Source organism: Sphaerodactylus townsendi, unplaced genomic scaffold, assembly GCF_021028975.2.
Source record: "Sphaerodactylus townsendi isolate TG3544 unplaced genomic scaffold, MPM_Stown_v2.3 scaffold_24, whole genome shotgun sequence".
Lineage (NCBI taxonomy): Eukaryota > Metazoa > Chordata > Lepidosauria > Squamata > Sphaerodactylidae > Sphaerodactylus > Sphaerodactylus townsendi.
In genome coordinates, this window is record NW_025950407.1 from 613,805 (window position 1) to 735,227 (window position 121,423).

At 56.7% G+C, this 121,423-nt stretch overlaps 1 protein-coding gene across 1 annotated transcript; it reads right to left on the reverse strand.

Annotated features, from left to right (window-relative positions):
- Positions 1-21,697: 21,697 nt before the first annotated feature.
- On the reverse strand, positions 21,698-120,894 carry ADAM15 (ADAM metallopeptidase domain 15). The gene is made up of 20 exons (XM_048482863.1): positions 120,783-120,894; positions 119,494-119,554; positions 116,596-117,158; positions 105,945-106,048; positions 103,168-103,250; positions 100,337-100,415; positions 94,062-94,138; positions 92,359-92,539; positions 91,018-91,083; positions 89,053-89,121; positions 85,981-86,150; positions 83,207-83,375; positions 59,694-59,805; positions 51,587-51,725; positions 49,882-49,932; positions 44,855-44,960; positions 39,270-39,347; positions 37,455-37,526; positions 37,113-37,228; positions 21,698-22,284 (listed from the first exon to the last, which is right to left on the reverse strand). The coding sequence occupies exons 1-20, from the start codon at positions 120,892-120,894 to the stop codon at positions 22,221-22,223; spliced, it is 2,472 nt and encodes an 823-aa protein (XP_048338820.1). The 3' UTR covers positions 21,698-22,220.
- Between the last annotated feature and the right edge of the window lie 529 nt (positions 120,895-121,423).

The following is a 121,423-nucleotide window of genomic DNA, read 5'->3' on the forward strand; positions in this document are numbered from 1 at the left end:
ATGAAGCATTTAAAATTTGGGAGGAGGAGGAATACTTTTTCTTTCTGCCTATGTTCTACTACTGTGAATCGGGTTTCCTCCCACATCAGTTCCAAGAAGTTTGCGGCCTTCATCCCACTCCTGTTAGTTTGCTATTTTATTCCTGCGAAATGAGCCAATCTCTGGCAGTTCCCCAAAAATGTCACATCTGATGACAATCATAAAACCATAGAGTTGGAAGAGACCAGAGGGGCCATCAAGTCCCACCCCCTGCAATGCAGGAAGACACAATTAAAGCACTCCTGACAGATGGCCATCCAGCCTCTCTTTAAAAACCTCCAAAGAAGGAGACTCCACCACACTCTGAGGTAGCTCTTTCCACTGTCGAACAGCCCTGACTGTCAGAAAGTTCTTCCTGATGCTTAGGTGGAATCTCTTTCCCTTCACCATGAACCCATTTCTCCTGGTGCTAGTCTCTGCAGCTGCAGAAAATAAGCTTGCTCACTTGCCAACATGACATCCCTTCAGATATCTAAACATGGCCATCATGTCACCTCTCAACCTTCTCTTCACCAAACTAAACACCCGCAGCTCCCTAAGTCTCTCCTCGTAGGGCTTGGATTCCAGACCTTTGTCCATTTTGGTCGCCCTCCTCTGGACCCGTTCCAGCTTGTCAATATCCTACTTGAATTGCGGTGTCCAGAACTGTACACAATATTTCAGGTGAGGTCTGACCAATGCAGAATAGAGAGGAACAATTACATCCCTCGATCTAGACACTATACTCCTATTGACACAGCCCAGAATCGCATTGGCTTTCTTGGCTGCCGCATCACACTGATGACTCATGTTCGGTTTGTGGTCTACTAAAACTCCCAGATCCCTTTCGCATTAAGTGTTGTCAAGCCAGGTGTCACCCACCTTATATCTGTGCATTTCATTTTTTCTGCCTCAGTGTAGAATCTTACATTTATCTCCGTTGAAATTAATTGTGTTTGTTTTGGCCCAGCTCTTCCATCTGTCAGAATCGTCAAGAACAGAAGACAATTTTGTCTGGATCGGCTTTCCTCTGTTTTTCACTGGGGTCCTCTTGCTGCCGCTGGGATGCTCACAGGCAGGACATGGAGACAATAGCTCTCCTTTACTATTGCCCTTCCAGCGATTGACATTCAGAGGTATACTGCCTCCTTCCATGGAGGTTCCATTTAGCAGTCACAGCAGATAGCTATGCCTCGATCTGTCTTCTTGCAAGGGTTTGTCTGATTAAACTAGGATCCGGGAAACCCAGGTTTGAATCCCCACTCTGCCATGGAAACTTGCTGAGTGACCTTTGACCAGTGACCTTTGCTGAGTGACCTATGACCAGTCACGCAGCCTAAATCCTGGTGCCGTTGGTCGCTCAGCCCTGAAGGAAGAGTGCATCCCTTCACAGTGCCTAATTCGGCACGTTGCAAACAGGCCAAAGTCTGGTGATCCCCGGATCAAATGAAAACCCAGACTGACGGAGGCTGGAGGGAGAATGCTGTCGAAACAGGTCCGGTGGAAATCTGAATTAATTAAACCTGAATCAACAAAGAACTCGGAGGCTGGGGGGGGAAAAAACCAGATCAAAGCGGAAAGTAGAACTGGTATGGAGAGATTCCTGTGGAGAGCCAAGCTCTTTTCCAGTATAATGCACAATATTGAATCAGGCTCTCACTGTGCGGAAAAGCTTCTCACGTGATGGTTCCTCATCAAGGAGAGATCATCATCGGCCATCGACACACACACACACACACGCACGAACGCGCACAGAGAGAGAGAGAGAGAGAGAGAGAGAGAGCAACAAAATGGGAGCTTGCAAGGGAAAGCCTGCACTCCTAAAATTTTCCCCTCTCCAATGGCGTATCTAGCAGGGAGACATGAGTGCCACTTGCCTGGGTCACGTGGGGGGCGCATTTGGCTGCCCACCCGCTGCCACTTCTTGCCCCCTGGCATGCTGCTGCTGCCCACTCACCCCATTGCCACTGTCTGCCCACTGCTGTCTGTCCCCGCTCTGGATGCCTTTATCTGGGGAATTCAGTTAAGCCTGTGCGCTCCAACACACGCCAGCTGGGTGACCTTGGGCTAGTCACAGTTCTTCAGAGCTCTCTCAGCCCCACCCACCTCACAGGGTGTTTGTTGTGGGGGGGAAGGGGAAAGGGGATTATAAGCCCCTTTGAGTCTCCTGAAGGAGAGAAAGGTGGGATATAAATCCAAACTCCTCCTCCTCCTCCTCCTCCTCCTCCTCCTCCTCCTCCTCCTCCTCCTCCTCCTCCTCCCTCTGTCAGCCGCCTGCCTCGCTCTGTCGCCGCCGCTCTTCGTCTTCTTCTTCTTCTTCTTCTTCTTCTTCTTCTTCTTCTTCTTCTTCGTCTTCTTCTTCTTCTTCATGCCACTGAGCTTCTCCAAGATTATTGAAGCTGGCTGGGGTTGGCTGTTGCTCCCTTCCCCCCCCCCCACTACCTCTCAGTATTTGGCACCTCTTGCATCGTACGTCTCATTGACCATGAATGCCAGTCTTTGGCTCTTCATGTACCCCTCTTTATCATGATATTGTTTTAGAGAGAGCCCAGATGGCCCGCTATTTGAAAGTACTGATAAATCCTAAACAAAGATGGGTTTTCACTAGGGCAAGATGGAATTCCTTTCCCCCTGCCTTCCTTAATGGGCGCTTTTTAAGGATACCCCCAGTGATGGGATCCAAACATTTTAGTAACAGGTTCCCATGGTGGTGGGATTCAAACTGTGGCGTAGCGCCAATGGGGCTGGGCGGGGCACAACGGGGGCGTGGCCGGGCATTCCAGGGGCAGGGCATTCCTGGGCGGGGCTGTGGCAAGGACGCAGCCGCTGCGCCGGTCCTTGGGCGGGAAACGAATGCACGCAGGCGCAGGCTGCCACGCTGGTGCACCTCCTGCTAGACTGCTTCCAGTTCTGCGTGCTACTGCTGAGAGGAGGGGCATAACTCAGGCAAAAATCACGTGGCAAAATCACCCATTAATAACCCCCTCTCAGCACACACAAATAATCAGTCACCTACTCTCGGGAACCTGTGAGAACCGGCTGGATCCCACCTCTGGGCGCTTTTTAAGGATACCCCCTCAGGAACAAATGTGCCAGAGGCGTATTGGGGGGAGGGGTGCCAGGGGACAACACCTTATCTGGGCACTCACCCCTGTGCTCAGGGGCAGGGCTCAGACCGGGCCGCTGAGCCCCGCTCCCTGCCTCTCTGCAGGCCGGCTCCTGCTGTCCCCAGGGCCTGGGTAGGGCAAAAGCTGGCCTGCACAGAGGCTGAAGAAGAAGAAGAGTTTGGATTTATAGCCCCCTTTCTCTCCTGTAAGGAAACTCAACGGGGCTTACAATCTCCTTGCCCTTCCCCGCTCACAACAAACACCCTGTGAGGTAGGTGGGGCTGAGAGAGCTCCGAGAAGCTGTGACTAGCCCAAGGTCACCCAGCTGGCATGTGTGGGAGTGCACAGGCTAACATGAATTCCCCAGATAAGCCTCCAAAGCTCAGGCGGCAGAGCTGGGAATCAAACCCGGTTCCTCCAGATTAGATACACGAGCTCTTAACCTCCTACGCCACTGCTGCTCCGGCTGGGGGCGCGGGGCTCAGTGGTGTGTGGCTATCTGGATGATGGATAGACCGGACCATTGGTCTGATGCAGCAGGGTTCTTTGGGTGTCCTTATAAGATTTAATTTAGTCTTTGCGGCTGCTGCAAAAAAAAAGAAAAAGGGAAAAAATATTCGGTCTAGCCAGGCCGCGGGAGGAAGGTCTCGGCTGTCAGGTTTTGTCTGGGAAAGATTTGGGGCTTTGCAGTTATGAAGAAGGTTACAAACTCGGTTAAGCGGAGGAAAGCCAGAACGAAGACAAATCCTTTTCATGTCAAGAGGTGTTCTGCAACAGAATTTGGGGGGAACCCTGGACGAGTCTGTGGTTTGTTTTTTTAAATGCGGCGGCACAAGTCGACAAAGCGCTCCTGGCGAATCGCGCCGGTTGGTCAGCGCTTTGCTTCTTGATGTGCGCTTAAGAAGCAGAATAGGCGGGCGGGATCGACCCGCGGGTTTGGTCCAGCCTCCTGTCTCCAGCGGCAACCTGCAAGATGCTTACGCACAACTGGGCCCAAACGGGACCGGGAAAGCATCAAGCTCACCTTTGCTGCTTCGCCCTCCTGCCCCAGACCAAGTATAACAAACAGAGAACAAAGGGGAAAAATAGACCAAGTAATCACGGAGGAGCTCTACATACGACCTTCCCCAACGCAACCGGAAACCATGTCGTAAACCAATCCCCTCCTGCAACAGATAATCAGGGGTAGACTGCCCCTGAATATGAATGCTCGACTGAGCTGTCGTGGCTAAGAATACGGGCCTTGCTGGAGAGCTTGCAAAGAGCCCGCCTAGTCCAACAGTAGCAACATAGTTAGCAGGAAACTAACAAAAGGCACAGGCCTTCTCCGTCCTTCAGCTGGCAGTATGTTGTAGTGGCTAGAGTGCTGGACTAATAAGGCCTGCATTCAATCCACATTCAGCTTGTTGAGGGACCCTGGGCCAGCCCCACTCTCTCAGCCTGGCCTACCTCACAGGATTATTGTACAGGTAAAATGCGGAAAGCCAAATTTTATATGTAGTGTGCCAAGTCTGGGTTGGGAATTACATGGAGATTTTGGGGAGTGGAGCCTGAAAAGGGTGGGGTTTGGGGAGGGTTTTCAAATGGGATACAATGCCGTAGGGCTCACTCTCCAAAGCAGCCATTTTCTCTAGGTCAATTCTCTAGGTACAATTCCCATCAGCCCCTGCTTGGAGGAGGAGGAGTTTGGATTTATATCCCCCCTTTCTCTCCTGCAGGAGACTCAAAGGGGCTTACAATCTCCTTGCCCTCCCCCCCTCACAACAAACACCCTGTGAGGTGGGTGGGGCTGAGAGAGCTCCGAGAAGCTGTGACTAGCCCAAGGTCACCCAGCTGGCACGTGTGGGAATGCACAGGCTAATCTGGCTCCCCAGATAAGCCTCCACAGCTCAGGCGGCAGAGCTGGGAATCAAACCCGGTTCCTCCAGATTAGATACACGAGCTCTTAACCTCCTACACCACTGCAGGGGCTTATGGGAATTGCAGTCCACCAACATCTGCAGCGCCAGAGGTGGACACCCCTGCTGTAGGTCAACCGATCTCTGTCGCCTAAAGATCAGGAGAAATCCCAAAAGTTCGCAAGCCGTCACCTGGAAATTGGCAACCCCACCTCCGCCATGTTTGCTCCTGGAAGAAAGGGTGGGATAAAATCAGGGGTGGGATCCAGCAGGTTCTCGCAGGTTCCCGAGAGTGGGTTACTGATTATTTGTGTGTGCCGAGAGGGGGTTACTCATGGGTGATTTTGCCACATGATTTTTGCCTTAGTTGCGCCCCTCCTCTCAGCAGTAGCGCGCAGAACTTGAAGCAGTCTAGCAGGAGGTGCACCGGCGTGCGTGGCAGCCTGCGCCTGCGTGCACTCGTTTCCCGCCCAAGGACCGGCGCAGCGGCTGCGTCCTTGCCACAGCCCCGCCCAGGAATGCCCCGCCCCCGTCGTGCCCCGCCCAGCCCCATTGGCGCTACGCCACAGTTTGAATCCCACCACCATGGGAACCTGTTACTAAAATTTTTGGATCCCACCACTGGATGAAATGCACCAGGAACCAACTTTGGTGGCGGTGAAAACTGCACATCTTTCGGGATCGCGTTCCTATCGAAGAAAAACGTGTCGCGCAATTGGGCTCACCCCGGGGTCCAGAGCAAGCGGCCCAGATCCAAAGCACAAAACCACACCAGCAATGACGCTGCGGGGCTGTTTTTCCCAGACAGGGCAACGGTGCTTTCTAGGGTGGCAGCGCACAATTCACTGCGAGCACATCAATCGTGCGAGGCCTTTGGCTGTCAAGGAACAGCAGCCCTGACAAGTAAACAGAGGAGCTGGCAATTCTAATGACGGCATCGGCATTTGACAACTCCTTGGGAAAGACGGCTGCCGGCCTTCCTGTCTCTCTCCCGCCGTCAAACACACCCAGATACAGTCAGGGAGACTGAGAAGCAGGCTGCGGTGTTTAACTGATCCAGCCGCGCTGACCCACCAAACAACCGGCCCCGGTTAACCAGGGCAGAAGGCGGCAGAAGGTTGCACCGGGTTCGAGTGCTGATCAAGTGAGCTGACGAATGTAAACAGAACGTAAAACATCCCGTGCTTGCACAACAACCGGCAGAGAACGAAAGGGTGTGGCTCGCTTCAAAAAGACTGGCGTTGAGAAGTCGTGGTCCTGTGCAGAGTTACTCCGTCGTTAACCCCTTGGTTTCAACAGGCCGAGACCGGAGTGACCCTGCGTTGGACTGCAAAGTAAATCCCATGCATTGGTTTGGACTTGGACTTGCTGGCCCTCGGGGGTCTCTTCCAACACTATGGCTCTATGAAAAAGGTCTTTAATCGAGCAGTGGCTCAAGCTGCTCTACTGTTTTCTGGCAACACATCTTCTTTAGTGAACTACGCAATAGCAGAATGTGCAAAGGGGTAGCAGACTCTCATGGGGTTGCCAGCCCTGGGTTTGGAAATACCTGGGGGGTTGAGAGTTTTGGATTTATATCCCCCCTTTCTCTGTGTGGGCCAGGGGCGGAGCGAGGGGAAACTGCGCCCAGGGCACGTGTGCACCCTGCACCCCTACCACCCCCCCCTCCGCCCCCGCCCTGCCCTGGAATGCCCCCAGAACGCCCCAAAACACCCCCGCCACCAGAGGTGGGATCCAGCAGGTTCTCACAGGTTCCCGAGAGTAGGTTACTAATTATTTGTGTGTGCCGAGAGGGGGTTACTAATGGGTGATTTTGCCACGTGATTTTTGGGGCTCTGAGTTACGCTCCCTTCCTCTCAGTGCAGGTAGCGCGCATTGTGAACTGGAAGCAGTCTAGCCGGAGGTGCACCGGCGTGCGTGGCAGCCTGCACCTGCGTGCATTCGTTTCCCGCCCAAGGACCGGCGCAGCGGCTGCGTCCTTGCCACAGCCCCGCCCAGGAATGCCCTGCCCCTGGAATGCCCAGCCACGCCCCCGTGTGCCCCGCCCAGCCCCATTGGCGCTACGCCACAGTTTGAATCCCACCACCATGGGAACCTGTTACTAAAATTTTTGGATCCCACCACTGCCCGCCACGCTCCCAGAATGCCCTCGCCATGCCCCCACAGGGGTGCGCGGCCAGTGCCTTGCGCACCTCTCTCCCCCTTGATGCTATGCCACTGCCGAGTGCCCAAACTGGGGCGACGGCACGTGTGCCAGCAAAGAGGGCTCTGCGTGCCACCTCTGGCACGTGGGCCATAGGTTCACAACCACTGTTCTAGGGGATCCCCTGTCCCCCAGTTAGGGGTTGGCAGCCTTTGGCCCCTTCCACACTTCCAATCCACTTTCAATGCCCTTTGCACCTGTGCGGAATAGCAAAATCCACTTGCAAACAATTGTGAAAGTGGATTGAAAGTGCATTACTCTGCACGTGCAGAAGGGGCCTTAAACTCTCACTAAGAAGGGGCATGGCAAAGAGAAATCAAAAGCAGGCCTGGGGGACGAAAGAGAGGAGGGGGGGGGTCTACAGCAACTTCACTGCCCGAAGAAAGGTTGTCCAAAATCTGACGAATGTAACAACCATTTCTACTGCTAATGCTCCATTGGTCAATTCTGGTCCTCTGTCTTTCTTTTTGTAGCTGTTTCTCTCCCCCCCCCCCGCCTTAATTTTGCCCACTTGGTATCTCCCAGGTAGGGTGCCCAGCCTCCAGGTGGTAACTAGAGATCTCCTGGGATCAGCACAGATCTCTAACTGACAGCCTTCAGTTTACCTGGAGAAAATGGCAGCCTTGGAAAGGTGGGCTGTGTGGCATTACACCCTACTGACGGCCTTCTCCTCCCAGACCCCACCCTCTTCAAGCTTCACCAGAGGCGTATCGAGGGAAAATGTAGCCCAGTGCAAAATCTGAGTTAGAAAACGTGCTCCCCCCTGTATTTTTCTCTCCCATTTGAACGGGGCCACTTGGCACGCTACCTGTATTGCTTAATAAACCCTGCTCAAAGGAGAGCCATAATGCTCGCCAGGTTTAATGTTATGCCTTCTGCCTTGTTACATGGCAGTTTTAACAAGCAAGACAAAGGCTAAAAGATTGTGCCCATGTAACGATGGCTCAGTTGAATCTCTGGCCCACCAATTACTTCACTGTCTCAGATTCAAGGAAATCAGAACCAAGTATGTGAATCTCACTCCTTTTAAGACATTTACCCCCGGATCTCCCCGATTTAATTCAGGGATTGACACTACTTGTTGGACAACCCTTGATCCTTCTCTGTAATGATAGTGTATAGTGGCAGACTTTCTTCTGGAAATTACCAAACGCCAGTAGATTTCCTTCGACCTAACATTTATTTCCAGTATTGTATATGCTTTTTAATCTGTTTTTTTATTATTGTTGTACTGCTGTCTATGCCAATAAAGGCTTGCTTCTTCACAACTAAAAAAAAAATCTGAGTTTTACCCCCCCACCCCAGACGGCCTCCCTCCCCCACCACGACCAAACAGCGGGGGTTTTGTACCAGGTGTGGAAGTCAGTGTATGGACCCGGGGTGAAGGAGGAGGGATGTAGAGGATGATTCTCCGCCCCCCACACGATTAAATGGCTGCAGCCCAGGGACATTTGTCCCCATATGTCCTCCTGGGCGGTACGCCCCTGCCTTCGCCCCAAAAATCTCCTGGTAGTTCCTAACCCAGAGTGGACAACCACAATCCCACAACTTTTTTTGTTAAATGGCTTTCCTCTTGCGGAATGGGATTTTCTAAGAGAGGACTACCCTTCGAGCGGTTTCAGACTAGTATTGTAAGATGCTTTGACTCAAAAGGGGGAAATGGAAATAAATATCTTAACATGAACAAACATTGTAATCTTGGATTCATCCCAACACAGATGATGATGATGAAGAAGAAGAGGAGGAGGAGGAGGAGGAGGAGGAGGAGGGATTTATATCCCCCTTTCTCTCCTGTAAGGAGATTCAAAGGGGCTTACAATCTCCTTTCCCTTCCCCCCCCCCCCACAACAAACACCCTATGAGGTGGATGGGGCTGAGAGAGCTCCAAAGAACTGTGACTAGCCCAAGGTCACCCAGCTGGCATGTGTAGGAGCGCACAAGCTAATCTGGTTCATCAGATAAGTCTCCACAGCTCAAGTGGCAGAGCAGGGAATCAAACCTGGTTCTCCAGATTAGAGTGCACCTGCCCTTAACCACTACCCCATCCTGGCTCTCTGGCCCCAGTTAACCAGGGCAGAAGGGTGCAAAACATTACAAAAGATCCCCCTTCTCATGTGCTGGAGTCCTGTTCCCAATATCTTTGTATGGAACAAGCCACTTAAAAAGATAATATGCCAAATGGAAAGTATTCTGTACATGCTCAAAGTCCCTGTGCGAGTCCGTCACATATCCCAAAATCTGGCATTGAAAACCAGCTGGGACTCTTGCGAAACCAGTGGCCTTAATCAATATTGGACTTTACCTGGTTTACTTATTACAGGTAGTGTGACCTTGCTGGAGGGGGGGGGGGGACTTTGAGCCAGTCACAAACTTTTAGCTTAGCCTACTTCGCAGGAGTGCTGTGAGGGAAAAAAAACCAGAGAACTGGTGACGCTCCTGCACACGCCGACCCTGTGAAGTAGGGCAGGCTGAGAGATCGTGGAGGGCAATGTAAGACATCTTGCGTTCCCTTTGAGAAGAAAGCCAGCTACGAATGCGGGAAATAAAATAAACCATTTGGCTTAGGGGGGGACAGACTGATGCCCTCCATGATCTCTCAGCCTGCCCTACTTCACAGGGTCGGCGTGTGCAGGAGCGTCACCAGATTTCATTGACACCCCGTCAGTCAGAAGAGCTCAGGTTTCGAGATGCTTCCCCCGCTGCTCAGGATTCAGCAGCAGCGATCTCCTTTCTGCATGACTGAAGAAAATTTGATATGTTGCCGCTAACGCCGAAGCCCGTCCGGAGGTCGATTGCATATCAAGAGTGTCAAAATGGTGTGGAAAATGCCATAAATGAAACCAATGCGAACGAGTGAAACAAAAATACTCAGACAGCACAACAAGATATCAAAAAGGGTGGATTCGGTCATCTCTGGCTGTGAGGATTTAGTGGCGCGGGTGGAAGCACCGTTGTGAACGTCGCCTGTAGCTCCCTCGAAAAACAGCAGGCTATAAATGTGACCGAGAATAAAAGAAACGGAGGAAGGAGGCTGTCGTTTAGGCCCCTTCCGTACCTGCAGAATAACGCCCTTTCAACGCACTTTGCAGCTGTGCGGAATCGCCGAATCCACTTGCAAACAATCGCAGAAGTGGATTGAAAGCGCAGTATTCTGCAGGTGCGGAAGGGGCCGTAGCGTTAAGCGTCTCTGCAATGGCCAGTTCAAGACTCTTGACTAGAAAGTTAAATCGGTCTCCGACTGACAATCTGGGCAATCTGGACCCAACCTTTTCAAGTCGGTGGGCGTGTTTGGAATTCTGCCGCAGCGACAAAATGGCTGCCCCAGGAGGCGGAGTCAGTAACACAGGGTAGATCCTTGCGTTGTGGCTCCCAATCTTGATCCTCCTTGATCTGAGACTGCAAATGCCTTAGCAGACCAGGTGCTCGGGAAGAGCAGCAGCAGCAGAAGGCCATTGCTTTCACATCCTGCACGTGAGCTCCCAAAGGCACCTGCGAGTAGCAGAGAGCTGGACTAGATGGACTCTGGTCTGATCTTATGTTCTTATGTTCTTATTCACACGTGAAGACTTGATTTTTATACCGCGCTTTTCTCCACTTTTAAGGAATATCGACAAGGCTTACAAACTCTTTCCTTTCCTCTTCCTACAACAGACACCCTGTAAGGTAGGTGGGGCTGAGAGAGTTGGGAGAGAACTGTGACGGGCCCAAGGTCACCCAGCAGGCTTCATGTGGAGGAGCAGGGAAACAAACCCAGTTCACCAGATAAGAGCCCGCTGCCCATGTGGAGGAGTGGGGGATCAAACCCGGTTCTCCAGATTAGTGTCTACCTCTCAGGGGGATTGTGTCTAGTGATTGAGATGTGTTCCTAACTCAATGTAACTGCTACAAGATATATGTGATGACCTCACTGCAGGATATATGTAACAGCCTACTATATGTTATCACTGCTATTCTGGGACATTCTTTCCTTGATCTCTGCTTTATGGCTTTACACACCATGTAGATAACAAGGCTTTCCCCTGACACTTTAGTCTCGTGGGAAACAGGGTTGTTTCCACTGTCTTGGGGGGGTAGGATGCCAGGTGGCTTTATCTCTGTTGCCGACCTTGGGGTGCCTCGGCTCCAAAAGAACTCTTTCATTGTTGGGAGTTGTCTGGTCTAGATGAAGAGTATTTTCCACGTTGCTGTATATGTGGCTGGCATCTTCAGATGATCCTCTGAAGATGCCAGCCACAGATGCAGGCGAAACGTCAGGAGAGAATGCTGCTAGAACACGGCCAGACAGCCCGGAAACCACACAGCACCCCGGTGATTCCGGCCGTGAAAGCCTTCGACAATACATCTTTCTCACATTCCTTGGGAAACAGGGAGGGGGGGGGGGGTCAATGTAATAAAACGGGTAGCAAACGCCAGGTTCCCCAGAAGTGCCTTGGCCAAGTTGGGTGCTTTGATGCCGATCAATAAACGCTGCCGATCAGCGATCCAGAGTCTGTTTATTGCTTCGAGACCCAACCACTTTTAACCACTACCCCACGCTGTCTGTCGTGCTGGGGCTATGTTGCCCATGGGGGCCTCCGCTCCAGAAAGCCGCTGCAAGTCAGAGCAGGCAATGCAGAACTGTTCGGATCACGGGTCTGACTCAGACAGCAGCAGCGTTTGTACGACTGAGGGGGGGAAACGAAGCTCCGCCATGAGAGAGCCGCGCAGCCGAGGCCGAGGTCACGGGGCAGCCGGGTTTCGGCAGGCAGGTCCGATCCCGCTTGGCCTCCCGGCGCCCTCCGTTTCCCAGCCCCACGAACAGCACACCCTCCAAGCTTGCAAATAAAGTCGTCACTCCTACGCCGAGGCCTGCCCACGGCGCTCTCTGCCCCCACCTCTCCGCCCCTGAGCTTAAGGCCCGCCCGAGTCCACGCCACCTTCCCTGGCCGGCCTGCCCCAAATGCCTCATTCCTAGCCGGTTTGCGCATGGAGGGTTGTGCCCAGACAGCTGGGGCTCCTGTCAAGAGTCACGTACTCGGAGAAATTACAGGGTGCGAAGGCCCATAAACGTGGATCCGCGTGGCTGGGCAGCACAAGGGAACCTTTGTTCTCACAGAGAGGGAGGGGGCAGGTGAGGGGGGGCAGCTGTGGGATCTCCTTGGCAGCTCCTACCAAGATGCCGGGCAAGGGGCACAAGGGGTGAGGAGACGGCCAGGCCGATGCCCTGCCTGGGGTTATCATCTTTTCGTCAGAGCTGAAGACGCTCGGGGTGGGGCGGGTGGGGAGGCGGACGAAAAACAGCGCCGGCCGCCAAGAATCCGTTCCCTTCTTTGCTTAGTTTGCTTCCCCGATAGCTCATCTTAGCCAGAGTTTCAGAGCTAAAGCGTGGTGTCGTGGTTCAGAGCAGGCGGGTTCCAAGCTGGAGAACCGGATTCGATTCCCCACTCGTCCACCTGAGTGGCAGAGGCTTATCTGGTGAACCAGATGTGTTTCTGCACTCCTACATTCCTACTGGGTGACCTTGGGCCAGTCGCAGTTCTCTCTGAACTCTCTCAGCCCCACCTGCCTCACAAGGTGTCTGTTATGGGGAGAGGAAGGGAAAAGAGTTTGTAAGCCACCTTGAGTCTCTTTTTCAGGAGAGAAAGGTGAGATATAAATCAAAACTCTTCTTCTTCTCCTCCTTCCCCTTCTTCTTCTTCTCCTCCTTCTTCTCCTTCTCCTCCTCCTTCTCTTTCTCCTTGTACTCCTTCTCCTTCTCCTCCTTCTTTCTCTTTCTCCTTGTCCTCCTTCTCCTTCTCCTCCTTCTTTCTCCTCCTCCTCCTCCTCCTTCTCTTTCTCCTTCTCCTCCTCCTCCTTCTCCTCCTTCTTTTTCTCCTCGTCCTCCTCCTCGTCCTCCCTCTCCTCCTCCTTCTTTTTCTCTTTCTCCTCATCCTCCTTCTCTTTCTCTTTCTCCTTCTCCTCCTCCCTCTCCTCCTCCTTCTCCTTCTTTTTCTCCTTTTTCTCCTTCTCCTTGACCTCCTCCTTCTCTTTCTCCTCATCCTCCTTCTTTTTCTTCTCCTCTTTCTCCTTCGCCTCCTTCTCCTCCTTCTCCTCCTCCTTCTCTTTCTCCTTGTCCTCCTTCTCCTCCTCCTCCTCCTCCCTCTCCTCCTCCTCCCTCTCCTCCTCCTCCTCCTCCTCCTTTTTCTCCTTCTCCTTCTCCTTGTCCTCCTCCTTCACTTTCTCCTCATCCTCCTTCTCCTTTTTCTTCTCCTCCTTCTCCTTCTCCTTCTCTTTCTCCTCCTCCTCCTTCTTCTCAGGGTCAGCCCTGGGTAGTACTTGGCTGGGATTGGTATGCAGAGACAGGCACTGACAAATCACCTCAGCTTAACTCTTGCCCTGACCTGGGTGGCCTCGGCTAGACCAACCATTTCCGCTCTTGGAAGCTAAGCAGAGTCGTCCCCGGTTAGGACTTGGATGGGAGACTTAGGGAGCGTCTATGCAGAGGCAGGCAATTGCAAACCCTCCCCTGTCACTTCCCGCCTTGAATGCCTCATGTTTGGGGTTGCTATGAGTCAGTTGACTCAACAGTACATGGTTGTTCTTCTTTCTCCCCAAATGAGCACCCAAAGCCAATGTGATTCCGGACTGTATCGATAGGAGTATAGTTTCCAGATCGAGGGATGTAATAGTACCTCTCCATTCTGCACTGGTTGGACCTCACCTGGAATACTGCATCCAGTTCTGGGCACCGCAATTCAAGAAGGATATTGACAAGCTGGGACGGGTCCAGAGGAGGGCGACCAAAATGGTCAAAGGTCTGGAATCCATGCCCTACGAGGAGAGACTTAGGGAGCTGGGGGTGTTTAGTTTGGTGAAGAGAAGATGACATGATAGCCATGTTTAGATATCTGAAGGGATGTCATGTTGGTGAGGGAGCAAGCTTGTTTTCTGCTGCTCCAGAGACTAGGACCAGGAGTCATGGGTTCAAGGTGCAGGAGAAGAGATTCCACCTAAACATCATGAAGAACTTCCTGACAGACAGGGCTGTTGGACAGTGGAATGCACTTCCTTGGAGTGTGGTGGAGTCTCCTTTGGAGGTTTTGTAAGAGAGGCTGGATGACCATCTGACAGGAGTGTTTTGATGGTGTGTTCCTGCATGGCAGGGGGTGGGACTTGGTGGCCCTTCTGGTCTCTTCCAACTCTATGATTCTAATGCAGCTTGCATCTTCATTTTCCCATCACCAACAAGCATCTAAGGGTAGGTTAGACTGAGCATGACTAGCCCAGGGAACTACAACGACTGAGGGAGGATTCGAACCCAGGTGTGCAAAAATATTAGATCTCCGCCATAACTTCTACACCAGGTGTCTTTGCCCAAGCAGGAATATAAGAATGAGACTGAATCACACAGGCTTCCAGATTTGCTTGGAATAAGCCTCATTTCGGCTGAGAAAGGAAACCAGGAGTCCCTTTTCCATTACCTGTAAAAATGTCTAGATTTTGCTATTCTGCTTGAAGATCGCTTGCACGCGTACGCTTCGAAGGTGCACAATAAGTTGGGTGAAAAAGTATTGTGGGAAGAAAGAACACAATGCCACAGGAGAGAACATAAGAACATAAGAACAAGCCAGCTGGATCAGACCAGAGTCCATCTAGTCCAGCACTCTGCTACTCGCAGTGGCCCACCAGGTGCCTTTGGGAGCTCACGTGCAGGAGGTGAAAGCAATGGCCTTCTGCTGCTGCTGCTGCTCCCGAGCACCTGGTCTGCTAAGGCATTTACAATCTGAGATCAAGGAGGATCAAGATTGGTAGCCATAAATTGACTTCTCCTCCATAAATCTGTCCAAGCCCCTTTTAAAAGCTATCCAGGTTAGTGGCCATCACCACCTCCTGTGGCAGCATATTCCAAACACCAATCACACGTTGCGTGAAGAAGTGTTTCCTTTTATTAGTACTAATTCTTCCCCCCAGCATTTTCAATGGATGCCCCCTGGTTCTAGTATTGTGAGAAAGAGAGAAAAATTTCTCTCTGTCAACATTTTCTACCCCAGGCATAATTTTATAGACTTCAATCATATTCCCCCTCAGACGTCTCCTCTCCAAACTAAAGAGTCCCAAACTCTGCAGCCTCTCCTCACATGAAGCATGCCTCCATCAAGAAACCCCAACAAAAATGGAGGCAGACAAAATCGAGAACCGGCAGAGCTTAACAGAATCTAAAACGGCCAACCCAGCTCATCCTGACGGGACCTGCTTAAGTCCCTTCCGCACATGCAGAATAATGCACTTTCAATCCACTTTCAGTGGACTTTGCAGCTGCGTGGAACAGCCAAATCCACTTGCAAACCGTTGCGAAAGTGGATTGAAAGCGCATTATTCTGCATGTACGGAAGGGGCGTTTTCTCTTAGGACATGGGTGTCAAACTCGTGGCCCTCCAGATGTTATGGACTACAGTTCCCATCACCCCCTGCCAGCATAATGCTGGCAGGGGATGATGGGAACTGTAGTCCATGACATCTGGAGGGCTGCGAGTTTGACACTTGTGTCTTAAGAGAACCGTGGCAGCAACTAGACACACAAAGCCAAGCTGCAACATGCCGATTTCTTCAAAACTTTTAATACACCCCCCACCCCCGTGACAATTCCTGAGATGTTTCAGGCACCGGGGGGGGGGGGGAGGGATTTGAAATCTTGTCCGCTGCCAGCAAAACAAGAAAAGGCGACCGAAGACGCGAGGCCCAGACGTGCCATGAAATTTTGCCGACCCGACAGCCCTTCTTTCTCGGGTCCTCCCAATTTGTTAGATGTGTTGCCCAGCTACAGCAGTTCGAACCCTCTAATTTTTTTCCTCGTTCGGTGCCGTCGGCAAAGATTAAACTCTGCCCTTTCTTCCATCCGTTTGAAGTGGGCAAATTAAAAACCGGGTGCCACAGCCCCAAAAGGTGGGGATTTTCGCACCTCTCGCACTGAGAACCACCCTCCCTTCTTGCCGAGGAAGTGTGTAACTTCAAAGCCGGAGCCGGTTCTGACAGCTAACAGGAATTGTTCCAATGACGAACAGCATTTTTCACCTATTCTATAAAATCTCTGGGACCAAAACACACAACTGCTGCGAATAACACAAATTGGAGATGGTAACTCGTGCTGGGGCGCCACCCAGTGGCTGTGCAAACAAACTGCGTTTTTGAAGCTTGGGGGATTAAGCTATCAAGAGGAATCAAAATGCACAAGGTGCCGTCCCAGATTGGAGGCTGAAGCGCCCTGCGACAGCATCCCTCACAAAGATGAACGACAAGCTATCAGGGATGTTATCCCAGTTGACACCGAAGCGCACCTGGCCCCCAATAATTGTTATTGATTTGGGGACAGCTTCCATCTTGCTTCCACCTCGAACAGATGAAGTTGCCTTCTATCGTGTCAGACCATCGATCGTCCAGGTCGGCCTCTGACTGGCAGCTGTTTTTCTTTGGTGGGGGGAGGGGCTGTCCTCAGGCAGGGAGGGAGTTTTTTCTGAAATAGGAGTATAGTTTCCAGATCGAGGGACCCTTGAGCTGGTGACACTGGGAATTGAACCCACAACCTTCAGCGCACATCAGTAGCACTGAATTAGCCTTTAATGAAGGAACAGCGGCAAGTGATTAAAACCATAAAAATCCCCAACTGAACTAAAACAATGAACAAATAAAACCTCTAAGCCAGACCTGGCCATTATACGGCCCGCGGGCCACATCCGGCCCGCCGGATGACCCTGACTGGCCCCCCTGTTATGTTGAGCGAGAGCTTTGAGCCCCGCAGAAGCCGGGTTGCCTTTGGCTGCCGGCTTCAAGCGCGGGCTTTCAAAGCCTCTGCCTTTTGGCCTGGCCGGCCCTCCACAATATTTTCTGTTTCTTATGCGGCCCCATGGAAAAAATAATTGCCCACCCCTGCTCTAAGACTTACCCGGTTGCCCAAAGTTGTCCAGGAATGGTTCTATTTATTTATTAACTTCGTTTTTAGTCCACCGTTCCCATGGAGATTTTGGGAAGAGGTGTGTATAAAAAACCCAGTCACAAGTCCAGAGGCGGTTTGCTATTGCCTGCCTCCGAGTAGAAACTTTGGACTTCTGTGGTGGTCTCTCTGCTTCAGAGATCTATTTGAAACTTTCCCCCGGCTGTTGAAAGTCACATCTGATTTATGGCATCCTCAACACGCATCCACAGGTGGTTTGCTCTTGCCTGCCTCTTCATCTGTTTAACACGAAGTAATTTTGACTGAGATTATTTTCTTTTGTTGACATTTGCATTCTGCGAAGTTTGGAGGGCTCCTTGCGTTACACTGCGTTTGGTCTCGAACCTCGAAACAATAAACGGGCTCTGTGTTGGTTGCTGTGGGTTTTCCAGGCTGTGTGGCCGTGGTCTGGTAGATCTTGTTCCTAACATTTCGCCTGCATCTGTGGCTGGAATCTTCATAGGTGTATCACAGAGGGTAAGTCTTTTACACACTGTGTCCTTCTGTAATATGCCTCTGAAGATGCCAGCCACGGATGCAGGTGAAACGTTAGCAACAAGATCTACCAGACCACGGCCACACAACCTGGAAAACCCACAACAACCAGTCGAATCTGGCCGTGAAAGCCTTCGACAATGCATTGGACTTTGTATTGTTGATCAGCAGAATTTATTGGTAGGCGTTGAAGCACCCACCTGGACAAAACCAGTTCTGGGGAACCTGGCTTTTGCTATCTCCTTTATTCAGGAGTAGATCCCCCCTCCCATTTTCCCAAAGAATGTGACAAAGAGTTATTTCGAAGCTGAGGCACCCCAAGGTTGGCAATAGATAGAGGTAAAGCCACCTGGCCTCCTGGCCCCACAGGACAACAGAAACATCCCGTTTCCCATGGGACCAAAAATGTCAGAGGTATGCCTAGTTATCTACTCAGCATATGAAGCCATAAAGTAAAGATCAAGGAAAGAATGCCCCTGAATGGCAGTGATAACATATAGACATATATCTTGTCGCAACTACATTGAGTTAGGAAGTCGTCTCAATCAATTCGAAACAACCCCTGATGCTTTGCAAACGGCTCTGAAAACAGTAGAAATCAGAAAGCGGAGGAAAACAAAACGAAAGATGCTCAGGTGAGCTTCCCACAAAACTAAAACTTACAGAAATGAAAGAGCAAAACTAAAGCAAGATACCTGGCATGATTTCACCGTATGCCAAGGTATTGCAGGTGTGTCACGGGTAAGGAGAGTTCATCTTAAATGGATAATTTCTTCATCGGCTGCTCCCACAGGAAGGAGGCGGTTGAGAAAATTTCTGAAATTCCTCCCCGCCCCCATAAAACACGAGCCTGGATCAGTCGGCGTCAGCTTTCTGGTCCGCACCGAGCAATTATGGACCCTTCCGCACACGCAAAATAACACACTTTCAATCCACTTTCACAATCGTTTGCAAGTGGATTTGGCTATCCCATACAGCAAAATCCAGCTGCAAAGTGCATTGAAAGTGCATTATTCTGCATGTGCGGAAGGGACCTACTGTTGAATTCTCGGTGGCCTTATCCAGTCTCCAGGGAGGGGCAGGAGAATGTGGCATCTGGTGGGTTTCTGCTGGCATGGTATTACATTGCTTATTGCCTAGTTCGTTGCTCTGCGCTAACGGCTGGAATGTGCAGGCAGTGAAATAATACCTTCCCAAGGTGGACATCTGGGCTGTTATCTGTCAAGAGGCCCAAAGGCCTTGGAACAGCGCAAGGCAAAACGAAAACACGGAGGACGGCTGCTTAGCAACCGGGGGCAGAAGGAGGAGGCGTTGCTTTTTTCACAAGTCAGACTTGGCAAAGACTCTCACGGTGTAACCGGATCTATCCTTTTGTCCATCGACGGAATTCGTATTTGGGAGATCGGAGGGCCACGGCACGACGGGGTGGACGTCTAACCACCCCCGATGACACAAATCCAAATCCCAGCCCAAGTTATACTGTTTATTAAGACCAGCCCGAACAACCGAACAACACCGCGTAAGCTTGGGAGACCTCCAGAACTCTTCGCCGGGCACAACTCAAAAGATTGCACGTATAGGAGCAGCAGCGGCGTAGGAGGTTAAGAGCTCGTGTATCTAATCTGGAGGAACCGGGTTTGATTCCCAGCTCTGCTGCCTGAGCTGTGGAGGCTTATCTGGGGAATTCAGATTAGCCTGTGCACTCCCACACATGCCAGCTGGGTGACCTTGGGCTAGTCACAGCTTCTTGGAGCTCTCTCAGCCCCACCCACCTCACAGGGTGTTTGTTGTGAGGGGGGAAGGGCAAGGAGATTGTCAGCCCCTTTGAGTCTCCTGCAGGAGAGAAAAGGGGGGATATAAATCCAAACTCTTCTTCTTCTTCTTCTTCTATTGTAATTTTCAGGTTGGTCTTACAGAAAGCGTGGTGTGATTTCATTCGGGGATTCTGCGCCAAACTGACTCAGCTACCCAGTTTTTTGGGGGTACGTCAGAAACTCAATGACTGCTTTATGTATCAACACACATTCAAAGCACATACTCATCGTTCAAGGGAAGAAGTTGTGGCCTAGGAGCAAAGCGTCTGCGTAGCATGTAGAAAGTCTCGGGTTCAGTTGCTGACATCTCCAAATTCAAAGGACCAAGGAATAGAAGAAGAAGAGTTTGGATTTATACCCCACCTTTCTCTCCTGTAAGGAGACGCAAGGTGGCCTACAAGCTCCTTTCCTTTCCTCTCCACACAACAGACACCTGGTGAGGCAGGTGGGGCTGAGAGAGTTCTGAGAGAACTGTGACTAGCCCAAGGTCACCCCCCAGGAATGTGCGGAAACATCTGGTTCACCAGAGAAGCCCCTGCCACTCAGGTGCAGGAGTGGGGAATCAAACCCGGTTCTCCAGATTAGAATCCACCTGCTCTTAATCACGACATCATGCTGGGACGTGGATGCCCTCGGCCTGAAGCCATGGAGAGCAACTGCCGGCCAGAGTCGTCAGTACTGACTTTGACGGGCAGGTGCTCAGATTCAAGATAAGGCAGATGACCAACATCATCACTATTCCCCCCCCCCCCCCAATTATCCAAGCGGCATTCGAACAACACCCCGCTGTCTCCCTGAGTAAGAAATTCCTGGGTGTATCGGCCACACCTTTTGAGGATATTACCCAACTTGCTGCAGGGCGCTTGGGTGGAGTTCCAAAGGATACCTTTATTATCCCCTGCGACAACCTGCTGATCGTTTTCACATTCACTCCTGTGACACAGGGCAGAAATAGGGTGTGTGAATGGGAAGGAGGAGTCATGGATGGTAGGGCTGGAGATTCCTTGGAATTACACCTGATTTCCAGATCAGTTGCTCTGAAGCAGGGGTCTGCAACCTGTGGCTCTCCAGATGTTCATGGACTACAATTCCCATCAGCCCCTGCCACCATGGCCAATTGGCTGCGGCTCTCCAATTGGCTGCGGCTCTCCAGATGTTCATGGACTACAATTCCCATCAGCCCCTGCCAGCATGGCCAATTGGCTACGGCTCTCCATTTGGCTGCAGCTCTCCAGATGTTCATGGACTACAATTCCCATCAGCCCCTGCCAGCATGGCCAATTGGCTGCGGCTCTCCAATTGGCTGCGGCTCTCCAGATGTTCATGGACTACAATTTGTAGTCCATGTACATCTGGAGAGCCGCAGGTTGCAGACCCCTGCTCTGGAGGAATGGCTGCATTTGGGGGGGTGGACTCTATGACTAGTCACCCTGTTGAACTCCTTCCCCAAACCCTGCCCCCCCGGATCTCCCCCCCACCCCACCAATCTCCACGAATTTTCCAACCTGAGGTAGATGACCCAAGTTATAGGTTATATATAGTTATAGGTTATAGGTCTTTAAGTTATAGGTCTATGCGTTATTTTGTGCAAACACCATCTTATTATAAGATAGAGGAAATCTAATAAGTATAATGAGGAGTCCAAAGGGGAAGACTTTGGCCTCTATGCCCTGTTGTTGGCCACTGTGTGAGACAGGAAACGGCTCTAGATAGGCCAGTGGTTTGATCCAGCAGGGCTCTTCTTTTGTAGGCCTTGGAGTCTATGCCCTGTTGTTGGACCTCCAGAGGAACTGGTTGGCCACTATGTGAGACAGGATGCTGGACTAGATGGACCACTGGTCTGATCCAGCAGGGCTCTTCTGATGTTCTAATGAAGGTCTTGGCCTCTGTGCCCTGTTGTTGGACCTCCAGAGGAACTGGTTGGCCACTGTGTGAGACAGGATGCTGGACTAGATGGACCACTGGACTGATCCAGCAGGGCTCTTCTGATGTTCTAATGAAGGTCTTGGTCTCTACGCCCTGGTTTTGACTCTGCAGAGGAACTGGTTGGCCACTGTGTGAGACAGGATGCCGGACTATAAGGACCATTAGTCTGACCCAGCAGGGCTCTTCTGACGTTCTAATGAAGGTCTGGGCCTCTGGGCCCTGTTGTTGGAAAAATGGTACTAGAATACAGAGGCTCTTAAAAGAGGGGAAAAAACCACACGCTACCAATATAAAGTAATCCATTCGGCTTTAATTGAAATGGCTGTAGATTATTAAGAAGAAGCTACCCCGTATTTCACAGCTATGGGCCAATTCCTGCTTACAGCTGAAGCAGGCAGGGTTCCCTTTAAGTCACGCAGATCTCAGTAAATACGCACACCAATGCAGACATTCGCTCTCTCTCACACACACGCAGCTTTCTAGAGGGATCGTGCCCCTCTTGTTCCCAGTGCAAAGACTTCCCCTTCCCCCCCCCCCCCACGGTTCCTTGTTCCCACATTCCGAAACCGCAGCACGGCAGAGGTTCTGAGCCAGACAGCGGTGCTTGGGCCGAGTCCTCAGCGGGACGCGCTTGGTGTTGAGGAAGGAGAGGCCCCAATCCTCGCCACGGACGCCGACAGTTCTCCGCCGAGCTCACAGCCAAAGCCTACAGAGCAAGCATCAAGAGCGAGCTGGTATCAGCGTCCCCCGACAGCCCGTCTTGGCTAGAGAGGGGCAGGCACGTCTGAATATGGCCACGTCCTTGGGGCTCGTTTAGGCTTCTTCGACGTGTGTTGGGAGACCAGCCACCATGGAGGGAGGGGGAGGAGGAGGAGGCCTGCAGGAAGAACAGAAAAAGAAGGGACGGCGTTAACCAAGAGGGTGAATTTGCTGGGGTAGGTTTGGAGCATAAGAACATAAGAACATAAGAACAAGCCAGCTGGATCAGACCAGAGTCCATCTAGTCCAGCTCTCTGCTACTTGCAGTGGCCCACCAGGTGCCTTTGGGAGCTCACATGCAGGATGTGAAAGCAATGGCCTTCTGCGGCTGTTGCTCCCGATCACCTGGTCTGTTAAGGCATTTGCAATCTGAGATCAAAGAGGATCAAGATTGGTAGCCAGAGATCGACTTCTCCTCCATCAATCTGTCCAAGCCCCTTTTAAAGCGATCCAGGTGAGTGGCCATCACCACCTCCTGTGGCAGCATATTCCAAACACCAATCACACGTTGCGTGAAGAAGTATTTCCTTTCATTAGTCCTAATTCTTCCCCCCAGCATTTTCAATGGATGCCCCCTGGTTCTAGTATTGTGAGAAAGAGAGAACAATTTCTCTCTGTCAACATTTTCTACCCCAGGCATAATTGTATAGACTTCAATCATATCCCCCCTCAGCCGTCTCCTCTCCAAACTAAAGAGTCCCAAACGCTGCAGCCTCTCCTCATAAGGAAGGTGCTCCAGTCCCTCAATCATCCTCGTTGCCCTTCTCTGCACTTTTTCTATCTCTTCGATATCCTTTTCGAGATGTGGCGACCAGAACTGAACACAGGACTCCAAGTGCGGTCGCACCACGGCTTTATATAAGGGCACGACAATCTTTCTGAGCCCTGTCGGCCCCTTGGGGTTTTGAGCACGGGCCACCTCAGAACGGCTGGTGCAGTTGGTGGAGCCGAATGCGACGCTGCCGTCCCCGCATGACAAAATTGTGGCACGAGAAAAAAATAAACCAGACTTCCTCAGCAGTTCCCCGTCCAAGTACTAAAGCTTCGCTTCCAAGCTCTGACAGATCTGGAGTTGGCTGTAAATAACTTGTCTCCTTAATCAAAAGACAGGATTGGAGACACCGAGAAAAACTGTTAACGCTCAGCCTCCTGACGGATTGTGTTACAAAATCACAGCAACAAAAGCAATACGTTTTTCCCCGGCTGCTGGAATGGTCATTGCAAAACAACATATATATATATGTAGCAAAGCTCTACAAAGCTATCGTGATATGGATAAATAAAAATCCAGCCGTTTGCTAAACTGTTCCAATTAAGCAAAAAAATAGTCTGGTCCGAGTAGGGTTGGCGCTTGTAAGGGTTTTATTGTTCGCATGTGAATTTTAGCTTGTTGTAGGTGTTTTATTTATCATTACATATTGATTGACTGAACCGTGAATTTTATATTATATTATATGGATGTCGTGAGCCGCTCTGAGCCATTTTGGGAGAGCGGCATATAATTTTTTCTCTCTTTCTCACAATACTAGAATCAGGGGGCATCCATTGAAAATGTTTGGGGGAAGAATTAGGACTGATAAAAGGAAACACTTCTTCACACAACGCGTGATTGGTGTTTGGAATATGCTGCCACAGGAGGTGGTGATGGCCACTAACCTGGATAACTTTAAAAGGGGCTTGGACAGATTTATGGAGGAGAAGTCAATTTATGGCTACCAATCTTGATCCTCCTTGATCTGAGATTGCAAAGGCCTTAGCAGACCAGGTGCTCGGGAGCAGCAGCAGCAGAAGGCCATTGCTTTCACATCCTGCATGTGAGCTCCCAACGGCAGAAAGTCTGCCACTATCATACAGAGAGAAGGATCAGGATTGTCCAGCAAGTAGTGTAATCTAATTAAATCGGGGAGATGGGGTAAATGTAAAGGAGCAAGATTCACATACTTGGATCTGATTTCCTTGAAACTGAAACAGTGTAATAATTGGTGGGCCAGAGACTCAACTGAGCCATCATTACACGGGCACAATCTTTTAGCCTTTTCTTGCTTGTTAAATCTGCCATGTAACAAGGCAGAAGGCATAACATTAAACCTGGCAAGCATTATGGCTCTCCTTTGAGCAGGATTTATTAAGCAATACAGGTAGTGTGCCAAGTGGCCCTGTTAGAATGGGAGAGAAAAATACAGGGGGGAGCACGTTTTCTTGGCTGTGGTGATTAGGGTAGAGAACTCTCTATCCAATAGTTGACCTTTTAATTTTCTATAGGCTTCTGAATAGGACAAAGGGCAAAGTGAATCCACTGACAGTCCAATAGAAGGCATTTTTTCTTCGGTTATGGAAAACCAGGGGTTGGAATGGGTGTCAGAGAGCAGACAGTGGACCAGGGAATTACAGTCCGAGAGAAAATGGATTCGCAGCCAAAATCTAAAAGCCCTCAGCCAAGCGGCTGATTTCAAGGAGTTTTGACCTAACTCCAGACAAAGGGCTGCATAGGGCCCGCAATTTGGGAGTCCAGTTATCTTACCATTCTGTTTTGAGAAACTGGAATGTCTATGAACATTCCAGGTTGCTACAGCAATTCCACACTAGAGAAATCCCTGCTGTTACAATGGGTCAGGCTTATTTTTCCCCTGTAAAAATGCAAGATTCCTCCAAATTAGGCAAGAGAAATTCAAGAGGCTGTCACCACTAACAAACTGAACATGAGTCAGCAGTGTGATATGGCGGCCAAGAAAGCCAATGCGATTCTGGGATGCATCAATAAGAGTATTGTGTCTAGATCAAGGGAAGTAATTGTACCACTCTGCTCTGCATCGGTCAGACCTCACCTAGAGTACTGTGTTCAGTTTTGGGCACCACAATTCAAGAAGGATATTGACAAGCTGGAACGGGTCCAGAGGAGGGCAACCAAAATGGTCAAAGGCCTGGAATCCATGCCCTACGAGGAGAGACTTAGGGAGCTGGGGATGTTTAGACTGGAGGGGAGAAGGTCAAGAGGTGACATGATAGCCATGTTTAGATATCTAAAGGGATGTCCTGTTGGGTGAGGGAGCAAGCTTGTTTTCTGCTGCTCCAGAGATGAGGACCAGGAGTCATGCGTTCAAGGTGCAGGAAAAGAGATTCCACCTAAACATCAGGAAGAACTTCCTGACAGTCAGGGCTGTTCGAGAGTGGAATGCACCACCTTGGAGTGGGGTGGAGTCTCCTTCTTTGGAGGTTTTTAAACAGAGGCTGGATTAACATCTGTCGGGAGTGCTTTGATTGTGTGTTCCTGAATGGCAGGGGTTGGACTGGATGGCCCTTGGGGGTCTCTTCCAACTTTATGATTCTAGGAACCCTGTTCATATGAAGGGGCAAAAGCCACTTTGTGTCTGAAGTCCCCAGCGATGGTGTGTGTGTGTGCATCCGTATGTTCAGGGCAGATTTTGTCGGTCGCATACTGCTATCGCATTTCTTCCTCTGACGGTAATCAATAGAAGCCACTCAGCTTTAATGGGATCAAACAAACACAGCCAATTATCTTCTGATGGCCCCTAAGGGAAAGGATACAGCTCAGGAGTGGCACGCTCCCTGTTTCGTGCTGGAGGGCCTGAGTTCGAAACACAGATAACAGGACCGGGAAGGACTCCAGTCTGAACTTTGGAAGTGAAACTAAGCAGACCAACTAATTGCCTGATGCAGTGAAGAAGAAGAGGAGGAGGTGGAGGAGGTGGAGGAGGAGGAGGAGGAGGAGGAAGAGGAGGAGGAGGAGGAGGAGGAGGAGGAGGAAAGGAAGGAGACGAGTAGTAGTTTGGATTTATATCCAAACTGTAGGATTTATATCCAAACTTGATATCTCCTGTTGGGAGACCCAAGGTGGCTTACAAGCTCCTTTCCCTTCCTCTCCCCACAACAGACACCTCGTGAGGTAGGTGGGGCTGAGAGAGTTCTGAGAGAACTGTGACTGGTCCAAGGTCACCCAGCAGGAATGTAGGAGTGCGGAAACACCTCTGGTTCACCAGATAAGCCTCTGCCACTCAGGTGGAATCAAACCCGGTTCTCCAGATTAGAATCCACCTGCTCTTGACCACTACACCACGCTGGCTCTCCAGTGGAAAGTGCGATTCGTGACTTTCCTCCATCTTCGGAAAGACGCCTGCCATGTCAGACTTAGTGGGAGAGGGTGACCAAGAGAGGCAGCCCAAACGGACAGTTTTAGATCAACTCGGCAGGTAAATAACGTAACTGATCACAGCGGAGATCCAGGAAAGAAAAGAAAAACTATTTTGCTCAACCGCTCCGGTTTCTGCTGCCGTGGGTGTATGTAAATGCACGCATCTCCGCGGCGGCGCCGCAGTCTAGGATCCTAGCAGGACGCAGTCAATCACCCGCATTTATATGGAAATAAGTGACCGACAAAAACAGAGATAATTTTAAGCCTATTTAGCTAAACGATTTGGGCTCCTGCTTCTCGGCGGCCGGCGCGGCTGGGATTCACACCACACCGCTGGGCGCCGAAGACAGTACCTGAGAGATACGTGTGGAGGATTTTTGAAAAGGATTAAACGTATAGGTTGGGCGCGGTGCTCCCATTTGGGGGGAGCGGGGAGAAAAGAAGCTGCATAGCCTACTTTAAAGCCTACTGTGCACACTGCTGTTGACTCAGGGGAGGCGAATGGCACCGACAAACAGGGGCTTCTCTGTGGTGGCACTCCCTCCCCTTAGGACAGCATTTATCTAGCTAGGTGTGTGGCTGTGCCATCTAGCAAATGAGCCGGTGAAATGTGGACAAGACAATGCTATTATTAGATGTAATTGGTTGACTGATCGAACTCAAAGGGTGCTCATTAATGGCTCATCTTCACCCTGGAGAGAAGTGACTAGCGGGGTGCCACGGGGTTCTGTCCTGGGCCCAGTGCTATTCAATATTTTTAATCAATGACTTGGATGATGGAATAGAGGGCATGCTAATCAAATTTGCAGTTGACACCAAAATAGGTGTGGTAGCTAATACCTAGAGGACAGAGTCAGAATTCAAAATGAGCTGGACAGAAAAGAACGTAAAAACGTAAGAACAAGCCAGCTGGATCAGACCAGAGTCCATCTAGTCCAGCTCTCTGCTACTCGCAGTGGCCCACCAGGTGTTTTTGGGAGATCACATGCAGGAGGTGAAAGCAATGGCCTTCTGCTGCTTAAGAACATAAGAAACATAAGAACATAAGAACAAGCCTGCTGGATCAGACCAGAGTCCATCTAGTCCAGCACTCTGCTACTCGCAGTGGCCCACCAGGTGCCTTTGGGAGCTCACCTGCAGGAGGTGAAAGCAATGGCCTTCTGCTGCTTAAGAACATAAGAAACATAAGAACATAAGAACGAGCCAGCTGGATCAGACCAAAGTCCATCTAGTCCAGCTCTCTGCTACTCGCAGTGGCCCACCAGGTGCCTTTGGGAGCTCACCTGCAGGAGGTGAAAGCAATGGCCTTCTGCTGCTTAAGAACATAAGAAACATAAGAACATAAGAACGAGCCAGCTGGATCAGACCAAAGTCCATCTAGTCCAGCTCTCTGCTACTCGCAGTGGCCCACCAGGTGCCTTTGGGAGCTCACCTGCAGGAGGTGAAAGCAATGGCCTTCTGCTGCTTAAGAACATAAGAAACATAAGAACATAAGAACAAGCCTGCTGGATCAGACCAGAGTCCATCTAGTCCAGCACTCTGCTACTCGCAGTGGCCCACCAGGTGCCTTTGGGAGCTCACCTGCAGGAGGTGAAAGCAATGGCCTTCTGCTGCTTAAGAACATAAGAAACATAAGAACATAAGAACAAGCCTGCTGGATCAGACCAGAGTCCATCTAGTCCAGCACTCTGCTACTCGCAGTGGCCCACCAGGTGCCTTTGGGAGCTCACATGCAGGAGGTGAAAGCAATGGCCTTCTGCTGCTGCTGCTGTTGCTCCCGAGCACCTGGTCTGCTAAGGCATTTGCAATCTCAGATCAAGGAGGATCAAGGTTGGTAGCCATAAATCGACCATAAATAAATAGATCTAAAAGCAGTAATTATCTGCTGAACTCCCTGCCACTGCCTATATCACACTTTAGGCACCAGATAAAAAATCACTGTTTTTAATGGAGGAGGAGGAGGAGGAGAAGAGGAGGAGGAGGAGATTGAATTTATATCCCCCCTTTCTCTCCTGTAAGGAGACTCAAAGGAGCTTACAAACTCCTTTCTCTTCCCCTCTCACAACAAGCACCTTGTGAAGTAGGTGGGGCTAAGAGAATTCTGAGAGGATGACTAATGACTAATTCAAGGTCACCCAGTAGGCTTCATGTATAGGAGCAGGGAAACAAATCCAGTTCACCAGATAAGAGTTGGCCACTCAAGTGGAGGAGAGGGGAATCAAACCCAGCTCTTCAGATTAGAGTCCACCTGCTCTTAACCACTACACCACGCTGGCTCTCATTTACCCAATCATTGGTCCTTTAATTAGTCATCCTTGGGGGCCATCGGAGGAGGGGGGCAGCCACCAGACTCCCCGCTCCCCAAGGAAGATTCGTATCGAATTTTAACATCACCTATGTCGCGTTTTGATTCTGGTGAGCCTCTCTGGGAGCCAATTTTGGACAGAACGGCTAGATTTTGAAAAACGTAATAAATTCGGCAACAGGGTGTTTCTTTCAAGTGAACTGGCCACCGTTTCTAACTTCTCTGCCTTGATCGGATGCATAGTTTGATCCACTGCTACATACGTGTTCACGCTTCCTCGCTTTCTACTTCTTGTGCTCCAAAAAGCTGTCTGGCCTTTTTGGCTCTCGATCTGCTAGGGAAAGTTTTCAAGCCTGCGTTTTACCGGTGCCGCAGCCTCCCACTTTGGCTGTCTGCGTGGACCGAGCGTTTGAAACGGGTGAATTTTTAAAATTAAAAAAACAACAACTATTGTGCGTTCTTTCCATGTGCGCGTTTATCCGCTCAATTAACACCTTTGAGCGTTTAGGTTCAGATAGCCCAGAATCCATACTCTTATCAGTTCTCGCCAGCATGGCCAATTGGCCATGCTGGCAGGGGCTGATGGGAATTGTAGTTCCTGAACATCTGGAGAGCCGCAGGTTCCCTACCCCTGGTCTAGGCTATGAGGTGTAGCAACCGTATGAATAAATACCCGTGCCCAAAGATTGGATAATTTTTCCCCCCTTAGAGGTGTTTCCATAAGAGGAAAAGCTGTGATCACCTCAATTAAAATGCCCGGGAGCTGGGTGCTTGAGCTCATTCAGACAGGAGAATGACGCAGTGGAAAACATATTGGGCCTATCATCCAGAGGTCGATGGATCAAAACCGTCCTCTGCTAACCAGAGCTGGGAGATTCAGGTTCGAAACCCCACTGCCACGGAACCTTGCTGGGTGACCTTACCTACCTCCCAGGGTTGTTGTTAGGGAAAGTATAGAAAAAGAGAATAGTGAAAGGCGCTTCGAGTCCCCCTTGAGGGAAAAAGACAGATACATGAAGTAAATAATCCAAGTAAAATAAATAAAAATACATTAGGGTGTCGTGGATTTTCCGAGTTGTGTGGCCATGTTCCAGTAGCATTTTCTCCTGATGCATCTGTGACTGGCAGCTTCAGAAGATCTGATGGTAGTCAAGCAAGTAGAGTACGTATACCTGTGGAATGTCCAGGGTGGGAGAAAACCATTTGCTATAGTTAACATGTATAACGGGTGCAGTTGGCAAGTCTAATTTGCGCGTGTTAAGTGGAATCCACCCATTTAAAAAATATTAGTTAACCCATGCAAATCACACTCGCAAACTGCATCCTTTACAATTGTTAACCAATGCAAACGGTTCTTTCTCCCACCCTGGTCATTCCACAGGTATATCTACTCCACTTGCTTGACTACCAACAGATCCTCTGAAGAGGCCAGCCACAGATGCAGGCAAAACGTCAGGAGAAAATGCTACTGGAACACGGCCACACAACCCGTAAAAGAAGAAGAAGAGTTTGGATTTATATCCCCCCTTTCTCTCCTTGTAGGAGACTCCAAGGGGCTGACAATCTCCTTTCCTTTCCCCCTTCACAACAAACACCCTGCGAGGTGGGTGGGGCTGAGAGAGCTCCGAGAAGCGGTGACTAGCCCAAGGTCACCCAGCTGGCGTGTGTGGGAGTGTACAGGCTAATCTGAATTCCCCAGATAAGCCTCCACAGCTCAGGCGGCAGAGCCGGGAATCAAACCCGGTTCGTCCAGATTAGATACACGAGCTCTTAACCTCCTGCGCCACTGCTGCTCCACAACACCTTAGTGATTCCGGTCGTGAAAGCCTTTGACAACACATAAAATACATGACTCTACTGCAATTTGGTGGGAAAGTCTAAGTTTGCATTTTCCTGTAGCAAACCAGGGACTGGCGTTCTCCTTCGCTGGTCTTTGCAGCTGGCAAAGATTTCTGCTTTAGAAGGCGGCTCTCTCCCTATCGCAGGGACAAAACCGGACTCGCTACGTCTGAGGCAGACTTGAGGAAAGGTGCTTGTCATCAGCGCTGGAGGGCATAGCTGCGAATCCTGTCACTCCATCGCCCGCACATCTTTGGCAGCTAGCCGCCTCCAGATGGCCCAAACGTACTGCAAAGCCCCGGAGCATGAAGCAAGATGTCCCCTGTCTGGCTGACGTCATCCAGATTAGGCGAGCGAGGTGCCCCAACCTCTGGTGGGGAAACAGTTCGAGAAGGATGCAGCACGTCCAACCGTTGCAAGAAGAAAGCTCGGTCTGTTACCTGAGCTGTAGATGTCCACAAACTCTCTGGTTTGGAGCTATTACTGCCTTCCTTTATACCCCTCTTCCGCCCCAACTAGGACCCTAAGTGGCTTACAATATCATTCTCCTCTCCTCCATTTTATCCTCACAACTCTGGGAGGGCAGTGACTGGCCGAAGGTCACCCAATGGGTCTATAAAATGGTCACCCAATGGGTCAAAGTCTATAAAATTATGCATGCTGCAAAGACCAGCGAAGGAGAACGCCAGTCCCTGGTATGCTACAGGACTGCATTTGGAGTCCTGTGTCCAGTTCTGGTCGCCGCATCTCAAAAAGGATATTGAGGAGATAGAAAAAGTGCAAAGAAGGGCAATGAGGATGATTGAGGGACTGGAGCACCTTCCCTATGAGGAGAGGCTGCAGCGTTTGGGACTCTTTAGTTTGGAGAGGAGACGTCTGAGGGGGGATAGGATTGAAGTCTATAAAATTATGCATGGGGTAGAAAATGTTGACAGAGAGAAATTGTTCTCTCTTTCTCACAATACTAGGACCAGGGGGCATCCATTGAAAATGCTGGGGAGAAGAATTAGGACTAATAAAAGGAAACACTTCTTCACGCAACGTGTGATTGGTGTTTGGAATATGCGGCCACAGGAGGTGGTGATGGCCACTCACCTGGATAGCTTTCAAAGGGGCTTGGACAGATTTATGGAGGAGAAGTCGATCTATGGCTACCAATCTTGATCCTCTTTGATCTGAGGTTGCAAAGGCCTTAACAGTCCAGGTGCTCGGGAGCAACAGCCGCAGCAGAAGGCCATTGCTTTCACATCCTGCATGTGAGCTCCCAATGGCACCTGGTGGGCCACTGCGAGTAGCAGAGAGCTGGACTAGATGGACTCTGGTCTGATCCAGCTGGATTGTTCTTATGTTCTTATGGGTTTCCATGGCACGAATGAGGATTCGAACACGAGTTTCGCAGATCCTAGGGCCCTTCCGCACATGCAGAATAATGCGTTTTCAATCCACTTCCAATGCACTTTGCAGCTGTGCAGAACAGCCAAATCCACTTGCAAACAATTGCGAAAGTGGATTGAAAGTGCGCCATTCTGCACGTGCGGAAGGGGCCTAAGTCTGACACTTTTTCATATTCTAATTTTTATTTCTTCTACGCGTCTAAACAACACATAGAGAAATAAGGGGAAAAAACCCAGATTTAGGGGAAACTTTACCTTTTACCTCCCCCCCCCAATAATAGTAATACTAAATGAAAAGAAAAAGAAAAATACATACACAAACACCTACACACATATATAGTGACTTCCAGCTACCTCACTAAGGATCCAAGCCTAATTCGTGCTTATAATTAATATCTATATATATTTTTCACTTTTAGTGGCATAGGAGGTTAAGAGCTCGTGTATCTAATCTGAAGGAACCGGGTTTGATCCCCAGCTCTGCCGCCTGAGCTGTGGAGGCTTATCTGGGGAATTCAGATTAGCCTGTCCACTCCCACACACGCCAGCTGGGTGACCTTGGGCTAGTCACAGCTTCTCGGAGCTCTCTCAGCCCCACCTACCTCACAGGGTGTTTGTTGTGAGGGGGGAAGGGCAAGAAGATTGTAAGCCCCTTTGAGTCTCCTACAGGAGAGAAAGGGAGGATATAAATCCAAACTCTTCTTCTTCTTTTATAAAGTTGCCTCAATCCAATATGCTGATTTCATTTAAGTCTCAAATCCTGCCATGGTTTCTCTGTTTGAACGTGGTTTCAATAAGTAGTCCGCAAAGGATTTCCAGCCTTTCAGAAAACTGTCCGTATTCTCGTCTCTAATAACTGCCGTTGACGGCTAGCCTGTCATTGTTGACCACTAGACCACAATGGTTCTCATGCTACGTCATCCTTTTTTAAAAAAAACAAAAACAAATTAATCCTACAGGGTAACAGAAGCTTGCTCAGATATGGCAAGGATGATCTCATCAGATTTTGGAAGCTAAGCAGGGTTGGCTCGGGTTACTACTTGGCCGGAAGACCAACAAGGGAGCCCAGAGTTCCTAAGATAAGGCAGACCCACCGTTGAATGACTCTTGCCTTGAAAACCCTATATTTATGTCTCCATAAGTCAGTTGCAACTTGACGATGTACACGTTTGATCCTCGCCTGGGATACGATGCACACGCATGCTCCCTTATACTGTTAGGATTTTTCTGACACCCATCTTGTAATTTAACTGGTTTTTAAACGGTTTTAGTATCTATATCTAATTGGTTTTAGTATTTCTTTTTGCAGTGGCGTAGGAGGTTAAGAGCTCGTGTTTGATTCCAGGTTTGATTCCCAGCTCTGCCGCCTGAGCTGTGGAGGCTTATCTGGGGAATTCAGATTAGCCTGTCCACTCCCACACATGCCAGCTGGGTGACCTTGGGCTAGTCACAGCTTCTCGGAGCTCTCTCAGCCCCACCCACCTCACAGGGTGTTTGTTGTGAGGGGGGAAGGGCAAGGAGATTGTCAGCCCCTTTGAGTCTCCTGCAGGAGAGAAAGGGGGGATATAAATCTAAACTATTATTATTGTTGTTGTTGTTATGTATTTTTATGTAAAGCCGCCTTGAATCCTTTGGAAGAGTGGGCGGGGTATAATATAATATAATAAATTAATAATAAATATACTGAACACCTCATGACCATAGCCTGCAACATCTCTCTACTTATTAGTACTTCTGACGAATTCAGGGTGGCCTAGTTTACTTACAACGACCCTATGAGGAAGGCTAGTCTGAGAGACAACCTGTGGGCACATTTGGAATTCTGATAAGGCACAGTGGGCACAGCAACAAAGTATTTTGGGAGGATTTCAACAATGCTGCTCTAACCACTATACCACACGGCTCGCTATTTATCTGGTGTATTTATTTAATGCTTTTTCCCTCCCACCAAGCAGCTTTGGGCTGTGCGCATGGACCTCCTCTCTGACACTGTTATTTTCACGACAGCCCTGCAAGGGAGTTTGGGCGAAGGGTACGGCTGACCACACGTACACAAGTCTGATCTGCAGAAATTCAGCTACGAAGTTGCTTCACATTGTCATTTGAGGAAGACAGAGGTGGCCAAACAAACTTTATCACTTAAAGACAAACACTTCGATAAGTTTTGGGACCACTGGAAACCTTTGATACAGTATTTGGATAAAATAGGGAAAAATAAATTGATTGTTTGGGATTTTGAAGATTGTCAAAATTAAGATCCAATAGAGAAAAGTGTGATTTTTATTAGCAGTAGCTCTACAATAGTAGCTCCAGAGTAGCTACTAGTAGTAGCTCTAGTTTTACCTAGGCGGTTGAAGAGCAAGTGGTCAAAAATTATTCTTGAATATTAATACTCGGCGCAGACGAAACCGGGAGTCCTTCTGGAAAACGTCCTCTGTTTTTCTGCGATTTTATTTTTCTGTGTCCTTTGTGTTGTCGAGCTGTTTAAGCACTAATAAAATTTTAATGAAGGCTCTCCGGGGAGGAAAGTCACACTGAATAGACTCTTAATAGGATCCTGATTAAGACTGCCGGGTTAGGGCGCCGCTTGTCTATCAAGTCAAGCCTTGCGTCTGCTCCGACTGTCAGCCGCCGTGCAAGATTTCAGTTCGAGGTCACTAAGCCACATAACCTCCACTGAAAGTCAGCCTTGCCTCTTCTATCTCGAGGGTCTCAAATAATTATGCTTATCATCGCTCCACTCGATCCATTTAGCTGGAGATGCCGGAGTTTGAACTCGGGACCTTCTGCATGCCAAGTAGATACTCTGACACAAACGTTCCACAGCACCCTGTCCTAGTGCCCATTCATTCTACCTCCTTGTCTTAAGTGGATAAAACAAGCCCTAGACCGGGTGTGTGTGTGTGTGTGTGTGTCCAATATTTTTTTCCCCTATACAAAACTTTATTAGGTTTTCAAAAATACATAGAAAATAAAAAAACAACTCGAATAATGAGTCAAAAATTATAAAGAACTAGGGTGGCCCGGCCACGCGTTGCTGTGGCTTATTGTGGTGAAATGGGAAAGGAACAGTAGCAGCAAATCAATTGCAGAGGCCAGCAGTACGTGCTCATGCAAACACGCAGCCTGATACTGTGCGATGTCAGTGATGTGTGTGCCCGCATTCCTTGGGGAGGGGGGGATGGAAAGGCACCCCTCCCACACATCTAGGCTGGCTGGTCATGATCCTTTACCTGGGAGTAAGTTTGGTTGGTGGCAATGGGTGTCGCTTCTGAGGAAACCCTCTGAGGGGTGCGACGCAGCCATTCAAAGTATGTCACGGTTGCTGTAACGAGCTTACTCCTGAGTAATGCGTGCCTGGTTTTCTTAACTGTAACCGCAGTATTCAGGGAATCTAGGGTGCCTGGCCCCTCCCTCCTGTCCCTTGCATGTCGCTCCTCACTCTTTTCCCTCCCTCACTTCTCTTCCCTTGCATGTCACCCCTCCCCCTCCCTCCCTCCCCTTTCCCTCCGCTAGGGTGGGTGGGTCATATCAAGATGCTGGGCCCCCTGCCTCCCCTCCGTTGCATGCCACCCCTCCCTCTCTCCCCTCTCTCCCTTCTCTTCCCTTGCATGCCTCCCCCTCCGTCCCTTTCCTCTCCCTCCCTCTCTTCCCTTGCATGCCACCCCACCTTCTCCCTCCCTTCCCTGTCCCTCGTGTGTATGTGTGTGTATGTGTTTCACTTCCACTCGAGTTACTGCCTATGTACTGTTTCCACTGCTCATATTTGGCCATCTGAGCGAACATTCTAAGCAGCACGAACATTCTAAGGGTGACAGTTACACACAGGCAGCTGCATGTCCTTCACCAGGGAGCGCCAGGAAAAAGGCGTTTTACCTGGGCCAGGTGTGAAATTTCAGGTATGTGAACATCTAAAAACACTCTCGCCTAGCTGACTATAGTGGCTGGGAATTTTCAGAGGAATTGGCCCAGCAGTTACTGAGTTATACTGTCATCAACAAAAACACTGTTAGCTTTTTATATATATAGATATAGACTGAAGTAAAAGAAGGAAAGAAGAGAAAGAGAGGAAGGAAAAAAGGAAAAGAGAGAGAGTTTCGAGTAGAAAGAAAAAAGTCAGAAGAAGAAATTATAAGGGAAAAGATGTGCATTACATTAGTCGGTACTTTGTCAATCCTTAACGATACAAATAAACAAATCAGCAGAACATCAGTCTAATAATATGCCGATGATGATGATCCCCTCAACATTATTCTAAACCTTAATATCTCTTATTGGCATATAATAAAACTACGTAAGTCAGATCCAGTTCAAGTTTCCTCCATCAGGTATCTCTGAAGGCTGGTCTTCGTTCAAAGATAAGTCATTACTATGTCCCACGACTATTTTTCTCCCGTCTGCGTTTCCTCTTAATTTGTGTGTTAATAATTCCATATTTCTATATTGCAATCTAAAAATACGATTCTCCAATCTTTTTGAGCTGGAGGGGGAATTTGGAATTCCGGTATGGCACAATGGGCGCAGCAACAAAATGGCCGCTGCAGGGGGCGGAGCCAGACACAAAATTACTGCAATGGCTTAACTTCAATCATGCAGTGCAGATCCTTGGGCTGCGGTTGCAGCTGCGGCCAAAGGAACATTTTAAAAAATCTGCATAGTCTATCAAACCTCTGATCCTACTTGGTACCGCCCACATCTTAAAAACACTTGGCAAGCACCAGAAAAGAAGAAAAGTTTGTATTTATACTCCCCTTTCTCTCCTGTAAGGAGACTAAAAGGGGCTTACAATCTCCCCTTCCCCCCCCCCAACACCCTGTGAGGTGGGTGGAGCTGAGAGAGCTCCAAATGACTAGCCCAAGGTCACCCAGCTGACATGTGTTGGAGTGCACAAGCTAATCTGGTTCACCAGATAAGCCTCCACAGCTCAAATGGCAGAGCGGGGGATCACAACCGGTCCTCCAGATTAGACTGCACCTGCTCTTAACCACTACACCACGCTGGTTCTCTAAAGGGTTGGCGCCTGGCGAATTTCCGTGGAGGCCTTGTTGCACAGTCTGGGGCCAGCCATGAAGAAATCTCTCCTACGTACTACTCCCTCCCCCCGTGCCTTGGGGAAGGGATCACCCAGAGAACCCCGCCGTTTGGACCTGGGAACTTCTGCAATTAAGCCACACTCCTCTCAAAGTTGGCAACCTCCTTCAGTTTGTTCCATCCGGAAAAGTAATCGCCCACCGCTCTGCTTCGCCCCTTTCGCTCACCTGGCTGGCAGCATCTGGGCTCTGGGATCGTAGCTAGGCACGGCAGATGGCTCTGTCCGGGATGGGTTTGAAGGCAGTGGTTTCTGGGGAGGCGGAGGTTTGGCGGGACCAGGGGGCTGTGTGGAGAACGGAGATGTGAGTCCCTTTGCTGAATCCTGGGGTCAAAACCAAAGCTCAAATGTCTCCATGCCCCTTCAGGGAACGGAGTCTCTCTCTCTCTCTCTCTCTCTCTCTCTCGCACGCTTCTCTTCAACTCTCCCCCTCCCAAAAGAACCACTGAGGTGCCCCCTCCTTTCCCCCATCACCAAATATCACCACAAACGGTACCACGGTGCCCGTTACCTGCGCAGCTTTAGGAATGGGGTCGGCAGGCAGCGGGCGCGTAGGAGGTGCGGGCCTGTCCGTGGCTACAGCCTGGGCAGAAAGAGGAAGGGGACAGTGGCAGAGACACATACTGGGGTACAGCACAGTGCATATGGGGGGGGGGGTTGCTGGAAGTGACTGGGGCCCTGTTTTGACAAGGGATGCCGCCAACCAAAGCCAGGATTGCCTGCACCCTAGAGGTAAGAAGAAGAGTTTGGATTTATAACTCACTTTTCTCTCCTGGAAAGAGTCTCAAAGCGGCTTACAAACTCCTCTCCTCACTCCCAACATCTTTTGAGGCAAACGGGGCTGAGAGAGTTTGGCAAGAACTGTGACTGGCCCAAGGTCACCCAGCGGGCTTCATGTGCAGGAACGAGGATACAAATCCAGTTCACCAGATCAGAGTTTACCGCTCATGTGGAGGAGTGGGGAATCAAGCCCAGTTCTCCAGATTAGAGGCCGCTGCCCCTAAGCATTACACCGTGCCGGCTCTCGAGTTGTCTGGATGTCAAACCAACAACTGTCAATTCAAATTGCCTGGGGGTGACTGCAGTTCCGTAGCTCAGTGGCGCGGCTTGGTATGCAGAAGAGGCCCTGCTTCAATCTGGGGCTTCTCCAGATGTCAAGTAGCGAGCATCCGGGGAAACCATGCTCCACCAGAGAGCTTTCAGAACTGACAACAATCAGACTTGGAACAACACAGCTTTGTTGGAGCAGGTCAAGGCAAGGAGAAAAGGAAAAAAGAGTTTGAATTTTAAACTCTGTTTTTGTCTCCTGCAAGGAGTCTCAAAGCAGCTTAAAACTCCTTTCCTTCCTCTCGCCACAACAGACACCTTGTGAGGCAAGTTCTCCAGATTAGAGGCCACTGCTCCAACCACTATACCGTGACGGGGCAGCAGCAGGGCCAAAACAACTCCTCGAGATCCAACCTTCGGAGACTGAATAGCCTCCACGAGGGTGGAATTGCCAAGGCCACCTGCAGGGGGCAGCAGTCATAAACTCTGGAACTGGATCCACTGCCGTTGCTGGGAAGGGGACGGCTTCTTCTCCTGGGCCCGTTCCCCGTTGTTACCACTACCTTGTGCTGAGATTAGCCTGGGAAAAGGCGGAGTAAAATGACTCCTAAATGAGCAACCAATCGCAAACCAAGGCAGTGTGGCTAGGACCTCACAAATTGACTCAGGTGATATTACCTGAAAGTGCCCAGGACTATACTAAGCCTGGGAGAAAGATGAGGGGATATAATTTTGGGGGGAAAAGGAGGAAATTTTTTTTTAAATCCTTATGTGCATCCATCTAGCTCATAAGAAGAGTTTTGATTTATATCCTCCCTTCCCCTCCTGTAAGGAGACTCAAAGGGGCTTACAATCCCCCACCCCCACAACAAACACCCTGTGAGGTGGGTGGGGCTGAGAGAGCTCCGAAGAACTGTCCCAAGGTCGCCCAGCTGGCGTGTGTTGGAGCGCACAAGCTAATCTGGTTCACCAGATAAGCCTCCGCAGCTCAAGTGGCAGAGCGGGGAATCAAACCCGGTTCTCCAGATTAGAGTGCACCTGCTCTTAACCACTACGCCACTGGCTAGTTTCCACATGCAAGAATTTTAACCGCTACTGTGTACCGTGTAGGAGCATTCAAAAATTCCACACCTGCCTTTATTGCCAAGTTGTGACGGAGCGCCATGGGGCAAAGGACCCCCGAACCCCAAACCTCCACTATGCAGAGAGTGAGGGACATGCACGGGTGTTAAGGAGAGTGCCACAGCCCCCCTCCCTTCCCCCGACCCTGGTTTGTTACCTGTTGACCCTTTGGGATCGGGTCAGGAGGAAGAGGCTTAGACGGAGGATCTGGCCGGGTGTCATCAAGCGGGGTGGGCTATAGTAAGGTGTAAAGAGGAGCCACAAGAGGAAAAAGAGAGAGAGAAAGAGGGAGATTGAGAGAGAGATGGATGGGCAGAGGGCGTTATTTGTTTGCGGCATGCGTGGCTAGACGTGCGGGGCGCATACCCATTCATGCAGCGTGCATCTGGTAGAAGAGAGAGCCGGAGAGAAACGGAGACGCCCACGTTTCATGCTTATTCTCGGATTCCCTCCCAACCTTCGAACGGTTCCGGTACCACTGCCCTCGGCAAGGAAAGTGAGGTGCGATTCGTATGAAAGGAGTGCTTTCGAGCATGTGCAGAGGGCTACTTCGATCCCCCAAGCCCCTGCAGCCACCCTGTATGGATCTAGGACTCTAGGGAGAAAGGGCTTCCAGATTAAGGGAAGCATTTTCCTTTAGCAAAGCTTCTCAGAGATGAAGCTGGGACAGGGTTTTAACAGGCAACATAGGCAGTCTGCTTGGACTATTTGAAATGTGGCATTTTACGGCATTTTACGGCTCTTGATATACCGTGTTTCCCCGAAAATAAGACAGTGTCTTATATTAATTTTTGCTCCCAAAGATGCACTATGTCTTATTTTCAGGGGATGTCTTATTTTATTGTGTTCTGTTCGTCGGGCATGCTTCCAAACAAAAACTTTGCTACGTCTTACTTTCGGGGGATGCCTTATATTTCGCACGTCAGCAAAACCTCTACTACGTCTTATTTTCAGGGGATGTCTTATATTCGGGGAAACAGGGTGTGTGTGTGTGTGTGTGTGCGCGCGCGAGTGCTTGTTTTTTTTTCTTTAAAAAGATTTTAGATTTCAAGCACATTCATCTAGCTCAGTGGCTCTCAACCTGTGGGTTGGGACCCCTTTGGGGGTCGGACGACCCTTTCACAGGGGTTGCCTAAGACTCTCTGCATCGGTGTTCTCCATCTGTAAAATGGATAAATGTTAGGGTTGGGGGTCACCACAACTTGAGGAACTGTATTAAAGGGTCACGGCATTAGGAAGGTTGAGAACCACTGATCTAGCTCATAAGAAGAAGAAGAGTTTGGATTTACACCCCACCTTTCCCTCCTGTAAGGAGACTCAAGGTGGCTGACAAGCTCCTTTCCCTTCCTCTCCCCACAACAGACACCTTGTGAGGCAGGTGGGGCTGAGAGAGTTCAGAGAGAACTGTGACTAGCCCAAGGTCACCCAGCAGGAATGTAGGAGTGCGGAAACGCATCTGGTTCACCAGATAAGCCTCTGTCACTCAGGTGGAGGAGTGGGGAATCAAACCCAGTTCTCCAGATTAGAATCCACCTGCTCTTAACCACTACATCACACTGGCTCTCGATTTGTTGATTTAGACCCCTTCTTTGACCCCAATATTTCCCTGTTGCAGCTCCCCCTTTGGTGCAGGAGTTCCATCACCAATATTCTGCTAAACCAAGATGCGGGGGAAGGGTTATCTTGTATCTTAGACAGGGGCCGAATGCCAAGGTCCTCTCAAGTTCTCAACTCTTTTTCAGCTCTTGCCATGAAACTCTGGAGCGAATCATAAAATCAAAGAGTTGGAAGAGACCCCGAGGGTCATCCAGTCCAACCCCCTGCCATGCAGGAACACACAATCAAAGCACTCCCGACAGATGGCCACCCAGCCTGTCTTTAAAAACCTCTGAAGGAGGAGACTCCACCACTCTCCGAGGGAGTGCATTCCACTGTTGAACAGCCCTGACTGTCAGGAAGTTGTTCCTAATGTTCAGGTGGAATCTCTTTTCCTTCACCCTGAACCCATGACTCCTGGTCCCAGTCTCTGGAGCAGCAAAAAACAAGCTTGCTCCCTCTTCCACAAGAGGAGGTGGTACTGTTACCGTGAGAACCTTGAGATTCCGCACATGCAGGATATCTCAGTGATTCTGGACTTGTGCTTTTAGGCATGCAAAAGTTTGTTTTCTCCCTTAAAGGCACCCTGCACCTGGACATTATTTTTGCCTTGGCCTTGGGATGCTTGACGGAGGCTGAGAATGCTCTCAGTGTTTTTATCCTGTTGGGATGCTAAGTGTGGGGCTGGAGGAGAGTTTGGGAAAGAAAGATTAACCAGAAGCTACGTACTGGAACACAGCTCCAGCTAATCGTAGAATCGTTGAGATGGAGGAGACCCCAAGGGCCATCAAGTCCCACCCCATGCAATGCAAGGAGACACAATCAAAGCACTCCTGACAGATGGCCATCCAGCCTCTCTTGAAAAACCTCCAAAGAAGGAGACTCCACCACACTCTGAGGCAGCGAATTCCACTGTCCGACAGCCCTGATGGTCAGGAAGTTTTTCCTGATGTTTAGGTGGAATCTCTTTTCCTTCATCTTGAACCCATGACTCCTGGTCCTAGTGTCTCTGGTGCTGCAGAAAACAAGCTTGCTCCCTCACCAACATGGCATCCCTTCAAATATCTAAACATGGCTATCGTGTCACCTGGTAACCTTCTCTTCGCCAAACTAAACATCCCCAGCTCCCTAAGTCTCTCCTCGTAGGGCAGGTACTCCAGACCTTTGACAATTTTGGTCGCCCTCCTCTGGACCCGTTCCAGCTTGTCAACGTCCTTCTTGAATTGTGGTGCCCAGAACTGCGCACAATATTCCAGGTGAGGTCTGACCAATGCAGAATAGAGAGGTACAACTACATCCCTTGATCTAGTCACTAGACTCGTATTGATACAGCCCAGAATCACATTGGCTTTCTTGGTTGCCGCATCACGCTGCTGAGTACAGGGCGATCAGTAGGCTGGGAGATACCAGGAGATTTTGGAGGGGGGCTGGGGAGAGTGACACATGAGGAGTGAAGAGTTAGGACCAGAAAGCTACCCGGCCACGGCCATACAGCCCAGAATATCCACAAGAACATAGAACTCTCTAGTTTTCCCTAACGTTTCAGAATCAAGCTTCTAACTTTGACCCTGTCCAAATCGCTCCGCGGACACGACCCGTGCTCCCTATTTCAGATAGTCCCCTATCCAGAACGTTTATTACGGCTTAAAACTGTGATCTGACAATCAAGCCAAGCGAAGGAACCCTGCTTTCTTTTCCCTTCCATTCAAATTCACAGCCAGAATTTCTTAGCTAAGACCTTGCGAGGTAAGGTTGCGAACAGACCAAAACAGAAACGGTACCGCTCTTGCGTGTTGGAACAGTGGCTTGGCCTGTGAAAACACCAGCTGGAGAAGATTTTCACAGCCCAGGGTCTCAGATCTGCTGAAGCCAGCTGTCGAAACCACTGTTGTGGTTTCAACACAACACCACTGAGGGCCCTCCCGCACATGCAGGGTAACGCACGTCCAATCCACTTTCAGTGCACCTTGCAGCTGGATTTTACTGTGCGGAATAGCAAAATCCACTTGTAAACAATTGTGAAAGTGGATTGAAAGTGCATTATTCTGCATGTGCCGACAGGGCCTGAGTGTGGTCGAGTCAGAGGTGGGATCCAGCAGGTTCTCACAGGTTCCCGAGAGTAGGTTACTCATTATTTGTGTGTGCCGAGAGGGGGTTACTAACTGGTGATTTTGCCACGTGATTTTTGCCTTCGTTACGCCCCTCCTCTCAGCAGTAGCGCGCAGAACTTGAAGCAGTCTAGCAGAAGGTACACTGGCGTGTGTGGCAGCCTGTGCCTGTGTGCATTCGTTTCCCGCCCAAGGACCGGCGCAGCGGCTGCATCCTTGCCACAGCCCCGCCCAGGAATGCCCTGCCCCCGGAATGCCCGGCCACGCCCCCGGAATGCCCCGCCTAGCCCACAGTTTGAATCCCACCACCATGGGAACCTGTTACTAAAATTTTTGGATCCCACCACTGGGTAGAGTCTCTTTCCTTGGTGGTTTTTAAAGAGAGGCTGGATGGCCATCTGTTGGGAATGCTTTGACTGCGTATTCCTGCAAGGTGGGGGGGGGGGAGTTGGACTGAATGGCCCTTGGGGGGTCTCTTCCAACTCTATGGTTCTATGTTAGAAACCCTGGAAAAGGAAATAGAAAGGAAGTTGCCAATACTTCAAAGTGTGCCTGGTGCAAGGTGAGCTGATACGGGCCATGACCAAATGGGGACATACATTCGGGTTTCCCTACCCTGATGCAAGCCCACCCTATACCTGAATGTGTGCAATGCACTAGACCAGTTATGCTAGGCATAAAATGCTAAAAGGCAAAAAAATATTTAATTGATTTCTTGCAGTGAGCTACAGAGTATTTTTTACCCCTCTCTAAACATTTTCCTCCAGTAGACCCCTTCACCAGTGGTCTCCCCTGGAAACTGTCTTAGGAAGAGATACTCAGGCCAAGAGGGGTTAAGCCCCACCTCCCAGCAGCAAATAGCCCCGCCCCTCAGTCAACTGTAGCAACAGTTCCTAAACCCCACCTCCTTTCACCAACATCAGCACACCAGACCACGCCCCTTCAGCCAGTCACAACACCTCAAAGCCCCGCCCCTTCAGCCAGTCACAACACCTCTAAGCCCCGCCCCTTCACCAATAGCAATGCTACAGCATACAAACCCCACTCTCAGGTCACCAAGGTAGAAGATATACATATACACCCCACAAACATAAGTGCTTATAACTACAGTTTACAAAGAAGTGCTTATAAATCATTATAATATATAATTCATACACACACTCAGAAGCAAATAACTATCACTTATTTATTTATGCACACACATCTATAGAAGAAAATAATTATAAAATAATTATAAATAAATATGAATTTGTTAACTAGTTAAAAGAAAAAGGACTCCCTCCTCTGCCCAGATTGGTAGGCCTCTAAGCAGCTGGGAGAGATTTTTTTTTAAAAAACTGTCTGTTTCATGGAAAACCTGACACAATGTAGGGTAATGCTAGGAATTGCCAAAAACTCTATGGTTTTTACCACAGAGTTTCAAGCTGTTCGCTGAGTTACCTTGTATTACTTCCAGTTTTTCCCTAAAAAAGTGGGAGCAGCTGAGAGTTCATTAAAGAAAAAGCGAAGGAGGCGCTTGTTCAAGCCACTGAGTTCTTCAGGAATCCTAGAGTGGCAGATGTGGGATTTCCATACAGCCTCCCCCCCCCACCCAATCCTTCTCAGCTCCCAGCTTATAGTAACTCTAGTAAACACTAGTAATAATTTGACAGGCAACACTGGGGGAATTTAAGATTACAGACTCCAAATAAGGAAATCTGGGAGCAAATCTGAAAATGTTGGGAGTCAGTGGGGAATCAGTAATTTAACAAAGCTGGTGGTGTTTTCTCTGGTATTTTGTAACCGTTTCTATGCCAAGAGGCACAGGCGCTGTTGAAATAATAAAACTTGTTCCAGAGGGAAAAGGGAGGCAGGGTTGAGGGTTATAAAAAGTTTGCATTTCCCAACTTTAAAAAAATGAATCATTTGTGAAATAAGGAAAACTCTAGTTTTAAAAAAGTTTCTCAAACGGATATTTCGATAAGCTCTCCTCGCCCTCTGCAAAAGATCAGGGGAGGCAAAACCCCAGATCGGACTGGGGGCTCTTCCTCCTACTTACCTTATTGTTCAGCATCAACTGAAGTTCAGTCCTCTGCCTCCACTGGGGGGGTTGTGGCCGCTCTGGGACGGCCCGACTGTAACTTCGGGGTTCGGGCTGCGTGATCCTGGCCAGAAAAGCAGTCAAAAGTGTGGATTATTCCAAAGAGGTTGCTCAAAATGGACTGCCCCCCTCTCCCAATAAATCTGTAAAGCTGGTCGCCAACAGGTTTGACTCGCGTGGGACACCCAACACCATTAGAACCGGAGAGTTTAGTGTAGGATGTGGAAGCACAGAAAAGACGATCGCAGTCCCGAACTATCCGTAGCAACGGCATCCTCAGCTTAGAAAGGACAGAAGCGCGAAACCCAGAACTACCCAAGTCACCCAGCTTTTTCCAAAACCTACCAGTATTCCAGATCACGGCCCAGGAAATCCCCCGCTCCCTAGAAGGGCTGTGTGTCCCACATAAGCGACCACTCGAAATTGGGTAACCAATCACAAACAGAACCTGGGGTTTGTTACAGAAAGCCAAGTACAGGTAGAAAATCCAGACCATGTTTTTCTACCAGTTTGCCAGGTATCCCAGCCCTTTTTTGTTTCCAGTGGTGCCTCTCGATTTTCAAAGGACCAGCAGTAAATACTTCAGAATGGATTGTCGAAGGCTTTCACGACCGGACTCAACTGGTTATTGTGTGTTTTCCAGGCTGTGTGGCCGTGGTCTGGTAGTTCTTGTTCCTAACGTTCCACCTGCACCCCTTCAGAGGTGTATCACAGTGTGTAACACACTTCTCTCGGTGATACGCTTCTGAAGATCCCAGCCACAGATGCAGGTGAAACGTTAGGAACAAGATCTTGTTGATCTACCAGATCACAGTCTCAGCCCAAAAAGCCCACAACAACCACTTGTTAGAATATTTGGCATTCCTAGTGATTCTTTCAGTAAGTCCTTGAAGGGGTAAGATAGCTGCATTTACTTGGTTGTTTTTTAATGCGGGGAAGGTGAGCTGATAATAGGTTAATTGGGGGGTCACCTTCCTTTTGGCATATAAAGGTGTAGTTTTGTATGTTTCTCCCTCCTTCCTCTGCTTTTTCTCCTTATGCTGTGTTGTTGGTGCTGTTTTGTTGTTTATTACTATGTAAGCTTGTTTGCTTGCTTGTGCATTTTTGCTCATGATTAATTTTTTTGTCTTTCTCATTGTGTTGTATATATTTTGTAGCCTTATATATATATAAAAGAACTGGGTAGTTTCAGTTCTTCTATCAATACTGAAGTGGGACAGAATCACAGAGTTGGAAGAGTAAGGAAGGGCCATCAAGTCCAATCCCCCTGCCATGCAGGAATACATAATCCAAGCATTCCTGGCAGGTGAAGGTACACTTACAAGCAAACTTGGGTGACAATGTATTTATTTTACTTCATTTCCACCCCACCTTTCTCCCAGCAGGCACCCACAGTGGGTGAAGAAGATTGCTTTTCAGAAAATATGGAATGATACCGCAGATCCCGTTTTAGACGCTCAGATGGAGAGAAGAGAGAAGCTTATCTGTTTGGATGGTCTCCAAGACTTGTGCCTAATTGGAATTTTGTTATGGACAATTGTACTGTTTTGGTTTTTTGGTCCAAGAAGAGGAGGAAGTTAATATAAATAGACTGTACAAACTGATGAGTCAAGGGCTAACATTCCCCAACTTCTATATCCTTCATGGTTTTTGTGTGTGTTCAATTGTACGTTTAATTGTATGTGGAAATGTTATGAGTAAGAGCTGTGTGTTTGGCAATAAGTATTTATTATACGTTATGTGTTGGAATTAGGCATTAGAGTAAATGGTGGTAGTCCTTTAGGAATAGTTAGAAGAAGAAGAAGAAGAAGAAGAAGAAGAAGAAGAAGAAGAAGAAGAAGAAGAAGAAGAAGAAGAAGAAGAAGAAGAAGAAGAAGAAGAAGAAGAAGAAGAAGAAGAAGAAGAAGAAGAAGAAGAAGAAGAGTTTGGATTTATATCCCCCCTCTCTCTCCTGCAGGAGACTCAAAGGGGCTGACAATCTCCTTGCCCTTCCCCCCTCACAACAAACACCCTGGGAGGTAGGTGGGGCTGAGAGAGCTCCGAGAAGCTGTGACTAGCCCAAGGTCACCCAGCTGGCGTGTGTGGGAGCGCACAGGCTAATCTGAATTCCCCAGATAAGCCTCCACAGCTCAGGCGGCAGAACTGGGAATCAAACCCGGTTCCTCCAGATTAGATACACGAGCTCTTAACCTACTACGCCACTGCTGCTCTGCTGCCAAATAAGTGGAAGTTTGGAATCACACTAGCACAATAAATGCACTATGCACTTTATATTGAGGCTTGTGTATTAGTGGGATATATCTTTGTGCTTTGGAACTTATCCGCTATGCACTATTGAATATTAGTATGCAACTGACCCTAAGGTCACCGAGGCAAAATGGGTCTTCCAGATTTTAATATGACACCCAAACCCCCTCACAACGATGGGCGATGCTCTGACCCAATCCAGATGGCGGGTTGGAAGCTGGCAGAGAGGTAACAAATGTCCCTCCCAATATGAAAGGTTCTCCTGTTCTCCTTTCCCACGCTGCACTCAGAAACAGCAGGCAAAAACCAAAGTAGTGAACTGGGGCGGAGGACAGACTGTCATTGGAAAAATGGCAAGCTTGCGGGAATTTCTAATCGCATTGTCAAAGGCGTTCATGGCCAGAATCAACCGGCTGTTGTGGATTTTCCAGATTGCATGGCTGTGGTCTGGTAGTTTTTGCTCCTAACGTTTCACCTGCATCGATGGCTGATATCTTCAGATGAGTCAGTCAGTCATGCAATGTAAAGGGGAATGGATCCACAAGTACTACATAAACAGAGAACAATTAGCTTCGCTTGTAAAAGGAGCATGTTACGAAGAGGGTCCTTGGGATAACTTTTTGATACTCAAAATCCTAATATAGGAAATTTACTGAGGAGCCATGGAAGGCTGTACGAGGTTAACTAAAAATCTGGAAGGTTAACTAGCCCCACCTTACATTTTCATAGTTTTGAACTGCTTGTAGCTGAAAAAGCTTTGAATTGCTTACAACTGAAAATAGTTTGTGTAAAATTACGTACTTATCTCTGATATGATGCAATACTGGATGACGAAATGTACATATGAAGTGTATGAAAACACGTGATTTATTGTAAATTCCCATTTATAAACTGACTCGTTAGTTAAAATATACCACGTGGTTGTGGTGATAGCCTTGTGCAGTGGTGGCGAACCTTTGGCACTCCAGATGTTATGGACTACAATCCCCATCAGCCCCTGCCAGCATGGTCAATTGGCCATATTGGCAGGGGCTGATGGGAATTGTAGTCCATAACATCTGGAGTGCCAAAGGTATGCCACCACAGGCCTTGAGGATACTTATTGCATTTTTGCATTGTTTATGTGGTATCTTCAGAGGCAAGTCACAGTAAAATGGTAAAACATGTGTTAAAACGGTAATATGTGTTAAAAAGTTTAACTGTAACATGGAGAAAAACACGTCTTACTGTGCCTTTGAAGTTGCCAGCCATAGATTTGGGTGAAACACCAGCAGCAAAAACTACCAGACCATAGCCACACAGCCCGGGAAAACCACAACTTCCAATTTCTAATTGCTTTGTTTTTTAAAAAGCCATTTTGCGTTAATGAGTTCTACAACTTTGCGAGGTGTCGCTTGACGGAAGGCTTTCATTTGTCAGTTTGATTCACTGCCAATCGCTTGAAATGAAGACGCGTATTAGCTGGGCCCCTGCTACCCTTCTGGTTCAATCACCCGCCCTTTCCGTTAAAAGGATCTCAGATGACTGGCAGAACAAGGGGTATTTTGGACACAGGAGGTCCCTAATTCCATTGCAAGTAGCACATCATGAGAAAGAGCCTTTTGAAGAGTTTGGATTTATACCCCCCCCCCTGTTTCTCTCCTATAAAGAGACTCAAAGGGGCTTACAATCTCCTTTCCCTTCCTCCCTCATAACAAACACTTTGTGAGGTAGGTGGGGCTGAGAGAGCTCCAAAGAACTGTGACTAGCCCAAGGTCGCTCACCTGGTGTGTGTTGGGAGTGCACAAGCTAATCTGGTTCACCAGATAAGCCTCCACAGCTCAAGTGGCAGAGCGGGGAATCAAACCCAGTTCCCCAGATTAGAGCGCACCTGCTCTTAACCACTACACCATGCTGGCCTGGGGATCTGATATGTTGTAGCTGATATGTTGTAGCAATTATATCAACAGACCAATAACTGGATTTGGTACAATGTTCGCATGTAGGCCTGAATTCTGGTGTTTAAGAGAGTTCCTGCATGGCAGGTGGACTGGACTTGATGGCCCTTTGGGTCTCTTCCAACTCTATGATTCTATGATTCTAGGATACATAATTCTAGATTCTAGGAAACATAAAATACATTGAACTGTCTACGGCGCATACAAAATAATCTGTCTATCCCAAGTCAGAGCGCCGGTCCATTTTGCCCGGTGCTGTTGAGTTGGTCTGGCAATGGATTCCTAGAGAGGCAGGCACTAGATTCCGGCCGCCGAAGCTGTGAACTGACAGGCCGGGCCGTCAGCGCACGAGAAGTGTGCCGGCCGCCAAGAAGCGGGCCCTTCCCAAGGAGGGAACAATTTATCCCCGAACAGCAAATTTCTCCGACCTTCTGTTCCCAGCCCTGTTCCAAATCCTTTGGAAGCCGAACAGATTGCGAAGAAGATTGGAATGCGTTCCAAGCGCACGATTTCAGCATCTTGAAATCAAGAGTTCCCCCCTTCCCGCTTTGGCCCGGAGCACACACAGCCCATCTTGACAGGCAGCGCATTCTACCGCACAGGAAGGAGAGAGAAACAGATTTGTGCAGGCAAAAGGCACCATCCAAAGTGTGGCGCAGCAGACGTGACTAGGCTGAACCCAGAACGAGCCGGTACCCTTAGCCTAAAAATAGAAAGATGCCTCTCAATCCCCAAAAGAGGCCACCGACAAAGAAGGCTGATCGGACAGGCGTCTGGCCGTTCTGGTGACAGCTACGTTACCCTCTCTGTTCAGGTGGGTGGATGAATTTCACCTGGGACTCTGCCTCAGCACTGTAGGTCAAGGAGAGGAGAGTTAGAAGGAGGAAGAGGAGGAGGGCCACCTTCTTCTCCTGCAAGGAGATTCAGGGTGGCTGACAAGCTCCTTTCCCTTCCTCTCCCCACATCAGACACCTTGTGAGGCAGGTGGGGCTGAGAGAGTCCTGAGTGAACTGTGACTAGCCCAAGGTCACCCAGCAGGAATGCAGGAGTGCGGAAACACACCTGATTCACCAGATAAGCCTCTGCCACTCAGGTGGAGGAGCGGGGAATCAAACTCGGTTCTCCAGATTATAATCCTTAACCAGTACACCACGGCCATCTGGGAGGGGAAGGGGCAAGGATACCCCGGGTTAGTTTTATCTGAGGTGTGTTCTAGTGGAGGAAGAGCTGGGCTCACATAAAATTTTCAACACAATCGGGAAACGGAAAGGATATAAAGCTAGAGAGACATTCCCTGCCTTGGAAGGGGAGACTGGAGTGAGTAGCTCCAGAGAATAACCTGAAAAGCCAGAGGGCCAGGAGAGTCTGGGAATACCTCACCTGCAAGGTGAGGTAGAATAATAGGATCATATTAATAATAATAGAGAGCCAGCGTGGTGTAGTGGTTAGGAGGAGGTGCACTCTAATCTGGAGAACCGGGGTTGATTCCCTGCTCCTCCACATGAGCTGTGGAGGCTTATCTGGTGAACCAGATTAGCTTGTGCACTCCGACACATGCCAGCTGGGTGACCTTGGGCTAGTCACAGTTCTTTGGTGCACTCTCAGCCCCACCCATGTTTGTGTTTGTTTGGGGGGGGGGGAGGAGTTTGTAAGCCTCTTTGAGTCTCTTTACAGGAGAGAAAGGGGGATAAAAATCCAACTCTTCTTCTTCTTCTTCTTCTTCTTCATCATCATCATCATCATCATCATCATCGAGTTGGAAGAGACCCTAAGGGCCATCAAGTCCAACCCCCTGTAATGAAGAAGAAGAAGAAGAAGAAGAAGAAGAAGAAGAAGAAGAAGAAGAAGAAGAAGAGGAGGAGGAGGAGGAGTAGTTTGGATTTATATCCCCCCTTTCTCTCCTAAAGGAGACTCAAAGGGGCTGACAATCTCCTTGCCCTTCCCCCCTCACAACAAACACCCTGTGAGGTAGGTGGGGCTGAGAGAGCTCCGAGAAGCTGTGACTAGCCCAAGGTCACCCAGCTGGCGTGTGTGGGAGCGCACAGACTAATCTGAATTCCCCAGAGAAGCCTCCACAGCTCAGGCGGCAGAGCTGGGAATCAAACCCGGTTCCTCCAGATTAGATACACGAGCTCTTAACCTCCTACGCCACTGCAGGAACACACAATGCAGGTATTCAAGGTCTGGGAGGAGGCAGCCATTTTGAAAGAGGGCACCCAAGGAGAAGAAGAGTTGGATTTTTTATACCATACTTTCCTCTCCTGCAAGGAGCCTCGAAGCATCTGATAAACTCCTTTCCCCTTCCTCTCCCCACAAGAGACACCTTGTGAGGTAGGTGGGGTTGAGAGAGTTCTGAGAGAACTGACTGGCCCTAGGTCAACCGGCAGGCTTCATGTGGCAGAGCAGGGAATCAAGCTCAGTTCATCAGATTAGAATCCCCTGTCCTTAACCGCCACACCGCATTTGCCCTCGGGATCAGTGCAGGCCAAAGGTGGGGGCCCCTTACCTGTACTGGCAGCTGGTGCCCTTGCCAATCTGGCAGAGGCGTTTGTGCAGGCCGACTCGCTTGGCGCAATACAGCCCGAGGACTAACAGCAGGACGAGGAGGAGGCTGCTGAGGATCGGGGCCGTCGAGGTGGCGCTGCCTGCGGGGAAGGAGAAAAACAGCGTTGCTGGGAGCCAGACAGACAGCTCGCCCCAGCGCAAGATGCCAGGCCGTGCGCTCTCCGACGATGCGGGCGCCTTTCTCCTCCGTCCCCACCACAAAGGCACATTGTTCCGAGCATGAAAAATGCCTCGCCTCGCCGTGTGGGTTGTTCGTTTTCATCAGCGGTTCTGCTTTTTTGATGTCTGATTTTCCAGTTTAAACAAATATTTTCAGCCCCCCCCCCCCCCCCAAGCTTCTATTGTTTCTGCACGCCACTTGGAAGAAAAACGGTGGAAAAAATCAATTTTATAGAACTGCGAACCAACCGCCACTCGCTTTCCGAGCGGCCCACAAAATCAGGCACCGGGGCTGCATCCTGATGATCCATGAAGGGCGGCAGCTTTCCTTGCTTGCAAAGAGCACAGAGGCTAGCTGCCGTTCCTCGGCTGTCGGGGAACAACGCTCGGCACATGGTCAGAGGAGTTCTCCTTTTCAACTGCACAGGCTCCCAGCTCAGCCCCAACAATGGAGACATGCCACAGGAAGGCATGACGTTGAAGTCCAGTCTTGATTGTCATGCCCCCAGAGACACCCTTACTATTTTCCTTATTTAAGCCTCAGTTGTACCCTTACTTAGAATGGGTTTACTTGCCTTTTGTACAGCATTCTGTGGGAGGGAACCTGAGTTAGACCCTGTCCCTTTAAGAAGCCCTCTATACTAAGGCAAGAGAACTATAGCATTCTTATTAGTTAGGAGTTCCTGTTTCACAGTCTGGTAGTTCAGGTGTCTGGGGAAGGCTGGAGACGGCAATATCTCAGACATTGAAGAAGAAGAGGAGGAGGAGGAGGAGGAGGAGTTGGAATTTGGATTTATATCCCCCCTTTCTCTCCTGGAGGAGACTCAAAGGGGCTTACAATCTCCTTGCCCTTCTCCCCTCACAACAAACACCCTGTGAGGTAGGTGGGGCTGAGAGAGCTCCGAGAAGCTGTGACTAGCCCAAGGTCACCCAGCTGGCATGTGTGGGAGTGCACAGGCTAATCTGAATTCCCCAGATAAGCCTCTGCAGTTCAGGCGGCAGAGCGGGGAATCAAACCCGGTTCCTCCAGATTAGATACAAGAGCTCTTAATCTCGTACGCCACATTGGGTCCCCACTGGCGAGAAATTAAAGAATCATCTAAACCTAGTACAGCAGCAACCAGATGGGTTTTCTTGCCATCTGCTGGTTGTCTTTACTGTTTTGACGATGTTTTTATTGTTCTTTTATTATGTAAATTCCGCTGTTGTTGCTGCGCTGAACCCTGCAAAATGGGGGGGGGGGGCGGGTATAAATCGAAATATAAATGAAAATAAATAAATAAGATGCCCTTGGCCAGCCCAGAAGCACAGCGCTGAGGTCAGTCTCCCCGGCGGTTGCCACACCACACAGATATTCTGGGGTATACTGCCCCTAAACATGGAGGCTCTGTGGCTGACAGCCATTCCTGGACCCCCCCCCCCTCCACGAATTCGACAAACGAAAGAGAAAAAGGGATTTGAGACAGTCACCCAACCACAGCTATTCCTACACAGGCTCAGAGTTATTCTTCCCGTTTCTCCCCTTCCCACCCTTAGAGAAACACAATGTTCTTTGTGTGTGGGCGGGTATCTGTGTGCATCCAGAAACTGAACGGTGAAACAAAACAACAACAACAGAAATCCAGGAACAAGATCTAAAGGGCGCCCCCCCCCCCCCCCCCGATACGTTCTCTTTTTTCCCCACCTACGCCTCCTCTTTAGGAGTCCACTTACTTGACAGGGTTTTTATTTTTCAAACTATCAGGAAGGTGTTGATTCATTTTAAATGTATTCAGAAGGACCCCCCCTCCCCCATCCTTAGACCCCAACTCACACCTCCCTTCCTGCCCCCTCCCCCTGCATCCGGCCTCTGCCTGTCTGTTCTTCATGACCCCCCCCTCCCACACACACACACAGGCACAAACACTATCAGCCTCACGCGTGCCCCTTCCACAAGAGAGCACTGGGCTGGGCGTGTGTGGCTGAGCGCCCTGTTGCAACGACTATCACCTTGTGCGTCCAGCAGTGGTGAAGTGGTTAAGAGCAGGTGCACTCTACTCGGGAGGGACCGGGTTCGATTCCCCGCTCTGCCGCTTGAGCTGTGGAGGCTTAGCTGGGGAATTCAGATTAGCCTGTACGCTCCCACACATGCCAGCTGGGTGACCTTGGGCTAGTCACAGTTCTTCTGAGATCTCTCAGCCCCACCCACCTCACAGGGTGTTTGTTGTGAGGGGGGAAGGGAAAGGAGATTGTAAGCCCTTTGAGCCTCCTTGCAGGAGAGAAAGGGGGGGATATAAATCCAACTCTTCTTCTTCTTTCTGATGGTCCTCAGCTGTGGGAGCACTAGAGGGAGAATGTTTGCAAGCAAGCATGAAGAGGAAGAGTGTGTCAGGAGTAGCCCCTGCCCCCTCCTGAGAAATGGCAAATGCAGTTCAGTGTTGCAAAATGTAAAGTGATGCACATAGGGGCAAAAAATCCAAACTTCACATACACGCTTCAGGGGTCAGTGCTATCAGTCACAGACCAGGAAAGGGATTTGGGCGTCTTAGTTGATAGTTCCATGGGAATGTCAACTCAATGCACGGCAGCTGTGAAAAAGGCAAACTCTATGCTGGGGATCATTAGAAAAGGAATTGATAATAAAACTGCAAAGATTGTCATGCCCTTATATAAAGCAGTGGTGCGACCGCACTTGGAGTCCTGTGTTTAGTTCTGGTCACCACATCTCAAAAAAAGCGATATTGAAAGAGATAGAAAAAAAGTGCAGAGAAGGGCAACGAGGATGATTGAAGGACTGGAGCACCTTCCTTATGAGGAGAGGCTGCAGCGTTTGGGGCTCTTTAGTTTGGAGAGGAGACGTCTGAGGGGGGGGATATGATTGAAGTCTACAAAATTATGCATGGGGTAGAAAATTTTGACAGAGAGACATTTTTTCTCTCTGTTTCTCGCTTAATACTAGGAACCAGGGGGGGTACATTAATTGAAAAATGCTGGGGAAGAATTAGGACTAATAAAAGGAAACACTTCTTTCACGCTAACGTGTGATTCGGGGTTTGGAATATGCTGCCACGGGAGGTGGCGTGATGGCCACTCAACCCTGGATAGCTTTAAAAGGGGCTTCGGACAGATTGATGGGAGGAGAAGTCGATCTACATGGCTAGCCAATCTTGATCCCTCCTTGATCTCAGATTGCAAATGCCTTTAGCAGACCAGGTTAACTCGGGAGCAGCAGCAGCAGCAGAAGGCCATTGCTTTCACCCTCCTGCACGTGGAGCTCCCAAAAGGCACCTGGTGGGCCACTGCGAGTAGCTTGAGAGAGCTGGACTGAGATGGACTTTGGTCTGATCCAGCAGGCTCTTTCTTATGTTCTTAAGGCCATTGCTTACTCTTCTCTGCACTCCTTGAGCTCCCAAAGGCACCTTGGTGGGCCACTCGGGGCGAGTAACGGCAGAGTGCTTGGACAGACTAGATGGACTCTTTGGGTCTGATCCAGCAGAGCTCTTTCTTGTGTTCTTAAGGCCATTGGTAGCTTTCACTTCCTGCATGTGGCAGGCTCCCAAAGGCAATTCCTGGTGGGCCACTTTCTGCGAAAGTAGCAGAGTGCTGTGGACTAGATGGACTCTGGTCTCTTGATCCAGCAGGCTTCTTCTTGCTGTTCTTAAGGCCATTGCTTTCACTTCCTGCCTGTGAGCTTCCGCACCGGAGTCTGTTGTGGGCCACTGCAAGGCAGCAGTGCTGGACTAGATGGACCCTCTGAACCCGCATGCCTTACTGATCCAGGCTCTGCCAGAAGAATTCTTAAGGCCATTACTTTCACCACTGCCTCCTGCATGTGAGCTCCCAAAGAGCACCTGGTGGGCCACTGGCGCAGTAGCAGAAGTGCTACAGACTAGGATGGACTCTTGAGGTCTTGATCCAGCAGGCTCTTTTCTTATGTGTTCTGCTTAAGGCCATTGCTTTCATCTTCCTGCAGGCTGTAAGAGCTCCCCAAAGGGCACCTGGTGGAGCCACTGCGAGTAGCAGTGGAGTGCTGGACTAAGATGGACTCTGGTCTGATCCAGTCAAGGCTCTTTCTTATGTTCTTAAGGCCATTGCTTTCACTTCCTGCATGTGAGCTCCCAAAGGCACCTGGTGGGCCACTGCGAGTAGCAGAGTGCTGGACTAGATGGACTCTGGTCTGATCCAGCAGGCTCTTTCTTATGTTCTTAAGGCCATTGCTTTCACCTCCTGCATGTGAGCTCCCCAAAAGGCACCTGGTGGGCCACTGCGGAAGCAGCAGAGAGCTGGACTAGATGGACTCTGGTCTGATCCAGCAAAGGCTCTTTCTTATGTTCTTAAGGCCATTGCTTTCACTTCCTGCATGTGAGAGAACTCCCAAAGGCACCTGGTGGGCCACTGCGAAGTAGCAGAGTGCTGGACTAGGATGGACTCTGGTCCCCTGATCCAGCAGGCTCTTTCTTATGTTCTTAAGGCCATTGCTTTCACTTCCTGCATGTGAGCTCCCAAAGGCACCTGGTGGGCCACTGCGAGTAGCAGAGTGCTGGACTAGATGGACTCTGGTCTGATCCAGCAGGCTCTTTCTTATGTTCTTAAGGCCATTGCTTTCACTTCCTGCATAGCCGTGAGCTCCCAAAGGCACCTGGTGGGCCACTGCGGCAGATGCAGCAGAGAAGCTTTGGAGACTAAGATGGACTCTTGGTCTGATCCAGCAGGCTCTTTCTTATGTTCTTAAGGCCGTTGCTTTCACCTCCTGCATGTGAGTCTCCCCAAAAGGCACCTGGTGGGCCACTGCGAAAGTAGCAGAGTGCTGGACTAGATGGACTCTGGGTCTGGGTCTGTCCAGCAGGCTCTTTCTTATGTTCTCTGGCTAAGGCCATTGCTTTCCACTTCCTGCATGTGAGAGCTCCCAAAGGCACCTGGTGGGCCACTGGCGAAAGTAGCAGAGTGCTAAGACTAGAATGGACTCTTGGTCTGATCCAGCACAGAAGGCTCTTTCCTTATGTTCTTAAGGCTGCATTTGCTTTCCCCACTTCCTGCATGTGAGCTCCCAAAGGCACCTTGGTGGAGCCCACTACAGAGTAGCAGGAGATGCTGAGACTAGATGGACTCAGTGCCTGGTCGTGATCCAGCAGGCTCCTTTCTTATGTTCTTAAGGCCATTGCTTTCACCTCCTGCATGGCGAAGCTCCCCAAAAGAGGCACCTGGTAGGCCACTGCTGAGTAGCAAGGAGAGCTGGACTAGATGGACTCTGTCTGCAGAATCCAGCTGGCTCTTTCTTATGTTCTTAAGGCCATGATGCTTTCACTTCCTGCATGTGAGCTCCCAAAGGCACCTGAGTAGGCCACTGCAGTGCAGCAGAGTGCTGGACTAGAGTGTGGACTCTGGTCTGATCCAGCAGGCTCTTTCTTATGTTCTTAAGGCCATTGCTTTCACTTCACTGCATGTGAGCTCCCAAAGGCACCTGGTGGGCCACTGCAGTAGCAGAGATGCTGGACTCAGGATGGGACTCTGGTCTGATCCAGCAGGCTCTTTCTTATGTTCTTAAGGCCATTGCTTTCACTCTCCTGCATGTGGAGCTCCCAAAGAGCACCTGGTGGGCCACTGCAGTAGCTTAGAGTGCTGGACTAGATGGACTCTTGGTCTGATCCAGTCAACAGGCTCTTTCCTTGCATGTTCTTAAGGCCCATTGCTTTCACTTCCTGCATGTGAGCTCCCAAAGGCACCTGGTGGGCCACTGCGAGTAGCACAGAGATGCTGGGACTATGAATGGACTCCTGGTCTGATCCAGCAGGCTCTTTTCTTGTGCTTCTTAAGGGCCATTGCTTTCACTTCCTGCATGTGTAGCTCCCAAAAAAGGAGGCACCTGGGTGGGCCACTGCGAGTAGCAGAGAGATGCTGGACTAGATGGACTCTGGTCTGATCCAGCTGGCTCTGCTTTCTTATGTTCTTAAGGCCATTGCTTTCAACTTCCCGCATGTGAGCTCCCAAAGGCACCTGGTGGGCCACCGCGAAAGTAGCAGAGTGCTGGACTAGAAGTGGACTCTTGAAATTACTGATCCAGCAGGCTACTTTTCTTTGCATGTTCTTAAGGCCATTAAGCTTTCTACCTCCTGCATGTGAGCTCCCCAAAGGCACCTGGTGGGCCACTGGCCGAGTGCAGCTTGAGAGGTCAACTGGACTAGATGGACTCTTGGTCTGATCCAGCAGGCTCTTTTCTGTATGTTCTTAAGACCATTGCTTTCACTTCCTGCATGTGAGCTCCCAAAGGCACCTGGTGGGCCACTGCTTGAAGTAGCAGAGTGCTGGACTAGGATGGACTCTTGGTCTGATCCAGCAGGCTCTTTCTTATGTTCTTAAGGCCATTGCTTTCACTTCCTGCATGTGAGCTCCCCAAAGGCACCTGGCGGGAGGCCACCAAGCGAGTAGCAGGAAGTGCTGGACTAGATGGACTCTGGTCTGATCCGAGCAGGCTCTTTTCTTATGTTCTTAAGGCCATTGCTTTCACTTCACTGCATGTGAGCTCCCAAAGGCACCTGGTGTGGGCCACTTTCACCAGGTAGCAGAGATGCTGGACTAGATGGACTCTGAGGGTCTGGAGTCCCAGCAGGAGGCTCTTCTTTCTTATGTTCTTAAAGGCCATTGCTTTCACTTCCCTGCATGTGAGTCTCCCAAAGGCACCTGGTGGGCCATCATGCGAGGAAGTAGCAGAGAGCTGGACTAGATGGACTCCTGGTCTGATCCAGCAGGCTCTTTCTCTATGTTCTTAAGGGCCATTGCTTTCACTTCCTGCATGTGAGCTCCCAAAGGCACCTGGTGGGCCACTCTCAGTAGCAGTAGAGAGCTGGACTAGATGGACTCTGGTCTGATCCAGCAGGCTTCCCTTTCTTATGTTCTTCAAGGCCATTGCTTTCACCTCCTGCATGTGAGCTCCCAAAGGAGCACCTGGTGGGCCACTGCGGTAGCAGAGTGCTGGACTAGATGGACTCCTGGTCCTGATCCAGCAGGCTCTTTCTTATGTTCTTAAGGCCATTGCTTTCACTTCCTGCATGTGAGCTCCCAAAGGCACCTGGTGGGCCACTGCGAGTAGCAGAGTGCTGGACTAGATGGACTCTGGTCTGATCCAGCAGGCTCTTTCTTATGTTCTTAAGGCCATTGCTTTCACTTCCTGCAGGTGAGCTCCCAAAGGCACCTGGTGGGCCACTGCGAGTAGCAGAGAGCTGGACTAGATGGACTCTGGTCTGATCCAGCTGGCTTGTTCTTATGTTCTTATGTTCTGGCATCAGACAATGGGAATGACACCTGGGCTGAGAAGCACTGGCTCCGCTTGGTGGGGGGCGGGGTGGGGGTCCTAGTCACTGACCTTCTATGTCACCGCACCTATCATATGTTAATGGCTCCCTTCCAAGGGCATACGCCTCTAACTGCTGCACGCTCCGAAAGACAACCTTTTAAGATGCAAGAGCAAAGCGGAACTTTGGCCCCTTCCGCACGTGCAGAATAATGCACTTTCGCAACGGTTTGCAAGTGGATCTGGCTATTCCGCACAGCTGCAAAGTGCACCGAAAGTGTATTGGAAGTGCATCATTCTGCATGTGTGGAAGCGGCCTTTGTGGAGCCTTCGAGAAAGTAAAAGGGATCCGAGATCCTCGGCCTGCTGGGGAAAGACGCTCCTAAAAGGTAACTGGAACTCAAGATCGCTCTACCCGTTCCTTGCCTGGCATCACCCCCAGCTGGCTCGCTCGGGCCTAACCAATCCATCTGAAGGGAGGGGCTATGGCTCATGGGTGGGGCATCTCCTCAGCATGCAAGCGGTACCAGGTTCGATTCCCGACATATCAGGTTGCAGGGAAAGCCTTCTCTCTGCCCAAGTTGGCAGCACCTTCACACATTCTCCCTCTGCCCGAATTCACCTCGTTCCACAGCCGGCGAGCCGCTGTCTACGCTGCCCCCTCGACCGCTGCTCCGGCAGTCCGGGGGTGCCCAGCCTGGCTGGCAATGGCAGTTTCCTTTGTTGTTGCACACCTACGAGAGAGAAGAGAAATGCGGAGTCTGTTACCTGTCGGGACAAAACCAACCCTGAACAAAGAGAAGTAAACCCTTCAAATGAACTTTGAACATGCAGGCAAGAGAAAGAGAATTTGGGCACCCACCCAGAGACCCAGCGTGGTGTCGTGGTTTAGAGCAGGTGGATTCTAATCTGTAGAACTGGGTTTGATTTCCCACTTCTCCACCAGAGTGGCAGAGGCTTGTCTGGTGAACCGCACTCCTACATTCCTGCCGGGTGACCTTGGGTTAATCCCAGTTCTCTCAGGACTCTCTCAGCCCTGCCTATCTCACAAGGTGTCTGTTGTGGGGAGAGGAAGGGAAAGGAGCTTGTAAGCCCCTTTGAGTCTCCTTATAGGGGAGAAAGGTGGGGTATAAACCCAAACCCTTCTTTTCTTCTCTTCTAATCTAGTGAGCCGGGTATGATTCTCTACCCCTCCACCTGAGCAGCCAGGTTTAATTCCCCACTTGCACATATGAGCAGAGGACTCTGCTCTGGAGAATCAGGTTCGATTCCCTGCTCCACCACATGAAGCCTGTGGGCGACCTTGGGCCAGTCACAGTTCTCTCTGAACTCTCTCAGCCCCACCTGCCTCGCAATGTGTCCATTGTCAGGAGAGGAAAGGAAATGAGTTTGTAAGCCCCTTTGAGTCTCCTTATAGGAGAGAAAGGTCGGATATAAATCCAAAGTCGTGCTCTTTGTTATTGATAGGAGCCAGTGAGCAATCGCAGTGGGTGGGTTCAGGGCCAGCCATAGCATACTCTGAGGTGGGGCAGTTCAGATGGTCCAGGGCTTCTATCTTGGCCCACACCTCTTCGGCTCCCTGCCAGCTGAGTAAATGCTGAGGAAAGCCAGCACAGAGTGGTGGTTAAGAGCAGGTGGACTCTAATCTGGAGAACCGGGTTTGATTCCCCACTCTTCCACATGAGTGGTGGACTCTAATCTGGCATACTGGATTTGTTTGCCTGCTCCTGCACATGAAGCCTGCTGGCTGACCTTGGCCATTGGAGATATTTGTAATGAAAAAGAATATTTATTATAGCAATTGCATTTTATGTATGTCTAGATATTGTAATTTATAATTGTGATACACATAAGCCACTGCGCAGCACGTGTGCGTCACGTGATTTTTCGGTCCGTACTCAGATGGCCTTGGCCAGTCCCAGTTCTCTCAGAACTCTCTCAGCCTCATTTACCTCACAAGGTGTCTGTTGCGGGGAGGGGAAGGGAAAGCAGTTTGTAAGCCGCTTTGAGACTCCTTACAGGAGATGAAAAACAGGTTATAAAACCGAACTCTTCTTATTCTCAGTATAATCATGTGCTTCGCAAATAGAGAAAATCCCTCTTCTAATAGGATGCAGCATGATATACACAGAGGTGGGATCCAGCAGGTTCTCACAGATTCCCGAGAGTAGGTTGCTAATTATTTGTGTGTGCCGAGAGGGGGTTACTAATGGGTGATTTTGCCACGTGATTTTTGCCTTCGTTACGCCCCTCCTCTCAGCAGTAGCGCGCAGAACTGGAAGCAGTCTAGCAGGAGGTGCACTGGCGTGCGTGGCAGCCTGCGCCTGCTTGCATTCGTTTCCCGCCCAAGGACCGGTGCAGCGGCTGCATCCTTGCCACAGCCCCGCCCAGGAATGTCCCGCCCCCAGAATTCCCGGCCACGCCCCCGTCGTGCCCCGCCCAGCCCCATTGGCGCTACGCCACAGTTTGAATCCCACCACCATGGGAGCCTGTTACTAAAATTTTTGGATCCCACCACTGGATATACACCATGATGCCTTGTTAGAAGAGCCGTTACCTCCTGGAAGAATGAGTCGGAGAATCCCTGTCCTAAGACGGCGACTACACCTCATACAATTCGTCTTTTAACAGAACCCCAGTAAACTCTCCTCTTTTTATGTAAAGCCATATCCTGCACTGTTTAAAACAGGGGTCCCCAACTTTTTATGCTGTGGGCGCTTTGGGAATTCTATTACAGGGGGGTGGGCACCGTCACAAAATGGCCGCTGCAGGAGGCGGAGCCAGCCACAAAATGGCAGGGAGATAGATGATGTGTAACTCTGAGGCCCCTTCTGCACATGCATAATAATGAAGAAGAAGAACATAAGAACATAAGAACAAGCCTGCTGGATCAGACCAGAGTCCATCTAGTCCAGCTCTCTGCTACTCACAGTGGCTCACCAGGTGCCTTTGGGAGCTCACACGCAGGATGTGAAAGCAATGGCCTTCTGCGGCTACTACTCCCGAGCACCTGGACTGTTAAGGCATTTGCAGAGTTTGCAGAGAAGAAGAGTTTGGATTTATATCCCCCCTTTCTCTCCTGCAGGAGATTCAAAGGGGCTTACAATCTCCTTGCCCTTCCCCCCCCCACCCCCCCCACCACCACCCCCCCCCCCTCCCCCACCTCCCCCCCCACCCCCTCCCCCCCCACCCCCCCCCCCCCCCCCCCCCCCACCCCCCCCACCCCCCCCCCCCCCCCCCCCCTCACACACCCCCCCCCCCCCCCCCCCCCCCCCCCCCCCACCCCCCCCCCCCCCCACCCCACCCCCCACCCACCCCCCCCCCCCCCCACCCCCCCCCCCCCCCACCCCCCCCCCCCCCCACCCCCCCCCCCCCCCACCCCCCCCCCCCCCCACCCCCCCCCCCCCCCACCCCCCCCCCCCCCCACCCCCCCCCCCCCCCACCCCCCCCCCCCCCCACCCCCCCCCCCCCCCACCCCCCCCCCCCCCCACCCCCCCCCCCCCCCACCCCCCCCCCCCCCCACCCCCCCCCCCCCCCACCCCCCCCCCCCCCCACCCCCCCCCCCCCCCACCCCCCCCCCCCCCCACCCCCCCCCCCCCCCACCCCCCCCCCCCCCCACCCCCCCCCCCCCCCACCCCCCCCCCCCCCCACCCCCCCCCCCCCCCACCCCCCCCCCCCCCCACCCCCCCCCCCCCCCACCCCCCCCCCCCCCCACCCCCCCCCCCCCCCACCCCCCCCCCCCCCCACCCCCCCCCCCCCCCACCCCCCCCCCCCCCCACCCCCCCCCCCCCCCACCCCCCCCCCCCCCCACCCCCCCCCCCCCCCACCCCCCCCCCCCCCCACCCCCCCCCCCCCCCACCCCCCCCCCCCCCCACCCCCCCCCCCCCCCACCCCCCCCCCCCCCCACCCCCCCCCCCCCCCACCCCCCCCCCCCCCCACCCCCCCCCCCCCCCACCCCCCCCCCCCCCCACCCCCCCCCCCCCCCACCCCCCCCCCCCCCCACCCCCCCCCCCCCCCACCCCCCCCCCCCCCCACCCCCCCCCCCCCCCACCCCCCCCCCCCCCCACCCCCCCCCCCCCCCACCCCCCCCCCCCCCCACCCCCCCCCCCCCCCACCCCCCCCCCCCCCCACCCCCCCCCCCCCCCACCCCCCCCCCCCCCCACCCCCCCCCCCCCCCACCCCCCCCCCCCCCCACCCCCCCCCCCCCCCACCCCCCCCCCCCCCCACCCCCCCCCCCCCCCACCCCCCCCCCCCCCCACCCCCCCCCCCCCCCACCCCCCCCCCCCCCCACCCCCCCCCCCCCCCACCCCCCCCCCCCCCCACCCCCCCCCCCCCCCACCCCCCCCCCCCCCCACCCCCCCCCCCCCCCACCCCCCCCCCCCCCCACCCCCCCCCCCCCCCACCCCCCCCCCCCCCCACCCCCCCCCCCCCCCACCCCCCCCCCCCCCCACCCCCCCCCCCCCCCACCCCCCCCCCCCCCCACCCCCCCCCCCCCCCACCCCCCCCCCCCCCCACCCCCCCCCCCCCCCACCCCCCCCCCCCCCCACCCCCCCCCCCCCCCACCCCCCCCCCCCCCCACCCCCCCCCCCCCCCACCCCCCCCCCCCCCCACCCCCCCCCCCCCCCACCCCCCCCCCCCCCCACCCCCCCCCCCCCCCACCCCCCCCCCCCCCCACCCCCCCCCCCCCCCACCCCCCCCCCCCCCCACCCCCCCCCCCCCCCACCCCCCCCCCCCCCCACCCCCCCCCCCCCCCACCCCCCCCCCCCCCCACCCCCCCCCCCCCCCACCCCCCCCCCCCCCCACCCCCCCCCCCCCCCACCCCCCCCCCCCCCCACCCCCCCCCCCCCCCACCCCCCCCCCCCCCCACCCCCCCCCCCCCCCACCCCCCCCCCCCCCCACCCCCCCCCCCCCCCACCCCCCCCCCCCCCCACCCCCCCCCCCCCCCACCCCCCCCCCCCCCCACCCCCCCCCCCCCCCACCCCCCCCCCCCCCCACCCCCCCCCCCCCCCACCCCCCCCCCCCCCCACCCCCCCCCCCCCCCACCCCCCCCCCCCCCCACCCCCCCCCCCCCCCACCCCCCCCCCCCCCCACCCCCCCCCCCCCCCACCCCCCCCCCCCCCCACCCCCCCCCCCCCCCACCCCCCCCCCCCCCCACCCCCCCCCCCCCCCACCCCCCCCCCCCCCCACCCCCCCCCCCCCCCACCCCCCCCCCCCCCCACCCCCCCCCCCCCCCACCCCCCCCCCCCCCCACCCCCCCCCCCCCCCACCCCCCCCCCCCCCCACCCCCCCCCCCCCCCACCCCCCCCCCCCCCCACCCCCCCCCCCCCCCACCCCCCCCCCCCCCCACCCCCCCCCCCCCCCACCCCCCCCCCCCCCCACCCCCCCCCCCCCCCACCCCCCCCCCCCCCCACCCCCCCCCCCCCCCACCCCCCCCCCCCCCCACCCCCCCCCCCCCCCACCCCCCCCCCCCCCCACCCCCCCCCCCCCCCACCCCCCCCCCCCCCCACCCCCCCCCCCCCCCACCCCCCCCCCCCCCCACCCCCCCCCCCCCCCACCCCCCCCCCCCCCCACCCCCCCCCCCCCCCACCCCCCCCCCCCCCCACCCCCCCCCCCCCCCACCCCCCCCCCCCCCCACCCCCCCCCCCCCCCACCCCCCCCCCCCCCCACCCCCCCCCCCCCCCACCCCCCCCCCCCCCCACCCCCCCCCCCCCCCACCCCCCCCCCCCCCCACCCCCCCCCCCCCCCACCCCCCCCCCCCCCCACCCCCCCCCCCCCCCACCCCCCCCCCCCCCCACCCCCCCCCCCCCCCACCCCCCCCCCCCCCCACCCCCCCCCCCCCCCACCCCCCCCCCCCCCCACCCCCCCCCCCCCCCACCCCCCCCCCCCCCCACCCCCCCCCCCCCCCACCCCCCCCCCCCCCCACCCCCCCCCCCCCCCACCCCCCCCCCCCCCCACCCCCCCCCCCCCCCACCCCCCCCCCCCCCCACCCCCCCCCCCCCCCACCCCCCCCCCCCCCCACCCCCCCCCCCCCCCACCCCCCCCCCCCCCCACCCCCCCCCCCCCCCACCCCCCCCCCCCCCCACCCCCCCCCCCCCCCACCCCCCCCCCCCCCCACCCCCCCCCCCCCCCACCCCCCCCCCCCCCCACCCCCCCCCCCCCCCACCCCCCCCCCCCCCCACCCCCCCCCCCCCCCACCCCCCCCCCCCCCCACCCCCCCCCCCCCCCACCCCCCCCCCCCCCCACCCCCCCCCCCCCCCACCCCCCCCCCCCCCCACCCCCCCCCCCCCCCACCCCCCCCCCCCCCCACCCCCCCCCCCCCCCACCCCCCCCCCCCCCCACCCCCCCCCCCCCCCACCCCCCCCCCCCCCCACCCCCCCCCCCCCCCACCCCCCCCCCCCCCCACCCCCCCCCCCCCCCACCCCCCCCCCCCCCCACCCCCCCCCCCCCCCACCCCCCCCCCCCCCCACCCCCCCCCCCCCCCACCCCCCCCCCCCCCCACCCCCCCCCCCCCCCACCCCCCCCCCCCCCCACCCCCCCCCCCCCCCACCCCCCCCCCCCCCCACCCCCCCCCCCCCCCACCCCCCCCCCCCCCCACCCCCCCCCCCCCCCACCCCCCCCCCCCCCCACCCCCCCCCCCCCCCACCCCCCCCCCCCCCCACCCCCCCCCCCCCCCACCCCCCCCCCCCCCCACCCCCCCCCCCCCCCACCCCCCCCCCCCCCCACCCCCCCCCCCCCCCACCCCCCCCCCCCCCCACCCCCCCCCCCCCCCACCCCCCCCCCCCCCCACCCCCCCCCCCCCCCACCCCCCCCCCCCCCCACCCCCCCCCCCCCCCACCCCCCCCCCCCCCCACCCCCCCCCCCCCCCACCCCCCCCCCCCCCCACCCCCCCCCCCCCCCACCCCCCCCCCCCCCCACCCCCCCCCCCCCCCACCCCCCCCCCCCCCCACCCCCCCCCCCCCCCACCCCCCCCCCCCCCCACCCCCCCCCCCCCCCACCCCCCCCCCCCCCCACCCCCCCCCCCCCCCACCCCCCCCCCCCCCCACCCCCCCCCCCCCCCACCCCCCCCCCCCCCCACCCCCCCCCCCCCCCACCCCCCCCCCCCCCCACCCCCCCCCCCCCCCACCCCCCCCCCCCCCCACCCCCCCCCCCCCCCACCCCCCCCCCCCCCCACCCCCCCCCCCCCCCACCCCCCCCCCCCCCCACCCCCCCCCCCCCCCACCCCCCCCCCCCCCCACCCCCCCCCCCCCCCACCCCCCCCCCCCCCCACCCCCCCCCCCCCCCACCCCCCCCCCCCCCCACCCCCCCCCCCCCCCACCCCCCCCCCCCCCCACCCCCCCCCCCCCCCACCCCCCCCCCCCCCCACCCCCCCCCCCCCCCACCCCCCCCCCCCCCCACCCCCCCCCCCCCCCACCCCCCCCCCCCCCCACCCCCCCCCCCCCCCACCCCCCCCCCCCCCCACCCCCCCCCCCCCCCACCCCCCCCCCCCCCCACCCCCCCCCCCCCCCACCCCCCCCCCCCCCCACCCCCCCCCCCCCCCACCCCCCCCCCCCCCCACCCCCCCCCCCCCCCACCCCCCCCCCCCCCCACCCCCCCCCCCCCCCACCCCCCCCCCCCCCCACCCCCCCCCCCCCCCACCCCCCCCCCCCCCCACCCCCCCCCCCCCCCACCCCCCCCCCCCCCCACCCCCCCCCCCCCCCACCCCCCCCCCCCCCCACCCCCCCCCCCCCCCACCCCCCCCCCCCCCCACCCCCCCCCCCCCCCACCCCCCCCCCCCCCCACCCCCCCCCCCCCCCACCCCCCCCCCCCCCCACCCCCCCCCCCCCCCACCCCCCCCCCCCCCCACCCCCCCCCCCCCCCACCCCCCCCCCCCCCCACCCCCCCCCCCCCCCACCCCCCCCCCCCCCCACCCCCCCCCCCCCCCACCCCCCCCCCCCCCCACCCCCCCCCCCCCCCACCCCCCCCCCCCCCCACCCCCCCCCCCCCCCACCCCCCCCCCCCCCCACCCCCCCCCCCCCCCACCCCCCCCCCCCCCCACCCCCCCCCCCCCCCACCCCCCCCCCCCCCCACCCCCCCCCCCCCCCACCCCCCCCCCCCCCCACCCCCCCCCCCCCCCACCCCCCCCCCCCCCCACCCCCCCCCCCCCCCACCCCCCCCCCCCCCCACCCCCCCCCCCCCCCACCCCCCCCCCCCCCCACCCCCCCCCCCCCCCACCCCCCCCCCCCCCCACCCCCCCCCCCCCCCACCCCCCCCCCCCCCCACCCCCCCCCCCCCCCACCCCCCCCCCCCCCCACCCCCCCCCCCCCCCACCCCCCCCCCCCCCCACCCCCCCCCCCCCCCACCCCCCCCCCCCCCCACCCCCCCCCCCCCCCACCCCCCCCCCCCCCCACCCCCCCCCCCCCCCACCCCCCCCCCCCCCCACCCCCCCCCCCCCCCACCCCCCCCCCCCCCCACCCCCCCCCCCCCCCACCCCCCCCCCCCCCCACCCCCCCCCCCCCCCACCCCCCCCCCCCCCCACCCCCCCCCCCCCCCACCCCCCCCCCCCCCCACCCCCCCCCCCCCCCACCCCCCCCCCCCCCCACCCCCCCCCCCCCCCACCCCCCCCCCCCCCCACCCCCCCCCCCCCCCACCCCCCCCCCCCCCCACCCCCCCCCCCCCCCACCCCCCCCCCCCCCCACCCCCCCCCCCCCCCACCCCCCCCCCCCCCCACCCCCCCCCCCCCCCACCCCCCCCCCCCCCCACCCCCCCCCCCCCCCACCCCCCCCCCCCCCCACCCCCCCCCCCCCCCACCCCCCCCCCCCCCCACCCCCCCCCCCCCCCACCCCCCCCCCCCCCCACCCCCCCCCCCCCCCACCCCCCCCCCCCCCCACCCCCCCCCCCCCCCACCCCCCCCCCCCCCCACCCCCCCCCCCCCCCACCCCCCCCCCCCCCCACCCCCCCCCCCCCCCACCCCCCCCCCCCCCCACCCCCCCCCCCCCCCACCCCCCCCCCCCCCCACCCCCCCCCCCCCCCACCCCCCCCCCCCCCCACCCCCCCCCCCCCCCACCCCCCCCCCCCCCCACCCCCCCCCCCCCCCACCCCCCCCCCCCCCCACCCCCCCCCCCCCCCACCCCCCCCCCCCCCCACCCCCCCCCCCCCCCACCCCCCCCCCCCCCCACCCCCCCCCCCCCCCACCCCCCCCCCCCCCCACCCCCCCCCCCCCCCACCCCCCCCCCCCCCCACCCCCCCCCCCCCCCACCCCCCCCCCCCCCCACCCCCCCCCCCCCCCACCCCCCCCCCCCCCCACCCCCCCCCCCCCCCACCCCCCCCCCCCCCCACCCCCCCCCCCCCCCACCCCCCCCCCCCCCCACCCCCCCCCCCCCCCACCCCCCCCCCCCCCCACCCCCCCCCCCCCCCACCCCCCCCCCCCCCCACCCCCCCCCCCCCCCACCCCCCCCCCCCCCCACCCCCCCCCCCCCCCACCCCCCCCCCCCCCCACCCCCCCCCCCCCCCACCCCCCCCCCCCCCCACCCCCCCCCCCCCCCACCCCCCCCCCCCCCCACCCCCCCCCCCCCCCACCCCCCCCCCCCCCCACCCCCCCCCCCCCCCACCCCCCCCCCCCCCCACCCCCCCCCCCCCCCACCCCCCCCCCCCCCCACCCCCCCCCCCCCCCACCCCCCCCCCCCCCCACCCCCCCCCCCCCCCACCCCCCCCCCCCCCCACCCCCCCCCCCCCCCACCCCCCCCCCCCCCCACCCCCCCCCCCCCCCACCCCCCCCCCCCCCCACCCCCCCCCCCCCCCACCCCCCCCCCCCCCCACCCCCCCCCCCCCCCACCCCCCCCCCCCCCCACCCCCCCCCCCCCCCACCCCCCCCCCCCCCCACCCCCCCCCCCCCCCACCCCCCCCCCCCCCCACCCCCCCCCCCCCCCACCCCCCCCCCCCCCCACCCCCCCCCCCCCCCACCCCCCCCCCCCCCCACCCCCCCCCCCCCCCACCCCCCCCCCCCCCCACCCCCCCCCCCCCCCACCCCCCCCCCCCCCCACCCCCCCCCCCCCCCACCCCCCCCCCCCCCCACCCCCCCCCCCCCCCACCCCCCCCCCCCCCCACCCCCCCCCCCCCCCACCCCCCCCCCCCCCCACCCCCCCCCCCCCCCACCCCCCCCCCCCCCCACCCCCCCCCCCCCCCACCCCCCCCCCCCCCCACCCCCCCCCCCCCCCACCCCCCCCCCCCCCCACCCCCCCCCCCCCCCACCCCCCCCCCCCCCCACCCCCCCCCCCCCCCACCCCCCCCCCCCCCCACCCCCCCCCCCCCCCACCCCCCCCCCCCCCCACCCCCCCCCCCCCCCACCCCCCCCCCCCCCCACCCCCCCCCCCCCCCACCCCCCCCCCCCCCCACCCCCCCCCCCCCCCACCCCCCCCCCCCCCCACCCCCCCCCCCCCCCACCCCCCCCCCCCCCCACCCCCCCCCCCCCCCACCCCCCCCCCCCCCCACCCCCCCCCCCCCCCACCCCCCCCCCCCCCCACCCCCCCCCCCCCCCACCCCCCCCCCCCCCCACCCCCCCCCCCCCCCACCCCCCCCCCCCCCCACCCCCCCCCCCCCCCACCCCCCCCCCCCCCCACCCCCCCCCCCCCCCACCCCCCCCCCCCCCCACCCCCCCCCCCCCCCACCCCCCCCCCCCCCCACCCCCCCCCCCCCCCACCCCCCCCCCCCCCCACCCCCCCCCCCCCCCACCCCCCCCCCCCCCCACCCCCCCCCCCCCCCACCCCCCCCCCCCCCCACCCCCCCCCCCCCCCACCCCCCCCCCCCCCCACCCCCCCCCCCCCCCACCCCCCCCCCCCCCCACCCCCCCCCCCCCCCACCCCCCCCCCCCCCCACCCCCCCCCCCCCCCACCCCCCCCCCCCCCCACCCCCCCCCCCCCCCACCCCCCCCCCCCCCCACCCCCCCCCCCCCCCACCCCCCCCCCCCCCCACCCCCCCCCCCCCCCACCCCCCCCCCCCCCCACCCCCCCCCCCCCCCACCCCCCCCCCCCCCCACCCCCCCCCCCCCCCACCCCCCCCCCCCCCCACCCCCCCCCCCCCCCACCCCCCCCCCCCCCCACCCCCCCCCCCCCCCACCCCCCCCCCCCCCCACCCCCCCCCCCCCCCACCCCCCCCCCCCCCCACCCCCCCCCCCCCCCACCCCCCCCCCCCCCCACCCCCCCCCCCCCCCACCCCCCCCCCCCCCCACCCCCCCCCCCCCCCACCCCCCCCCCCCCCCACCCCCCCCCCCCCCCACCCCCCCCCCCCCCCACCCCCCCCCCCCCCCACCCCCCCCCCCCCCCACCCCCCCCCCCCCCCACCCCCCCCCCCCCCCACCCCCCCCCCCCCCCACCCCCCCCCCCCCCCACCCCCCCCCCCCCCCACCCCCCCCCCCCCCCACCCCCCCCCCCCCCCACCCCCCCCCCCCCCCACCCCCCCCCCCCCCCACCCCCCCCCCCCCCCACCCCCCCCCCCCCCCACCCCCCCCCCCCCCCACCCCCCCCCCCCCCCACCCCCCCCCCCCCCCACCCCCCCCCCCCCCCACCCCCCCCCCCCCCCACCCCCCCCCCCCCCCACCCCCCCCCCCCCCCACCCCCCCCCCCCCCCACCCCCCCCCCCCCCCACCCCCCCCCCCCCCCACCCCCCCCCCCCCCCACCCCCCCCCCCCCCCACCCCCCCCCCCCCCCACCCCCCCCCCCCCCCACCCCCCCCCCCCCCCACCCCCCCCCCCCCCCACCCCCCCCCCCCCCCACCCCCCCCCCCCCCCACCCCCCCCCCCCCCCACCCCCCCCCCCCCCCACCCCCCCCCCCCCCCACCCCCCCCCCCCCCCACCCCCCCCCCCCCCCACCCCCCCCCCCCCCCACCCCCCCCCCCCCCCACCCCCCCCCCCCCCCACCCCCCCCCCCCCCCACCCCCCCCCCCCCCCACCCCCCCCCCCCCCCACCCCCCCCCCCCCCCACCCCCCCCCCCCCCCACCCCCCCCCCCCCCCACCCCCCCCCCCCCCCACCCCCCCCCCCCCCCACCCCCCCCCCCCCCCACCCCCCCCCCCCCCCACCCCCCCCCCCCCCCACCCCCCCCCCCCCCCACCCCCCCCCCCCCCCACCCCCCCCCCCCCCCACCCCCCCCCCCCCCCACCCCCCCCCCCCCCCACCCCCCCCCCCCCCCACCCCCCCCCCCCCCCACCCCCCCCCCCCCCCACCCCCCCCCCCCCCCACCCCCCCCCCCCCCCACCCCCCCCCCCCCCCACCCCCCCCCCCCCCCACCCCCCCCCCCCCCCACCCCCCCCCCCCCCCACCCCCCCCCCCCCCCACCCCCCCCCCCCCCCACCCCCCCCCCCCCCCACCCCCCCCCCCCCCCACCCCCCCCCCCCCCCACCCCCCCCCCCCCCCACCCCCCCCCCCCCCCACCCCCCCCCCCCCCCACCCCCCCCCCCCCCCACCCCCCCCCCCCCCCACCCCCCCCCCCCCCCACCCCCCCCCCCCCCCACCCCCCCCCCCCCCCACCCCCCCCCCCCCCCACCCCCCCCCCCCCCCACCCCCCCCCCCCCCCACCCCCCCCCCCCCCCACCCCCCCCCCCCCCCACCCCCCCCCCCCCCCACCCCCCCCCCCCCCCACCCCCCCCCCCCCCCACCCCCCCCCCCCCCCACCCCCCCCCCCCCCCACCCCCCCCCCCCCCCACCCCCCCCCCCCCCCACCCCCCCCCCCCCCCACCCCCCCCCCCCCCCACCCCCCCCCCCCCCCACCCCCCCCCCCCCCCACCCCCCCCCCCCCCCACCCCCCCCCCCCCCCACCCCCCCCCCCCCCCACCCCCCCCCCCCCCCACCCCCCCCCCCCCCCACCCCCCCCCCCCCCCACCCCCCCCCCCCCCCACCCCCCCCCCCCCCCACCCCCCCCCCCCCCCACCCCCCCCCCCCCCCACCCCCCCCCCCCCCCACCCCCCCCCCCCCCCACCCCCCCCCCCCCCCACCCCCCCCCCCCCCCACCCCCCCCCCCCCCCACCCCCCCCCCCCCCCACCCCCCCCCCCCCCCACCCCCCCCCCCCCCCACCCCCCCCCCCCCCCACCCCCCCCCCCCCCCACCCCCCCCCCCCCCCACCCCCCCCCCCCCCCACCCCCCCCCCCCCCCACCCCCCCCCCCCCCCACCCCCCCCCCCCCCCACCCCCCCCCCCCCCCACCCCCCCCCCCCCCCACCCCCCCCCCCCCCCACCCCCCCCCCCCCCCACCCCCCCCCCCCCCCACCCCCCCCCCCCCCCACCCCCCCCCCCCCCCACCCCCCCCCCCCCCCACCCCCCCCCCCCCCCACCCCCCCCCCCCCCCACCCCCCCCCCCCCCCACCCCCCCCCCCCCCCACCCCCCCCCCCCCCCACCCCCCCCCCCCCCCACCCCCCCCCCCCCCCACCCCCCCCCCCCCCCACCCCCCCCCCCCCCCACCCCCCCCCCCCCCCACCCCCCCCCCCCCCCACCCCCCCCCCCCCCCACCCCCCCCCCCCCCCACCCCCCCCCCCCCCCACCCCCCCCCCCCCCCACCCCCCCCCCCCCCCACCCCCCCCCCCCCCCACCCCCCCCCCCCCCCACCCCCCCCCCCCCCCACCCCCCCCCCCCCCCACCCCCCCCCCCCCCCACCCCCCCCCCCCCCCACCCCCCCCCCCCCCCACCCCCCCCCCCCCCCACCCCCCCCCCCCCCCACCCCCCCCCCCCCCCACCCCCCCCCCCCCCCACCCCCCCCCCCCCCCACCCCCCCCCCCCCCCACCCCCCCCCCCCCCCACCCCCCCCCCCCCCCACCCCCCCCCCCCCCCACCCCCCCCCCCCCCCACCCCCCCCCCCCCCCACCCCCCCCCCCCCCCACCCCCCCCCCCCCCCACCCCCCCCCCCCCCCACCCCCCCCCCCCCCCACCCCCCCCCCCCCCCACCCCCCCCCCCCCCCACCCCCCCCCCCCCCCACCCCCCCCCCCCCCCACCCCCCCCCCCCCCCACCCCCCCCCCCCCCCACCCCCCCCCCCCCCCACCCCCCCCCCCCCCCACCCCCCCCCCCCCCCACCCCCCCCCCCCCCCACCCCCCCCCCCCCCCACCCCCCCCCCCCCCCACCCCCCCCCCCCCCCACCCCCCCCCCCCCCCACCCCCCCCCCCCCCCACCCCCCCCCCCCCCCACCCCCCCCCCCCCCCACCCCCCCCCCCCCCCACCCCCCCCCCCCCCCACCCCCCCCCCCCCCCACCCCCCCCCCCCCCCACCCCCCCCCCCCCCCACCCCCCCCCCCCCCCACCCCCCCCCCCCCCCACCCCCCCCCCCCCCCACCCCCCCCCCCCCCCACCCCCCCCCCCCCCCACCCCCCCCCCCCCCCACCCCCCCCCCCCCCCACCCCCCCCCCCCCCCACCCCCCCCCCCCCCCACCCCCCCCCCCCCCCACCCCCCCCCCCCCCCACCCCCCCCCCCCCCCACCCCCCCCCCCCCCCACCCCCCCCCCCCCCCACCCCCCCCCCCCCCCACCCCCCCCCCCCCCCACCCCCCCCCCCCCCCACCCCCCCCCCCCCCCACCCCCCCCCCCCCCCACCCCCCCCCCCCCCCACCCCCCCCCCCCCCCACCCCCCCCCCCCCCCACCCCCCCCCCCCCCCACCCCCCCCCCCCCCCACCCCCCCCCCCCCCCACCCCCCCCCCCCCCCACCCCCCCCCCCCCCCACCCCCCCCCCCCCCCACCCCCCCCCCCCCCCACCCCCCCCCCCCCCCACCCCCCCCCCCCCCCACCCCCCCCCCCCCCCACCCCCCCCCCCCCCCACCCCCCCCCCCCCCCACCCCCCCCCCCCCCCACCCCCCCCCCCCCCCACCCCCCCCCCCCCCCACCCCCCCCCCCCCCCACCCCCCCCCCCCCCCACCCCCCCCCCCCCCCACCCCCCCCCCCCCCCACCCCCCCCCCCCCCCACCCCCCCCCCCCCCCACCCCCCCCCCCCCCCACCCCCCCCCCCCCCCACCCCCCCCCCCCCCCACCCCCCCCCCCCCCCACCCCCCCCCCCCCCCACCCCCCCCCCCCCCCACCCCCCCCCCCCCCCACCCCCCCCCCCCCCCACCCCCCCCCCCCCCCACCCCCCCCCCCCCCCACCCCCCCCCCCCCCCACCCCCCCCCCCCCCCACCCCCCCCCCCCCCCACCCCCCCCCCCCCCCACCCCCCCCCCCCCCCACCCCCCCCCCCCCCCACCCCCCCCCCCCCCCACCCCCCCCCCCCCCCACCCCCCCCCCCCCCCACCCCCCCCCCCCCCCACCCCCCCCCCCCCCCACCCCCCCCCCCCCCCACCCCCCCCCCCCCCCACCCCCCCCCCCCCCCACCCCCCCCCCCCCCCACCCCCCCCCCCCCCCACCCCCCCCCCCCCCCACCCCCCCCCCCCCCCACCCCCCCCCCCCCCCACCCCCCCCCCCCCCCACCCCCCCCCCCCCCCACCCCCCCCCCCCCCCACCCCCCCCCCCCCCCACCCCCCCCCCCCCCCACCCCCCCCCCCCCCCACCCCCCCCCCCCCCCACCCCCCCCCCCCCCCACCCCCCCCCCCCCCCACCCCCCCCCCCCCCCACCCCCCCCCCCCCCCACCCCCCCCCCCCCCCACCCCCCCCCCCCCCCACCCCCCCCCCCCCCCACCCCCCCCCCCCCCCACCCCCCCCCCCCCCCACCCCCCCCCCCCCCCACCCCCCCCCCCCCCCACCCCCCCCCCCCCCCACCCCCCCCCCCCCCCACCCCCCCCCCCCCCCACCCCCCCCCCCCCCCACCCCCCCCCCCCCCCACCCCCCCCCCCCCCCACCCCCCCCCCCCCCCACCCCCCCCCCCCCCCACCCCCCCCCCCCCCCACCCCCCCCCCCCCCCACCCCCCCCCCCCCCCACCCCCCCCCCCCCCCACCCCCCCCCCCCCCCACCCCCCCCCCCCCCCACCCCCCCCCCCCCCCACCCCCCCCCCCCCCCACCCCCCCCCCCCCCCACCCCCCCCCCCCCCCACCCCCCCCCCCCCCCACCCCCCCCCCCCCCCACCCCCCCCCCCCCCCACCCCCCCCCCCCCCCACCCCCCCCCCCCCCCACCCCCCCCCCCCCCCACCCCCCCCCCCCCCCACCCCCCCCCCCCCCCACCCCCCCCCCCCCCCACCCCCCCCCCCCCCCACCCCCCCCCCCCCCCACCCCCCCCCCCCCCCACCCCCCCCCCCCCCCACCCCCCCCCCCCCCCACCCCCCCCCCCCCCCACCCCCCCCCCCCCCCACCCCCCCCCCCCCCCACCCCCCCCCCCCCCCACCCCCCCCCCCCCCCACCCCCCCCCCCCCCCACCCCCCCCCCCCCCCACCCCCCCCCCCCCCCACCCCCCCCCCCCCCCACCCCCCCCCCCCCCCACCCCCCCCCCCCCCCACCCCCCCCCCCCCCCACCCCCCCCCCCCCCCACCCCCCCCCCCCCCCACCCCCCCCCCCCCCCACCCCCCCCCCCCCCCACCCCCCCCCCCCCCCACCCCCCCCCCCCCCCACCCCCCCCCCCCCCCACCCCCCCCCCCCCCCACCCCCCCCCCCCCCCACCCCCCCCCCCCCCCACCCCCCCCCCCCCCCACCCCCCCCCCCCCCCACCCCCCCCCCCCCCCACCCCCCCCCCCCCCCACCCCCCCCCCCCCCCACCCCCCCCCCCCCCCACCCCCCCCCCCCCCCACCCCCCCCCCCCCCCACCCCCCCCCCCCCCCACCCCCCCCCCCCCCCACCCCCCCCCCCCCCCACCCCCCCCCCCCCCCACCCCCCCCCCCCCCCACCCCCCCCCCCCCCCACCCCCCCCCCCCCCCACCCCCCCCCCCCCCCACCCCCCCCCCCCCCCACCCCCCCCCCCCCCCACCCCCCCCCCCCCCCACCCCCCCCCCCCCCCACCCCCCCCCCCCCCCACCCCCCCCCCCCCCCACCCCCCCCCCCCCCCACCCCCCCCCCCCCCCACCCCCCCCCCCCCCCACCCCCCCCCCCCCCCACCCCCCCCCCCCCCCACCCCCCCCCCCCCCCACCCCCCCCCCCCCCCACCCCCCCCCCCCCCCACCCCCCCCCCCCCCCACCCCCCCCCCCCCCCACCCCCCCCCCCCCCCACCCCCCCCCCCCCCCACCCCCCCCCCCCCCCACCCCCCCCCCCCCCCACCCCCCCCCCCCCCCACCCCCCCCCCCCCCCACCCCCCCCCCCCCCCACCCCCCCCCCCCCCCACCCCCCCCCCCCCCCACCCCCCCCCCCCCCCACCCCCCCCCCCCCCCACCCCCCCCCCCCCCCACCCCCCCCCCCCCCCACCCCCCCCCCCCCCCACCCCCCCCCCCCCCCACCCCCCCCCCCCCCCACCCCCCCCCCCCCCCACCCCCCCCCCCCCCCACCCCCCCCCCCCCCCACCCCCCCCCCCCCCCACCCCCCCCCCCCCCCACCCCCCCCCCCCCCCACCCCCCCCCCCCCCCACCCCCCCCCCCCCCCACCCCCCCCCCCCCCCACCCCCCCCCCCCCCCACCCCCCCCCCCCCCCACCCCCCCCCCCCCCCACCCCCCCCCCCCCCCACCCCCCCCCCCCCCCACCCCCCCCCCCCCCCACCCCCCCCCCCCCCCACCCCCCCCCCCCCCCACCCCCCCCCCCCCCCACCCCCCCCCCCCCCCACCCCCCCCCCCCCCCACCCCCCCCCCCCCCCACCCCCCCCCCCCCCCACCCCCCCCCCCCCCCACCCCCCCCCCCCCCCACCCCCCCCCCCCCCCACCCCCCCCCCCCCCCACCCCCCCCCCCCCCCACCCCCCCCCCCCCCCACCCCCCCCCCCCCCCACCCCCCCCCCCCCCCACCCCCCCCCCCCCCCACCCCCCCCCCCCCCCACCCCCCCCCCCCCCCACCCCCCCCCCCCCCCACCCCCCCCCCCCCCCACCCCCCCCCCCCCCCACCCCCCCCCCCCCCCACCCCCCCCCCCCCCCACCCCCCCCCCCCCCCACCCCCCCCCCCCCCCACCCCCCCCCCCCCCCACCCCCCCCCCCCCCCACCCCCCCCCCCCCCCACCCCCCCCCCCCCCCACCCCCCCCCCCCCCCACCCCCCCCCCCCCCCACCCCCCCCCCCCCCCACCCCCCCCCCCCCCCACCCCCCCCCCCCCCCACCCCCCCCCCCCCCCACCCCCCCCCCCCCCCACCCCCCCCCCCCCCCACCCCCCCCCCCCCCCACCCCCCCCCCCCCCCACCCCCCCCCCCCCCCACCCCCCCCCCCCCCCACCCCCCCCCCCCCCCACCCCCCCCCCCCCCCACCCCCCCCCCCCCCCACCCCCCCCCCCCCCCACCCCCCCCCCCCCCCACCCCCCCCCCCCCCCACCCCCCCCCCCCCCCACCCCCCCCCCCCCCCACCCCCCCCCCCCCCCACCCCCCCCCCCCCCCACCCCCCCCCCCCCCCACCCCCCCCCCCCCCCACCCCCCCCCCCCCCCACCCCCCCCCCCCCCCACCCCCCCCCCCCCCCACCCCCCCCCCCCCCCACCCCCCCCCCCCCCCACCCCCCCCCCCCCCCACCCCCCCCCCCCCCCACCCCCCCCCCCCCCCACCCCCCCCCCCCCCCACCCCCCCCCCCCCCCACCCCCCCCCCCCCCCACCCCCCCCCCCCCCCACCCCCCCCCCCCCCCACCCCCCCCCCCCCCCACCCCCCCCCCCCCCCACCCCCCCCCCCCCCCACCCCCCCCCCCCCCCACCCCCCCCCCCCCCCACCCCCCCCCCCCCCCACCCCCCCCCCCCCCCACCCCCCCCCCCCCCCACCCCCCCCCCCCCCCACCCCCCCCCCCCCCCACCCCCCCCCCCCCCCACCCCCCCCCCCCCCCACCCCCCCCCCCCCCCACCCCCCCCCCCCCCCACCCCCCCCCCCCCCCACCCCCCCCCCCCCCCACCCCCCCCCCCCCCCACCCCCCCCCCCCCCCACCCCCCCCCCCCCCCACCCCCCCCCCCCCCCACCCCCCCCCCCCCCCACCCCCCCCCCCCCCCACCCCCCCCCCCCCCCACCCCCCCCCCCCCCCACCCCCCCCCCCCCCCACCCCCCCCCCCCCCCACCCCCCCCCCCCCCCACCCCCCCCCCCCCCCACCCCCCCCCCCCCCCACCCCCCCCCCCCCCCACCCCCCCCCCCCCCCACCCCCCCCCCCCCCCACCCCCCCCCCCCCCCACCCCCCCCCCCCCCCACCCCCCCCCCCCCCCACCCCCCCCCCCCCCCACCCCCCCCCCCCCCCACCCCCCCCCCCCCCCACCCCCCCCCCCCCCCACCCCCCCCCCCCCCCACCCCCCCCCCCCCCCACCCCCCCCCCCCCCCACCCCCCCCCCCCCCCACCCCCCCCCCCCCCCACCCCCCCCCCCCCCCACCCCCCCCCCCCCCCACCCCCCCCCCCCCCCACCCCCCCCCCCCCCCACCCCCCCCCCCCCCCACCCCCCCCCCCCCCCACCCCCCCCCCCCCCCACCCCCCCCCCCCCCCACCCCCCCCCCCCCCCACCCCCCCCCCCCCCCACCCCCCCCCCCCCCCACCCCCCCCCCCCCCCACCCCCCCCCCCCCCCACCCCCCCCCCCCCCCACCCCCCCCCCCCCCCACCCCCCCCCCCCCCCACCCCCCCCCCCCCCCACCCCCCCCCCCCCCCACCCCCCCCCCCCCCCACCCCCCCCCCCCCCCACCCCCCCCCCCCCCCACCCCCCCCCCCCCCCACCCCCCCCCCCCCCCACCCCCCCCCCCCCCCACCCCCCCCCCCCCCCACCCCCCCCCCCCCCCACCCCCCCCCCCCCCCACCCCCCCCCCCCCCCACCCCCCCCCCCCCCCACCCCCCCCCCCCCCCACCCCCCCCCCCCCCCACCCCCCCCCCCCCCCACCCCCCCCCCCCCCCACCCCCCCCCCCCCCCACCCCCCCCCCCCCCCACCCCCCCCCCCCCCCACCCCCCCCCCCCCCCACCCCCCCCCCCCCCCACCCCCCCCCCCCCCCACCCCCCCCCCCCCCCACCCCCCCCCCCCCCCACCCCCCCCCCCCCCCACCCCCCCCCCCCCCCACCCCCCCCCCCCCCCACCCCCCCCCCCCCCCACCCCCCCCCCCCCCCACCCCCCCCCCCCCCCACCCCCCCCCCCCCCCACCCCCCCCCCCCCCCACCCCCCCCCCCCCCCACCCCCCCCCCCCCCCACCCCCCCCCCCCCCCACCCCCCCCCCCCCCCACCCCCCCCCCCCCCCACCCCCCCCCCCCCCCACCCCCCCCCCCCCCCACCCCCCCCCCCCCCCACCCCCCCCCCCCCCCACCCCCCCCCCCCCCCACCCCCCCCCCCCCCCACCCCCCCCCCCCCCCACCCCCCCCCCCCCCCACCCCCCCCCCCCCCCACCCCCCCCCCCCCCCACCCCCCCCCCCCCCCACCCCCCCCCCCCCCCACCCCCCCCCCCCCCCACCCCCCCCCCCCCCCACCCCCCCCCCCCCCCACCCCCCCCCCCCCCCACCCCCCCCCCCCCCCACCCCCCCCCCCCCCCACCCCCCCCCCCCCCCACCCCCCCCCCCCCCCACCCCCCCCCCCCCCCACCCCCCCCCCCCCCCACCCCCCCCCCCCCCCACCCCCCCCCCCCCCCACCCCCCCCCCCCCCCACCCCCCCCCCCCCCCACCCCCCCCCCCCCCCACCCCCCCCCCCCCCCACCCCCCCCCCCCCCCACCCCCCCCCCCCCCCACCCCCCCCCCCCCCCACCCCCCCCCCCCCCCACCCCCCCCCCCCCCCACCCCCCCCCCCCCCCACCCCCCCCCCCCCCCACCCCCCCCCCCCCCCACCCCCCCCCCCCCCCACCCCCCCCCCCCCCCACCCCCCCCCCCCCCCACCCCCCCCCCCCCCCACCCCCCCCCCCCCCCACCCCCCCCCCCCCCCACCCCCCCCCCCCCCCACCCCCCCCCCCCCCCACCCCCCCCCCCCCCCACCCCCCCCCCCCCCCACCCCCCCCCCCCCCCACCCCCCCCCCCCCCCACCCCCCCCCCCCCCCACCCCCCCCCCCCCCCACCCCCCCCCCCCCCCACCCCCCCCCCCCCCCACCCCCCCCCCCCCCCACCCCCCCCCCCCCCCACCCCCCCCCCCCCCCACCCCCCCCCCCCCCCACCCCCCCCCCCCCCCACCCCCCCCCCCCCCCACCCCCCCCCCCCCCCACCCCCCCCCCCCCCCACCCCCCCCCCCCCCCACCCCCCCCCCCCCCCACCCCCCCCCCCCCCCACCCCCCCCCCCCCCCACCCCCCCCCCCCCCCACCCCCCCCCCCCCCCACCCCCCCCCCCCCCCACCCCCCCCCCCCCCCACCCCCCCCCCCCCCCACCCCCCCCCCCCCCCACCCCCCCCCCCCCCCACCCCCCCCCCCCCCCACCCCCCCCCCCCCCCACCCCCCCCCCCCCCCACCCCCCCCCCCCCCCACCCCCCCCCCCCCCCACCCCCCCCCCCCCCCACCCCCCCCCCCCCCCACCCCCCCCCCCCCCCACCCCCCCCCCCCCCCACCCCCCCCCCCCCCCACCCCCCCCCCCCCCCACCCCCCCCCCCCCCCACCCCCCCCCCCCCCCACCCCCCCCCCCCCCCACCCCCCCCCCCCCCCACCCCCCCCCCCCCCCACCCCCCCCCCCCCCCACCCCCCCCCCCCCCCACCCCCCCCCCCCCCCACCCCCCCCCCCCCCCACCCCCCCCCCCCCCCACCCCCCCCCCCCCCCACCCCCCCCCCCCCCCACCCCCCCCCCCCCCCACCCCCCCCCCCCCCCACCCCCCCCCCCCCCCACCCCCCCCCCCCCCCACCCCCCCCCCCCCCCACCCCCCCCCCCCCCCACCCCCCCCCCCCCCCACCCCCCCCCCCCCCCACCCCCCCCCCCCCCCACCCCCCCCCCCCCCCACCCCCCCCCCCCCCCACCCCCCCCCCCCCCCACCCCCCCCCCCCCCCACCCCCCCCCCCCCCCACCCCCCCCCCCCCCCACCCCCCCCCCCCCCCACCCCCCCCCCCCCCCACCCCCCCCCCCCCCCACCCCCCCCCCCCCCCACCCCCCCCCCCCCCCACCCCCCCCCCCCCCCACCCCCCCCCCCCCCCACCCCCCCCCCCCCCCACCCCCCCCCCCCCCCACCCCCCCCCCCCCCCACCCCCCCCCCCCCCCACCCCCCCCCCCCCCCACCCCCCCCCCCCCCCACCCCCCCCCCCCCCCACCCCCCCCCCCCCCCACCCCCCCCCCCCCCCACCCCCCCCCCCCCCCACCCCCCCCCCCCCCCACCCCCCCCCCCCCCCACCCCCCCCCCCCCCCACCCCCCCCCCCCCCCACCCCCCCCCCCCCCCACCCCCCCCCCCCCCCACCCCCCCCCCCCCCCACCCCCCCCCCCCCCCACCCCCCCCCCCCCCCACCCCCCCCCCCCCCCACCCCCCCCCCCCCCCACCCCCCCCCCCCCCCACCCCCCCCCCCCCCCACCCCCCCCCCCCCCCACCCCCCCCCCCCCCCACCCCCCCCCCCCCCCACCCCCCCCCCCCCCCACCCCCCCCCCCCCCCACCCCCCCCCCCCCCCACCCCCCCCCCCCCCCACCCCCCCCCCCCCCCACCCCCCCCCCCCCCCACCCCCCCCCCCCCCCACCCCCCCCCCCCCCCACCCCCCCCCCCCCCCACCCCCCCCCCCCCCCACCCCCCCCCCCCCCCACCCCCCCCCCCCCCCACCCCCCCCCCCCCCCACCCCCCCCCCCCCCCACCCCCCCCCCCCCCCACCCCCCCCCCCCCCCACCCCCCCCCCCCCCCACCCCCCCCCCCCCCCACCCCCCCCCCCCCCCACCCCCCCCCCCCCCCACCCCCCCCCCCCCCCACCCCCCCCCCCCCCCACCCCCCCCCCCCCCCACCCCCCCCCCCCCCCACCCCCCCCCCCCCCCACCCCCCCCCCCCCCCACCCCCCCCCCCCCCCACCCCCCCCCCCCCCCACCCCCCCCCCCCCCCACCCCCCCCCCCCCCCACCCCCCCCCCCCCCCACCCCCCCCCCCCCCCACCCCCCCCCCCCCCCACCCCCCCCCCCCCCCACCCCCCCCCCCCCCCACCCCCCCCCCCCCCCACCCCCCCCCCCCCCCACCCCCCCCCCCCCCCACCCCCCCCCCCCCCCACCCCCCCCCCCACCCACCCCCCCCCCCCCCCACCCCCCCCATATCTATCTATCTATCTATCTATCTATCTATCTATCTATCTATCTATTATTAGATTTTTATACCGCCCTCCCCTGGAGGGCTCAGGGCGGTGTACAAATAAATATATGCAGATAGGGAAAAGTTAAAAACCAGCACAAATATAATACTAGCCCTGTCTCCCTATTAAAACCGATAACAACAATACAGTCAGCATCCAAGAACTAAAACCGACCCCCCCACCCCCCGAGGAACCCCAAAAGGTCCCCTTTTTCATGGAGTATATCATTTTGTAGAAAGCATCATATTAGGAGAGGGATTTTCTCTCTCTGCAAAACACATGATTCTAATGAAAACAAGAAAAAGAGTTTCCATTTATACCCCACGTTTCTCTCCTGTAAGGAGTCTCACGGTGACTGACAAGCTCCTTTCCCTTCCTCTCCCCACAACAGACACCTTGTGAGGCAGGTGGGGCTGAGAGAGTCCTGAGAGAACTGTGACTGGCCCAACGTCACCCAGCAGGAATGTAGGAGTGCGGAAACACATCTGGTTCACTAGATAAGCCTGTGCCACTCGAGTGGAGGAGTGGGGAATCAAACCCGGTTCTCCAGATTAGAATCCACTTGTTCTCAACCGCCCACCACTCTCGCTGACTGACTGAACACTTCATTCTCATATCAGTGCCTGTGTTTTATTAACTTAGACATTTATACCCCGCTGACCTCCACAATGGGAATCCAAAGCAGCTGATAATGTTGGACACCCTGCTAGAATTTTTCCTCACAGGTAGGTTAGGCTGAGAGAAAGAGATAGACTGATCTAAGGTCACCCGGTACGTTTCCATGGCAAAACTCGGATTCGAACCCAAGCCTCCCAGATCCTAATCCAACACTCAAACTATCAAACCATGCCAGCTCTCGTCATATTATCTCAGTCGTCCTTCCAGCAACCCTATAAGGTAGGCCAGCGCTGCTATCCCCATAGTAAAACATGATTGGGGGGGGGGGGGGAATGGCTTGTTCGAGGCTCCTGGTTGAGGTCACAACAAAGGAGAGATCCGAATCAGGGGCAGCCAGATGTTTGGGCTCTGCTGCACCAGTTCCCCAGGAAATTGGGAGAGATGGACTCACCATGCTCAGCCCTCCGGAGCGTCCGGAGCAGATGGAAGCGTGAGTGGACGCCCCTGTTGCGCCGCCGGTTAACGGGGAGCCCCTGAGAAGATAACAGAGAGAAAGAGAAGGAATCTGCATGAAACGCGACGGCGAAAGAAAAACGGTGGCTCTGTTGAGCGAACAATAAACAAAAAAATCTCACCAGTCCTGCTGTTTAAGAATACACAGACACACACAAACGTCTGTGCTTACTAATTTACTGTGAATTGAAAAGTGAATATAAGTGCACTTCCATCTAAAACGGCTATGAACACACATAAATACACAAACACAAAATTACAGGGGGCATACATTAAAAATGCTGGGGGGAAGAATTAGGACTCATAAAAGGAAACATTTCTTCACGCAACGTGTGGTTGGTGTTTGGAATATGCTGCCACAGGAGGTGGTGATGGCCACTAACCTGGATAGCTTTAAAGGGGGCTTGGACAGATTTATGGAGGAGAAGTCGATCTCTGGCTACCAATCTTGATCCTCCTTGATCTCAGATTGCAAATGCCTTAGCAGACCAGGTGCTCGGGAGCAGCAGCCGCAGAAGGCCATTGCTTTCACCTCCTGCACGTGAGCTCCCAAAGGCATCTGGTGGGCCGCTGCGAGTAGCAGAGTGCTGGACAAGATGGACTCTGGTCTGATCCAGCAGGTTCTTTCTTACGTTCTTACAAAAAAATTCCAAACCACTAACAATACACATGTACAAAAAATTCAATTGCATACATAATTATGATCTAGGAATGCTTTTTGTTTTTTTTTAATATAGATTTTTATTGTATAGAATATTTATACATTTGTTACATTCAATATCTTCATTTCATCTACACATTTTTTCATTTCCCCCCTCCCCCCCTTTTCTATTGATTGTTTTATGCAAGCAGCAGGAGATTCATTCTTCTTATTCTCTTATTCCATAGTTCTTTGTTAAATCCGGCTTCTTCCATCCATGTTTCATACACTGTCCATAATTGGAATTCTTTTTGTTTTTAACTGTGTAGCGAAACACAGATTAAATTTAATTTTCAGCGTAAATAGCAATAGTCAGCATACATAAGGGACTCGGGTTAGTGGTTATAATAGCGGTACGCCTTCTTAGGAGTGCAAAAATATCCAGAAAAAGGGATTCTAAAACTTCCTCAGTAGAATGCTGTGACCATTAGGTACAGTAGTACTCCTCTGCGAACGGGTAATTCAATGCCATATCAACGCAGGAACTTTCAACAGTATTAAATACAGGATACGATCAGGTGCTACAGTAGCAGAGAACTACTACTGTCCCTAATGGCCAGAGCATTCTGCTGAGGAAACGCTCACAAAAACATCTCATCGCGGATGGCGTTTTAGAATGCCTTTTTGCTGGATATTTTTGCACTCCCAAAGAAGGTGTACAGCTATTGTAACCGCTAACCAAAGTATGCTGACTATTACTATCTACTCTAATGGACTGCATCTTTAATTTTAATCTGTGTTTCATTACACAGTCAATAAGAACATAAGAACTAGCCTGCTGGATCAGACCAGAGTCCATCTAGTCCAGCACTCTGCTACTCGCAGTGGCCCACCAAGTGTCTTTGTATTTATGTATATTCGTAACTGTTCTAGATAACAGCGCACTTATATTCACTTTTCAGTTCACTTCAGTAAATGATTAAGTATAGAAATTTGTGTGCACGAGTGTGTGTTCGTACGCAGCAGGACTGGTGTTGTTGTTTTTTTTTGTTTATTGTTCCTCGGTACACTAGAGTCGTGGTTATAGTGTGTAATGTAGCTATGCAGAGCAAGCACAGGTGGGTGCAGGAGGAAAGGAGTTATTCCTGATGTAGAAAAGACCCAGTAGCAACAGAGGCTACAGCGGTATTTGCAATAAAACGGAAGGCAGAAGAATGCCCTAGTTTAGCAAACCGGGGAAATCAACGAAGGGAGCTCCTAACAATGGCAAAGCTAATGGGCTCCGTGGACGAGAGACTGAATCGAGAATTCCAAGCAAAATGGAAAACGTATTTTTCACATTATTTTCAAAAATAAGATGAATAATGAAAAGTTGGGTAGGTTTTAGCATATCGGAGACTGCATTTAAAAAAGGATCACATAGGGGAAAACTGACGGAGTAATCATAATATGCTAATTCGATAGTAAGATGTGGGCTTTGTGAGGAAAAAAATCACGATAGAAATCACTTATCAATCTTTTATTATTATAATCTATTAGAATTCTTTTTTTTTAAATGGTAAAACCTGTTGATTATCTTAGGATTTTGTAGAATGTCTGTATAATTTCGCTGCAACTTTTAGGCCCCTTCCGCACACTCAGGATAACGCACTTTCAATCCACTTTCAGTGCACTTTGCCGCTGGATTTTACTGTGTGGAATAGCAAAATCCACTTGTGAAAGTGGACTGAAAGTGCATTATTCTGCATGTGCATCCCATTCCCTTGACCCAGGGGTCTGCAACCTGTGGCTCTCCAGATGTTCATGGACTACAATTCCCATCAGCCCCTGCCAACATGGGACTGATGGGATTTGTAGTCCATGAACATCTGGAGAGCCACAGGTTGCAGACCCCTTGACCTATGTGACGGTGAGTTCCGCCATTAATGATCCGCCGCGCATCCTTCTGGGATGCCACCAGCCCCTTCACCCGAACACCCCCTTACGTGATAAGTTGGGCGCTGTCGTGTGGAACCTTCGGCAGCAGCACCTGCTGCCTCCAGCGCAGGAAGCGCTCCAGTATAAGGTGAGGACGCCCCTCCACGGACACCTTGTCTTGGTCGGTCCAGACTTCACAGCTCACGAGCGCCACCCGCAGGCCCAACTGACGGTAAAACTGCATGGGGTAAATTTGAGGAGAAAGGGAGGCTTAGAAAGAGACTGAAAGCTCGAATCACTTCTGTTCGGCCATGTAAAGTAACAGAGAGAAATCGTATTGAGAGAATCACCTCTCACCCGGTTTAGAAAAACGGATCTTTCTCCTATCAGACACCAACCCTCTTATTACATACCCCGTGTTTCCCCGAAAATAAGACAGTGTCTTATATTAATTTTTGCTCCCCAAGATGCGCTATGTCTTATTTTCAGGAGATGTCTTATTTTTCCTGTGTTCTGTTCGTCGGGCATGCTTCCAAACAAAAACTTTGCTACGTCTTACTTTCGGGGGATGCCTTATATTTCGCACGTCAGCAAAACCTCCACTACGTCTTATTTTCCGGGGATGTCTTATATTCGGGGAAAGAGGGTACAACTATCGCTTTTGGCCCCGGAATACCAGTCAAATATCAATTATCAGAGATCATGCGCTTGTGCCTAGCTACTGAGAATGGATGAAATGTTGTATATTTGCTGCGTGGGGTTTTTTAAAAATTCTGCATCGTGACGGCCTTTGATTTTAAACAATAAATACATTCATTCATCACCCTAAAAATGAAAAGGGCAGGGTCACAGGCTTCAGCAACCCTTTATTCCAGCTGTATATTTTGTTCTCTATTTGTGCAAACACTTTTCTCCCAGTGTCACTTCCTTACCTATAAATGCCCTCTCCAGGTTTTAACTAAGGCCGGGTGATGTCATGGGGCGGGCTTGGTGATGTCACAGGGCGGGGCATGCTTCAGCTTCAATCTAGAACCGTTCTACCAGAGGTGGGATCCAGCAGGTTCTCACAGGTTCCCGAGAGTAGGTTACTAATTCTTTGTGTGTGCCGAGAGGGGGTGACTAATGGGTGATTTTGCCACGTGATTTTTGCCTTAGTTACGCCCCTCCTCTCAGCAGTAGCGCACAGAACTTGAAGCAGTCTAGCAGGAGCTGCACCGGCGTGCGTGGCAGCCTGCGCCTGCGTGCATTCGTTTCCCGCCCAAGGACCGGCGCAGCGGCTGTGTCCTTGCCCCAGCCCCGCCCGGGAATGCCCGGCCCCTGGAATGCCCGGCCACGCCCCCGTTGTGCCCTGCCCATCCCCATTGGCGCTACGCCACAGTTTGAATCCCACCACCATGGGAACCTGTTACTCAAATTTTTTGGCTCCCACCACTAGTTCTGGCCTTTGTAATCTATACAGTATTAATTTAGAACGTTTTAATCCCACTCAATTTCGGATCCCCCCATTTTAAATCCTGTAAGGAGACTAATGGTGTCCTACAAGCTCCTTTCCCCTCTTCACCCCACAACACGCCCACTTCACGCCGACCCCCTCCGTCCGCAGCCTGGGGGTCCACCTGGATTTGTCTCTCTCAATGGAGACCCAGGTGGCCCATACAACCCGGGCTGCTTTTTTCCACCTTCGTCAGGCCCGGCGACTGGCCCCTTCACTCTCCAGAAGGCGGATCTAGCCTCTGTGATCCAATTTTACGCAACGGTCATCTCCAGATTAGACTATTGCTTAACTTCGGCATCTACGCGGGCCTTCCCTTAGCGTTTGACCCGGCCCGATTAAAACTGTGAAAGTTCACCATGCAGCAGCGACGTCTGCTTACAGGCAGCGGCTTCGAGAACACATTCAGCACTGTGCTTTCGCGGCAGCTGCATTGGCTTCCAATGAGTTCCGGATCATCTTCAAAGGTGTTGGTGCTGACCTTTAAGGCCATTAAGCGGCCTGGGGCCATCGATAATCTTGAGACCGCATCACCCCCATGCGATCCCTCTGGCGGCCCACTCTCCGATCGGTGGAGGCCAATCTACTGTGATGGTCCCTGGCCCCTCGGTAATGCGGCTGGCCTCCACGGAGCCAGGACAGCTACAGCCCTGGCCCCGGCCTGGTAGGAGCGGCTGTTCCACCAGCTGTCAGGACCCTCTTGGGACAGAAGTCCGCTGCAGGGCCTGTAAGGCAGAGCTGTTCAGCCGGGCGCTTTGGAGGAACCAGCCGCTAATAGTGCCCCTTCCTTGGCCCTTAACATCTGGGCGCTAACCACCTAATGAGACTTCGCCATGCACTCCCGCTTTACGCCGCGGGGAGGGAGGGACTTTATATTTTCGGAACGCTGGACGCCACCTACATTTTGAATTTAAATTTAAATCTAAACTTGAGTTTTATACTTGGCCGAATTATATGTTAGGGGAATTTTATAAGCATGCTTTTAAATGTTTATTTAATTATATTGTGTTTTAAATGTTGTACACCGCCCAGAGCCCTTCGGGGATGGGGCGGTATAAAAATCTAATAAATAAATAAATAAAATAAACAGACACCTTGTGAGGCAGGTGGGGCTGAGAGAGTCCTGAGAGAACTGGGACTAGCCGATGGTCACCCAGAAGGAATGTAGGAGTGCGGAAACACATCTGGTTCAGCAGAGAAGCCTCTGCCACTCAGGTGGAGGAGTGGGGAATCAAACCAGGTTTTCTAGATTAGAATCCACCTGCTTTTAACCACTACACCATGAACTCCCGGGCCGAGTTCAAGGCTGCCAACTCTACTGAAGCCTTCTCTTTTCCATCTCTGCCCTCCCAAAGCGTCCTTCTGCCTTTACGGCTCCACCTATTCTCCCTCGTTGCTCTCTTAGTGGGAAGTTGCCACCCAATCCCTTCCCATTCAAACCTCCTGCTCTTCAGCCCCTATAGAAATCCAGGCTTGTGATTCTGTTTTTCCCCCCTTTTCACCTTCACAACCCCAGTTTGACTGCAAGTTCCTCGGGGCAGGGACCACCCTTTTACATTCAGAATGTAGCACCAACAGAATCCTATTAACAGGCTGATCGGTACCCTCTCTTGTCCACACTGTCAAATCTGCAAAGTTGGCTACGCACCCCGTCCATATGGCTAGCGATTTCCAGCATCCGGATCTGGATTTGGTTGAGGTCGAAATACAGCTCGTACTGAAACGAGAGAATCACACTGGGATCGTTTCGGGCAGAGATGGCCGGACATCGGTAAAGACTTCGCCGACCTAGCACAGTGGCAGATAGGAAGGCGCTCCAAAGGGTGATCACTTCTGCACAGAGGATTATCGGCTGCCCTCTCCCCTCCTTGGAAGAACTCTATAATTCCCGGAGCCTAAAGAAAGCCCAAAATATTCTGAGAGACCCGTCTCATCCGGCACACTCTCTTTTTGAACTGTGACCATCCGGCAGACGACACAGGTCTATCAAAACTAGGACAAAGAGGTTTAGAGACAGCTTCTACTCTAGAGCTGCGGCGATGCTGAACTCTGCGGCTTCGTGTTGATGTGTCTGGGGCTGTGTAGGGATGGGTGGAGGAAGGGGAAAGTGAGGATGGGGTATGAGTCTGGAATTGTGTGCATCGAGGAATGCTGCTGTAAATTTCGTTGTGCGTGCACAATGACAATAAAAAATGCTTATGCTTATGCTTCTAACTTTCTTTTCCGTTTGCTCAAGAAGATCCGCACAAGATCCGATCTAAAGTCAAACAGAACCTTCAGGGAAACCCACAAGGTAAGAGCAGAGGCGTACCGGGAGAAAATGGCGCCCGGGCCCCGACCTGCTCCAACGCCTCGACTCCACCCCACTTACCGCCGCCGGGACCACAGGGGGGCGTGGGAGGGGCGCTGGGGCAGGCCGAGTCCTGGAGCAAGCCATTTACTTCTCTTTCAACTTTGAGAGAGGCCTGCTTTATTGGAGCCTGCCGTGGGGCACCCCTTGAGGCCGGGCCGAGGCTGTCTGGCATTCTCCTGGGCCACAATAAATTGTGCCCAAGCACCAGTTGGGCTGAGAACCCTCCTGCTAGCTTGAGAAGGAACGGTTGTCGCCTTTTTGCTTTGTACTGTTTTGCCTTGATGTTTCCGGAGATGGAAGGAAGCAGGGTGGCCAGGGGGAACCTTTAGGGCAGTAATGGCGAACCTTTTCGAGACCGAGTGCCCAAATTGCAACCCAAAACCCACTTATTTATCGCAAAGTGCCAACATGGCAATTTAACCTGAACACTGAGGTTTCAGTTTAGGAAAAACGGTTGGTTCCAAGGCGTGTGTTACTCGGGAGTAAGCTTGGTGGTAATCGGTGGCTTTGCTTTGGAGCAACCGTGCAACTCTTCCAATTGGTGAATCACAACCCTTGGAGGGTTAACTCAGAAGGAAGCCCCATTGCCAGCAACCGAGCTTACTCCCAGGAAAAGGATTGCACTTTTGTTCTTCGCATGAAAATCAGTGGGGTTTAACAGTGCTTAACAGGGTTACCCACACTGCTTCCCCAAAACTAGGTCTTAGGTTTAATGCTAATAATCCAGCCCAGTGGCCCAAGCCAGCCTAGATGTGTGTGTGGGGGGGGGTGCGTGCCCACAGAGAGAGCTCTGAGTGCCACCTCTGGCACCCGTGCCATAGGTTCACCACCACTGCTTTAGGGCATCAAGAGGGATGCTAGACGAGCCGATGTTTAGAACTGGCTTCTTCTAGGGCTACACCGCCGTCTGACAACAAAAGACTTCTGGATTGTAATCACTGAGTCCGGTATTGGTCCAGATCCGGGGCTTGACAGCACTGACCGGACCTCAGCTTTTTTAGCTTCAGCAAGATGACCGCATTAGGAAACTCCAACGAGGCACCAGCATTCCCAAGTGACCTTGGACATTCCCAAGTGACCTTGGACTATTCCCGTAGCCTAGGACCCCAGGGCCTGATCCACTGATCCACTACGGTCACATATTCAGAGAGTTACCAATCTCTCTGATACACCTTCCCCTGTTGATGTCTTCTCTAGAAAAATCAAGGCATAGGAGAGGTCAGAGCAAGATCTGGGTCAGGGGCCACTGGGGCATCTCACCTCAGCATGGTCGGCCACCATCACCAGTTCCACGTATCCGTGTTCGGGGTCCACCTGCCGCTTACCCTGAGAGAAGGGAGGAAACATTGAGCCGGATCCCATCAGGTATGCAACAGTCCTTCAGCAAGTGGAAACGCCAACGTGCCCTGACACCTGCTCTACATGGGGCGCCCCTTGAAGACTGCCCAGAATGTTGAGTGCCGAGGGATCGCATAATTGAGTCTCACAATACTAGACCCAGGGGGCATTCATTGAAAATGCTGGGGGGACAAATAAGGACTAATAAAAGGAAACACTTCTTCACGCAACGTGTGATTGATGTTTGGAATAGGCTGCCACAGGAGGTGGTGATGGCCACTAACCTGGATAGCTTTAAAAGGGGCTTGGACAGATTGATGGAGGAGAAGTCGATCTATGGCTACCAATCTTGATCCTCCTTGATCTCAGATTGCAAATGCCTTAGCAGACCAGGTGCTTGGGAGAAACAGCCGCAGAAGGCCATTGCTTTCACATACTGCACGTGAGCTCCCCAAGGCACCTGGTGGGCCACTGCGAGTAGCAGAGTGCTGGACTAGATGGACTCTGGTCTGATCCAGCTGGCTTGTTCTTATGTTCTTAATTCTAGCCTTGCTTCCTCTACACTGGCTCCAGGTTTGCTTCCAGGCACAATTCAAAGTGCTGCTGTTGACCTTTTAAAGCCCTATATGGTTTGAAGGAGGCGTACCTTAAGGGCCACCTGCCCCCAAATAAAATTGCCCTTCTGCTTCAGTCATCCTCAGAGGTCCTATGTTGGGGCCCCTTGCCATCTGAGGCTAGCCAGGTGGGAACCAAAACATTCTGTAAGTAGATAAGGCCTTTTTAAAAAAAAAGTTGGCAGGCACTCCCGGCAATTCTAACAGTCCAGGTCAGACTACAGCCATGTTGAGATATCTGAAGGGATGCCATGTTGGTGAGGGAGCAAACTTGTTTTCTGCTGCTCCAGAGACTAGGACCAGGAGTCACGGGTTCAAGGGGAAGGAAAAGAGATTCCAACTAAACATCAGGAAAAACTTTCTGACAGTCAGGGCTGTTCGACAGTGGAATGCACTTCCTCGGAGTGTGGCGGAGTCTCCTTCTTTGGAGGTTTTTAAAGAGAGGCTGGATGGCCATCTGTCAGGAGTGCTTGGATTGTGTGTTCCTGCACTGCAGGGGGTTGGACTCGGGGGCCCTTGGGGATCTCCTCCAACTCTATGATTCCAGATAAGGCCTTTAAAAAAAAAGTTGGCAGGTAATTCTAACAGTCCAGGTCAGAATCACGGTGTAGAAGTTGGAAATGAGGAGAAGGAAGGTCGTAGCGCGTACCCTACGTAGCAGAGGCTGCTCCGGCTGCGGATGAAGCTGTCCATGGGACAGAGAAACGGGCCTGCATTCTCCGGTGCCATCTCTGACTGCACGAAGTCTGTAGGCTCTGTGGTCCGTCGTGTTCCCCTTGACGTGGGACTCGAGGCCGTAGCTTCGGTCTCTGGACACAACCAGGAGACCACTGGAAAAGAAAGCCGTGTTAGAGAATAGGGTTGCCAGCTCACCCCCTGGGGATGGGAGATTAGGGTTGCTTTCTGGTGCACTTTGAACCAATCATTTCTCGCAGGCTAAGCTACCTCACAGGGTGGTTGTTACGAGGGAAGAGAAGAGGTGGGGAGAGCCCTGAAAATGTACAACTGTAACTAGGGGTTGTACAACCATGTGTTTACCTGAACATTTTAAAAATAAACTAACACGTTACTCAATAATTATTATCCAGGGATACTTTACAGCAAGGCATGGAATTTGCATTTCTTAACTTATGTTAAGAAAAAGGCAAACTCTATGCTGGGGATCATTAGAAAAGGAATTGAGAATAAAACTGCAAAGATTGTCATGCCCTCATATAAAGCAGTGGTGCGACCGCACTTGGAGTCCTGTGTCCAGTTCTGGTCGCCGCATCTCAAGAAGGATATTGAAGAGGTAGAAAAAGTGCAGAGAAGGGCAACGAGGATGATTGAGGGACTGGAGCACCTTCCCTATGAGGAGAGGCTGCAGCGTTTGGGACTCTTTAGTTTGGAGAGGAGGCGGCTGAGGGGGGATATGATGGAAGTCTATAAAATTATGCATGGGGTAGAAAATGTCGACAGAGAGAAGTTTTTCTCTCTTTCTCACAATACTAGAACCAGGGGGCATTCATTGAAAATGCTGGGGGGAAGAATTAGGACGAATAAAAGGAAACACTTCTTCACGCAACGTGTGATTGGTGTTTGGAATATGCTGCCACAGGAGGTGGTGATGACCACTCACCTGGATAGCTTTAAAAGGGGCTTGGACAGATTGATGGAGGAGAAGTCGATTTATGGCTACCAATCTTGATCCTCCTTGATCTCAGATTGCAAATGCCTTAGCAGACCAGGTGCTCAGGAGCATCAGCCACAGAAGGCCATTGCTTTCACATCCTGCAGGTGAGCTCCCAATGGCACCTGGTGGGCCACTGCGAGTAGCAGAGAGCTGGACTAGATGGACTCTGGTCTGATCCAGCTGGCTTGTTCTTATGTTCTTAACTGCTGGCAGCAAACGGCAAAATGCAGTAATGGATGTCTCAGGTGTCAAAGTGCCAATATAACATTTTGATCGCTGTCTATAGTCCGTCTCAGAAAAAGATGTTAGCAGGGTTGTATATTCCTCCACCACAGAACTCAACATGCTGGATCTTCTTTGTTGTAGAATGCTCCGCCCAGGTCCTAGAGCCTACCTAGCCCTGCTCCCAACCATTTGTTTGAAAGTTTAAAAGTTAAAAAATACATGCTCTTGTATCAAAGTACGGTGCTCAGTAATGCACAAAATCATGATTTTGACAAAGCAGTGCATAAAAACAAAAGATAATTCTCAGATTCGTTCGGGACTATATTCTGACGTGGAAGCATACAATTTTCTTGACCACTGCACCTCCGCTAGCCATACTAACATCTTTTGATGAGACGGAGCATAGAAGCCCCCAGAGTTCTTTCTTCTCTCTTCGTTCCTGCTCCCGTTCTTACCTTAGACCTGAGCAAATGCAGATATTGGCCCAAGATTCAAGAAATCCCTCGATACTTCCCCGATAACAGCAATTCCCCTGCAACAGAGAGAAACGGGAAGTATAAACCACAGCCTCCGGCATCGGCATGTGAAGTTTGAGGCAAGCCCACAACACTCAACCCTGAAATCATTCTAAAACAGTGGTGGCGAACCTATGGCATGGGTGCCAGTGGTGGCACTCAGAGCCCTCTCTGTGGGCACATGCGCACAGAGTTCATCATGTGGACGTGGTGGAAAATCCCCCCCACACACACATCTAGGCTGGCCTGGGCCGCTGGGCATGACATGTAGGTAACCCTGTTAAGTGCTGTTAAACCCCACTGATTTTCATGGGAAGAACTTAAGCGCAATCCTTTACCTGGGAGTAAGCTCCGTTGCTGGCAATGGGGCTTGCTTCTAAACCCTCCTAGGGTCGTGATTCACCCATTCGAAGCGTTGCACGGTTGCTTCAAAGCAAAGCGACCGACTACCACCAAACTTACTCCCGAGTAATGCGCGCCTTGGAGCCATCTGTTTTTTCTAAACTAAAACCTCAGTATTCAGGTTAAATTGCCGTGTTGGCACTTTGCGATAAATAAGTGGGTTTTGGGTTGCAGTTTGGGCACTCGGTCTCGAAAAGGTTCACCATCACTGTTCTAAAAGAAGGTCAAAGTGAGAAGAATTCAGGTATCAGGAAAGATACGTTACAGCTGTGCTGGAAAGGTGGATGCATTTTGGAGTGTTTTAGCTATCAGATCCACAGAAAATCCTCTCCCCACAACAGACACCTGGTAAGGCGGGTGGGGCTGAAAGAGTTCTGAGAGAACTGTGACTAACCCAAGGTCGCCCAGCAGGAATGTAGGAGTGCGGACACACATCTGGTTCACCAGATAAGCCTCTGCCACTCAGGTGGAGGAGTGGGGAATCAAACCCGGTTCTCCAGATTAGAATTCACCTGCTCTTAACCACTACACCACCACTGGCTCTCCAGAGGTCATTTGTCTCTGTGTTATATCCCTGATATTTCTTGGAGGACTCCCATCCAGACACTGGCCAGGGTCTAGGACAGACCCCCTCCACACTCCACACAGGTTTGCTGCAAAACCTGATATCTGTCAATCAACCTAATATAGCTGGGGGGTTAAAATCCCCCTCAAATAGTAGAAGCAATGCCTGTCCCTTTAAGAAAACAATGTCCTCTGCAATAGCCATTGTGAGGGTTGCTAGGCAACGACAGCAGCATGGCCAGCTTTCAAGCCTTGGTTTCTGCCAGTAAAAGGCAAGGGGGAGGGCCCTTTTAAGGACCGTTTGAGGAAAGGCCCATTAGTGCCAGACCTGGCAGGAACCACTCCGTGACCTGACGTGACTTGCGTGACTCACCCAGGCCTGGCTGCTTGCTACTGTTCAACACTGGCCACCCCACAATAGGCAGTGTGGCGTAACGGTCAGAGTTTCAGACTAGAATCTTCAAGACCCAGGTTCAAATTCCCACTCTGTCACAGGAGCTCACTGGATGGCCTTGTGCCAGTTATGCATGCTCAGCCTCCCACCTCGCAGGATTGTTGTAAGGATAAAAACGGAAAGAAGAATGCTGTAAGCTGCCCTGGAGAACCCCACTGTGGAGAAAGGTGGGGTATAACGGAAGTAAATAAATAATAGATATAGCTGAAGACGGGCAGCAGACAGAGGAAAGCTGGCAGCCAAGTGGGGAAGAGCCAAGGAAGTAGGGAAAGGTTGCCAGCAGGAAATGATGAAATAGTGGTGGGGGATACCGGTGGACATGAGGTGGCCCCTGCAAGTCCTGGGATGTTACCACCATGCAACTCTGCTTAGTTCAGCAACCAGCGCCCTTCAACTGAAGAAGAAAGAGTCTCAAAGCAGTTTACGAACTCCCTTTCCCTTCCCACAACAGACACCTTGCGAGGTAGGTGGGGCTGAGAGAGTTCCGAAAGAACTATAATTCCGCCCCCCTCCCCACCCCAGCTTCTACCTGTCTTGTGTAAACTGCACAAATTTGTTTGCCCCTTTCTGTCTATAACGTTTCGGTCCTTCCATTAAATGCAACTTGTGATGAACGTGTCTTTAAACACAAAACAAAAAGTTTTTTTAAATTAATTATGCACGGTACAGCAAAAAGATAAGTCACCCTTTTTATGGTACCAGCAGTAGGAGACTTCCAATGAAACTGACTGACACTAGGCCAGACCTGGGCATTATACGGCCCGCGGGCCACATCCAGCCCGCCGGATGACCCTGACTGGCCCCCCTGCTGTGCTGGGGAGCGAGGTGTCTTTGAAGGCCCCGCAGAAGCTGGTTGCCTTGGCTGCCGGCTTCTGCGGGGCTTTCAAAAGCACCTCGCCCCCCTGCCTTTTGGCCCGGCCCTCCACAATTTTTTCTGTTTCTTATATGGCCCCATGGAAAAAATAATTGCCCACCCCTGCACTAGGCCCTCCTCCTTGATACACTGCAAATTAGCACATGGAACTCGGTGCCACAAGAAGTGGTTCACAACCACAAGCTCAACATACCTTTAAATAATATTGGGCAAATTCCTGGAGTAAAGGGAGCTAGAGCTATTGAGAGTCAGCGTGGCGTAGTGGTTAAGAGCAGGTGCACTCTAATCTGGAGAACCGGGTTTGATTCCCCGCTCTGCCACTTGAGCTGTGGAGGCTTATCTGGGGTACCAGATTAGCTTGTGCAGTCCAACCTGCGCCAGCTACAGGTGACGCCCAGGCTAGATGCAGGGAGTATTGTTAGGAACCTGTGGGCTCTCCAGATGTTCAGGAACTACAATTCCCATCAGCCTCTGTCAGCATGGCCAATTGGCCATGCTGGTAGGGGCTGATGGGAATTGTAGTTCCTGAACATCTGGAGAGCCGCAGGTTCCCTACCCCTGGGCTAGTGAGTCACAGTTCTTCGGAGCTCTCAGCCCCACCCACTTCACAAAGTGTTTGTTGGGGGGGGGAGTTTGTAAGCCCCTTTGAATCTCCTTACAGGAGAGAAAGGGGTGGTGGTGGATATAAATCCAACTCTTCTTCTTCTTCTTTACTGGGAGCTATTATGCACAGTGGTCCAAGAGATCCTCCATTTACAAAGGCAATCCACCTCGATTATCAGATTATTACACCAAAAACCCAACAGAGAAAACCATGAACAAACTCTGGAAAGAAATGGGCCTGAAGGAAGGCAGGTTTCTATCTATTTAGGTTTTTCACTATTTTGGTTTAGGCCGACGTCTGACACAGAAGACTTTTCACCCACAAAAACCTGGGCCCAGGATATTGCTCGTTTCTAAGATGCTACTGAACTCACACACATCATTTGTAGGATATGTCTCTGCTTCCTCTTTGCAGCCCTGCTCAAGGTAGCTCACAATTAATCAACTAGGATTTTAACAAGCACAGCAGGAGAATTCCACTGCCGGAAAACGCAGCCAGCGTCGAGGACAGAAGATAATAGCAGATATTTAGAGAGCCCATTTTCTCTAATTGCTCAAAAGTGCTTTTCAAAGTGCTCCGCGTATCTCCTCTTCAATACGATTATCAAACCAAAGGAACAAGGCACAGAAGTGGAATGTAAAAAGCCGCCCCCCCTTCTCGAAATCAAACCCACCCAACCGAAGAAGCCCCTGCGTGGGCAACCCGCAGCTCAAAGCGGTTGGGCGGTTGAAAACGCCGCTGCGGAAGAATCACAGCGACCTCACAGGGTTTTCAAAGGAAGAGACAAACAGAGGTTGGTTCGTTAGGTCCTTCCCGCCCAAACCTTTTAAAAAGTTGTGAGGCAGAAGATAAAACGTGTCCTCCATGGAGTTGTGTGTTGTTTTATTCCCCCTTTGGGTCCTGAAAACGTTTTATTTCCAGCCTCAAAAAGATTTCACTGAATCTCCTTTAAAAACAGTCCTTGAGGCTGAAAACGTTTTCAAAACGGCTTCACGGCTGTGCGATCAATTTAAGATGTTCCCCGCACGTCTTCCTCGGCGCCGTTTTCTTCGCTTAGGCTCCGCCCTCCTTCCATCTGTTTTTTTGAGCATTTTGAGCATTTCTGTGAGTTTTTAAAATTTTTGCGGGGTTGTAGGATTTGATACGTTGATTATACGACGGCAACGCAAGGCACCTGAAGTACTGAAGCATCACTTCGACAATAGGCTCAAAAAATGTTAGCCATGAATCATTTTGAGGGCATGAGTGAGGACATAAAAGAAGAAGACTTTGGATTTATACACCGCCATTCTCTCCTGTAAGGAGACTCAAGGGGGCTTACAAGCTCCTTTCCCTTCGTCTCCCCACAACAGACACCCTGTGAGGTAGATGGGGCTGAGAGAGTTCTGAGAGAACTGTGACTAGCCCAAGGTCACCCAGCAGGAATGTAGGACTGCAGAAACACATCCGGTTCACCAGATAAGCCTCTGCCACTCAGGTGGAAGAGCGGGGAATCAAACCCGGTTCTCCAGATTGGAATCCACCTGCTCTTAACCACTACGCCACACTGGCTTTCACAGTGAACTCTCCCAGCCCCACCTGCCTCACAAGCAGCGGTGGGATTCAAATAATTTAACAACTGGTTTTTTACAAGCACCAGTTTAACAACCGGTTCTGCCGAAGTGGTGCGAACCGGCGGAATCCCACCACTGCTCACAAGATGGGAAGAGGTCCGTTGCGGGCAGGGGAAGGGAAAGGAGTTTGCAAGCCACTTTGAGACTCTTTACAGGAGAGAAAGGTGGGGTGTAAATACAGGGGGACTGAACCCGTTTTCCAAACGTTTCAGGAGATTTGTGGCCTACCGTGGTTTAGCAACCCTAGACTTCCTTGGGGGGTGGGGTTTCCCAAGTACTTACGGCGACCCCGTCAGCTTTTCAAGGCAAGGGACAAAAACAGAGATGGTTTGATGTATTGTCGAAGGCCGGATTCAATGGGTTCTGGTGGGTTTTCCGGGCTGCGTGGCCGTGGTCTGGTGGATCTTGTTCCTAACGTGTAACAGACTTCCTTCCTTCCACCTAGGAAGATGCCAGCCTCAGCTGCAGGCGAAACGTTAGGAACAAGATCCACCAGACCGCGGCCACGCAGCCCGGAAAACCCGCCCAGAACCAGAGATGGTTTGCTCTTGCCTTCCTCTGTAGAGCAACCTGGGGCTTCCTTGGTCATCTTCCGTCCAAATAATAACTAGGACTGACCCCCGCTTAGCCTCCATAAACAAAGCGTCAAAGACAACAGTCGATTGATCCCCGGCACCTTACGCTAACAGAACAGACGGTGAAACTGTTTCAGGGCTTAAAATCTTTCAAAGTGGGGAGAGACATTTGGAAAAAGACGGGGCCAGTCCCTAAAAGCACAGGTGTCAAACTCGCGCCCCTCCAGATGTTCATGAACTACAATTCCCATCGGCCCTTGCCAGTATAGCCAATGCTCATGTTGGGAGGGACTGATGGGAATTGAAGTTCATGAACATCTGGAGGGCTGCGAGTTTGACACCTATGCCCTAAAGAATAGGTGTCATAACTTCTGGCCCTCCAGATGTTATGGACTACAGTTCCCATCATCCCCTGCCAGCATCATGCTGGCAGGGGATGATAGGAACTGTAGTCCATAACATCTAGAGGGCCGCGAATTTGACACCTGTGTTCTAAAGGGTTTCAAATATATTTTCACCAGATATTCACAATACGGTTAAGCCAACGATCCCACGCCATTTTCTCTCATATGTTTCTACTCAGCAATTAAGATCACAGAGGGAGGCCATCCTAACCGCCCTGTCAAAGAAGCTCATTTTGTGGGTACATGAGAACGGGCTTTTCAGTGGTAGCCCCATAATTATGGAACAACCTTCCCGCGGAGGTCCACCCCGCCCCTTCACTTTCTATCTTTAGCAGGCAGCTGAAGTCAAGTTTAATTTAGGACTGCCTACTTGGTAGAACAGGCTCCTGGGTGAGATCAGGGCCCTGCGGGACGTACAGAGTTTCCGCAGGGCCTTCAAAACGGACCTTGTATATGTTATATGTTGACTAAGTGTAAGACTCCCTGAGCCCGGCCTTTGGCTGGGGTAGAGCAGAATATAAATGTATTTTTGTGTAATTATTTTAGGTTTTATGCCGTTTGGAACCTGCCCTGAGTCCTTTGTGGGTGGGTAGGAGACAGACAGACAGACAGACAGACAGACAGACAGACAGACAGACAGACAGACAGACAGACAGACAGACAGACTTTCTAGCTAAGATCCTTGAGTGTAAACACCTGGAACAGCCAGAAATACAAACGCTTACCTCTGGGCGGGTTTGATGAATCGCCTTGGTTCCATTGGGAAGGTAATACGTCAGTCCCTTAGTACCCATCAGGAGTTCCCTGCCACAGGAAGACACAAATCAGCCCAGGTGGCGTTTCCACTTGGAAAGTTACGTGGACGAAGGGTCGATCATTAAAACAGGCAGGTATTCTTAGTTTCACTATGAGGCAGGTGGTGGACGGGGCCGTCAAGTTGCAGCCACCTCATGTCAACTGCGTAAGGTCGTCCTCGTAAGAGCCAGCATAGGGCAGTGGTTAAAAGCAGGTGCACTCTCATCTGGAGAACCGGGTTTGATTCCCCGCTCTGCCGCTTGAGCTGTGGAGGCTCATCCAATGAACCAGACTAGCTTGCGCACTCCAACCCAGGCCAGCTGGGCGACCTATGGCTAGTCTCAGTTCTTTGGAGCTCTCTCAGCCTCACCTACCACACAGGGTGTTTGATGTGGGGGGGGGGGGAGGGAAAGGAGATTTTAAGCCCCTTTGAGTCTCCTTATGGGGGGGGGGGAATATAAATCCACAGTCACCTTCTCCTTCTTCTTCATGGCAAGAAATTTACAGAAGTGGTTTGCCACAACTTTGCTCTGCGTAAGTCCTTGGTGGTCTCCCATCCTAGGACTGACCCGGGCCAACCCTGCTTAGCTTCCCAGATCTGACGAGATTGGGTTAGTCTACTAACACAAAGCAAGCAAATCGCTGGTCTCAGCGTCCTACTGTACGGGTTGGAAGATGGGAATAAAGTTCCTAATTATAGTCAAAGATAAAGAGTCATTCACACATCTTCACAAAACTCTGGTACGCGACCCAAAAGCTTGATATGGAATTAGATCAGGGGGGCTCCAGACTGAAACCCCGTCCTGCGATGAAAACTTGAGGCGTGACTCTGGGCCAGTCTCTCTCAACCTAACCTACCTCGCAAGGGTGTTGTGAGGGCATATTGCTACACATATTGCTGTTTTCTGGGCAATTTTAACTTTATCAGGCTGAGCACGGAAGCCAGGAGGGAAACTAATCACTCCTAATCAAATACCTTAGGAGCAGCAGTGGCGTAGGAGGTTAAGAGCTCGTGTATCTAATCTGGAGGAACCGGGTTTGATTCCCAGCTCTGCCGCCTCTGAAGCTTCGCCCGGTGGAGAGGCTTCCCTGAGGGAATTCATAGATTAGCCTGCTACACTCCCACACACGCCAGGCTGGAGTGATCCCTTGGAGCTGAGGTCACAGCTTCTCGGAGCTCTCTCAGCCCCACCCACCTCACAGGGTGTTTGTTGTGAGGGGGGAAGGGCAAGGAGATTGTAAGCCCCTTTGAGTCTCCTGCAGGAGAGAAAGGGGGGATAAAAATCCAAACTCTTCTTCTTCTTCTTCTTAAAAGTAGTTTGGATCAAAAGGCCATCGACATTTCATTTTATTTTATGATTTTACATTCTATGTTTTTATTACTATTGATTGTTTCCTGATTGCTTACTAGACCTATATGACAATCATTAAGTGCTGTACCTTATGATTCTTGACAAATGCATTTTCTTTTATGTACACTGAGAGCATATGCACCGGAGACAAATTCCTGGTGCGTCTAATCAACACCGCCAACAAAGATCTTATCATTCTATCTCTATCATTCATTCTAAAAACCCTCTTCCTCCATTTCCCCTCTGCAACCGGTACTTCAGGTAGAATGCCTATGACCATGGAGGTTCCAAGAGGCATCAAGGGTGGTGGCAGCTCATAGCTGCATAGAAAGAAACACACTGGATTGGACCAGTGGTCTCTCTTTTCCCTTGACAGACCAGGTGCTCGGGAGCAGCAGAAGCAGCAGCAGCAGGCCATTGCTTTCACATCCTGCAGGTGAGCTCCCAAAGGCACCTGGTGGGCCACTGCGAGTAGCAGAGAGCTGGACTAGAGGGACTCTGGTCTGATCCAGCTGGCTTGTTCTTATGTTCTTACGTTCCCAGCGCTCTAGTTCTAATGGGGGCCCAGCCCCTGGGAAACAGGCCCCTGAGGCAGGACACCCCCCCCCCCCAGCACCTCTGGTGTGCAGAGGTAAACTTCTCTTAACAAGGAAGCTCCATTATCCCTCTGAATACTTTTACAGTCCTGGCTCCGGCCTGGTGGAACAAGTTGCCAAGTGATGTCAGGGCCTGGCGGAAGTTGTGGCAATTCCACAGGGCCAGTAAGACGTGGCTGTTCCGCCAGGCCTTTCCCAACTAGCCAGCCGGAGTGAATGCCATTGAGCATCTCTTCGGCCACCGGAGGGGGAGGCGAGGCTTATTTCTTATCATCGAATTTTAATTTACTAATGTTGGCACCCAGTATTTCTATCTACTGGTTTTAATTATTTGTTGTACGTTGTTTTTAAAGTTTACTTGGTTGTTTTAAAGTTCAGTGTTGTAACCCGCCCTGGGGATAGGGCGGGATATAAATCTGAAAAAATACCTACCTACCTACCTACCTACCTACCTACCTACCTACCTACCTACCTACCTACCTACGGTTTGGGGAGGCAATCTCCCCCAACATCCTGTTTCCCAGTGGCTGGGCCCCCATTAGAACCAGAACGTTGGGCAAGTAGGACCCGGTCTCCAATCCAGGCTGTTTCTTTCTATGCGACTACCACCCACGATGCCTCATGGAACCTCCCCGTTCATAGGCAGTCTACCCTAAATACCAGTTCACGAGGGATAACAAAGAAGGGATGGCAGCTGCTTTCTGGCTTCCCAGAGGCACGCAGCCAAAACAGGATGTCAGAGGAGACAAACGTTTGGTCAGACGCAGCAACGGTCTTCCAGCGAGCCTTTCGAGCAAGCTATTTCCCACTCACCGATTCCGCTCCAAATCCACCAGGAAACGATCCCCTTCTGCCTCCAGAGCGATCCGCAACCGAGCCGGGAATCCATTCTGCCCCTGCCAATGAGAGACAAGGGAATCAGCCAGGGAGAGCATGCAAAATCATCACAGGGATTTCCGTTCCTTAACAGGGTTCGAGAGTTGGCGGTCCCAAAAAGATCACCCCGGCTTGGGAGGGGACCCCCACAACACCGTCCGGTTGCGCCCAAAACATGCTGCGCGGAAAGGTCACGTCGAGGGCAGGGCCGGGCTTCTTCGCCCCCTTGCTGGCAGGAAAAACCTCTCCCGGATTAGCTCATCGACCCCGTGGGGGCAAAGCAGTCGCACGGAGGTGTCTGCTCCTCCCCACCCCCCACCCCTCCACCCCACCCGGCGTTTCCTGCCCAACAGTAATAGAAGGAAATGCCTGGGAGACTCCCTACATCCGTGGGTCGGGCACGCAGCGGGCGAAGGCAGGGGGACCAGAGGAGATGAGCTCATTCCAACTGGCTCGTCTCGAGGTTGCGCCGGAGCAGCTGCGGGGCTCCCATTTCCAAGCATCACAGGGGCATTTTCCCCCCCTGCGGGTTCTGTTGCTTTAAAATATTAATGCCTCCCCGGCTCTTGACTTACTGATCCACGCGGCGGCAAACAAAAAACCAGTTCCCATCCCGGAGAGAAGACTTTGCCAGCAACGGAGAAGCATTTTATTATGATTTATTTAATTATTTGAGATTTGTATTGTCGAAGGCTTTCACGGCCGGAATCACTTGGGTGCTGTGTGGTTTCCGGGCTGTATGGCCGTGTTCTAGCAGCATTTGATATTTGAGATTTATTGATTTTATTTTGTGCTCTATTCGTATATTCATGTTCACCGGCCTGAGCCCTCCGGGGGAGGGCGGTATATGAATGAATGAATGAATGAATGAAAGAAAGAAAGAAAGAAAGAAAGAAAGAAAGAAAGAAAGAAAGAAAGAAAGAAAGAAAGAAAGAAAGAAAGAAAGAAAGAAAGAAAGAAAGAAAGAAAGAAAGAAAGAAAGAAAGAAAGAAAGAAAGAAAGAAAGAAAGAAAGAAAGAAAGAAAGAAAGAAAGAAAGAAAGAAAGAAAGAAAGAAAGAAAGAAAGAAAGAAAGAAAGAAAGAAAGAAAGAAAGAGGCCGATCGGCCAGCAAATGAAGCCACCTCCCAGTTTCCTCCTTGATCTGAGATTGCAAAGGCCTGAGCAGACCAGGTGCTCGGGAGCAGCAGCAGCAGAAGGCCATTGCTTTCACCTCCTGCATGTCAGCTCCCAAAGGCACCTGGTGGGCCACTGCGAGTAGCAGAGTGCTGGACTAGATGGACTCTGATCTGATCCAGCAGGCTCTTGCTTATGTTCTTATGTTCTCATACCCCTCAAGACCAACCAGTCAGTACGGCACAGCGGTTAGAGTGTTGGGCTAGAACCGGCAAGACCCCGGTTCAAATCTCCGCCTGCCGTGAAATTTACCGGGTGACCGAAGGCCACGTCTACCTTGCTACGTTGCTGAAAAGACCAACCAGAAAAAGGGCAATGGAAAAATGTACCCACCAAAATAACTAAGGCCCCTTCCGCGCGTGCAGAACAATACACTTTCAATCCAACTTCACAGTTGTTTGCAAGCGGATTTTGGAGAAGCGGAAAATAAGCTTGCTCCCTCTTTGACATGGCATCCCTTCAGATATCTAAACATGGCTGTCATGTCACCTCTTAACCTTCTCTTCACCAAACTAAACACACCCAGTCTCTCCTAAGTTTCTCCTCGTAGGGCAGTGATGGCGAACCTATGGCACGGGTGCCAGAGGTGGCACTCAGAGCCCTCTCTGTGGGCACACACAAACAGAGTTGCCCCCCACACACACACACACATCTAGGCTGGCCTGGGCCGCTGGGCTCGATTATTAGCATTAAACCTAAGACCTAGTTTTGGGGAAGCAGTGTAGGTAACCCTGTTAAGCGCTGTTAAACCCCACTGATTTTCATGCAAAGAAACTAAAGCTGGCGATCCTTTACTCTGGGAAGTAAAGCGGTTTAGCTGGCAATGGTGCTTGGCTTCCTGGAATGTAAACCCTCCTAGGGTCGTGGAAGAGTTGCATGGTTGCTTCAAAGCAAAGCCAACTACCACCAAGCTTACTCCCGAGTAACACATGCCTCGGAGTCAACCGTTTTTTCTAAACTGAAGCCTCAGTATTCGGGTTAAATTGTCGTGTTGGCACTTTGCGATAAATAAGTGGGTTTTGGGTTGCAGTTTGGGCACTCGGTCACGAAAAGGTTCGCCATCACTGGTTTAGGGGAACCTCTTTTCCTTCAGCTTGAACCCATGACTCCTGGTCCTCGTCTCTGGAGAAGCAGAAAATAAGCTTGCTCCCTCATCAACAACCCTTCAGATATTGAAACATGGCTATCATGTCCCCCCTTAACCTCCGTTTCTCCAGATTAAACCTCCCCAGCTCCTTAAGTCTCTCCTCCTCGTAGGGCGTGGATTCCAGACCTCTGACCATTTTGGTCGCCCTCCTCTGGACCCGTTCCAGCTTGCCAATATCCCTCTTGAATTGCAGTGCCCAGAACTGGACACAATATTCCAGGGGAGGTCTGACCAATGCAGAATAGAGAGAGCTGAACCGAGGACCTGCCGAACGCAAAGCAAGTGCTCAACCGCTCAGCTACAGATCCACCTAAGAATCATTAGAGGAAAAACCAGCAGAATCAACGGCAGACAAACGACAGTTCTGATGGAAATACAGACAAAGCATCTTACCAGAGCCGCTTCCTCCAATCTCAGGGTCCGGTTGCCCAGTAGGACCTTCGGCACAACGGGCCAGTGGCAGGACAGCTCACCCCACGGCTGCCAGACTTTGCCTTCTGCAACCAAACACAAGTAAAAAAAGGTGTCAGCTTTATTTCTTTTGTATGGTCGAAGGCTTTCACGGCAGGATTCAACTGGTTGTTGTGGGTTTTAAGAACATAAGAACATAAGAACAAGCCAGCTGGATCAGACCAGAGTCTACCTAGTCCAGCTCTCTGCTACTCGCAGTGGCCCACCAGGTGCCTTTGGGAGCTCACCTGCAGGAGGTGAAAGCAATGGCCTTCTGCTGCTGCTGCTGCTGCTCCCGAGCACCTGGTCTGCTAAGGCATTTGCAATCTCAGATCAAAGAGGATCAAGATTGGTAGCCATGGATCGACTTCTCCTCCATAAATCTGTCCAAGCCCCTTTTAAAGCTATCCAGGTCAGTGGCCATCACCACCTCCTGTGGTAGCATATTCCAAACACCAATCACACGTTGCGTGAAGAAGTTTATTAGTCCTAATCCTCCCCCACAGCATTTTCAATGGATTCCCCCTGGTTCTAGTATTGTGAGAAAAAGAGAAAAATTTCTCTCTGTCCACATTTTCTACCCCATGCATAATTTTATAGAATTCAATCATATCCCCCCTGAAACGTCTCCTCCCCAAACTAAAGAGTCCCAATCGCTGCAGCCTCTCCTCATAAGGAAGGTGCTCCAGTCCCTCAATCATCTTCATTGCCCTTCTCTGCACTTTTTCTATTTCTTCGATATCCTTTTTGAGATGTGGCGACCAGAACTGAACACAGTTTTCCGGGCTGTGCGGCCATGGTCTGGTAGATCTTGATCCTAACGTTTCACCTGCATCTGTGTAACACACTTCACTCTGTGATACGCCTCTGAAGATACCCACCACAGATGCAGGCCAAACGACGGGAACAAGATCTACCAGACCACGGCCACACAGCCTGGAAAGCCCACCACACCCAATGTATTTGTTTTATTTCTTGCATTTATATCCCGCCATATCTCCAAAGACTCAAGGTGGCATTCCCCATCTGAAAGGCCGGCAATTTGGGGATTACTACGTCACTGTGGGCTGTCTTTCTTTCCGTTTTGCACATGTGGAATTTGGCACTGGAACACCATTCCAATTCCTGAGGCGTTCCATCTTTTTTGGATGAAAAAGCAAGCTTCTAAACCCATCTCACTAACCCCTCAAGGGCTAAAATGTTTGGTATTTTGTCTGTTATTGGGTTTCCACGCCAGTGTTGAATTTGCCACTGTGGCACGACTCAGACCAAGAATTTGTGCATTTTAACAAGATGCTTCTAGCTCCCAAGTTCCACTGTTCCACTGAGTGGTTTCCTGAACTGTGTGGTCTCTGAACTGACAAGTACTACCTCAGATGGAGGAAACCGTGCGGATGGGTCCCCGAAGTAAGATGTGGGGGTTAGGAAGACCTTTCTACGGCCCCTTACGCACATGCAGAATAATCCATTTTCAATGTCCTTTCAAGTTGGATTTCAATGTCCTTTCAAGTTGAGGATTGTCATGCCCTTATATAAAGCAGTGGTGCGACTGCACTTGAAGTACTGTGTTCAGTTCTGGTCATCACATCTCAAAAAGGATATCGAAGAGATAGAAAAAGTGCAGAGAAGGGCAACGAGGATGATTGAGGGATTGGAGCACCTTCCTTATGAGGAGAGGCTGCAGCGTTTGGGACTCTAGTTTGGAGAGGAGACATCTGAGGGAGGATATGATTGAAGTCTATAAAATTATGCACGGGGTAGAAAATGTTGACAGAGAGAAATTTTTCTCTCTTTCTCACAATACTAAAACCAGGGGGCATGCATTGAAAATGCTGGGGGGAAGAATTAGGACTGATAAAAGGAAACACTTCTTCATGCAACGTGTGATTGGTGTTTGGAATTGCTGCCACAGGAGGTGGTGATGGCCACTGACCTGGATAGCTTTAAAAGGGGCTTGGACAGATTTATGGAGGAGAAGTTGATCTATGGCTACCAATCTTGATCCTCCTTGATCTGAGATTGCAAAGGCCTTAGCAGACCAGGTGCTTGGGAGCAGCAGCAGCAGAAGGCCCTTGCTTTCACCTCCTGCACGTGAGCTCCAAAGGCACCTGGTGGGCCACTGCGAGTAGCAGAGTGCTGGACTAGATGGACTCTGGTCTGATCCAGCAGGCTCGTTCTTATGTTCTTATGATTTTACTGTGCAGAATAGCAAAATCCACTTGCAAACAATTGTGAAAGTGGACTGAAAGGGCATTACTCTGCATGTGCGGAAGGGGCCCAAGAGCAGACATAGGAAGGGCGTTTGGAGTGTCCAGCCGCTGATAGTGCCCCCTTTATTCTCCTGTGTTTGGGGTCCCTTTACCATCTATGGGACATATCTTTCTTCCCCCCTCTTTGGGAGGGCTTTAATATGGGTTTTATTGTTGGACACCACTTTATTGTATTGACCGCTGTGTTTTAATTGAATGGGTTTTTGTTGTACGTGTTGTAAAGTTCTATTGTGCACCGCCCAGAGCCCTTCAGGGGTAGGGTGATATACAAAACCCAATAATAAAATAAAAAATAAAATAAAGGGGAAATGTGCAAGCATCCACCGCTGCATTCAGTCCAAACATACCTCTCTCTGCAGGAAAAGATGTACCGCTCTGCATGTCTGCAGCAACAGCAGACTATAATACCGGGTGCCAACTGGCTAGCATCTGTGCCATCACCAACCCAAGTGCATAGAGACAGACAGCCGGCCTCCCATCTTCAAAGGAGTCCGGAACTGCTTTCAGACACGTTTTAAAACAAAGCGCTGAAAATGTACCTCCCTTTGCGCACCGACATTTGAAAGAAAAGCAGACTTCTAAATATTTTAAAAGCAGACCAACAGGCGTTTCTGGAGCCAAAATAAAATGCAAGCAGGAAGCCGGCCTGATTCGGAGAAGGAGATTAACGGATACCTGAATCGCTCTTTCTGTCATTTCAACAGGGAAGCTGGGAGGAACCCAGGTTTGCTCTAATCCTCTTATATTCGCTCCAGGTGCAAATCCCTTTCGTTGTCTTTGCATTAACCCTTCTTCTGGAATGTTAGAGACCTGCAGATGTCGTCGTCAGTATTGCTTACTCAGACTGGAAGCAGTTCTCCAGGGTTCCAGGACTGGCTAGATCCGAAGACACAAGGGCCGCTTCTGCACATGCAGAATAATGCATTTTCAATCCACTTTCAACGCACTTTGCAGCTGGGTTTTACTGTGCGGAAGAGCAAAACCCGCTTGCAGACAGTTGTGAAAGTGGATTGAAAGTGCATTATTCTGCCCGTGCGGAAGGGGCCATGGTTTCCCATAGTGGCCAACCAAATACCCTCAAGAAATTCAAATGCTGGGCATCAAAGCAATACTCTTTCCCTAAGAGAAATGGAAGGGGCTAAATCTCAGTGGAATAGACTTTCTTTACCATACAGAAAGTCCCAAATTCAATCCCTGGGGCTTAAGCTTTTACCTGCGTCCATTCGTCCTTAAACTCGGATGACATTTTCACATTAATAATTTTTCTTAATTTTGCCATTTGGGGAAACCTGACTATTTTTACATGCCATTCTTGGATGGACGCTAATTCGCCTAATTCGTATTTTCTCCTGATCTGAAGGGGCCATGGGCTTGTGGCCGTGTTTCTCTATCAGGGATCCATGCAGGGCAAACACTGACAATTCCCCATCTGTGCACAAAGGAGACAAAAATGTCCCATTGTGCATTTTGTACTTGTATGCTGAATTAGCCCTTGGAACTCGCTGCCACAAGGAAAGCTTGGATTTATACCCCCCTTTCTCTCTTGTAAGGAGACTCAAAGGGGCTTACACTCTCCTTTCCCTTCCACGCCCCCCCCCCAACAAACATCCTGTGAGGTGGGTGGGGCTGAGAGAGCTCCAAAGAACTGTGACTAGCCCAAGGTTACCCAGTTGGTGTGTTGGAGCACACAAGCTAATCTGGTTCCCCAGATAAGCCTCCACAGCTCAAGTGGCAGAGCGGGGAATCAAACCCGGGTCCTCAGATTAGAGTGCACCTGCTCTTAACTACGACACCACATTGGCACTCAATAGCTAACAGAGGGAAAGTAAGCCTCCATGTTCAGAGGATGTGTACCTCTCTGAGTACCAGATCTGGGACAATGTGGAGGGGGTCCTGCTGCCTCAAGAGGAGCAGCAGTGGCGCAGGAGGTTAAGAGCTGGTGCATCTAATCTGGAGGAACCGGGTTTGATTCCCCGCTCTGCCGCCTGAGCTGTGGAGGCTTATCTGGGGAGTTCAGATTAGCCTGTACACTCCCACACACGCCAGCTGGGTGACCTTGGGCTAGTCACAGCTTCTCGGAGCTCTCTCAGCCCCACCTACCTCACAGGGTGTCTGTTGTGAAGGGGGGGAAGGGCAAGGAGATTGTCAGCCCTTTTGAGTCTCCTGCAGGAGAGAAAGGGGGGATATAAATCCAAACTCCTCCTCCTCTTCCTCTTCCAAGAAGCATCTGGCCAGCTATTGTGGGAGACAAGATGATGCACTAGAAGGGCCTTTGGTTCAATTCAGCCATATTCTTGGATGATTCCACTCATTTTGGCTTTTCTAGTGAGGCAAGAAGTGGGGAAATGGTGTGGTGGTTAAGAGCAAGTGGATTCTAATCCGGAGAACCGGGTTTGATTCCCCACTCCTCCACCTGAGTGGCAGAGGTTTATCTGCTGCACTCCTACATTCCTGCTGGGTGAACTTGGGCAAGTCACAGTTCTCTCTGAACTCTCTCAGCCCCACCTGCCTCACAAGGTGTCTGTTGTGGGGAGAGGAAGGGAAAGGAGCTTGTAGGTCACCTTGAGTCTCCTTACAGGAGACTCCAAATTCCTACTCCTCCTCTTCGGCACACGCTCTATTCTGGATTTAATTATTATTGGGGTGAGGATCTCAGTTACCTCAAATAACCTTGGACTAATCACATCTCTGTTCAAACTTTCTCAGCCCCACCTACCTCACTAAATGTCTACCGCAGGGAGGGGAAAGCAATTGTGAGTCGCTTTATGACTCCTTAAAGGAAGAGAAAAGCTGGGTATAAAACTTCTTCCAGGCCAATTTGCTCAATGTCGCAACCATCTGTGAATACAACGATGGCACGGAACCTCCATGCTCCGAAGCAGTCTACCTCAGAGCACCGCTTACTGGGAGACCAGCCCTGGAAGAAGACCTGTGGTCTTCAGGACCTGGCCGAGAACATCATGACCCCGTAAGGGTTTTTTCTACAGCATCAGCACACAGACGGAAGCACACTCCACCGCGCCCACAATGCTTTTTCAGGCAACCAAGAAAAGGCTTCCTCATTTGTGGCTTTCTGCAAAAGAGTCGGACGGGGCCCGTGCGAGCCGCGATTGAACCGATGTGCAAAAGAAGAAGAAGAGTTTGGATTTATACACCACCACCACCACCCCGAGGTGGGATCCAGCAGGTTCTCACCAGTTCCCGAGAGTGGGTTACTAATTATTTGTGTGTGCCGAGAGGGGGTTACTAATTGGGTCTGCTTTTCCGTTAGAAATCCCATTAGGTCCAAAAAGCATAAAGTCCTGTTGTTTCCTATGTGGCTGGTTAGCGAAGGTAGAAAACGGGATAATTCTCCCTGTTGGGCTGTTTTAAAAACATGTTTTAGAAATATGGTAAAGTCCCTTGTTTAAGGAAAGTCTCCTTCTTTTGATTTCTAGAAACAAAATTAAGTATTTGAAAGTGTTAAGTATTTGACAGGCAGTCAATTAGAGGAGAAGTCGTTGTTTCTGTTGGCAGTAGACGATAGGACTTGCTAGAATGAGTTTAAATTATGGACAGAAAGATACCAGCTGGAAATTAGGAACTTTTTTTCCAGTAAGAGTTTTTTACAGTAACAGAGAAATTATTAATGCCCCGTCCCGGAATGCCCGGCCACGCCCCCGTCGTGCCACGCCCAGCCCCATTGGCGCTACGCCACGGTTTGAATCCCACCACCATGGGAACCTGTTACTAAAATTTTTGGATCCCACCACTGCCCCCCCTTTCTCTCCTGTAAAGAGACTCGAAGGGGTTTACAATCTCCTTTCCCTTCCCCCCCCCACAACAAACACCCTGTGAGGTGGGTGGGGCTGAGAGAGCTCCGAAGAACTGGGACTAGCCCAAGGTTCCCCAGATAAGCCTCCACAGCTCAAAAGTGGCAGAGTGGGGAATCGAACCCGGCTCTCCAGGTTAGAGTGCACCTGCTCTTAACCACTACACCCCGTAGTGGCTTCAACGGCAAGGGCTTTGCAGACAGCCCAGGGCAGCTTTACGCACAACGGTTTGCTGGCGTAGGTGAGCAGGTGCGTTTGGTATCCTGAATCCGCAAGGTCCTTTCCTGTGTAAAACCGAAAGGCCTTTTCAAAGCACAGATGCTTTGAAGGCACCCTTACCGAGGAAATGATCCAAGTTTAGAAACTCTTGAAGGGGGGGTTGCAGACAATGATGTCACCTTCCTGCCGTCTCCAAAAGACGTGTGATGTTCACACAGGGCCAACTTATATAGTATAATAGAGTCGGAAGAGACCCCCAAGGGCCATCAAGTCCAACCCCCTGCCATGCAGGAACACACAATCAAAGCACTCCCGACAGATGGCCACCCAGCCTCTCTTACAAAACCTCCAAAGAAGGAGACTCCACCACTCTCCGAGGCAGTGCATTCCACTGTCGAACAGCCCTGACAGTCAAGAAGTTCTTTCTAATGTTTAGGTAGAATCTCTTTTCCTGCAACAGAATTGGTGGATCGAGATTGGAGTTCCCAAGGTGGAACTGGGTCAATGCAATTGGTACAAGATATATGTAACCTGACTGCTATATGTTACCACTGCCGTTCTGGGACATTCTGTTGCTTTTTGGCTTCACACCCTTAGTAGATAACCAGGCTTTCCCCTGACACTTTGGTGTCATGGGAAACGGGTCTGTTTCCATTGTCCTGTGGGGGACGCCAGGCGGCTCTATCTCTATCATCGACCTGGGGGCGCCTTGGATGTGCCCCACGGTTTTCTCTTGTCCCGAGACACCACCGAATTCTTTTCCCAGAGCTCAAGAGAGAACCCATTTTACAGACGCCAACCCAAGCGTACAGCAGAAAAGGGCATCTAATGGCTACTCGCCAATTAATTAAAAAGGAGCTCGGGGGCATCTTAAAGGCTGACAACGTTTGCAGTCATGGAAAGCGACGCCGAGTCTCCGCCGACTCCAGGCAACCCCGTAGGGCTTTCAAGACGAGAAGCACTCAGACACGTTTTGCCATTTGCTTAGCTTCGGAGATTTTACAAGATCCGGCTAGCCTGGGCCCTCCAAGTCAAGTTTCACCCAACCATACTAGCAAACATATTTGCAAACCTGAGGCAATAAGCTCAGGTGCACAAAAGCCGGTGCGGAAATCAATCTTTTAAAGCCGTAGGTACGCCCCTGAGCTCCTGTTTTTTTTCACCTCCGCAGATGAGAACATGGCTGGCCACCCACCCAGAACTGACCTGTAAGATGTTGTGCAAAAATCATTTGGGTCATAGCCACACATACATAACATAAGAACTAGCCTGCTGGATCAGACCAGAGTCCATCTAGTCCAGCACTCTGCTACTCGCAGTGGCCCACCAGGAGCCTTTGGGAGCCCACGTGCGGGATGTGAAAGCAATGGCCTTCTGCGGCTGCTGCTGCTCCTGAGCACCTGGTCTGCTAAGGCATTTGCAATCTCAGATCAAGGAGGATCAAGATTGGTAGCCATAGATCGACTTCTCCTCCATAAATCTGTCCAAGCCCCTTTTAAAGCTATCCAGGTTAGTGGCCATCACCACCTCCTGTGGCAACATATTCCAAACACCCACTTTTAAAGTGTGACACTTTAAAAAGAAGAAGAGTTTGGATTTATATCCCACCTTTCTGTCCTGTAAGGAGACTCAAGGTGGCTTACAAACTCCTTTCCCTTCCTCTCCCCACAACAGACCCTTGTGAGGTAGGTGGGGCTGGGAGAGTTCTGTGACTAGCCCAAGATCATCCAGCAGGAATGGAGGAGTGCAGAAACCCATCTGGTTCACCGGATGAGCCTCTGCCACTCGGGTGGAGGAGTGCGGAATCAAACCCGGTTCTCCGGATTAGAACCCACATACTCTTCACCACTACACCACGCTGGCTTGACATCTCGTGCAGCACTTTTAAATGTGCGACATCCCTCTTTCTCGTGCTGCCAGAGCAGAGGTCTGCAGCCCAGCACCCCGGGTTCGAGTTCTCCTTCTCCAAACATTCCAGCTCTCTCGTCCTTCTCCCATTCTTCTCTAGAGCTGGGGAGAGAACCCAAATGCTTGAGACCCTGCAAAAGAGGGAAATGGGACTCTTCCCCATATTATGCAGCGATAGATCTGGATTTATAACAGCCTGCTTCACATTCGGGGAATGGGGCGGGATATCAAACTGATGAAATAAATAAATGTCTTGGCTGCTTTACACTGAACCAGTTTATCAGTCCAACAATCAGCCAATATTGTCGACTCTGGCCAGCCGTTCTCCCATCTCTTAGGCCACAGGTGTCAAACTCGCAGCCCTCCAGATGTTATGGACTACAGTTCCCATCATCCCCTGTCAGCATGATGCTGGTAGGAGGAGGAGGAGGAGGAGGAGGAGTTTGGATTTATACCCCCCCTTTCTCTCCTGCAGGAGACTCAAAGGGGCTTACAATCTCCTTGCCCTTCCCCCCTTACAACAAACACCCTGTGAGGCAGGTGGGGCTGAGAGAGCTCCGAGAAGCTGTGACTAGCCCAAGGTCACCCAGCTGGCGTGTATGGGAGTGCACAGGCTAATCTGAATTCCCCAGATAAGCCTCCACAGCTCAGGCGGCAGAGCGGGGAATCAAACCCTGTTCCTCCAGATTAGATACACGAGCTCTTAACCTCTTACGCCACTGCTGCTCTCCTGATGGGAGACGGTAGTGGAGGCTTATCTGGGGAACCAGGTTACCTTGTACACTCCCACACAATCCAGCTGGGTGACCTTGGGCTAGTCCCAGGTCTTCGGAGCTCTCTCAGCCCACCCACCTCACAGGGTGTTTGTTGTGGGGGGGGGGGGGGCAATTGTAAGAGAAAGAGAAAGATTGTAAGGGAAAGGGAAAGGAGATTGTAAGCCCCTTTGAGTCTCCGACAGGAGAGAAAGGGGGGGGGGGTATAAATCCAAACTCTTCTTCTTCATCATCATCATCAAACGTATAAGCCGCTCTCCCCCAAAGGGCTCAGATCAAATGTCTTAGGGCATGGCCTCCCACCGGACCCTTTTAACTGGAGACGCAAGGGATAGATCCTGCGACCTTCCGAATGCCAACCAAATGATTTACCACTGAGCCACAGCCCCTCCCCAATGCAAGATCCAGGGTGACATCTCCCCCTGTTGAACTGAATCTCAAGGGGCGGGAGACGTTCGCAGCAGGGTGCTGGAGAGTTAACCCTCGCCCTGCCCGAATGGACGTTTTGGGGCGTTTTGGCCTCGATCCTAAACGGCAGTAGCTCACGCCAGCTGACCGGAGGAACAGATGTGTTTTGCAAACATTTTTTTTGCAGCATCCAGGCGTCATGTCATGAATCGGGCCAACGCCAAAAGCCGCAATTCCTTTCCGGGCCAGCCTGTTGAATTCAAGGAAACTGATCTGAGCCCTTTGGGGGAGAGCGGCATTTAAGTTTGATGATGATGATGAAGAAGAAGAGTTTGGATTTATACACCCCCCCCCTTTCTCTCCGGTAGGAGACTCAATCTCCTTTCCCTTACAATCTTTCTCTTTCTCTTACAATCGCCCCTCCCCAACAACAAACACCCTGTGAGGTGGGTGGGGCTGAGAGAGCGCCGAAGAACTGGGACTAGCCCAAAGTCACCCAGCTGGATTGTGTGGGAGTGTACAAGGTAATCTGGTTCCCCAGATAAACCTCCACAGCTCAAGTGGCAGAGCGGGGAACCAAACCCAGTTCTCCAGATTAGAGTGCACCTGCTCTTAACCACTACACCACTGATGTTGATGATGATGATCTCCCAGCAAACGTTTTGGGGTTCTGACTGGCCATAAGAAGTTCAGGGCTAAATATAAGGGCAGAAGGCGGCGTTCCCATCGGCCGATATTTGCTTGCACACCCTGCAGACAGAAACCCTCCCCAAACAGTTAAGCGGACACTCCCTGCTGTTATTCAACGTCAGAAAAAGACGCACTCTGCACATGCTCTGTGGCACCTCCATCTCCTTTGACATCATCCACTCCAGAGCTAATGCCTCCTCCCGTTGCACGGCGCCGGGATCAACTTTCCCGTCACCTTGGGAACGCCCGGTCCACTCCGTCCAGCAAGACGCCGCGGTGCAGTGGTCACAGCAACGGCGCCCGGCCGATCCGAGTCCGAATCCAGACCCTTGTTGTCGCCAACTCCCCGGGGTGACCTTGGGCCGGCCTAACCTACCTGACAGGGCCGTCGTGGAGCCGACGGCATCCAAAGCCGAGAAAGCCACGCGTCCCTTCCCGAGGCGATCTGGGGACGCCTGCCCCCGGAGTAACGTGTGAACGCAGACTCGCGTGTCCCGGCGGCGCGGAAACTCACCCGCGGCGGGGGCTCTGCGGACCCTCCCGCGCTCCTGGCTCCCGAGGGGGTGGCCGCAGCCGCAGCAAGCCAGCAGCAGCGCCGCCGCCGCCAGCCCCCCAAGCAGCCGCCGCATCGTCTCCCCACCGGCGGGCGGTGCGTAAAGGCGCAGCGCCCTGGCGCGCCGCCGGCTCCGGAGAGGGGGCCGCCGCGTCCTGCTCGCCCGGCCGGCCCTTGGCGACGACTCCCGAGCCCGGCTAAATCCCTCCCCCGAGCCCCGGCCAGGGGGCGGCCCCACGCCCGGCCCGCCTCGCCGCCCATCGCAGCGCGGCCGGGAACGGGAACTTCCTGCCCCGCCGCCTCGGCCAGCTGAGCCAGCCGCCGCCCCGGGAGCCGTGCCAAGGGCCGGCCGCGCGCAGAAGCCGCCCCCGGGGAGCCGGGCCCGGCCGGGGAAGGCGCCGCCCCGCTCGGCTGCAGGATCGCGGCAGGGCGGCCAAAGCGGAGTCACTTCCGAAGTGGGTGGGGGGCGGCGGGGTTTTCCTGCGGATCTGGGGAGGGGGGAGAGGCCAGGCGTGGCACTGGGGCTGGGCCAAAAATGTGGGAGGGGGAGAAGCCAGAATTGGGGCGGGAGGGGGGGGGCACTTGGCAGGGGTGTATGGCAGGGATGGCCAAGTTTGGGGGCTTGGCTTGTCGAACACATTTGGGAAATGCCTAACTTCGACTCTGCTGGTGCGTCACACACACACCCCCCCAAAACAAGAGACAGACAGTGCTTTCCTTATTTACTTCTTTATTTTAAAAAAAATGCATTCCAATCTCATGGGCCTATGACCATGATGGCCAAAAAAAATGGGGGGGGGGAGCCAGTGGGCCAGTTGGCATGAGCTTGCGACAGGGATGGCCAACCTTTTGGGCTCGGCGTGTCAAAAATTTGGAAAATGCCTAACTTGACTCTGCTGATGACTCTCTGTCATCAGAGAGTTTGTCTCCCCAAACAAGAGACAATCAGCAGTTTGTTTGTTTGTTTGTTTGTTTGTTTGTTTGTTTGTTTGTTTGTTTGTTTGTTTGTTTGTTTGTTTGTTCAGGCCCAACTCGGCAGTGTACAATAGCATATTAAAACAACGTAGACAATACCATTAAAAAAACTATACATTTCTGAATGATCAAAATACAAATTGCACAGAAAAATTCAGAGAATGGCTAACTGGACTCTGCTGGCGTGTCACACACCCCCCCCCCCCCGCAAAAGAAACAGTGCTTTAGATATTTATTTTTTAAAAATACAGTCCCATCATGTGTGGTGTATGTATTATATAAAGAAAGTGTGTGCCATGTAGAGAAACGCATCTCGCCGTGACATGCCTTTGAAGATGGCAGCCACAGAGGCAGGTGAAACGTTAGTTTAGGTGTCAACGCTACCAGGCCGTGATATATCACCCAACTCGGCGGTGTACAATAGCATATTAAAACAACGTAAACGATACCATTAAAAAACTAAACGTTTCTGAATGATAAAAATACAAATTGCACAGAAATCTTCGGATGGCGAGCAGCCATCTTTAAAACATTTTAAAACCGTCATTAAACATCCCAGACGGGTGGCAGTACCAAAACCCCATGGAGATGGTAATTGTGACAGCAGAGGGGAACGAGAAAAGGAAGGCCAAAAATGATTTCAAGCAGAGGTTACCAATCTGAGGTACACGTACCCCCACAGGGGGAGTACGTGTAACCTCTGTCTGGGGGTTCTGCGGGGCAGAACTTGGAATGAGTTTGCAACAACAAATGTTAAAAACCAAATGGTTTACTTTCTTAACATATAACATCAACATTTAACATCACACTTCAAGGTCCTGTTCAGGTTGCATTTTCAAGTCCTTACATTTACAGTCTACTGATACTGCCAAGTCCAATTCTTCTTTGCAAGTGGGTTGGCTCCTGAAGACTCCAAGGGCTTGATGAACAGGATTCAACATGATGAAGGTTTCCAGGAGAACTCTCACCCATTACAAACATTAAAAAACCCTTAAACAAGGTGTTCAGGGCTTATACAAACCAAGGTCCGAGTCTGGTAGCCTCGTCTCCTCCAAGCTACATGAGCTCTGCAGCCTTCTGCTGCTTTGAGTCTCCACCCCTTTCTGGGTCAACCCATTCTGAGCATGGGGGTTACATACGCCCCACAGCGTTAGGGGGTATGTAAAAAAAATATGTAATTTACTAATTGCTGGAAAGACATTAAGACTACAATTTAAAACAAATATATATATGTGTATTTATTTTATATTTATTTAAAATACAGTCCAATCACGTGGGCCTATGACAGTGAGGGCCAACCTTTTAGGTTCGGCGCATCAAAAAATCAGAGAATGGCTAACGTCTTGGCTGGGGTGTCACCCCCTTCCCCGCACACGAGAGAAACAGTGCTTTACATATTTCTTTATTTTTAAAAAAATGCATTCCGATTGGGGACTCTTCCAATTCTATCACACGGGGCCTATGTCAGTGGAGGCCAACCTTTTGGGCTCGGCGTGTCAAAAATCCAGAAAATGCCTAATTTGACTCTGCTGCTGTGTCTCACACACACACACACACCCAAAACAAGGGACAAACAGTGCTTTCTATATTTATTTGTGTTTTAAAAATACAATCCAATCACATCGGCCTATGACAGTGATGGGCTCGGCATGTCAAAAATTCAGAGAATGGCTAACTTGACTCTGCTGGCGTGTCATTCCCCCCCAAAAAAGAAAAAAAATGCTTTAGATATTTATTTTTTAAAAATACAGTCCCATCATGCATGGTGTATGTATTATATAAAGAAAGTGTGTGCCATGTAGAGAAGCGCATCTCACCGTGACGTGCCTTTGAAGATGCCAGCCACAGAGGCAGGTGAAACGTTAGTTTAGGTGTCAACGCTACCAGGCCGTGACCACGCCGCCCAGGAAGCCCACAATGGCCACTGGATTCTGGCCTTGAAAGCCTTCCACAATGCATTGAACGTCAAATTGTTAGCACTGAAAGTATAATCGCATTTAATCACATTTAGTCATATTTATTTATTTATTTATTTATTTATTCATTCATTCAATTTATATTCAATTTAGTGGCATTTATATTCAATACTTATGATATGCTTATTCCTATGTTATACTAGCTATTTTGAGTTGCTCATTGTGGGAAGGCCTCCAGCTCTCAACTTGGAGGCTGGATGATGGCTACGAGAGCTATGGATGGGAACATGGATGTCTACACTTTCTGCTGATTCAGCAGACTCTAAAGGCATGGGTAAAACATGGCCTAAAAAGAAGCCCTAAGTAACACATAACAGTAAAAGGAGGCCTTTAAGGGGTACACTCAGTGCCAAAGCGTTCAGCAGTAAATCTCTTCCTGACTGAACCAAAAGGTCGGAGAAAGGGAAACCTAAGTTAAAGGGGACACATATTATTAGTTAGGAATACACTTTTTCTGTCAGTGCATTTCCTCCTGTCAATACTTTACGTTTCTTGCCTAATCAAAGTGGGTGAAGAAAGGGACACTGAAGAGATGGTGCCAAGGAAGTTAGAGAGAGGCACTGGGAGAAAGTTGTTTTTTTAATAAAGTGGAAAATTGGTTTAAGGATTGTCCTGTAATTAACCCTGAGTTTAACGAGGTAATAGAATGAACATGTAATAAAGAAACGATCAATCTATGGGACATACCTCTCAGAGTGCAAAGCCTAAAAAGAAAAACATCTCCTCCTTTATGTCAAAAGAATCATTAGCCTGACAAAATTATGTGTCTATACTGGAGGATTTTAAGTTTTGTATGCTATTCCAAGGTGTCAAGAATTCTGTGATGTATAGGAATTTAATGACTTAGCATGTGATGCTTTTCTATAAAAGGGACGGTCCCCAAAGCCGAAGTTGAGTCTTTCCTCCCAGGGTGCTCTTGCAACCTGTTCCTCTCTAATAAACTTACTAACTTCTTGAAATCATTTTCTTTGTCTGTCTCTTTGATCCTCTAAATCTAAATTGGGTAACTTATCCTGTTCCCTCTAACCGGGGTAACAAAATGATTACAAAAACTATTCAAACTCAAACAGGAAGAATAATTGCTGCCGGGTACTGGGGAACGCTGGCGTGGCACCCGAATCAGCATGGCATGTGACCTTTGAAATGTGTGCCATAGGTTTGGTGTCACCGGCCTGCCATTTTGAGGGGGCCTATTACCCCGCAGGGCTGGAGCAAGGGCGAACTGCGCCCGGGACACGCGTGCGCCTGTGCCCTGCCACACCCCGGAACACTCCTGCCACGCCCCCATGCTGGCACGCATCCAGTGCATCACGCGCTTCCCCTTTCCCCTTGGCACTACGCCACTGCTCCTCCAGTAGAGGCAAAGAATGCTATTATTGTGAAGAGAGCCAAGGGGGGACTCTTGGCTCAAAATATTAATATTTTGAAAAAAATTCATAATCACAAAAGATTAATGCAGGTAAAATAGTGATAAATAAATGCAGATAACTGAAGCCGGCTCCCTTTTTTTCCAGATCAATGGAAAAAATATTGAATGAAAAGCAATGAAAAAATATCCTTTTAAAATACGTTTTTATTAAATTTCAACAAATAAAATCCAAATTATGAAAATTACAAATTCAAAATTCATTATTAGCACCCAGAACAATAATAAATACGCAAAACAAATGTCTTAACATTAATCAAAATCAGGTGACTTTCTCAGCTATGAAGTATTTCTTCTTCCTCTAAATTGAGGCAGCGTGCGAAACATTTCTCTAACTATACTTACTATGTTGACTTTAAACAAATAATTCTTGCGATACAAAGATAAAAATAGAAAAGAGGCGTTTGAAAGT

What these genes read in the sequence shown, in the direction of transcription:
- ADAM15 (XM_048482863.1), bottom strand. Translation starts at nt 120,894, where the DNA reads ATGCACTGGATGCGTGCCAGCATGGGGGCGTGGCAGGAGTGTTCCGGG. An exon ending in TGGTGGCCGACCATGCTGAG is followed by an intron (nt 89,122 to 91,017) that starts GTGAGATGCCCC and finishes CTCTCGTTTCAG; the next exon opens with TACGAGCTGTATTTCGACCT. An exon ending in CACCCACCTGAACAGAGAGG is followed by an intron (nt 44,961 to 49,881) that starts GTAACGTAGCTG and finishes TTTTCTGGCCAG; the next exon opens with GATCACGCAGCCCGAACCCC.